The sequence below is a fragment of the Taurulus bubalis genome (assembly GCF_910589615.1).
Source record: "Taurulus bubalis genome assembly, chromosome: 19".
Lineage (NCBI taxonomy): Eukaryota > Metazoa > Chordata > Actinopteri > Perciformes > Cottidae > Taurulus > Taurulus bubalis.
In genome coordinates, this window is record NC_136607.1 from 7,108,520 (window position 1) to 7,252,698 (window position 144,179).

Genomic DNA, 144,179 nt, shown 5'->3' on the forward strand with positions numbered 1-144,179 from the left:
GATATGCTCACGATTTTGTAATTTTTCTTTTGGACACTTCAGTGCCCTGAGCAAACTCCATTACTAATGGGGTTGCTTCTCTGTGTCCTCAGTGTTGCGTGTGTGTGTTGAGTCAGTGAGCTATCAGCCCTCTGACTCTCTAATGGAGATGAATGCTGCCTCCTCCACCTCACAACACTGATTTAATCACACAAATAGGCAACCCAACTCACCTTGGTGTGTATGCACCGTGTGTATATAGTGTGTGTGTGTGTGTGTGTGTGTGTGTGTGTGTGTGTGTGTGTGTGTGTGTGTGTGTGTGTGTGTGTGTGTGTGTGTGTGTGTGTGTGTGTAATCCCCTGACATCGTTTAGGTCAGACCACATGGCACAGAGGGCACCAAAAGGCCTCCATATGCAAATTGCACCAAAGCGTGCGACACAGTGTATGTTATCATGCACGTTAGTGTGTGACAAAATGTCTCTGAATATTTCCATACTTATGAGGAGAGAGAGAGAGAGAGATCTGCGTTTTGAGGGCATCTTGCAGCTCCTCATATTTTTGGGTCTGACTGCAAGTTCACGGATGAGATTAGAATTATGACTAATTTGCCCGAGGTCAGGTTAAGCATAGGATATGAGTTTGTTAAGAAGGGAAGGATACTGCAGACTTAAGATTTGGGTTTTGAATGAAGATGTGGATGATTGGGGCTAAGATTACATTTCAGCCTGGAGTGCTGTGATGGAGCGCTACAGTTCAGGGAATGAATTCAGTCAAAGAAAGTCCCCAAAATTGTTTTGTTTGCGTGTGTCGATTATGTTCATTATAACTCAAAGTGCACAGCCTAATTGGCATTGCCATGGCAACCATTTAAAGTCCTCATCCATTGACATCACAACCCCATCCACGCTTCACAGGCTTCTCAGAGAAACATCTGCTCCCATTCAGTTCAAATTGTTCGCCTCGAGTGGTGACGTCTGATCATCTTCACCGCACACAGACCCAGAGTCAGTGAGGTTTAGATCTGCGACTGGAAAAAACTGAGCGGACGATCTTCAGGGAGCTTTTTAACTTGCTTTTTAACCCCTGTGACTTATTTGTGACGGTCACAGAAAGTACAAAACATCCAAATGAGGAGAGCCCGAAGCATCAGCATCCGTTTGTATCGTTGGCTCCGAATGTGCAGCATCTTCGTGTTGATGAGGATGAAAACTGGGCCACTCGGGTTTCGCCGAGCTTTACGCTCATTGTGCAGAAATTGTATAACCCCCGAGAATGAACGAGACTGGCCTCTCTGTTTCTGTTCAATGTGAATTATTTATTATTCCCCAAATCTCTAATTAAATGTGTGTAGTTTATGTGGCCTCAGCGCTACAAACTGGCATTCATGTGGCAAAATGTGCTTTTTTATTGTGTCAGTGTGAAGTCCTGCCACACTTTGAGTGTAATTAAAGAAGCTGTAAAGTAGACTGCAAGATTCTTCCGGATCAAATCCATCCCATAGTTTGGGATGTAGTTCAAGTGCAGCAAAGGGACTTTTTAAGTGTCATGCTTTATCGCGATTGGCCTCGATATAACTGTTTGAAAAGATATACTCTGATGCTGCTCTAACTTTTAGTGGGATTATCTTTGTGGCATTGTGTTGCAAGAGAAGAAGATGACTTCTACACGTCAACACTCTGGAGGGCTTCAATCTTGTGGGATTTCTCTGGGGAAATCCCCCTCGGCTTGAAATGGATAGAACGAGATAGAGAACCGGAAAGGGTTTAGGGGGAGAAGCCGAGAAGTGGCGAGGCGTCGAACGAGCCGGAGAAATGGAAAGACGCTGTTTCTACATCTCTCTTCATCCGTCAGAGGCAACAACGACCGCGAGGACTTCTCCACCGGCTGTGTTTGTGATCAAAATGGATAGATGCAGAATGAAGCAGGACAGAAAAACCACCACAGAATGGGTGTGATGATTTATGGCTGATGCAGATGAAAAGCTGCTGCTCCCTCCACAAGCTTTGGGCTTTTGTCTTGCCTCACTAATCCTCCCTGCACCCCCTTCGCTCCCTTCCTTTAAGCCCACGTCCTCCCGGCACGCCCCCAGCCCGTTTCCCCCTCATCCCTCTCACTCTCCTCACATCTTTATCCCGTTTCTGCCCTTCGGTCCCCTTTAACCGCCTCCCGTCTGATTTCTCGCCACTCATTTGAACATCTCCTTCTCCCCTATCGCCCCCTCTCGCACATCAATCCTGCCCTCTGCACCCTTTCGCTTCCCGGCCGCGACCCACCCCCTCCTCTCCCTGTGATCCTGTTAAAGCCTCGTGTCAGCATTAGTGTCGGTTCACACAGCGGCATGCCACATATTAAGCCAGACGGCAGTTGAGCGAGTCTGGGAGTTGGAGGCAGAAGGAGTCGAGGTCAGCGCCAGCATCTGTCTTGCAAGGCCAAAGGAGACGAGGTGGTCGGCGCGAGGAAATGGAATAGGGCCTCTTTTTATACAAGCAGATGGGGTTTTCAATATAAATTGGAAGGAATATTCTGCTGTCCGTAGGTCTATAGGAACATTTAAAGTAAGGGTGTTTTTACTTTATGACTTGCCCTGCAGTTGGAGCAGTTCAACCTTTGGAAATATACTATATTCACTTTCCTGCTGGGAGTTATATTATAAGAGGACTACACAGGACTAAATAAAATACAACATGTTAATCAACCTTTACCCCCCTCCCTATTTTTTCACCGGTTATGCTAAGCTAACAACCCCAAGCTTCACGATGACCAGACAAATACGAGTCATATCAATTTTCGCGTCTAACCCATGGCAATATTGAGCAAACAAAGTGTTTGCTCTATTTCCCAAAAAACATGGAATTGTTCCTCTAACTGGAACACAGAGGCCTAACCAAACCCCGCCACCCTGAATAGGATAATCGTCTCGGATAATAGAATTGCCAGAACATATTGTCAATCATACAGTGATGGATGAAGAAACTGTCCTCTTTTCCCTCTCTTCAGCCACCAATTCCTTCCATCTTTCCATCTCTTCCTACTTATTTCCTCCTCTACTTCTTACAGCCCCATCCTCTCCTCTTCAGTCCTCTCCTCCTCCCATCTTCTTGTTCTCATTCGTACTTGATCTTCCTCCAATCCTCTCTCGCCCCGCTCCTTTCGTTGACCTTGCATTTCATCACCACAATTTCTTTCTTTCTACATTTGTTCTTCTTCTGTATCCAGTCCAACCCTCTCTCCTCCTCCTGATATAATTGTATCTTTCCTTTCCCTCTCATCTCTCACCTTCCTGTGTATCCTCTCTCCTCTGCCTCTCTTGTACACTGACCAGTTCATCCTTTCAGACGTCCCTCTCATGCTCTATATCCTTCCCCTCTCCGTTGTCACCGTTTGTCCCTCCATTGAATGTGCTTTTCTCTTCAAGGAGCTCAGCACTCCCACCCTGGCATCAGTTTGTTGGTTGCTATGACAACCTCACGAGCCAAGTTATTTATAGCAGCGGACCAGCATGCCTTCCACACAATACAGCCTGCATGTGGACGTGTTTCTATTCATTTATTTTAACTCACTTTTATTTTTGTATACATTGGGCCTGCTGGTGAACTTTCCCTTCAGAGAAACACTTTGATTCAAATCTCAGCAGAGCAATATCCATAAAACTGCACACACAGGAATATTTGGGATTGCGTTTCCTTATCAAGTAAATACAACTTTCTTGTAGAAATATTGGTACATTCAGGAGGTATTTACCAACCATCAACAGCTAGCTTTTTGAGTGCTGCGCGCTCTACCTATCCGGCGATGCTCTATGTTCACCGTATGAACATATTCTGACCTGATCTTCATCATCACGGCAACAGAACGGCACAGTTTTAACTTTGTAATGTCATGAGATGCGTACGGAGCATTGTTCTTTCATTGTTTGCCAATCCATTTAGTTTGCAATGGGCACAAACTGACCATCTTGCTTGTGTACATGCATCACTGCCAACTTCCTGTCGGTCACATGTCTCTCCCTTCACCTGAAAGTCAACCTGATGACGCCGACGCAGACTGAGTGTGAATAACAGAAGATTGTGGGGAGGCTGGTAGTCGATAAAGAATCACAAACAGAGAGTTTGATAATTAAAATGAACTTGACACTCCCTCACAAAAGGATCTGAGGGGATGTATTCCTTGTCAAGAGAGATCGTGCGATACTCTAATCGCAGTTTCTGTCAATTTAATAACCATATTTTAATGAAATGAAGGGAGGCCACTATAAAATGAGACTCTGTTTCTTAAATGTGCATTACTTTTAGTAGTGTCAAGGAAAAAGGGAATATCTGGGTACCACTGGAAACCGTCAGTTTATAAAACCTCTCATTGTCTGGTCTGTAGGCTGTGTGTGTGTGTGTGTGTGTGTGTGTGTGTGTGTGTGTGTGTGTGTGTGTGTGTGTGTGTGTGTGTGTGTGTGTGTGTGTGTGTGTGTGTGTGTGTGTGTGTGTGTGTGACTGGCCGTTTGCAAGTCTCTCCAGCAACATTGATCACAGCCAAGGCTGCTGCTTCGTGGCCAGCCTGTTAGGTTGCCATGGAAACGAGCCCATCGCTTCGGAGCCGCCGAGAAACCAAACACCCTCCGATCAATAAGCTTCTTGAATAATGATGCCGTAGACACACAGACAGACAGACAGACACACACACACACACACACACACACACACACACACACACACACACACACACACACACACACACGTGCATGCAGCAGTCTCAGCGTGACTCCAGCTCCATCAATAAGTAGATTGTAGCACTTATTCAGATAGAGTACAGTGAGGAGGGAAAAGTGAAGAAGACTCTTTTGAAACCCACTGAGACACTTAACCGAGTGCCAGAGAGAGGAGTCACGGCAGTTGGCAAACTGCTGAAGAGGGAGATCTGGAGTGTGACTATCATTCCTCTCACAAATGTAGTGAAATGAGCTCTGAAATACAGAATACACACTGTGGACGTTAATTATGTAAAGATGGCTTCCTTCTGCTTGAACGGATCATGTGCCAACGGTATGAAAAGAGCACTTTCACTGGTTTTTGACTTTGACTGTTTTTTGGTGAACATTCTTAGGAAGTGTAGGACTTAAGGTTAGTGTTGATTTACGGGAGCTTCAAAGTGAAAGTGAAAACTAATTGTTACAACGTGGCATTCAGTGAAATTGCATTTGTTTAATTCCCTGGTGGTGTTTGATGGTTTGACCCCGTTGCCGTAGTGTTTTATACTGATACGAGTGTGGCAACCTCAAAAGCATTTTAAAGTGACATGTCCAATTAATCTGAAATTAATACATGTGTCGTTCAGAGTCAGCGTGCAGACATTTATATTTTATTTTTTTCCAATAGTCTTGAGTCTGTCTTTTTGCCCACCTGAACCAGTGCACATGAGGGGAAATGCTCTCCGCCTTGATGGCAAAAGGCATGACCCTTGTTAAGCCACGCCCCCTCTTCATCCCCTAGTAGCAGAGAGAGAGAGTGCACGCTTGTTTCGTTGAATATGATAGTCTGACTCATTGATCTTTCATCTGATTGAGGTTTGTACAAGTTATAAATATATAGCCCCATCCATGGCTCTGAAATATCAGCAGTCTAATAGTCCAGATGGATTTCTAGGTGCAAAAATACAATTTACAGATCACCTCCTGCTTATGTCCTCTGGATAGAGAGCTAGGTCCTCTCAACTCTAGATCAGCCTCATACATATTTCACTTCAGACTCGGGTATTACTGGATTCTGGATATATCTTTATGCATCAGCAGGCCGGTCATTAATAAAACACAATCTTGTTATGGTGTGCCCTTTACCAACATGCTTTATTGCCCTCTCTATTGTCAGAGTGGTGAAACCCTGCACAGCATTGTTCAGTCTGCGTGAAGCTTCTTTGGCAGATGGAGAGAATAGCATGGCATACAGATATGAGATGACAAGAGCACACTGTGTTGTAGTGAAAGCTGATATATGTGTGTGTGTGTGTGTGTGTGTGTGTGTGTGTGTGTGTGTGTGTGTGTGTGTGTGTGTGTGTTCCCAAGGGAAAAAGTGTGTATGGATCTATAACACAATCAATAGACTGCTACATCCACTGTTCAGTTTAATCTCATTTTGCATGATAGGAAAAGTAGATTTAAGGAAATACACAGATGTAAATGTAATGAGTGTAAACTCAGCTAATGTGTATTATGGTAGGATACAAGTTATCTTTATCAAATCAACAGCTTACCATCCCCATGTAACAATAGGAAGGAACAAGAAAGTTGTTTATGCTGTCTGTATGCTTCATATAGGATTATTCATAGTATTCAATATTTTACCACTGTTTGATATTTTAGAGGATTAATAAATACCCACATTTCAGTATGAGCTTTACTTCAATCATCTCTCTGAATGTGATATGCAGTTGACTAATTGCCAGAGAAGCCAGGAACAAGTTTCTGCAGAGTGCCATCAAAAATATTTGTAAATATAAACAACTTGTTTAATCTTTTTTTCCCCCACAGCGAACCCACGTCAGAACCGTGGGAACGGCAGCTTAACAACATGCCTCCTGATGAGAGGCCGAGACATTAATAGAATGACCGTGGCTTTCCTCACAAAATGGTTCATTACTGCTCCTTCTCTTGGAGCAACATTGTTTTTTTTAAATCAAGTAAAGAGAAGATGTCACATATATGTTCCAGTAAAAAAGCAGGATTGCTAGAGCAAACTTGTCAGTTTACGTCACCTAGACTGAATACTACTTTAGCAAATGTGCACCCACAGTACTTTGGATCAAGGCAGTATAATCCAGAGAAGAAAAACAAATATATATATGTATGTATGTATGTATGTATATATATATATATATATATATATATATATATATATATATATATATATATATATATATATATATATATATATATATATATATATATATATATATATATATATATAATTTAGTTAATTGCATAACACATATCAGGAGCTAAAATCCGGATTGAATAAATTCTTTAAACACGAGACAAAACAATGATCCAACCCAACGGAGCCATGAGGTCATCACAGGACCATCAGTGTGGGCCAAATAACATTCAGTCTCATGGAGTCGGGTCGGTTGTATCATTTTCAGCTGCTCGTTTATTGGTGTATCATGTCGCTGCCCGTCAGTGGTGGAAAGTAACTGAGTACATTTTCTCTGGTGCTTTACCTCAGTACAATGGACCCTTGTTCAGTCGAGCCCCTCTAACTCAGTCTGGCCGATCATAGAGGAGCATTGGCGAGCTTTTACCAAGGTCCCACAACCGCTCCATTGACTCTCATGCAATCATTTCAGATTTTCTTCATTTTCTGGCTGGTTTTGTGGATTTGGAGCGAGTTACAGGTTGTGTAATAGTGATACTTATTACCTGGAGAGGTTGGAAGAGAAGAGTCATTTCTAAAATATTAAGTTTCTAGGCAATAACCTGGTTTGTAGAATACATAAGCACATCACATCATCTTTGCTAAGCTAGCCACCAAAGGTTTACTGAATACAAATGCTGCTTTTGCTTTTTAATGATTGTAACAGATAACTAAGATCTGCCCTGCATCACAGGAACATTGTCTTCTGTCTTAATCCCTAGTTGATTGGGTTCACTTTTACACTGGGATCTCTAGGCTTTAGCGTCTGTCTTTTTCTTATTAACTTGTTTTCGCTGCTGAATCAGTTTGACATCTTGGATAAACCCTTCATACTCGTATATTAGACCCTGAGTGAAGATAAACAGGTCAAACATCTAAAAAAAAATCTATTTATACTAGTCTGATCTTTCACAGGTTTCAATTTCAGAATGGGTTCAAAATTCTACCTTATTAGAAGTCAATGCGTTGTCTTAACGTCATCCTTCTTCACAGTCACTTACACACAAACAAACCTCGGCACTGACTGATACATCCACGGCCTTCTGCTGTCAGCAACTACACCGATGCCCCGAGCCATTGGAGGTAAAATGCCTTGCTCAATACATTGGCAGTTATTTATAGTCCCTAACCCTTCAGTCCTGAGCCCCATTGTCTTCCTCGAGGCAACCACTGCCCCCGTTAAAATCCAGTGAAACATCTCAAATTGAATACCACATTTGTCCAACACATCTTCAGAGCACTCCAGCGCTATACTGTTAAATATAACTTGTGCTGATTTTTCGCATTTTTACTGTAACATCGTTTTTTTTTCTTCTGCTCAGTTTGATTAATGTGACTGAAGGCCACAGATGAGAAGCAAGGGGAGGAGTGGAAGAACTGGGCTGAAAAAGCAGAGGATTGGAAGAGGAGGGGGGCTGAGCGCAGAGTGTAATGTAGCGTGCTCCCAGAATCTAGATCACTGAACACACCAGTGTTCCTTCAGTCATTTCCTCGTAGCAGAGATGGCCGGTTTCACTTCAACGTGTCTGTCCCAGTTTCGGGCAGCAGTGCGTGCACGGTGCTAATGCTACGAGTAGCCGGGGTCACAGAGGTGGGGCTGCAGATTCAGACTTTGAGACATTATTTGTTATGCAATAAGGTAGAGTAACAACCTAATGGTGTACAAGGGGGAAGACGGAGATGGAGGGAAATGAGCCTTGGGAATACGCTTTAAATCCTTCAGTGAATCGTGGTTATTTCAATGCTTGATTTGGAACCTGAGCTTTTAATGTGACTATAGCATAATATATGTGTATTCTTTAAAATCCTTAAAGTCCCATTAATACATGAATACATTTGATATTAGCTTGTAAGTGTCAATATTATTTTTGTAGAAGAACTCTCCTCTTGTCTTTCTTGTTGACTTATTTCAATACAGGCTGATACTAATATTGGACCCATCAAGGCGATCAATGACTGCAATGAGAGGGTAAATAAAATGTGTGTTATTTTGGAGTTTGAGATGATTCAATTTAAAAATACTACAATATCAGTTTGAACAATAGGTCATTTAAATGAACCGTTAATGAATCGTTAGGCTATAATACATTCATAATTCTATTAGCCTATAATTCGGATTGCAGAGTCAAACAGGATAACGTCAACATAATTATGAGGCGTAACCTGAATTGGGTTGTCGAACTTAACATCGCGTCAAAGTAATGAAAGATGCTATTTGTTATTAAAAAACGTAGGCTTGGATTACAGCAGACTAATTGCACATGACTCCGACGACGTGTCTGGTCTACTCGTAAATTCTCTTTGTACCCAAGAGAAAATAAAAAATACAAGAAAGTTGGTGAGTGGGGCAATTTCTCCTAAATTACTCCTACAAACCATGAAGACGAGATCTGTTCGAACAAGTGGTTCTGCTTGAAGCCAACATCTAGTGGCTATTAGTGGAACTGCACTTTGAGGCTCTTCCACATGAGTTTATAACAATTAGCCTCCACCGCCATGCCGAGTTAGTTGGACATATATATTTAAATATCAAACCAATTATACACTCAGTCTGTAAAAATTGTATTAATATCAGATACAGTTTTTTGTGTGGCATGTCTCATTCATGCACTTCACTGTCATTATTTTGTTCGTAAATGCTTCATTTTAATTTAAGATTGGGAGTTCATGAGTAACCCGAGAGTTTCTTCTATTATTTTGCTTCATGGCATTTTACAAAATTGAATCTTTGGACTTGATGTGTCTCCTACATTGATGTGTCTCCTACATTAGGCTTCTGATAAATACATCTCATATTTGCCTAACATAAAAAATAAAATTTAAAAACTACTCCGGTGTGAATCATAAGAATCTCATGTAAACGTCAGCGACTACCTCAACACAAAGTGTTCCTGTCTGACTGACCGTGTGAAGCAGGATGAAGAAAAGCCGCCTCTCAGGGGGAAGTAAAGCAGTGTTCCTGTAGGACCTGGGGGTGTTTGGGGCAGGCTGGCTGGGAATATGCGGGGTCAGACAGCCGCCTTGCTTGTAACACAAGGTCCCACTCCCCACACAGAATTAAGTGCGCTCCGCTGGACCCGGGTACGCGTCTTGTCCCCGCCTCCTCCTCCGCCTCCTCCTCTTCCTCCTCCTCCTCAGCACAGCATCCACACGCTGCGTGATCCCAATCACAAACCGAGAGCGGCGGCTTCGCTGAGCCGATGGAGTAGTAGTACGAGTAGTAGTGGGAGTGCTCACGGGTTCCTTTCGCCTTCTTCTCCTCCTAGATTTTTTTTTTGTGTTGCTTTAATGGATTCGCCTTTTATCCGGAACACCGCTTCATCCCATCGCGGTAAGTGTGCAGATGCTGTGTTCAGAAACGAGAGGAAACGGGACTGTGCAGCTATTGTCTGATGCTGTGGCAAGTTCGGACCTCAATCAAGTCGCAACGCGGGGGTCTATTCACATACAAAAAAACGAGTGGCACGGCAATGCAAATGGTTTCGGTTTTCCGTGGCAAACGTGTGGATAACACAGTGTATAAATGACTGTAAAGGGTCGATATCGGCATTTCGACAGACACCTGTCTCCAGCAGCAACAGTGGCCGTCCTCCGGGGCTCATTTACGCCCCTACACATTCGCGTTTTGCCGATGCCTATGTGTGTGTGCGGTGCGCGTCCCTTTTTTATTATTATTTATAAGCAGTAAAACACACATTTGTGCAAATGTTTCGCCGCCGTTGCCGAGCAAACGTGTCTCCAGTACAGCAGGGAGAGAGAGAAAAAAATTCGGCCCATCTCCCACCAACCCACCCCCCCACCTCCCAGCATCACAGGGTGGCTGTTCCTCCCCGAGCGGCCCCCCAATAGACGTGCACGGCGCCGTTGATGCTTTTCAGATCACCGAGAGACTGGAATCCCATGCTTGTTAAGACGCCTTGTTGAGCGGTGTAGGGCAATTATTCAGTGCAGCGTGTGCCATCATCATCCTCCTCATCCTCCTCTCCTGATTGCTTCTCCCGATCATCATATTGAGAAAACGCCACTGTGCATGTGCAGACTTGGCCTTACAGCTTAGCTGAACAGAAGAGCCGGAACTCATCTTCAGTGAAGGAAATGCAAACACAGTGTGGATTAAAATCCTATTTGTGATGCAAAAGGAAGGGCTTCTTTTGTTATATGTGTGTCTGTTTTGGTCCAATATGTCCTCATCATGAAGCTGGACTCTGGACATGAGGATGAATGCATGATGGATGCATGTCACTGTGTGTATGAGGCTGTGAATGTGATCAAGTAATACCATTTAAACAACTTAGGGGTGAATAACAACACAATGAATCCAATCCTGCAGCCCAGTGACCACACTGGACCCTCTGCATATATAGCAGTAGTCAATGTTGCCCATCTTTATTGTCCAAACAAGTGCTGCTTTTTTCAAATCACTTGCTCTGATTATTGGATGGTTTCTCCCCCGTCTGCTTCCATGCTCAGTGGTGGAGATGTATTGCTAAACGCTTCCCGCCTGTCTGCGTGTTGCCATCTGTATCTCATCTGCCTCGTGTCCCCTGGCTGAGCACTGCAAGCAAAGATAGTATCACCCGCCCAGAGAGGCACATATTTACCAGCTATTTGTCCCTGTGAATTTGTGCATTTTTGCTGCGTGTGTTTGCATTCCACATGTGTGCTCGTCCCTGTAGTATACTGTCGCAGGCGACTGGTATTATTCAGCAGACAGATGGCGGGCGGCTGGGCATCAGGTGGGCCTTTTCCTTGGCTGTTAGCAGGGCCCGCCGAATGCAAGACAACTCTTGGCATGAACCCACCATGCATGCCGTTCTATATAGCGGCACAAGTGTGTGTGTGTGTGTGTGTGTGTGTGTGTGTGTGTGTGTGTGTGTGTGTGTGTGTGTTGAAGGTTGGAGTATGCAAATGCTTCTTGCAGACAAGGGAATGCACACAAGATGCATGTGTAATGCATGTCTCATTCCATATCGCTCATACAGAAGGTTTTGTTTGGCTGTAGGGCGTCTGATGTCTTTTTTGACTTTCCTTGAAAGGTTATGTCACTTTTGACCAATCAGGCGGCACAACAGGCTGAGGTCACAATGACAACGTCATGCCTGGCAATGCTATACTGTCGTGATGGTCGCTTCTGACATCATCAGCAGCATCAGGTACTCTGACGTTTCTCTCAACTGATCATGATTGTTGTCGTCCACATTATTACATTTTTTCATTATATTCATCAGTATTATTGTTGTGAGGATTACGTGCCAATTTTGACACGTGATTTGGATTTAGTTTTTGTCCGTTTTGACAAAACATTTGCCAGTTTTGGTGACATTTTAGTCCTTTCATGTAAGTAGTTTGATATTATTGTTAGTTTTAGTTTAACAATGATTAAATATGTTTTGTTTTTAAGTCGGTACACATTTCTGATTAGGAATTTTGGTTTATAACATTGGGTCTGCCACAGTTTTGTTATTTCGCCCATTTGTCATTACCTCTCCAGAGTTAGTTTGGATTTAACACTTCATTTTGGTCTGAAAAACACTCAAAGACATAGTTTTTTATTCTCAAAATTGACTCTTTGTGCGTTCTGTGTGACTCAGGCTCTGACACCTTTGGCCCAGCAAACCCATCTTTTAGAATAAAGCTGCAACGCATGCTCTTTCTATCATCAGAAGTTCACAAGTGAAGGGCGGTGAGACGGTTGCTCGCAACAGAGTAGAGCATCCTGGTGAGATTTGTCAAAATGTAATTCAGCTCTAGTGTATGATCACATCGGCGCATCACGAGCGGTGAATCAAAACATGCAAGTGAAATGCAACATGCCTCCTGAACAGCAGCGAGTGAGTGCTCCGGGAAACTGGATACGCATATCGCTCCTGGCTATTTACACTAAAATGCTTCAGTTATTTCTTGCTGCTTTTCAGAGCACACAAAGCTGCTACAGTGCTCTTAAGGCATGGCCTTAACAAAATCTTGACATGGGGTTGTTCTGAAATGTGTTACAAATTCCAATAATCACAGGGAGACACCGACCGACGCCATACGTATGTTGTTAAAACAGCAGAAGTGAAGCTGCAGGAAGCGCTGACCTCTGAACTCATGTCTGCTATCTAACTCCTCCTTCACTCCCACACTAGAGACTGGCTATTGATCACACGCACACACACATACACACATACACACATAAACCCTTTCCACGCTCTATTGATAGCAGGTATTTGATTACCACAAGATGTGGGGGCAGCGCTAATAGAGCAGTGGGTGTGTCCTGATTGGACAATATATCTGTCACCATGACGTCTCTGGGGAATGCTGAGCCCTAAGGTGAGATAAGGCCTGCCTCTGAAGACTGAGAGGCCCTCCTTTCATCTATAAGGAGGCTGATATATTCAGGCGATATATAGTGTCAGAGAGGAAGAAAACAGGCTGCACTAAGTTAATGCTTTTGCTTGATCTGCCAGAAGCCAAATACAAGCGCAACAACAGCTAATGTGGCTTAACATCTATATTTGAAGGGATGCTTGATTAATTTGAGGAAAGAGTGGTATGTTGTTGGCTTGAGTACACAAATGCAGTATTCGTGCCAGAATGCAGCGCATGCAGACTCGTGTACATAATTAGTTTGAATGGAAATGGGAGCTAATGGGGAAATACTTGAAATCACAGCCAAATGTCGCGCTAAGAGGCTTGGGTGTTTTTTCTGTGTTTTTTAAAAAAAAAATGTAATGGTAACGGGCCATATTAAGGAGGAATTTGAGTTTGATAATCCTCATATTTTTGGAGATAGTGAAAAGACATCAAGACATCACATTTAGAAAATGCAAACCACCTCAGTTTGGAAAAGAGGATCATTATTTGTTTAATTGTTCATCACTAGTTTCCAGAGTTTGTTTTTAATGAATATTTTACCTCGTTATCTCGCAGCAACTTGACTTCAATCAGGAGCGACTTGTTTAGAATTTAACAATGATTTATTACATATGCATAACATTTGAATAGTGCAAAGTCTTTGTCGATTGGACTCCATCCTGAAACAGGATAATCAAGGGGCAGTGACGCTGAGGTCAGATCAGGCAGAAACCCCCCCCGAGTCCAGACACTGGTGGTGGCGGTGAAGAAAGGGACTTGCTACAATCCCATGATGAATGAAGTGCGTGACTGATGCTGATTGGAGGCGACTGGGGTGGAGGAGGGTCGCAACTGGTTTGAGCTGAAATGACAACTAACAGCAGCAGAGAGGAGAACCTATTTCAAAGTCAGACACAGATGTGATTGGCTTAAGGAAACTGTGCAGAATCTGGTTGGTTAATTTAAAGTTAGACTGAGAGATTATGAATGAAAAGGAATGTAGAGAGCGTCTTCCTGACTGAACTTCCGCATCAGCTTCATTTAATGTATATGTTAATTTGTTATCGAACATCCAATCCTTTAGCTTTGCTGGACCCGCTGAGCTATTCTGGACACGTAGGCGGCGATCACACTGATAAGCATCAGAAGGAGTGAGAGTGAAGTAATGTGTTCTCTAGTGTTCTCAAATTAAGGATGTGAAGCACATTTAAGATGTGCCGCGATAGTATTCGGATAAGTTTTGCTTTCAAAGTCAATGGAAAGACGTTGTTTGAACTTTAGCAGAACATTTGCGCGAACCACGTGGCTTTATGAATCTATAAATGTGGAGACGTGAGAGGAAAGAGCAGCGACGCTCGAGGGGAATAACGGAGAGAACCTGCTGAATCCTGAGATCGGTCAAGTGTCTTTAAAGGTCAGGAAGTGAGTGTTCCTGTAGGAAAAGTACCAGGACAACAATGGTCAAATATAAGTACTTTGTTCAAAATCCTACTTATGTAAAATTAGCCTACATATTATTATTATTATGATTAATAATAATGCATATAATTTATATAGCGCTTTTCATAGTACTCAGACACTTTACAAATCATTTGTTAAATCATCCTAAAAGCAAAACAATAAAAACAAATATATAAAAACTAAAAACAATAATAACATAGAGAACACGATCACACATTAAAAGCAGTTCTGAAGAGGTGGGTTTTGATTTGTGATTTGAATATGGAAAGGTCAGTGCAGTATTATAAGCGTACTGTAGCCAAGTGGTTTTCAATCTAAGGGTCTGAACGTTCTGTAATCTTTTTTTTTTGTGTGTGAAAGTATAATGTGGAAACTGTCTCTTGGTGTCACTGTGAGGTAAAAAGGGACAACTTCACTGCTTTTTTTAAAGTACTCACTAGCAATACAGGTTTGGAGCCAGCAGTTTAATCTTTAGCAATGCATTGGGTCTGATAAGCTTATCTTACGTTTTAATGCAAAAAATCAAGTAAAGTACTTCTAGATTGTACTGAAGTACAGTACTTGAGTATTAATGACTCGAAAATCGTAGGTCTGACTATTTATTTTTTGGTACTGGTGAGTCAAACTTGTCGCAGCTGAACCGTAACTTTGCCTCAGTAAATAACAGCGAGTATGTGAGTAAATATCAGATTTAAAGAATTCGCTAAAAAGACTTTAAAGCATCTATTAGGTTTTACATGCCAACTTGCATTTCAGCCTGTACCAGAACAATATTGAGACTTGATTTGATTGAGGTGACAGCAGCATGATTTCACAGCTGTTAAGAGTCTCTGATCAGTGCAGACTGCCAGCATATAACCGGGCAGGGCCAAAAGCTAAAGGCATCACGGTTTGTGAAGTAGTCAGCGGTTGTTTGGTGGCGGACATATTTGCATAAGTATCCTTTCGATGGCTGTTTAAAAGCTGTTCTGGTAAAGCTCCTAAAAGTAGACTTTTGTTCCGTCAAGAGACATGGAGTCACAAGAAATTAAGAAAAAGGGAAAGAGCCTTCCCATTGATCTCTATAAACGTCACATAACAACTAAAGTACAAACACGGATGTGCTTGTGAATTAAATGATTGTAAGGATGATTTAAAAAGCACAAGCGTGATATTGTAAGAGTTTTGAGTAATCTCCTCGGGGAGAGGCTTCTTTATCTCCGGCTGGGTCAGGAGGACGGTGCGTTGGATTTTTGTCGTCTCATTTACCCACTTGTTAGCAACTGCCATTTTGAAGACACACACACGCTTCAAAGATCCCGAGTTGGATATTTACAGAAGTTATTTATATTGTAGACGAAAAGATTAAAATCTCTTAAACCCGTGTTAATTAAGGACAGACTTTCTTTCCAGCAGCGAACAAAAAAAATCTCATTTACAAAAAAAAACCCACTGACTTCAAGGTTCGGTGCAAAGAAATGCTCAGTCATTTCCAGGTTTTAGGAGACGTTCCTTCAGCAATCTATCAGGCTGAAAAATAGCGGAGCGTCCCGAGATCAAGAGCTCGTTTGATCTAAGTATAGACCGAAATCTAGAGACGTTACAAGGCAGCATGACACAACAAGTTGCACGGCATCACTCAACATTCAACACACTGAGTGAAGTCCCCCCCCCCCCCACACACACACACACGACAGAAGCCTTGGGGGGGATTTGTGAAATGCATTTTCCCAACGTAAGAATTTACATTCATACATATGCAAATGTGCCTGAAGCACTTGCAGTTGTTTCATGACATTTGTTGCGTTGCAAAGCAACAAATACCATTCTTGCGGCATTTAGTCACTGCTTTGACTCAACCAGAAAAGTTTATTTTTAAGTGTAAATACAGAGAATCACATCGAGAAGAAACACAATATTATAAAATTTAGTATATATATATATAGAAGGAAGCTCAAAATAAGAACAACAGCCTTGTAGTGTATATTAAATGGCAGAATATTCATACATGATAATGAAGTAGGTGTTAATACAATTAGACAGGTTTATTTTTGTACAGTTGAGAAAAGAGCAGACTGAGGTCTGACATTTAGGCCAAAATGATCAAGGATGTGACTATGAGCTAAATTGAGCTTCAGAGAAAATAATTTCCTCAATCTGGGAAAAGAAATGAGGGTGAAAGTCAAGCCAGCCGCTGAGGCAAACCCTTGATATGTGGGAATACAGAAATGTGTTTGAAGACTTTTGAGACTGCATCTGAAGAAAAACTAAACAAACGAGCTTAATATCTCCTCAGCTCGTCTCTGCTGCGTCTCCATGTTCGGCTTCTCTTTCTCACGTACTGTAAAGTCGGGGAAAGGATTTTTTCTTCTTCTTAGTTTTGGAAGTTTGGATTCTTTTCTCAAAAGGATGTTCCTGATCTTTTACTGTCAACTTCTTTCTGCGTCTGATCTCATCTTTCTTGTCTCCGTCATTCTTGTGTCCTGTATTTTGTTCCCAGACATTTTTCAGCCTTTCCAGTTCAGCTTTTTGTGAGAAGGACAAGAAAAAAAGTGATTTCCTTGGCAATTCCTCACAATCAAGTGATACTGTTCTTCATTGTGGTTCACGCTGTTTTTAATATTATTGTAAGAAACGGCAGCATAACATGTATTAAAGACACACAGCACATTTATACCGTGTATCTTAGAGAGCTTGGAAAATAGTATACCATTATATGTAGCATTGCACTTATGATTGACAGTTAAAAAAATTAAATCAATGCAGCAGATCCATAAATATTGTCTTTTCTATTGCAGACATTCTTCTTCCTTGTTTGAACCTGACGCCTACATCACCCACAATGCAAATTGGTCCCTAAAGAATCAGAGATTTGGGAGTGTTTTGCCAAGGAAAGATTTTAAAAACGGATGATATTTTCGGTTCTGTTGCTCCAATTTGGATTTTCTCTCCTTATCTTTCTCGCTACGAGGACTTTCTTCCTCCCTGGCTCCCCACACCCAAACACTGGCAATTAAATGCGTCTGTTAGAATGCGTGACCAATTCGGAGGCTTGAACCCGCGGCGTCTCCGTGGGGATGAATGAGTGCTTTGCTTCGGCGCCATCTGTGTGTTAACAAGATTTGATTGCTAATGCAAACAAAGTTGTTGAATATCTTCATAAACGTAAAAGCTCAGTATCACTCTGGTGTCAGTGAATTTATGTTCAAAATCATGTTTTCTGCATAATAATTTGTTATTGTTTTTCAAGTCTCGGGGCACTTTAGTCATGCATTTGAAAGTGGAATTGCAATGTAATTAGGGCTGCAACAACGAATCGATAAAATCTAAAAATCGATTATCAAAAGTGTTGGCAACGAATTTCATTATCGATTTGTTGTGTCGGGCGATTATTACGCCGGGCAATTAGTCGTGGAGAAAAAAAAAGAGCGCAGCAGAGCAACTGGCCGGCCAGCGTTTCTGAGATTGGAGTGAGACACGAGAAAAGCTGAGGTTGTGATCTTCTCAAAAATAGAAGATCTTTGACGAGTCGAGTCTTGGCCAATCAGCGGCTTCATTTCCCTCAAACTAGTTTTTAATGGAAGCTAGTCAGCTTGCTATCACGTTAGCTAACGTGTTTGGGTTGTGTATTGTCGTTAAAGTTCCGTTATGTTCCGTTACAGTTCAGTCTTGCTTGTAAAAAAACGTAACGTGATGAAACATGCCGTCACCCCCCGGTCTGGTTCAGTTCACGCTGTCACTCGTTAACGTTAAACCGGGACACCGGCGGATCTGGCTGCAGGTTTTTTTTTTTTTTTTACTCAAAGTAGAATGAAGCAAATCACGTAGTTGGGCTTAGCCAACAACGTGGTGTCGTGGTCATAAGAGACCCAGAATGAAAGAGTTTAAGGAAGAGGACGCTCTATATGGAGCAGTACACCTTCCCTCTGTCCCAGTATTTCATACATATTGATAAAGCAGGGTATGTAAATGCAGCCTCTGGAGGGATCAATTATAGTAACAATGGCTCACATTTGGCAGATGTAAAGCATACATGTATGTTTTTAGTGTTAGTCCATTTTATTGTTTTAATTAACAGCTCAGGGATGTTCAAGGAGCAACCTGTTTGTGCACTTTCTGAAGATATTTTGCACTGTCACTTCTGTTTTTGAATAAAGGGTTGGAAATGAACGCTTTTTGATAAAAGTTTTATCCGATTAATCGAAAAAATAATCAACCAATTAATCGATTATTAAAATAATCGTTAGTTGCAGCCCTAAATGTAATTGATTTGTATTTTTTTGTAAAGTATTTGACACAATTAGACGCTACTGTGTGAGCATCTTCAGTTTGATAATAAGAAACAGGATTGCTCTTTAGAATTCATACGTATGGGAACCCTAAATATAACTTATGCATAAACGGTATATGTGATACTTGAAGAGGAAGAGGAACTAGCAAACCGTTATTTGTAATTCCTCCTGAAAATGACAAGCAGCTGGTCCCAGAAGAGGGAGTTCATCTCCCCCAAATGAACCACCTTCTTAAACTAGATTTAAACCTCATTTTGTCTTTTGTATCCCTCCTCTGTTTGTCTTTCTCATGTCTTCCCTGACTCTTCCCATTCTTTCTGCTCTATCTGCTGTGAGTCACTGATGTTTAGCTCTAAGGGGAGATGGGAGAAGAAAGACGACCATGTTATTTTATGTTAACACACATTTCTATGTGCACGGTAGAGCGAGCTCATCACTGCCTGACAACGTTTGGAAATTCTTCAAGAAACTATAGCGCAAATGTACTGGATGTGCATTTCCACAAGTTGTCCTGCTTTGTCAACAGATGCTTTTTGAGAATACCCATTGATGTTGTTTTCCACGGAAAATAATGTCTTCCCCACTTTTGAGAAAGCCCTAAGGGAAGTATGAACACTGATGAGAGCAACAAAGATGCTCCATTGGCAGGATAGGCAGCTGTGGAACAGCTCTGTGTCCGTGAGAGACACAGCGCTGTTATGATTATCCTTGGTTATGATTTCAGGACTAAGTCTAAAAAGATGATTTATGGTCTTTGAGGGTTGTATAATACATGTGAAAAATAACGCTTCCCTAGGAGCATGTTCAACGGCCCCAGACTCTCGATAGTCAAAGTAAAAGGCATAACAGTGGAGGGTAGCTTTGGACACAGGCTGGCATGCTGAGTTGGCGTTCTTCCCAGCAAAACATGATCCTTGTTTTTCCATCCAAAAAAAATCTCCTAAATCTCAAAATAGCCTCAATTCAGGTGCTGTAATTATGGGGATAAGTAATCATGATAACCAGCAGCATAATACACTTTACAACGTAGAGCACACTGAAATGGCGTCCGCATTGGCTGCGGCTCATCTTTAAATGTCGACATTACAACTATCCTCATTATATTTTGAAACATGAACAATAGAACTTCAAATAAGAAGGCGTCCCATTTTTTTCTAGAAGATGCTATGCTCTACAATGTCCTGTATATTCTATATTTTTCTCTATTATGTTTTTGCTGGGCCAACATTTGTTCACTGCCTCTCTGGGGCCATAAAGTGTCTGTTTGTTCTTGTCTTTCCCATTACCTCAATGTCTTTGTTTTGTTTCTTTCATTTCTGTATGTATTGTATGATAGGACCTCCAAAAGAATACCCAATACCGAGATGGTTCATCTCAAGAGGTTTGTCCTACTTGTACACACAACCAAGAGACTAAAACCATAAAATATTCTATTTACATTGATTTCAAGTCAAAAATTAAAACAGCGACTCAATAAATGAAGAAGACAATTAACACAAAATATAATTCTCTCTGCACTAGTTTCCTCTCGTACAAAGCGTCTTCCAGCTTGGTCCAATATGTTGGATCGGGAAGTAGCAGCTTTAGAATTGTGGAACTTGCAAAGGTTTGATAGCTGATGCTCCTGCGTTGAAGTATAAAGGAGAGAAGGGCTCCACCACCAGCATTCTGCCAGTGATGACTGGAGGTAATATTTCCCCAGCTCTATCACCATCTCTGTCATCGTGACAGTTTAAGTCTCAGTCGGGCAGAACAACTCAGCTGAAGACCAGGAGATGGTCAATCAGATGATATTCGTGGGCTCAATATTTCACAGTCAGCTCCTGCCGCCTCTGAGAGGACGGCGTTCACGTCTAGACAAAGTCATCCCAGGCGGGCTGAGTGGAGAGGAGAGACTGATGAATCCTGACAAGGCCTGTGGGCTGCTCGTTTGATGAGCTCGCCTCTGGGAAGACGATCTGATCACCTTTCATCCGACTGTAATTAACCGGCTCTCGGAATTGGAAGAAAAATGCTCCTTGGCTGTGATCTGTAGTACATCTTTTGAAACTGCGATGTCTCGAGGCGGGAGACAAAGAGACATCTTGTTAAGGCTTTACAGTGACTTTAGGTCCAATTGTTCAGCGCTGTGACTCTGCAGAGCTGTGAGGCTGTGCTGGTTGTGTGAGAAATAAGTGAATGTAGTGTAAACTCTTTGACATTGAGTGTGGCCCCCTTACATTTTCTGATTTGAATCATCTGTCACAGAGCCCCGAGTCCAATCATCAAGCTCACAGTCCCACTGTCAAATTGCCAGTTGTTTTTTTGTGTCTCTTCCCTCTGTGGCGACAGAACAAGGAAAAAAAATAAAAGCTGAAACTGCAGTTTTTTTTTTTTAATTGGAGCACGTCTCAAAAGATTTAGAGTTTTTTTAGCATCAAAAAGACAATACTTGACAATCATTTAAGGCTCGTTAAAAAAAAAAGAACATCTTCTGCATTCATACATTGCTGTATGCCATTACACTATAATTGACTTAGTAGTGCATTCATATTACAATTAGTTTTTCGACATCAACCTGTAATTTGGTCTGTTCATGTAAACTACATTGTGTCCTTCTTGCTGGTCTGTTTTGAGTTCAATTTTATTACACCTGGAAATAAACCGACGGGGACTCGCAGAGTTTTGCCGGTCATCCTCTTCTCTGACGTCACCAAGGGCTCACAGTCGAAATGATTGATTGCGAGCGCTGTCAGACGAGACGTATGTCGATGGTTCACTTTTGAATAATAACGGACAAATAGATGGAGAAGAGGCATCCTGTGATATACGAGGGATATCTGTGTGGCTGCTTGTTTCACCGACTTTATAATAAAGAACTGACATCATAAAAAAGCAAGCAGAATCACATCACTCTTCCGTTTACCTCTGTAACACTTAGTTATTGATTGAGGGAACATCTATGTGTGTTTGTTGGGCTGTCTGAATGCCCAGTGGTTAAGATGCATCCTGTACACTATGATTGCAACATCCCCGGTTAGACTTCCCGCTTCTACTTCAACACGATCCTGCGGTAGCTCAGATTTGTCTTTTGCCCTCCCAAAGCTTTCAGATGAATAAACTGAACCCAATGGGCAAACGCAGCAGAGTTTGTTTGAAATTGACCAAATAGGTAATGTGGGGAAGTCATTAAACTGTTTCATAGCATTTTCCATAATACTGTTTATTAGTAGAATTGATTTATTCTTTTGAATATAGTTTATTTATAGATGGATTGTTGCTATTGTATAGTGAGGCTTGTGGTATGTTGTGCATCATAGGCTGTGCTCATTATTGGATCACATGCATCACATCATATAACATCCAGTGAGTTACAATCTTTTGCTCATTACCGCTGTTCAGGGAACAATGCTTATGGGAAAATAAAATCCTCAAACAAATCAAGTTTTCCACTAGAGATAAAAATCATAGTTGGCAACATGAACATGAACTTTTTCCATTTGACTGGTTTAATAAAAGCATGGTTCAGTGCAGCAAGCTGCAGAAATGCTGAATAATTTAACCCAACAGGGGTGGTAGTAGAGAAACTTTCATAAACCGCCACATATCTTGGAGGATCGGACAGTTTAACGGTGTAAATGTGATTACATTTAATTTTGGGGGCTTTTTTTAAACCGCATTACAAACATGACTACTCAATTTCCTCCCTGTAGTTGATGCCTCCCCAACTGACATCATCTGGAAAGTCACTGAGTCACTGGAGGCCGATTACACCGTTAATGTGCACTGAGACGGATCGCAAGGATGTCTAGCAGAAGAGTATTTCTTTTTTTTTATGGATTTACTGAAAGCAATTAAATCTACATGGCATGTAAGACTTCTAATGTGGGTGTTCGCGGTTTTAGTGAAGTGTGAGACCATCCATCAACTGGAAAAGCTCCGTTTGGCCTCACCTGGCAGCTATCCACCCGTTTTGAAGTGTCCTTGAACACAGTCAGCCTCTACCAGCTCTGCATCGGATACTGATTTGATATCTGCGCTAATCTTTTGCTGGTGAAATAGGATTAAGTGTTAAATCTGCAGCTTTTGTCACCTTAAGGCCAACACATGCCGGTTTTAAAAGTTTGAAGTACCAGGGGATGGACGTTGACGATTTGTGTTTCACATAAAGATACCAAACAGATTTTTTTTCCCCTAAAAGAGCTTAGAGGCCGAGGGTCGGATTGTTTCCATCTAATGTCGGGTTGATTAGACTAGATTGAGTGTTAAATGGAACGGGGCAGGCACTTAGGGACTGATTAGACCTTTCAGCATCACTGTCTGCCTGCGTCGAGTGACTCAGTGTGATTGAAGTGTTGGGTTTCAAATCAGGATGAGAGTTTCACTTGTGTTTCTCTTTGTCAGTTGAACATCTGATTGAACATACAGGAGGGGCAACACTGTTTCTTGGTTCACTAGACAGTCGTTTATGAAATATTTCTATATTTGTCGATGAACAGAAAGATACTCCCAGTGCAGCTGCAAAAGAGTTGGAGCAAATGGTTCAGTGTTTAAATGTCAGTATCAAACTTCAGGTGATGGAGTTAGTCCCTCTCGATCAAATAGCCACATCCTACAGAGTGAAAGTTAAAACAGACCAGAACACAATGCAGCCACAAGAAGCTTAGGAGCTTTTGTATTTTATTTATTAGCCTATTGCTTGTCCTTCATTCAGGGTTGACCTTAGGACCTTTGCTTATTTTGAGGAGTTAGAGGACAATATTGACCACTATCATATCTGTCCGTTGTGTATAAGGCTAAAGACAGGAGCTGGATAGTTTAGCTTAGCATAACGACTTGGAAAGGGATAAAGGCTACGTCAGTCATTTCAACTTAGAGGTTCTTTTATGGATTAAACAAAAGACATGCTACTTATCGACCTTTAAAGATGCAGGTAGGTGTATTTTGTTACCTTCAGACTGTCAGCCTAGCTGTTTTCTCCTGGCTCCAGTTGTGGCTCTAAGCTAAGCTAAGCTAACGCGCTGCTGGCTGTACCCTTATGATTAATGGACAGACACGAGAGCAATATCAATCTTTTTTTATTAACAGTGACTCTCGGCGAAAAAATTAATCAGCGTATTTCCCAAAACACAAACTATTGCTTTATCTCCAAGTGTTGACTGTTAGATAGAAATTTAAGTAGTAGTTGAGGAGCAGAAGTGTGTCACAATAATTGCAGCAACATTCTTAATTAGCAGTTACCATCAAGCAACAGACCACTTATACAATAGGCCTACATGTACAGGATTTCTAGCCAAAATACGATACATATATCCTATAATCAATACTATTTTTCAGAAAACAATGAATAAAAAAGTGCTGTTTCAGTATATACTTATGTATGACGCATATGAAAATGACTCACCTACATGATTTCCCATGTTTAGTATCGCCTTCAATCTCCGTGGGAGTCTGACTGCTGCTGTGATCCTTGCTCGTTTGATTCTTTAGGGATGGATTTCTGTTGAATTTATTGCTGCTTTGGTAACATTTTACTCCAAACTAAAACACATTTTTAGATTGTGTTTACTGTCCCCGTTTACATTTATTTGCAACACAGACTACCACAAATGTATATAACACTTTTATTTGATTCATATTTGTTTATATTTTATCCCTATAGATTAACTTTTCATCAGAGATTCTCATTTTATTTTTACTTTTGTTATCATATTATATTTCATGCACAATAATGAGCATTGTTGGAGGGAGCCTTTGTCATTGCCAACGACAGTTTCTCTGTAATTGTTGTGCATATATAAATAAAGAGCTTGAGACGTCTATTTATTGCCATGTATGAAATGCAACAAAGGCGAGGCAGTCTTGTCAACATTGGAGCAGAAATCTATTAAAATCCAACAGAACCTGGCTTAATAATGGTCTTTCTATGGTTTAAAATGAGAAGCCGGCATTCAGGTACAATTCATAATCTAGAACAAAATAATTAGATGAATAGATAAATAAATGTAAAATCTGAAATGCTCCACTGCTCCTTTTCTCTCCAACTTGGCTTCACAACAATCCTTCTCCCCACACTCTTTGCCTTTCATCAGTCAGGATTTCACAGTCGGAAGACAGAGAGGGAGCTCAAATCAGCCGCAACGTTTCTCTTTAATGGGGAATTAAGCATGATTCGAGCCCCACAACACATTTATAAACATTAAATACCTGCAGGGGTCATAGCTTTGTGGAAAGCAACAACATGCCAGTATCTGCTGTAGTAATTGTTGATTTATTATTTTCAAACAAACATTATTAAAACTCAGCTAATCTACACCCACTGACACTGCTTGCACTGTTGGTCCACAGCAATGATCTGAGTGCTCACTCCATTTCAGCCATTTCAGTCTACATCCAGAAAAGCAAATATATCACAGCAGTTTCCTTTAAAAAATAAAATAAAATTCTCCTCATCTTCTCTCATTATTTCTATTTGATTTCCACTCTCACTAACACACTTTCTATCTCTATGGGGAAATACCATGGTATTGTTTGTGACAATTAGAAGCTATAATGAAATGCAGTAAAACACAATGACAGGAGAACGGAAGCGGTGCTGGAGACGAGTTCTGTCGGTGTGGTTTCAGTCTCTGCTGCTTCTTTACAGCCAGAGAGAAGTTAGTTGTGTGTACATTTTAATAATGCAGTGACTAGTAATTGTGTTTTGTATAGGTCTAATCTGCACCAGGCAACTTGCCAGTCTTTGCCGTCAAGGTCTCTTTCCACCTGATCCCTACCCTTTGTCTCACAGGTGGTGAACCCTGGCTGCTCTTATAGGTGTATCCAGTCAAGTTAGGAGGTGGTGAGATTAGTCGTTTAATCAAAAACCCATTAAATTCATGAATCAAGTAAAAATACCAAACATTGTCTGGTTGTAGTTTATCGCATAAGATGATTTGCTGCAAACAAATCAAGCAATTTGAAAACATCACATTGGGCATTGGGAAATTGTTCTAAAAACAACATTTTTTAAATTAAATGATTGATAAAAACAAGTCACATTTTTGGACAAGTCTGACTGGAAAGAGACTCAAGGGTAGACCTAAGACACAACTCGGGGATTTAATCTCTTAACTGCTCTGGGAGGATCCACCCAGAAGGGATTTGCAAAGGAAAAAAGGTCATTTGAGCGGTTCTGTTTGTCCTTCTCTGCAACTGGGACCCAGGATCAGATCTGGATTGAAGGACTGTTTGCCAGGCCGGAGCTGCTTTCCTAAATCAGTCAATGATTTAACAAATTATTGAAACCTCACCTCGTCCATTGTTTCTCAGCCTTTATTAAGCGATACGGAGTGGACATTAGAAAGTAAAAACTATAATAAGTTCAAACAACTTAAAGGATAATAAAGAAACACTTTCAAGATGTAGGTGACCGGTCTATTGAGAGTGTCTCTCATCAATACTCCATTTCACATAACGTGGATCTAGTGTAATGCGGTAACGCTGCATTTCTCTCATTATCAGATAACGAGCGCTGACACTTGATGTTCCCTTCCTTTGCAGAGTGAGCCGCCGTGAATCCCGAGAGGAGAAGTCTCCCGACAGGAGACAAGATGGCGTCCAACAACACCCTGCGCAGCTACTCCATCATCCCATGTTTCATCTTTGTGGAGGTGAGAGGCTGTGTGTGAATTCCAATCCTGGTTTGTGGGGAAATGTACATGATGAGTTTGTGCATGTTTAGTGTGCGAGTGACAGTTTAACCATTAGCAAATGACCTCCTCGGGTAAATTATACACAGCCAACCAGAGCGTAAAGTGTTGGAATGAGAGAAAATCTGAGTGTGTGTGTGTGTGAGTGTGTGTAAGAACTGTTCTGCTCCTCCATATTTAATTACCATGTCAGCTGAAAGTCCTTAATCAGAGAGATGTCTCAGGACGCCTTCCATTACTCTCTCTTCTCGCTATTTTATACTCACACACGCGCTTCTCTGAGGAAATGTCCTGAATAATGGTCTCAGATGAGTTCACGCCTCCTCTTTTATCTCACACTGTCTTCCCGACTGACCTTTGTGTCACATTTTCTGACAGCCTCCCACCATAAGACTATTTCACACTCTAAATGAATATAATTGTCAGACTATGTCCTCCAAGATAAGTGAAATGTGACTGTATGTCCCCTTTGATTCATTATGTCCTTTCCACCTTGCTGCTTTTTGAGCAGCATTATGGGCCTCTGCCTATTTCTCGCCTCGGTGCTTCTTCTTTTCACATCTGAGAAATTATCTCAAGACACCCCCAGTTATTGATTAGTCAGATATCAATAATTTAGATGGAGCGGCTTTGTGTCGCCGAACAAGGAGAGATGGCAGAAATGTGCCGACACTTTTGAGATCATTTCCACACCAATTTCAGCTCGACAAGGTAACTTTGCACTCTGCGACACCTCACCGCGCCAGGAATAACAGACAGGTGAGCTGGGTAAAATCAGTTTTTTGACAGATTGCAAGTTTAGCAGCATGAGGGAATTGAGCTATTCTCAGAATGACTAAGGAGCACCTAACCCTCCTGTATGCACTCTGGTAATAGAAAAACCATGTTGCATGGTCTATTCATATTCGTGTTTGTCAGACTAAGAACAGATGCTATGAATGCTATATTAGAAATCCCACTTGTGTCAATTGAAATGTCACTTTTACTCCCACGCAGCCAGACTTTAAGTTGGAGCATGTGGGAAATTGCCCTGTACAGCATCTGTTAACACAAAAAAACACTGGATACAGACACATTTTCACCATCCTCCTGTTCTTTTATTTTTTTAAATGTTGACACACTATTCATCACCCAATGTTTCCTCTTATATCGTCCTGCTGTTTGACAGCCGTGTCATCATTGCACAGAAGTTTTCTCATGTACAGCTTTCAAGTGTCTTGGCTGGAGCTCAGCGTGAACATTGAAAGTCACGACTATGCAATTTGTTTAATTAGGGTGTGTAACTCGAGGGGGGTTAATGGGTAACTGATGATTATGTTGGTGACAGCATTCCCAGTTTAACAACTAGGTGGTAAAGTGTATATATTGTGGATGTTTATACAGTAGTCCTGGAAACGGCAGATCTCATTGGTGATGATACTTACAATTTGATGATGATGGCTTTTTGTTTTGGAAGAACAACTTGCTTTTTTGAGAAGTTTCGTTTTGTTTCAAATATACACAAGAGAGATTCTCCAGTTTCCTAACTATTCTTTTAATTTTGAATTTGCACATTGCATTCAATAACAGTGTAACATTAAGTCCGCCTGAGCTGACGAAATGCCCCCATTGATTATCAAGAAACATTCAGCTAATCACATTTTAATGATCAGGTTTTTTGTTTAAAAAAAAAATCTGTTTTGGAGACCAAAGCAACGTGTGCATCAAAGTTGGTCATTGCTGGTAGTCCGACCAGAATGAAGCCAATCAACACGCAGCTGTTATTGATGAATCTCCAACAGGGTTTGGCTGTGATGAGAAAATTAAAATCCCAGTAATGACTGTTATGTTACTAAATCACATCAGTGAGTAATCACTGCAGAAGATTGTTGACATTCATTCACAGTACCCATCTTTATTACATTATGAGTATACAGTTGTACCCATGTCTTTTTCACCCTGTATTTGTCATATTTATTTGAATCTGTTGAATGTCTCCTGTGTCTCCGTCATGACCACTCGACAGTCTGAAAAAATAGGCCGGATGATTTCATCAGCTTGGGCTTGGAGACGACCCATTTCTATTAGAAAGACATTCTCTATTAACATATGCTGCCGACTCCGAAAGATGCGGAAACAAAAAATGTATACAAGTTTGTCCCGAAGCTTGCCGCTGTATTTTTAACGCCTAAAACAAAGGGTGCTTCATTCAACTGTTTGCCAGGGAGGGGGCAATATAATGAAAGATGCATTGTGGGAAATGTAGGATCTCGCGTTTTGCTGGTATAACCAACACTTGAGATTAAACATCAGGATATCATGACCTCTACTGCTTCAGCTCTTTTTCAATCCATACCTTTATTGTAATGTAATACTGAATTGTAGTACAGCGTCAATCTGGTTGAAATAAAAATGTACAGTCTATCTGTAGGTCTGTAAAGCACATATGTTTATAGACACAATTATGATAGAAGTGTGTTCCACTATGCTTTACATCAGACCCAAATGGGAAGAATAACTACTTCAATTATTCATTTACATGATTTACAATCCCTGAAATGATCTCAATGATTAATTTGTACATCAATTGTGTGACATCACAGTAGGACGCCACTGAAGTTCATAAATCCTAGTAGAGCAATGTCTCTCAGCCCCGTGAGGTTCAACATAAAAATGACTTTACACAATGTTTTCTTTGCCCAATTTTTTGACTTTCGGAACGCAGCAACAGAGAAATAAATCTCGCTATCACAATCTCCCCAATTGCATGTGTGTCACCCCATGTGTGTTTCCACCATGTTGCAGCAGAGCATGGGCAGAGCTACACTGTGATAGCCCATTGAGGAGCGAGCTTTCTGTTAATTTTCACGACAAGCTCTCAAAAGGCGTCGTATCCACCTCCGTGTCTCACTCTGCCCTTGCCCGTTTTCTCTGTCTCTCCCTCTTTGATGTCTCTGTCACTTCCTCACAGCCTCATTTCTCGCTCGCCCCTCCTCTCTCCACTGAACCAGCTTCCTCCCTCGATCCCCCCATCTCTATTCCTTGTGGTGTCACAGGAGCTCTTCCCTCCCCTCACCTTCTTTATCCTCCTCTGTATCGCTCCATCTCGGTGCCCCTCACTCTCTCCCGTGCTCCTTTTGTTTCCTCCTTCCCTCTTTTTTATTTTGCCCTTTTTTCTCTTACTCACCCTGCCTTCTCACGAACAGAGCGAGGCAGAGGGACAGAGCCGTCACATGGCCGGGAACAAAGCTCCCTGATTGGAGCGTCTCCAGTGCCAGAGGCAGCGTGACAGGGAGGATGCTTATTCATGGTGATTTGTTTATCTAGTCGTGTATCGTGTTGCTTTTTGGTTACTTAACCTCAAGTTGATAATTCTGCCATTGCCGTTTGCCATGGCTGCGGACGATTGGATGAAAGGGAGTGAAAAGGAAAATAAGATGGGAGGACTGCGATGGAGTGCAACAGGGTCACAAGGGAGGAGAAGGAAAGAGGAGATGGGAAGGAAGAACACTGTATAATGTAGGGAAGGAAGCAAAAGGTTGTAAACTCTATGAGATATTAATTATAAGAAGAGCTGTGGAGGTGAGCCGTGAAGAATGAGGAAAGAACAGATATATCCTGTGCCTCCCCCTGGATGAGATTATGCAATACAGAGCCCCGGGCCGTTCATTCAGCTCACTATTCTCCACTTAGACGTCTCAGGTTTCGTGTACAAAACCTTACGGAGGGCCTTGTGAAATCTTTTCAAACCACCGCCCGCGCCAGGCTGCAAGGAAGTGAACTATTGTCTTGACTGTCATTTGTGAAAATTCCCACTGTCAATCAATGAGATGATTCCTTTCTTTTATCTTGCTCAATCTCATCTTCCAGTATGGTGTAATAATGTTCTGGGCTGTCATGATTTACACAAAAAAAGAAAGAAAAAAGAATGACTGCAGGGAGTGATGGTCTTTGATGTCGCTTCGTCTCTCTCTTGGCTGCACTGACGCAATATGATTTTTCACTTGGGGGATTCTAAAAAAGGGCTTTTATCTGGGGAATCGCGTGTTAAATTTAGTTTTGGAACAACACACAGTCTAAGTGAACCTGCTGGCTTTGATTAAGCTGGGGCAGGAAACATGCCTGCAATCTGCAATGCCTGCAATTGGAGATTGTAATTTAAAGGAGGCTGAGGAGAGGACAGGTAGATGTGCAGTGTTTGATTTTGTCTTTTGAAATGAGGGGGATTGTTAATCTGTGACCTGCACTCCTTAAAAAAAAACACCTGTATTGCTTTCATGTCTGGACCCATACCATATAATTTACATACACTTTAAAAGCACATGCGACTTGAATTATTCAGTCTCCGTTTCAGATATTTTTTCCCACTGCTCACATTAATACTATCCTACACTGTGGAGAAGTCAGGAGCAGAGTAGAGCTTCAATGGCAAACTGTCACACAAACAATGAAGATAGAAGGGAAAGTAGTGCAGGGTACAGAGGTACAGGTAAGGCCGAGGCAAAAAAGTCTATAACAGGTCACAGAAACGAGGCTTGAAGACATGTTTTAAGATCTTGACATGAGCACAAGGCAATCTTCTGTTTGCAGATGATCAGGGAGCAGTTCCTGAAAGACTCGCCCACACACAGCAAAACCTCTGGAGAGCACGAGTACCGTGCAGGTGACAATGTCCAACTGATGGGAATATGTTTGTGGCCTTCTGTCACATGGGGGGACAAAGAGGAACAGCTGTCTGCCTGGAAATGTAATTACTCACGTTAGAACGGCATAATTACTGTTACTTCTAATTTAACAAGCTGACTGAAAATGTGAAAAATCTAAATAATTTAAGGGTCATGTTGACTTAATCTTCAAATGTGCACTGCAGTTTTAATGAAATGTTTTATGGCTGCAAAAGCAGGCACAGGAGCCTTAGAAATCGGACCCTCAATAGACATACCCCTAATGGCACAAGAGGCTGTATTTAGCATATTGACAACGATCAAGAGATGAACGTATTTGTTACAGCTGGAATCTGTATTTAAAAGCTATTTATTACAGTTATTTTCTTTGAAAAAACTGTAAAAACACTATGGTAATATGTCTTGATTTAAGGCCCATAATTGCATTTACTAGCTGGCTATTCATAATGATGTCCTAGCTTTTTTAATACATTAGATAAAACACAAAACTGAAACGAGTAGCAGTCTTCTGTGTCACTTCAAGACAAGGCTGACAACAGAATCCGGACAAGCAAGACTAAGATGCCCATTTCTGTCAGTCAGTCTTTTTCTCCCAGTGTACTAACGCAACATGACAGTGAAATGAAAACCTAGGACTTGGTGGATTTATGTAACATTTTCCTGGTAGTTTTCAGGATCTGAGGAGGAGATGGGCTGTGGAACTGACAGTAAAAATATTTCAGATCGAAGGAGACGAAGAAGGGAAGACATTGGGAGGGCTGGAGAAAGAGAGGGATGGGCATTTAATAAAGAGTTATGAAGAAATTGGCTGTATATGAAGTCATTACTAACATAACAATGTAACAAAGTGGTTCTTAAGCTGCCTGAATAGTAAACGTACAGTAACTCAGTCGTATGATAAGAATATATAACCGACCAAGATAAAAAAGACTACGTTACTACTAAACACTGGCTATTGTTGTCAAAGGTAAACACTAAAACATAGTTTCACCGTACCACAAGTAGAGTAATGCTTGTTATTCATAACTATATAACCTAATATTAGGTAAGGCCAATATAAGCTTTTGGTCATACTGGACCGATTAATGCTGGTACCATCTAAAAACGTATGGAGTAACTTTCTTGTCTTCTTCTGAAACTACATTAATAGATTTCCAGGCCACTTTGCAGTGCAACAAGCTGAATTCACAAATAGACTTCAGACCACCTACAAAATTGATATGGATGCATCAACTTGGAGTAGAGTGTGTGTGCAAGTTGAAAATTCACTCCTTTTTGCTCTGTTTTGGTCTCCACCAACCCCTGATGGGAATATCTCGTGCTTTAGCCCCTACATGTTGCTACCTGCAGCTAGTTGCTGCCTTTGTCTGCCTGAATTTAGTGTTGGGTAGCGTACAGCGTGGGCTTATCAGAGCTTTATTTTTTGCGGCTAAAAACAAGTTTGCTGAGAGCAGAGAATGTGAACCACAACAGTAAAGTTGTGAGCAAAAAATTTGCTAAAAGATGTTATTCATTAAGCTCTATAGAGCTGAGAGGGAATGCAGCATTATGTGGTAATTATCTGTGGGTACCTCTAATATTATATTAGATATTTTATTAAATATTGATTAGAACAAATGTAAGGTTGAAAAAGTGTGCTATTTTACTGTGTTCGAGGCCTATAAGTAATTGATTCATGAATGGTGGACATTCTTGTCCGCTCCTCTCAAGTGATGCATAGTACTTACCCTGAGAAATGTAGCATGTCCCAACTCAACAGAGGTAGATGGCTGCACCACAGCGCGCTGCCAGAATCCTGTGTAAAAGAGGTGGATTGTGCCCTCCTAGGGAGCAGGATAATGGCACGCTGCAGTAACTTTGTAGAACCGTTTTACGGCAGCCAGTCTTGTCAGTCTGCCCTTCAAACCGCTAATGCAGCATGTCGCTGGCTGGGGATTGAATATAATGCAGCCACAAGTTGTGCTTCACAGAGAAAGGGAAGCTTGTCCAGGTGAACAACTCTCACATGAAAGGCGGCTCTTAAAGTCACAGAAATAGCGACCGGACTTCAGGGATGAGGACGTGTGATTATCCCGAAGCAGAAGTACACAAGTATTTGCATCAAAATATATTTAAAGTAGCAAAAGTATCACTATTGTTACAGCTAGTTAATGCAGGGGAAATGTAAACTACTTATACTGTTGATTATGTTGTATTAATAATCATGAACTGCAAAGTAGGTTGTCAGTGATGCTGTTTAAATACAATGTTTGTCTCCAAAATGTGGTAGAATAGAAGTATAAACTAGCACAAAATGGAAATACTCACCCTGACTCTGAACTGCTGCAAGATGCTCGACAGATGAGAGGAGAGGAGAGGAGCGTAAGATCAACTCAACAAGCAGAAATTGCTCATCTCTCATGGCCTGTTTTGGTAATTTGCCACAGCCCGATGACTCTCACGATGTCTAATAGCTCACTGCTTGTTTACGGCTTTCTATGATTTATAGCGAGGAGAAGTGGCAGGAGGTGGGGCGAGTGATGGAGGAAATATGAGTTTTATAGAGATCCTGAAGTGAGACTGTGATTGGGATGAATGTAGGAGGGAAGAAATGGTTCAAGGACATCTTGATCTTCTCAAGCAGCCCCATGCTTCCTACCAGCAACCTCACCAGGCTGCACTGCTGAACCCAGGCTGGTGAACGAGTGCAAATGTGGTTGTTGTTGTGTGTTGAGCTTGAGGCGAGCTTTGGTCTCAAATGCAATTGAGGTGAAGGTCAAAGTAAATATGTACTCTTAGTGTAGACCCCTCTTATTAATCTGTCCAAGCCCTTTTCAGGTATTTCCCTGTAAACCTGACATCCGTAGGTATGTTATCCCTCAAGGTATTACATGGCATTTCTGCAAGAGCAGGAATTAGCATATTTTCAGAGACCTGTGAATTATGTGTTAGCCGATTACCCTGCTGGAACGTGTTTGTGGAACAACATTAAATCATGAAATTATCCCTCTCTGGATGCTGTGTGCCGACAAGCTGCTTCAATGAAAATGTTGCACTGACATGCAATTTTTCAGAATTAAATCAGAAGATTACCAATCAAACAATTGCTGGCAAATGTTGTATTTATTTTCAGGAAACGTCCTCATTATGGAAATATCAAAAGTAAACTGGACAGTAAAGAATGTAGCAGGTAGAAGATAACTACCATTGAGGGCCAATGAAGAAAACTGTATTTCCTTCATAACATATAGTCTTGGATCTGTCATGGGATGAATAGATAAATTGTTAGATTTGGTGATCATAGACATATTAAAAAAATCAAGAATATCAAGAGTTCATATTCAAGAAAATCACAGTTTAGCTATGGGCTATACATATGTTAAAGCAACTATTTAGAAGCAGTAAGTAGCACACAATATATCTTAAGAAATAAAAAAAATGCATTTAATCCTGAAATGATTCAAAATGGTGGCTCAAAACACCTGCACAATGCTGGAGGATGTGAAGGAGTCAAATTACACATATTTTCAGCAAAACGAATCAACAACCAACATTTGTTAAATTAATTCCGTTTATGAATCTTATGGATTTTTACGAGTAACAAGGAAAAGGCGCACAGATGTAAAGCTAATAGTAGACCTATGGAAACCCTGCAATGAGCTGGGTTTATGTTCACGTCGGGTCACGTCATGGCATATCCCATCACAGCATATCCCTTCACGTCACATCACATCAGCATTGATCGATGCACTTTCATTACACCATGTCACAATTTACTCCACTGTTGGTCTAGGGGGGGCGCAGACATACTCACCGGCCACTTTATTAGGTACACCTTGCTTAATTATCCATAGCATACATTCAACAAGGTGTTGGCAACATTCCTCAGATGTTGGTCCATATTGACATGATAGCGTCACGCCGTTGCTGCAGATTTGTCGGCTGCACATCCATGAGTCAAATCTCCGGTTCCACCACATCCCAAAGGTGCTCTATCGGATTGAGATCTGGTGACTGGAGGCCATTGGAGTGCAGTGAACTCATTGTCATGTTCAAGAAACCAGTCCGAGATGATTTGATTATTGTGACATGGTGCATTTTCCTGCTGGAAGTAGCCATCAGAAGATGGGTACACTGCGGTCTTAAACGGATGGACATGGTCAGCGACAATACTCCGGTAGGCCGTGGCGTTTAAACCATGCTCAATTGGTACTAAGAGGCCCAAAGTGTGCCAAGAAAATATCTGCTACACCATTACATCACCATCCCCAGCCTGAACCGTTGATACAGGGCAGGATGGATCCATGCCTTCATGTTGTTATGCCAGATTCTGACCCTAAATCGAGACTCATCAGACCAGGCAACGGTTTGCCAATCTTCTATTGTCTAATTTTGGAGAGCCTGTGCGAATTGTATCCTCAGTTTCCTGTCCTTAGCTCCTTTTATCTTCTGCCAGAGAGCAATTTCACTAAGGGGCCATAACACGTTGGAGGTTTATGCTATCCTCCCACATCTTCCCCCAGTCTGACGGCCACCTTGACCGGAGTCACACGCTCCCTGGCAAGGACATGGTTTACATCAGAAGATAGTTATTCAGATACAATTAAGTCAAATAAAACAAGATTAAACAGCACATCAGCTGCATGTTCTTGAGATAATATTTCGTAATAAGATAAATTAAGTACAATTAAATAAATCAAAAATGCAAACAGTTTGAACCTTTTTTAAAAACCAATCCTCCCCCTATTGAGGCAGACTTAGCGATTGTTATATAAAACTGTAAATCATAGATTGTTTTATGAAAAAAAAAGTGAAATATATGGTTTGGTACATGAAAAAATTCAATTGTCACAGATGTGCGCGAATGCAATTTTTTGAGACCTTGTCTACATTTTCTTTGTACTTTAAACCCTCTCTACCTTTGTTCTGCTTCACTTTATCAAAGTCAACCTTTGCAGAGAGAATGTTAACATATTGTGCAATGAGTTGGGTTAGAGTTGGACCTTAGAGCTTCATCATTTCAAAGAAATAATCATCCTGAAAGTGATTTTTTTTTTTCTAGGCGGACCTGAAACCTTTTCATTTTTTTTTCTGTGTGTCATCTTCATTAACCAGTAACATATAGACTGTTATTTACACATCTGAACACAATCTACCTTTTTATTATAATACCCACATTTTTCAAATAGCCCTATAGTGGTTGCAGAGATACACCCTTTTTAGTTTGGGTATGCAATTTTCGGGGCCTAAAAATAGGTTGGTGTTCTATTGGTTAAAAGAGCGCTACCTGGGTGCTCCACCTGCCCACTTGTCCAGCACCCTGCTGCCACCCTGCTTGTTTCTGTCCTGTATGATGACCCGCAAGTTCATCACCCTCATCTGCTCGGGGCCAGTTGAGGTTAGCCGGGTGCATGTCAGAGGAACTTCAATGGGGCACGCTTTACAGCGAAAGGTGGAGGTCTCGGCTCTGAGAGGGGATCCTGCCGTCTGCAGTTTCTGCAGGATGATCTTGTTCTGATCATCAAGCAGCACAGAAGCCCAGGGTCGGGCTCCCGGCCCTGTAGATACCTGGCAAGGGGGAGAGGTTGGAGAGGAGTTAAAGAGAGAGCTAGAGGAGGAGGCTGGTGAGGAGCAGATATGAGCTAAAGGATGAGCCAGCAAAATAACCAGAGGAGGAGAGTGCTTGCTGACCGCTTTCGAGAAGAGAAATAACTCGAAGATGATGAGGAAGAGGAGAGGGTGGCAAAGAAGCTTGAGGAGTAGCTAGAGTGGAAATAAGAGAAGGAGCAAGAGGAAGAGCCTTATGGTGTGTCATGGGAAAACCTGTTGGCTGCGGCTGGTCCGCCTCTCAGTGTCAACCTTCAGTTCAAATGTGGTCCTCGCCAGTCTGAAGACAGAAACATAGGCAACCTGGAGACTTTTGCTGCATTTCAAATGAATAATATCAATACTTTTCAGGAATGACTTTCTGGAAGAAATAATAACATCCTTAAATATAAATGATGTCACCAAGGTCCAATAATACGCCGATAAAAGTCACCAATTAAACTACAATTGTATCTGCAGCAAATATTAAAATGTCAGTACAAGCAATTATTGTGGAAGGCACCATTTTAGCCTGCAGCGACAGCTCTTTATGGATATATGCAGCTTTTATGGACCACTTATAAGAATCTATATCAAACGTTTAAAAATAAATATCTCATTTGCATTAATACACCGTCTCAGTGAAAAACGCTCTCGCCAAATTCTGCTACTCCAACCACATCTGTCCTGAGAGAAATATCAGGTTACTTTGGGAAACTGGGTTTTACAGCAGCTTCTGCAACACTGAACGCTTCCTATTGTTTGCTGAGGTTTCTGGTGGGAGTTACAGTAACAAAGACCCGCCACAAGATGGTGCTGTTCGTCAGTTGGCTGCTGTCATCTTTGGGATCTACTCTCTCATATTCATTCGCATTTGGCGAAATGAACCAACCCACACAGAGGTTTTCTTCTTATTTTGTAACTGTTGTACGTGTTTGAACGGGTATTTTTGACATGTTTCTGATGAAGCCAAATTAAAAGCATACCCTGGGTTTGAACAAGGAAGTAAGATTGAAATGAGATTAATTTCTGAAAACAGTCCATGCTATACTCCTCCGCATACCCATCACTTTCCTCTCAAATCCCTCCGTTGATGTCAGTTAAAATGCTCAGCTCCAGCTTCTTTATTGCCTGTTTTGTTATTGTGTGCAAGGTCCTCTGTCGCTGCTTCATGTCAGTTCCTATTGTTATTCATTTGTTTTTATGTCCTTTTTTTAATTTTTTTAAATCAGGGCTCGGTAAAGAACTGCTCAATTAAATCCAAGTAAATCAATCATTAATCATTTATTAAGATGGAAATGCAGGAGGATTGTTTTTCTACATTTGAAACACTGAAAACGTCTTTTCATTTGAGTGGCTTCAGCTCCAGTGACGAGTGTAACCGTGATGTGCAAAGTATGATGGTTCCTCATGCAAGTTGTCGTTGACGTATGTGGACTGTGTAAAAATGCATCATACCTTACTAATAAGGGGAGCAGGCAAAAATACCATGAATTAGAGTGTTATTTAGAAAGTTGGCAGAAACCACACACAGACCCACACACCTGGACATCTCGCCATGGCCATCTGTTACAAGACCACATTTGCCAACAGTTCTCTGCACACAGTCGCTTTCTTGCCCCCACTGTCTGAACCCCGCTGGCCATATTGTCCAGTCTGGCTCACACAGCCTCCATATTTTACTGTGGGTACAATTAGTTCTGAATAACTGATTTGATTGGACAGGATCTGTTGTCGAGATTCAGTAAAAGCAGCTCGAGCTTGTTTGACTTTTATTGTCTGACTGAGGAGAGCAAATATGTACTCGTATTGTAGCGTAGGACAAGTACTTGAACTAGTAGTTCTTGACCTACTAATACTACTGCATAATAGGATGTATGTGGTCTTTGTTGCCCAGGATCACTTGTGTAGGATCACACTTTTTTTGTTCAAAAATGTCTCATTTAAAAAAAAAGAGGAGGCTTTCTTCCAACGCTAGATTTGATTTTCTTTATAAATTGGCACGGAAGTATGGCTTGTACAAGAGGGTGAGCTCTGCACATTTAGGCAAGACTGAAACAGGTAAAACAAAAAAAAGAAGTAGGGCCTGAGACTAGTATGGCAAAAATATCTCGACATTGAGATTAGGGAAGATGTATGGCGAGAAATAATATCAAATGTAGGGTGGCACCCTACATTTGATATTACAAGGGATGCAAGAAGCAAGTTTACTCACTACAAATTTGTACATATTATTGTACACCTCTGAAACTGTGGCTTAAAATGGGCTTAATGCAGGATAATAAATGCTTGAAATGTAACAACGAGATGGGCACTTTTCTACATGCTATGTGGGAATGCTCCAATGTGTTGCCTTTTTGGAAGGTAGTACTGAAAAACTTAGACGGGTGGCTCAAACGGCCTTTACCAGAATCCCCACATGTTTATTAGGGGACACATCGTTAGTGCCACCGCCTCACCAAAGCAGAGATTAGACTGTCATTAACACGTTTCATGGCTTATCCTGAGAAACTGGAAGAGCCCACATGCGCCCACGCTCACAGACTCAAACTCATGACAGAGACGGCTGCATTTGAAAATATGATTGCTACGGAAAAGAGCAGTGATTTTGATGGACAAATCTAATGGCTTTTAGAATAAATAGAGGACTGGTCAAGTACTCGTGGGCGGGATGTGTGTGTTCAGGAAAATGCAGGTATGAATACAGGGCTGTATATGCAAATTTACATGTAAAAGATAATTAAAGGGGTGATTGTATTTTAGTTTTTTGCTTTGTTTTTCTGTTGTTTTTTTGTACTTTATTATTTTCTGACAAACCTCATTTTTGTATTTATGTTTAATGTTAATATATCTACATTAATAAAAATGTAAATGATAAAAAAAAACTAGTAAATACTGATTTATTCCCTGATGAATGACAGAATATCAATAGTGGTTGCTCACATTTAGTGAGTGAAAGTACAGCTCACAGTGCACCCACAGATACAAATAGGTGAACATGTTATGGATTCACAGCTGGAAAAACCACACATCTGTTATGTTTCATTGAAATTGGATCTCAAAGCGCTATTCCTTTATGGGACCCTGAGCTTGTTTTATTTCTTTGTGAATCACTGGGAAACGGCAGACATCTTATACTATCTTGACTCACAGTGAGATAAGATCAACGAAATGTGTAGCTTTAGACCTCGACTCCAGATGCATGCAGTGTTTTAACAGTTGGCTGAAGATGATTCATAGTTAGAATGATCCCAGCAGCTTATGCAATCAAGTTATTGTTCTTGTGTTGTACAACAACGCAACCGACAATGTGTGTCGAAGCAACACTCATCCTTCAGCGGCAGCAGTGTGCCACCTAGTGTTGAGGAGAGGTATTACAGGTGGCTGGCTTTACCACGTTTTGAAAAGAATCAGGGACCATTCACACCACTATTATTATTATTATTATTATTATTGTCTATATGACATCTTAACAACTAAAAACACTTGGGCGATTACCTTCTTCTAGCAGAAAAATGAGACCGGATAGTCAGATATGATCACTTGTGATGTCTTATCTATTTGTCACGATCTAATACTTGATTCATATGAGATCAATAAAGCATCTTATTATTATTTTGTCTCACATTTTCCCTGTAATCATAGGGAGCCGAGTAGCTCTAATGTACCTTTTTAATGACTAATGTCGACATGTACTGGCAGTACCTTCCCTGGCGAAGATACTCTTCCCAGTTTGGGGATGTTGTGGGGCTTTGTGCTATTTAGCTTTAAAATATGGGCAAACACGTCATCACTCTCCTTTGATATAAAAACCAGAGCGCACATTGCCAGCAGGTTGGCGGCAGTATCCAAACATAATTGGCTGAATGACACAAATGCAGCTGATTTTTAAGAAACCACATTAATAGCCTAGCTGTGCAATGTCTTATATTTCATATTCCACTGTTGGTTCCTTGTCAGTGACTAAGGATATATATATATGTATATATATATATATATATATATATATATATATATATATATATATATATATATATATATATATATATATATATATATATGTATGTATGTATGTATGTATGTAACAAAAAATACATTGAATACAAAAAATATTGCCCGCAGCTGAATCTGGAAAGAGAGCGAAAAGAGGCCAGAGACAAAAGATGATGTTAGAGGGATAAAAGGATGAGGGGGTGAGGGAGGAGAGGAGGTGGTAAGTGGGGGGCTTGTACATGAGGAGTTAGCATGAGATAGAGAGAGCGAGAGAGAGAGAGGGAAATACATGTTTTTTTTAGAGGATTTATGCAGTTGTTTTGCATTAAAACCATGTTAGACACGTCACAGCTGAGAGTGAAGCGCTATTCAGGGATCAGCCCCAACACAACTCATTGAACCACTGGAAAGTGAATCAAGGAAGGGCAGTCTTCAGTGCGCTGGATATACAACTAACAAGTCCCCCTTACCCCCTTCTTGTTCTTCTTCTTCTCCTCCTCTTCTTCAACTTTCTCTACGCTCTCGCCCTCTCCCGCTCCGACATGTTTTTCTTCCAGCTCGTCATCATGTCCGGCACGGTGTTGTTGGCCTACTACATGGAGTGCACGGACCTGTTCAGCGTGCACGTGCAGGGCTTCTTCTGCAACGACGCCGAGCTGATGAAGCCGTACCCCGGCACAGAGGAGTCCGGCTTCATCCCGCCTCTCATCCTCTACTGCGTGGTGGCTGCTGCTCCCACCACGATAGTGAGTAAAAAAACCTTTTTTTTATCTGTATGTCGCCGCAGTCTTTAAAACCGGCAACCGCGTATAAACGTCTCTCTGAGCAGAGCAACCATTTGTTCACTGCTTACAGCTTTTCTCTTTTGAAACCTATTATTTCCCCTTTTTTTTCTCCTTTTTTTGTTTTAACCTTCAACAACCAAAAATATAACTACTCCTCCACAAAGTATGTTGCCAGACTTTAAATATATACTGCTAACCTACATGGTCTAATGACCTTCTGTTCGGACTGTTAGGGAGGGCAGTGTTGAATTAGATATTAAATAAGGAGGACATCTGTGCAGAATAGACATTCAGCAATGCATCTTATTTGAACCTGTGACAGTTTCTCTATATGGATGGAAGAACATGTCATAGCAACCTGTCTGACTGAAGACTGTTTTCAAATCTATTCATGGGTCATGAAGAGACATTCTGTGACAATTTCAGAGACTGAACTTTTAGCTCTCTGTTCCTCTGAACTGTATCTCTTAAACTTGTTACCTGCTTGTTCGGCTGAATGCACCGGTGAAGTGTACAAGTCCCCGGACTGTGATACGATTTCTTAAACAGTCTTTTCCATGGAGATTTCCAGTCTTCCGGGCCACAGGGTAGCTAAGGCGAGTGGATTTCATATTGTGTGAAGTTTCATCCATTCATTCACTTGTTCCTTCAGTTTTGCTGAATGAAAGGGGACACGTGTGCGCCGGGGAAACGTCTTCAACAGCAACAGGGAGAATGGTTGACTCAGTGCCTAATGCCTATACGTGTAATGAAACTCATGCCACTCTATCCTTTCACGGCGGTTGCTTAATAGAAACACTTTTACATTCCATGCACTTTATTTTAATTTTAAATTCTAGACTCAAGTGTAAATATTCATGCTCCCATTTATTGCACTGTGTTTATTGTTAAATGTTTTTTTTGTTTATTGTTAAATGTTCAATGTGATGCACCTCCCGCCAGGACAAATTCCTTGTATGTGAAAACATACATGGCACATAATTGGTTCTGATTGATTCTAAACACGTTTTGAGTATGTCAGGTTCTCTTCCGGAATGTCAGAGTTCCGTTCCGGAATTACCGTTTCCGGAATGTCCGGGTTCCGTTCCGGAATGTCAGGGTTCCATTCCAAAATGTCCGGGTTCCGTTCCAGAATGTCCGGGTCGTGTATTTATATTGGAAGAAGGGACAGACAATCCCCCCCTAACCAGACAGAGTGCATACTAGATTATGGTTGATTTCTCATGAACACTATTCTCCCACAATGCAATGCACAAAGAAAATGGAGGAACTGGGATAGTTCAAATAGGCCCAATCTCAATCTCCACCCTTACGGACTTTGAGGCGCGCTCCCGCAAAGTCTTTGAGGGTTTAGGGCTGTCCCACTTTCACATCGTTGAGTGCTTGAGGGCTCTCTGGCAGACATTTTGAGCCCTTTATGATCCCTTTCCTAAGGGAATTACCCACAGTTCATAGCAATGTGACGTTAAACACACAGTTCCCAATGGAAGCATGAAGACGGAAAAAAATTAAAAGGTAAACAAAGAGACATGTGGGCGTTCAGCCCGATAAAATACATTACAGATTAAAGATGGAACATAAAAACACATGAAATCAGACGAATGCAAGCAGAAAATATGATATATATATATATATATCTATCATATTTTTTTACATTCATCAAACATTTTGTTTTGACAAAACGAGTAAATAGATCATTTAAAATGACTTTTTATCTCGTGAGGCAGACATTCAAATCCGTGAATAAAAAGTATAAAATAAATACACAATTCTACACAATATGTGTTTATGTAGTCACGTGATATGTTGCAGCACAGTGCTGTCCCATTCATATACACACCAGTTCAAGCCCTCACAGCCTCTCACACTCCACTTAGCAGCTGACGTCAGGAAGTCCCTGAGGGTTCAGGGTTTGAGGGTGTAGGGTGGAGATTGAGATTGGGCCTGAGATTGTGGAAGGTGGTGCTGAAACAGCTCAAGAACAAAAAGTATATAAAGACACGTTGCTGCCGCTCTGTGAAATGTAACTGTCTATGGCCAAAGTTGCAGTTTCCCACTTTTAACATTTATTGTTAGTATAAAGAGTTGAGTGTTGGATAACAAAATAAAAAAAAATCATATTAACTGCTTAAACGGTATACGATGCCAATCGGTAAGTGGCATACACTGTACAGTGCTGCAGTATGGATTTTGGGGGTGCACTCAAGGTGTCGCTAAACACATCAAAGTAGCTTCTTCACAGCATGGCATGGCAGGAGACGCACAGGTGTAATTAATACCCTTAACGATGGCTCTGTCTTTTGAGCCCATCAGTCAGCGAGCATGAGTGCATCCCTCATTAGTGTTATTAATTACACCTGTGTGCCTGCAATGATGAATATCTTGTGTGAAAAGGGTCTGCTGGAAATATTGTTCCGATCACTGCATGTGCATTGCTGATTTTAAATGAGGAATAGCAACATGCGGCCACAAGGTGGCAGTTTAGCTCCACGCTTGTTGACTCCAACCCAGCACACCAGACCGCACCAGGCACCATATGTCTCTGGGCCCCTGGCGCCCTTCATTATTAAACCAGTGTCAACGATTTCATGAGCACCTCCTAACGACTGCTTGCATGTGTCTGCATGTTGGAATTCATTTTCTCTGGCCGTTTTCTCGAGAAAAAGACGAGTCAATCCCAGAACATAAAAGGAGCCGATGCTTTATGGTCAGACGCAGGCCCTCGGTATGTTTGAGGAAGGTGCAGTGTTAAAATGTTAAGTACAGATACAATGTGTTAAAGAATAATCGTCAGCTTTGGCCTTGACTTTAGTGCACAACAGGTGGAGGACAGGTGTCTATAAGAAAATACAATATTTTAAAGCTGTAAGTGTGCAGCAATTATATAATCATTTATAGTAATTTGCATTAACCTGGTCTAACTGTTGTTCACAGACCTTTAAAGTATATAGTTGCCAACTCTCTCTCTTACTATTTTCACTTCAAAGTCAAATTGTCTTTTGTGAACTGTGTGAGCCAACCATCCTATCCTTTTGTTTCGTTATTGTGCATGCTGTGTATTGTTATAATCCAGTAAATGTTAAATGCATTATTTAATCTCTTTTTTTGTCTATTAAGTGCACATGTTTGCAGCATTTGATGAATTCATTAATAGCACCTCCTGAGGATATGTGTTTTTATAGCCGACTCCTTCTTTACCCACTCCACCACTGGAGTATGCCTTAATGTCTTGATGTCGTTACAGAATGTGGTGTGTGAAACATGCCCGTCTTTCTCGAGCACTACACATCTAAAATTCAGTTTAGAACTGTAGAGTTCCGTGAAAGGGCTTTTAGCCGTGTACTGTATGTCTCCCCAGGTTCCTTTCCAAACAGACATCTTTCTTTTTTCTATTACGATTTCAAGAGGCACTCAATCTGGGATGTGACCGTAAAAGATGTCTGCTTCCTGGACACACGCCACCCATTTATTTGTAATGAGATATTACCGTTCTGCTGCCTCTTTGTGTCTCCTCTTTTCTGTGTTTATTATCTGGGACACTTTGTTCTTTGCTCTCAGGCTCTAAACATTGACTGTGGTTACTGCTATGTTAGTCTGAAGTGTAACCTGAATTACCATCACGTATATTACACAGGTAAAACACATCCTCCAGTTTGCATTCTCTTCTTGTAGCTAATTGTTGTGCAAATGCTTCAGCATCCGACAGTGTTTCACACCTGTAACACACACTCAGCGACCCAACCCACTCACACTTCTCCCTGTACTTCAATCCTCTTGCCCTTTTATCCTAACCTTAACCATCACAAGTAAATGCCTAACCCCAATACTTTAACCTATTTTAAAACCCCTCAAACAGGCCTTTGAAGAAGTGAGGACCGCCCACAATGTCCTCACTGTTACGGTCTACAACTCATTGGCCCTCGCAAAGATAGGTACAGGCACACAGACAGACAGACTCTGACTTACAATATAGAATAACATAAATTTGTTTAAAATCAAGAAAAGGGCAGTTTTGACGGACTCTTCTGCTACTTCAGAGAAAAAGAAAAGGCGAAAAAAAGAAAATATGATTACAGGCTGATATATATATATATATATATATATATATATATATATATATATATATATATATATATATATATATATATATATATATATGACAAACAACATCAGTGTACGAGTTGGTTCCCATTACTCTTTGTTTGTTATATATCATGTTGTCATGCTATTTCGGCTCTTACGGTTACGCAATATACTTTTTTGTGAGTATTTTTTTTGTGTTAAACTCATTAAAAACTAATACGATAAATCCTTTCTTCTTTTATCCTGCTTGTCCCTGGTCACACGCATCCCCTCCTCAGTGCTGTGTCAGCTGTTCAACTTTTGTTTTACAGTGCTGGTCATTTCTCACATTTCCATCTCTTTGCTCTTTCTCATTGGCCTATAGTTAATGACCTTATCTCTTTATCCATCTGCACGCTATCCCAAACTTTTTAATTGTGCCCTTTTGAGAGTGCAGTGTCAGGTGCTAAAGCTGTGTCACACACTGTATATCGCTCCGTTGTCACATGCGGCATAAACCAGCTGAGCAGCCAATCCGAATTAATGATGACAGGGATGTGAGCCAATTAGCAGGGAGGCAGTAATTTATACAGAACGTTCCACATGGCCGGACCAATGGGAGGCTGTAGAGGTTAGAGGGGTCGCCTTGATGCGTCGCGCTATAAACCTTCTCATCCATGGGCAGGCTTCATAAAACTTGATCCTTTGCCCTCAACTCAATGAAAGCATGCTGTTGTTGTCGCCTGCCAACTGTGGATCCAACAGAAACCAGTGGCTGACTAATGATAGGTACCGAGCGGTAACCACCATGAGGTTTCTCTAGTTATACTCTAAAGGCGTCCAGATATCAGAAGGACTGTGTTGAAGTTGAGGATGTGTAATGGCTAATTCCACTCCCTTTTATGTGTGTCTCGATGGAAATACTGAAAATAATCAGCACATTAAGAAGATGTTAAAGGAGCATTAATGGATTTTTTTTCCTCCACTTCAGGGAAGCATAACAAGCTGTAAACACAGCAGCTTTATATATTATCACCCTATAAAGTGAACGCGTTAATGTGAATGTGAGCAAACCAGTTGCCTATTTACACTTGAGACATGATGATGCAATATTAGCATTTATTCGGTGTCATGTTTCTGGCTTCCCAACGAGTGTCCAATATTCACTCTCATTGTAGCTCAGTTCTTTGGTCTCCAATGACTCCTGAGGGAAATATCTGGCTGTTTGGCTGCTAAATGTTCTACTATGATTTCCGACTAGCCGCTAACTTAGCCCATCAATAATTTGGTGGTGGGCTTGAAACGTACAGTGGACTTGTCAGCTGAAAGCAGCTTCCTGCTGCTGTAAACGACACTGGTGAGGGCGGTGAGAGTGAACCAAGCGGTTAAGTTGTTGCTGGAGGGAAGGGAGGCACAGGAGAACCGGTACTGCGCGGGAGAGACCCTGCCTCAGTAAAATAAGAGGTTTTCTAAAAGGGAATATGGTGCGCGGAAAACACTACTGCTTCTGTCCACAGGGGCCGCCAAACGCGATATTTGAAGTTTCTTTTTTTGACTGATTGTTTTGTTATTTTCGTTTTAGCCAGTTATTACATTTGTATTGTATTACATATTTCCAAATAAACTCAAATTTAAAGAACTAAGATTTTGTTTTGTTCCAATGTAAAGAGAGTATTACATAATTAACAGCTTACTGTAACAATTAAGGAAAGTTCTCTGCTGCTTTAGGCTACACGCTTGATTATCTAAAAAAAAAAGGATTGGCGATCAGTATGATTGAACATACCGGAGCATGAATGATTTATGGTTTTTCACAGGGGACAGGTGTCACATTTAATATGTCAGTGATTACAAATGTGAATAAGGTGAAACAAAAAATGTATTCCTCATTACTGTGGGCACTCACTGTAGTTTCACAGGTACTGAATTGTATGGACTTTCAAAGTTATTGCTGACCTGAGCTCCCATAAATCTGTAATACTCTTGGATGGCCTAGCAATAAATTAAGATAGCTGATGAACCAGATGTTGGTTAATTTCGTTTCATTTCAGAGAAATTACTACCGAGAATTGGATTTGTTTGAACCTTTCCATTTTCTGCTCAGACATCACACAGTTTCAGTTGAAGGCCAAGTTATTCCTCAGTTTTTTTTACATTGCCTTTGGAGATTAGTCACTTCAGTTCAGTTGTCATGGCATTTGTTTGAAAGAAAAGTGGGGGGTTGCATGAGTTGAAATGAGACGATCAATACTTCAAGGCAATTACTAGTTGCTTGAAAATGTTATCATTGAGTATCTTGGCAACACTTTTCAGCATTTAAAGGACCTGGATGGAAATGAATTGATTAAGATAAAGTCATTTTAAAAGTTTGCCTGTAACCTGGTACGTTTTAAATGTATCATAACATATATGTGTGTATGTCCATCCTTTGTGAAAGAAATGTCAAACTAAATGTTAGTGTTTATACATTATACATTAAACAAAAAAAAGTGCTTTAATGTAAGGAATATCTATGAGTTAAATGTGTTACCCTAACCACCTGGGGTGTCTCACTTTAAAACAACACAACAAGGTTTAGAGCCTGAAGTGAAATTAGGTTCTCCTTTGTTGGTTTCTGCAACAATGCATTTTGCCTTGTCACAACCAGTGCTCAGCCATAATGAAACCTCATGGTACTAGTTCTCTGCCCTGTACAGTCCCAGTCTGTTTGAAGATATAAAGGCATGTTTATTTGGCTATTTTGCCCACGAAGATATTTGATATGTGCAAGCTTTATGTCAATCATCATCTAATGGGAAAAAGTGTTTGAAAACTTTAATTCAGGATCCTTTGTGCTGACAAACCCAGACAGGACTGAAACCAGTGCAGAGCTTTAAATCATTCATACCCTTCTTCATGTGTCTGCTGTCAGTCCCTCTTTCTTCTTCTTTTTTTTGTTGAGTTTCCCGACATCACAAAATCAACTGCTCATGTTACTTGTAGACACAAAGAAAGAAATAGATTAGAGTTGCATTCACAAGAACATGTGGACGCACAAGGGACAGAGAAAAACACATGATTTTTTTTTTTGTACCTGTCCTGGGGCTCAAAACAAACTCTTTTATGAACACAGAGACCAAACCCAGATGCGTACACACATCTGGGTGTGTACACACTCCCGCTCATAAACACACACACTGGAGACAGCTGGCAATGAGTTTCATTGTGTGTGTCCGGCAGCAGTTTTTCCATTAGACCTGATGTAATGTTCACACTATAATGACCCTGAAGAAAGGCTGCATTAAGACACCGTATTTATGTACACAGGCTAGACGGGGGCAAAATGTCCCCCTACCCTATAATGGGATGCTTAACTCAATGTTTTCTTGTCTGTGTGTGTGCGTGTGTAGATTTTCATTGGAGAGGTGTCCATGTATGTGATGAAGTCGACGAGGGAAGCTCTCCTGGCCCAGGAGAAAACCATCGTGACGGGAGACTGTTGTTACCTCAACCCCCTCATCCGCCGCATTATCCGCTTCATCGGTAAGAACGTCTTTGTGCCAAATCGTCCAAACTGCTCTTCATGTGGATGGTACCAGGAAGTGACTGACAACTCAGAAACTCACTACATCACCATGTCCACCATGTCATACATGTCCCCTCACTGTTGTTTATTACAAAAACTATGTAAGTACAGTTCATAAGATCAACAGCTCAGTAAACCACACATCTGAACCATTAGACATGTTTCTGTGGCTTTCAGTGTTTCAGTAAGCTTTTAACCAGGAAGCTACATCCTGTATATCATGGCTAAGCTGACAGGTGAATGTACTATTCAGTCATCTGGGAGGGGAGCTCCAATACAAAAAGCAAAACATTTGACCCGTAAACCTGACGAGTCAGGGCTGAAGGATTTCGGTGTTTATAGGGGACATAAAAGGCTGAAGTAAGGTTCATACTTTTTGGTTTCTACTCGAACATGTTTACATGCTTTAATGTTAAAAAAATATATTTTTTTTCTCACTGTCTGTCTGAATATACCTGTATTCTCACCCTCTGTCTGAAACCCTCCATTTTAGCACCTGTCTCTGTAAGCCTCCCAACCAAAAAAAAGCCCAGTCTGCTCTGATTGGCTTAAGAGACAAACACAACATACTTTCGCAAAGGTAGTTCTCTCAAGCTGTGGTCAGCTAATGTTCTGTTGTGTCAAAGGCAGGTCAATGCACTGTTAAGGGTAAAATGAGAAAGTTTAGAAGATGAGGTTTAACGAGGTCGGCCAGAGTGAGGATGGCTGCAGCTTCCACCAACCAAACGTGTAGACAGGAGATTGTCTGCAATTACTTGATCGTTTGAAGAGCAGCAGATTGTGAAAGTACCACACACATGCCTGAAGCACATGCCAGCAGTGGAGCTAATATGATACATTTTCTGCTTTTGGGAGGCAGTGATGCTGGGAAGTGGGACCGTGGTGTAACCTTAAGGGATGATGCGTGTCAAGATGAAGCCGCGGGTGTGTGAGCCCTGAAGTGTATTCAGTAGGCAATAGTCTTGGCTTAAATGATCCAAGGGCTACAGTTAGCAACATATACTAGGCTTTAGGTCGGGTTGAGCAACAGTTACAAACACCTCAACCTTGTTCAAGTGTGAATTAAATTTCATGTTACATTATAGGAAACAAAAATAAATAAGCATGCACATGCATGTCAGGGAAAGTATATCGGGCTGTTCTGCATTCCTCTCGAGTTCACACTTTGATATCGATCCGTCCATCATGTGTAATCACTTATACCCATAGGAGCTGGCCCTAGTTGGTATTGAGCGTGAGGCGGGTTGCACCCTGAACAGGTCACCATGTTATCCCAAGGCTGACACATCCTTAATTAATATAACTTGTATGTCTTGGACTGTGGGAGGAGGTCAGGTCAACCTGGATGAAAAACCCACCCTGATCCTTATTTAGAACTGGCCATGTCATGTTATGCATCTGGTGTATTTGATTTAATCTTATTCTCAGGTAGGTAAACTTGCTGGTCGTGGATTTTCAATTCTATAGCAGCTAACTGGCCAAACTGAACGAAATTCAGTCATTTGAAAATAGCCAATTTGGATTCCAGCTGTAATGCGTTTACTGCAGTTTCTCTCAAACTACATCAGGCACTGAAACAAAATCTTTAATTTAAACGTGTTGGATTGCTGAACAAAAATCCCCACACTGCCCCACACTGCTGTGTCACTCCTCTAAAAGACACCCCGACTACAACCTTTGAATTTAACTTTTCACAGCCACTTTTCCACAAAGCTTTGAGTAGCGCTGGGCCAAACTGACAGGCTCTTTTCTATCCGTTCCAGTAAATGAGGTCATCAGCTGGACTTAAGTGGCGTAATCAGAACTACATTGTTCATTCTTTAAATAATATCCCTTCAGTTTATAAAAAAAACTCATCAGAGATTCAGTCGCGTTCATTCGCGTGATTTATATTTCCGTCTGCTCCCAAGCAATCTCTCAAATTTGTAGGATCACTGGGGCCGTTAGAGTCCCGCTCTCCTGCTCCCTCCCATCTCCTCTGCTCTCACCCTAATTCCCCTTCTCTATTTCCCTCAATGATGCCCTTCACACAATCGTGTCCCTGTACCCCTCACTGGCAACCGAACCCTACCACTCCCCCCACCCCCGCAGCTCAGCCCCCCCGGATGAGAATACAAAGCAGAGTAATTTCATGGCTAAGCAGGCCAGATAATAAGCAGTCATATTTCACAGCAAAAGGAATGCAGACGCAGACATTGGTCAGGGTTGGTGGGCTGAAAGTGTCAGTGCAATCATTCATAATAGATGCTTTTGTTCTGTTTGTATTTTGGTTCCCTGCCTGTTGTCCACTCTTCATTCCTTCTGTATTAACTTTATTAGATTCCGGCATTTTTCAGGCATTAATATAAACATTTAGATATTCTGGAGTTTAGCGCTGCCTCATGACAGTTGGGGTTTACAGTTGGTTTGTGTGCTGGGCGCCAGATGTTCACATGTCAATTTAACTTTGGATACAAGGTAACTGCACCATGATTTAAGGGATAATCCGTGTGATGCGTTTAAAGCTTTGTGTGTATGTGCCATGAAGTCTAACCGTGTGTCTGTGTGCCCCAGGTGTGTTTGCGTTCGGTCTGTTTGCCACAGACATCTTCGTCAACGCGGGCCAGGTGGTGACTGGAGGCCTCTCGCCCTACTTCCTGTCCGTCTGCAAGCCCAACTACACCGGCACCGAGTGCCGCTTTAACCACCAGTTCATCGTCAACGGCAACCTCTGCACCGGGAACCCCGTTGTCGTGGAGAACGCTCGCCGGTCGTTCCCATCCAAGGAAGCGTCTCTGAGCGTGTACTCTGCTGTTTACCTGACGGTGAGAGGAATGCACTTACTGAGCACTATGATGAACGTTATTGTGGGCTCATTTTGTACTGTATGTCATTGGCATAAGCAGATGTTTGTGTCAGTTTAACTGTTGAATTAAGAGCTGCTGAATTAAAAGATACAACTTTAATGATGCAGTTTGTCGTCCAAATTGTGTTTGAGTTGTTGCAAATATAAGTGGAAAATAAATCAAATCAAATTAAGGCTATAATGGTTTATACTGTATAGTAACTGTATTCTGGGATATACACACATATGTCAGTCTTCTTCTGATTATTTCAATCAGTCCTACATTATTAGAAAATAATGTTTGTTTTTAATTCTCAACCAAATTTTCATATTTTCTTCACCAAACAGGAGCTCAAAATCATTGTTTCAAGTGTACCTGAGGCTAGAGTTACTCTTTTGGGATTGAATGCAATTATGTTACACACTTATATCCAAGCAATCAGAGATGAGTCGATCATTTTAGTTGATTTAAGTTATACACTTGATTTGTATTTAAAAAGGATTTGAATAAGAGGCACTAATTGATGTAATAAGGTGCTAGCACATCCGTCTTTGATGGAGGAATTGGCAAGGAAGGACTTAATATAAGTGTGTCATATGTTTCATATAATCGTAGGGTGGGTTCAGGCTTTTTTAGAAAATTGGCTGGAGGAACACACGAAGAATGGCTTTTTTAAGGGCTTTTTTTAAGGGCTATTTGAAGAGCGGCACTTTGATATGAGAGTGACGGAGAGGCTCAGCTGCTGCAAAGTGAACGAGAGAGAGAAGAGGTGCAGATTTGATTAGCCGGAACAAGAGGAATACAAGGACAGGTTATTGATGAAAAGAGGATTTGATACGCACAGCTCTGAGCACTGTCTGGCGTGGGAGGAGGTAAAGGTTCAAGGAGTGAGAACATATGTAGGAAGACAGTGTGTTTTTAAATGCTGACAGCCTCCTCACAGCTTTCACTCACAGTTAGAGGTTCCTATATTAGGTTAATCTTGTAATCTTTTATTCTCTGTGAAAAAAACTTTGTTTTGGAGAGGTATTTCACTCGTATGATGTAAGTTTTTGACATCTTTCTTTAACAGCATTGGAGGCTTTGTGCTCTCACAAAATTGCAGAATATTTGATTCCTTTTCTGTGGGAACACCTCCGGTTGCTCTTCGTGAGATTGCCTCTGTTCTTGTTGACCTGAAAGAGAGAGAAAGACAGTAAAGAAAATATCATATTTCTGTGTTCCCACAGTCCATGGTCTGATTTATTCTGCCTTCTGTCCTCCTGTCCAGATGTACATCACCAGCACCATCAAGACCAAGTCCAGCCGCCTGGCCAAGCCCGTGCTCTGTCTGGGCACGCTCTGCTCGGCCTTCCTCACCGGCCTCAACCGAGTCTCAGAGTACCGGAACCACTGTTCGGACGTAGTGGCCGGATTTATACTGGGATCGGCCATTGCTCTGTTTCTGGTGAGGACGATGGAAGAGTGACGGAGAGGGAAGATGATTCTACCGAGGTGGATTCTTGTCGTGACTTATTTTCAAATGTTCAGTTTCATCTTGGAACTGACCCAAACCAGTAATTACATTATTATTCTGTCTGCACTCTTTCCCGAAGCCTGTACCATGGTTTTGGTGCCAATTTTATATTACGTTCTATGCAAATGTATGTCTAAAAATTATTTTTCAATTCATTAATATTGATGTGCAGTGGCATTTAAGGGTTTGTAAAGGCAACACAGTATGTAAAAGTTATCTGTGTGCCAATGCAGCCATGTGCTAAACACTAATTTGGTAAAGGAGCTTAAAAGGGCAGTTTGTGAAGAGGTGATCGAGGAAGAGGATGAAGCATGGTTTATACTGAGCTTGAAGGAGGTTCAGACACAGGTGAGTTGGAGAGAGAAAAGAGGAAGGGTGAACTGGTTGATTGGGGGAAAGAGGAGAAAGGAGAGTAAATACTGCATTTCAACTGAGATATATCGCTTTGGCTTTTGAAGGAGCCCAGTGAGGAAGGTTAGTGGAAATCACAAGGACCAAAAGTGAGAAAAAGGTCGAGGTAAGCAGTAGTTTGATATAGTGGGTGTGCTTAATTCAGAGGTGATGGAGGGAACCTCAACCTGAGTGGCCCTGTCCTGCTCTCCTTAATATTAAATCAAGTTGTCAAACAACCTGGCTTCCTCGGAACAGTAGAATCACTTTGTCAGCATCCGATTTTATGCAAATGTTTAAATGCAGGGTTGAGGTTACAGTTTTTTGGATTGAAGTGGAAAGTCCATGAAGGTGAAAGGAAAGAGAAGGAAAACCTCCACAAAAAAGGTGAATTTAAAAGTGTCCAGGGCTTCACTATATGTGAACTGCCTCACAGAGACTATTGATTTGGTGATGCGATTGGAAGAGAAAGTAAAGAGATCCCCAATATTAGTGAACATGAATTACACGGTAGTTCTGTTAACTATTGTGAAGACATTTCTCTCAAAACTACTAAATGTCAGCCTCATGGTGACGCCACAAAACAAAACAGGGGCTCATTGTGTGAGAACCATGAACGTCTTTACAACATTTTACAACAAGGCTTTGATTTTTCAACGTGGACCAATATGGTGAGGTGAGCGACTGGGAGGCAGACGTTGTCATTCTTAGAGCAACGGCTAACATTTTATATTCTGAGAGAGTATACAGCACATCATTGTTTTGCTTCGTGACATTAAATATGAATGTATGCATTGTGTTGCACCTAGATGCTCGACAATGATGTACAAAAAGATATGGAAAAACCTTCCTCGACACCTCTGTAAGTTAATAACTTATATATAACTTACTGCATGCCTGGCATTATTGTTATATGTTATGGATGTTCTTAACACAGATGTTAAGAACATATGAATGCAGATGCAGAGATAATATTTTAAGGGTATGAAAAGGTTAGTGATATGAGCAGACGGGCACGTACAGCTGACAATGACACGTGAGGAGTTCACTGCCCAAATAAGACAGTAAACAGACAGCAGTGAGCTTTAGGATGGCAACAGAATGGCGAGGAGGCGTTCAAATACTGTGGGGTTTTCCAAGGATGAGCATTTGTGAGACGGATTAGGGCCACCGGCGATGTTCAGATGATGGAAGATTTTAGCCTGAATAGATGGTTTCACAATCATACCTTGCTCTCTTAGTTTGTCCTTGGACCATGAGGAGGATGAGACACAGCAACCCACTCTTTAATAAAAGGATATTAGCTTTCAGTGAGTGATCTATAAAAATCGAGTCCGCGGTCTCCAGGGAGAGACTGACACAAGCAATCATCCCCTCAGCAGTTTTGAACCTGCTCATTTCCAGCTTATCAGCAAACCGAGGACGGCACCCTCTCCCCTACACATCGACCTAATGGTCCTGATGAAGATTATCAAGTTCTTGTCATCTGAAAACTGAGGCGATATGATGGACTGCTATCTTGAGGAAAATGAATTGCTACAAGGAGAATAGAAAGCAGGTATAGCTCAAACCCCTCTGCTATCAGTGCTGACAGCGAGGAGATCTGAATGGACTCATCAAACAGCTGCCTTTTGGTGTGGCAAGAGATTTGCCAGCAGATTGAGGGATCAGCGTTAAGCACTTGGTCGTTGAGCTCCAGGAGGATGCTGGAGACCGAGGTGTCCACTTGATCCAAGAGAAAGCAGAGGCACATGCTGACTGCCTGCCAGCTCTGATGGAGCAGTGTTTGGCCTGTCTTAGCATGGCCAACGAGAAAATGGAAAGAAAAGCAGTCTTCACCGGTCTACTCGGATGCGCTCTAGTTGAGAGAAAACAAGATGGACACCATACTGAATTGTATTTCAAACAAGCAGGAAGTCGCTTAAGATCAGTCATGTGAAAACAACAGGAAATAAGTGTCAGTGTAGAGTTGAGCACAAAGGGGTGTACTTTTAACTTGCCCATGATTTAACCTAATTAAACTTAGATTCACTGTGACATACATGTTTTGTGAAGTATTCATGCGATTTTTATGAAACGGTCGCCCCTTAGATTCTCGCCCAGCAGCTGTGATTCATTTGCTTAGTTTAGGAGCACTAGAGAAAGCATTGTCCATGAACTGCCACAGACATGGGAGCCTTGAGCGTCTTCCAGCAGTGAATCGCCCGGCTTCATTTTCTCCTTTGCCACTGCCTGAGGGCACGGAGGGCCGGGGGCGGACTCCCCCTCGGGCGACCTTCTTTGATTAACCAGTCCATAGAGGAGTAGAGACATATAGCAACCTTGGTGGTTTTTATACTGTTAAAAGATTCTGGCAACCCTCCCCCTAAAAAAAACAAAGTCGTCAGTTCATGCCACAGAGATGAACACACCCAGAGCATCTCCTTTGACTGCATTACATGATGGTTACATTTTGGAGGCTCATACAATGTTTGATTGCGCTGTTACACCCATATAAACTTTATATTACAGCGATAACTGTTCCGAAGCAAAAAGCCCCAAAAAAAGGTCACATCTCTCTAAAAAACTCATGGGTGCTGTTAATTCCTTTTTAACTAGGACCTAAAATCGCAGTGGCACTGGGGTTGGCAGACGGTCTTATATAATTTGCATTAGGTGACGTTCTTTGTCAACAAGGGTGTGACTCTCATGCTGCATTGAGAGTTACCAGTGTTGCAGATACCAGTGTTGCGGATGTTAAATAGCACTTTGTCTGATGATAGGAAGTTATAATTTGTCTTTAGGGACCAGACTAGAGACTGGGAATATGCTTGGACAGCCTGCAGTGCAGTGCGACTGTTCACATTATTTGGTGCAAGAAGTCTGCATCCCGGCCTGCGCTTTAGCCCCGCTAGCGGCATGGCTCTAGGGATTCAACGTCGGTCAGTCGGTCAGTCGGTCCACCACATTCATATGGACTAAAATATGTCAGCAACTATTTGATGGATTGGCAAGTATTTATGTATAGACATTCATGCTTCCCAGGCGATCCCCTGACTTTTCCTCCGGCGCCACCAGCAAATTGACTTTTGTGGGTTTGAGTGTCAACAACTGTTGGATGTATTTGGTACACACTTTCATTTCCCCTCAGGCTGAATTGTGATCAGTTTGGTGGGCTTTTAACTTCTCTTTTTTTTGCCCAGGTCTTTGATTGATGACTAAATGCCTGCAAGACAAATTACATTCCATCAACCTTTAGCTGCATTGCTTTTTAGCAAATATATATACAATATAGCTTATATAGCTAGAGTAGCGTTGGCATTGTTGGCATGTCAACATTGTCATTTATTTAGCTCAAGACACTGCTGTGTCAAAGTACCTTCTCACAGAGCTGCTACCATGGCAGAGTACTCTTAGTCTTGTTGTATAACATCCCAATGATTTGTCAAATAAATATGTATTCGGACAGTTTTCGGGGATTAAGGGCAGAGGGAAAAATATTTGTCTAAATTTAAATGAAAACGATGTCATGGATTAATTAAACTTTATCTCAAATAGCCCAGCCTGGTTTAGTAAAAAGTCATAATACCAGACACGTCGTCAGAATGTCATAGCAGGAGCTAACTTTCCCGTTCCCCTGACTTTTCATTTCCACATCAGCCTGTGTCATTATTAACCTGCCTTGCCGTTAATCTTTCACTGTCCTCATACCTTACAGGGTATATGTGTTGTGAACAACTTCAAAGGCGTCCACAGTGCAGCAGCTAAACAGAAACCTGAAGACTACCGTGGTCTGCCTCTGATGACTTTCCCCCGTGTAGAGAGCCCTCTGGAGACCCTCAGCGCACAGGTACCTGAAAACACTTAACCTGGATTCCCAAAAACGTAATCTCTATGGTGCACATTATGCTTCCCAATTAATTGGCAGAGCTCCCTCAAGACTTTGAGCTTACAGCAACCTCCCCTTCAGAATTTGGCTTACTGCAAGTTTTTGTAATGTCAGTCACATATTTGGTTGACCATGTGTTCTTTCTTTCTTTCTTTCTTTCTTTCTTTCTTTCTTTCTTTCTTTCTTCTTTCTTTCCACACAAAGCAATGACACATGTTCAGAAGAACACACAGGCATGACGTTTTGCACTACACCCCTGTCCTCCTTCCCAAACGCACACAACCTCACACAGAGCACTCCTGATGCTGTTTGACAGTTATTTCTTCTACTTCTTCATTTCCACGCCTTTTCCCTCTCCTGCTCCTACTTTCTTTTCTGATCTCTGTCGATCCTTCTACCTCCTGTCTCCATCCTCCCCTCCTCCCACCACGTCCATTTTCAGAACCACTCGGCATCGATGACGGAGGTCACATGACTAAGGGGGCAGCACCGGGTCACGTTTGCGTCTCCACAGCACTTCCAGACACAATGACGAGGACGCATGCCACGTGGCTCTGAATGCTTAACAAAAAACATTGCTGATATATCTGTTTAATTCACCTGAGGGACAAAATACACTATGTTTCTAACGGTTCTCATCTAGTTGGGCTATGCTCAATTCAACCTGCCAAGGCACATCTATTGCATTGGTGACAAGAACAAAAAAATCACAAGGCAAATTAAGCACAGATTGTTTTTCCAGATATTTGGAACCATTTGAAACATGGGACATTATTTTCCCTTCATGGTGAGCTGTTTGTAGTTAGAGGACGGTGTTTTGTACATTTTGTATGAGCGAGTGCTGTAGCCTATCCTGATGGTGTTAAACCTGCGCACTTCCTGTCAGCTGACTCACCCTGTTTTACATCACATCCTGTCAGGTGACTTGCCTTGTCGATCACCACATCTATTCCCCTCAGTCTGAAAAATGTGCTATGGAAAAAATCTCGATGTTGTCGTTCTGTGATGTTTGTCATTTGTACAGGAAAAAAAGACAGAATCCTTCTTTTTATTATCTCTCTCTGTACATTAACTGACCGTGTCAGGTCATATTTTGTAAAGATTTTTGTCAATCTGTATGACTATTACGATCCATTTGGACCTGTTGCCTGCTGTGTAAACCTGGATATGTTTTGGTATCAGTTTAGGTGTTTTGGGGAATGAACCCTCTCCCCTATGGAGGAAACGACAAGGAAGAGTCAGTGACATCCTCCGAGTCAGAAAATGGGGTTTGGCCCTTGTAGTGCCATGCTATGAGCCACAATGAATATTAAATATGTTTGAATTCACACTATGAGAGTGTTTCACCCCAATTTCCTGATTCACTGTGATGTCAACAGGAAGTGTTTTTACAGAGAGGTCCAGTGGGGCTAGTCTGAAGATTTCACTGTACAATTATATTTAACCTGAAATCGCAGTAGAAGACGTCCTCATAAAGTACATGGAAAAAAAAGACTGAAATGCTCTTTGGAGTGACTGAGTGACTTACTGAAGGCCTGGCTAGCCTTTTTATTGGAAACCAGAATGACTCCTGCTTCACTTTTCCTCCTTGAGGCACCTCCCGCCCCCCTCCCCCCGACCCACCAGTGGATTGTGATGCAATGTTGTGACTCCATTTCCCATTGGAAGATACGCCTAGCATGAAGAGAGAGGTCAAGATGTTTTATAGATATTCATGATTTCAATTATACTCATTATCATTGTGATTATAAACGTTTTTTTACTTTAAGAACAAAAAAAGTGTTTCATTTGAAATGCTACATATATATTTTTTCTTCGTTTGACCACAAATTAAATAGTCAGTAGCAACAATGTGTTCTCTTGTCTTTTTCATTGTATGTCAGAGTATTGAAATTAACGTGGTGTCTTTTTCTTGTCATAAACAAATCATTGCCTAAATTCCATTTTCCAAAGTTACATACAACACTATTGAGGCAGCGAGTAGGACTCCATCAGTCTTACTGGAATAAGTGGAAAACATGTCTGCCCTTGTATTTGTTTGAATATTTAGACATTTGTTTTCCATACTTCCATTTGGCCTACACATCTAACCTAAAGCATGACTCATTTACAGCCTAAAGCTATGGCCACATTAACATAATTTACAAGCACTGTGTATCGGTGTTTCTGTTTTCTGAATGGCATATTCTCAGGGTGTGTGACCCTACCTCTATATATCTGAAGGGTACATGTAGAGTGTGCTGTGGGCAGTACAAAGTGGAGAGGTGGACGCTTCCCCGGAGGCTCAGTTCAGGAGGAGAAAACATTCATACTTGAAATGCTCTTCAGGTATGTAATCAAGCATGTGATGAGTTTATAAAAATGGAGACTTTCTGGTAGGACTAGAACACCTTCAGGGTTCTTCATGAACAAAACAAACAGCTGACATTTATTTTGTGAACTAGTGTGTGTGATTTCAAAGGCAACGCTTGATGCCTCGTAGTATTGCCTCTGAGGACAATTATGGGAATAAGTTTCAGAAAAACCTATGTAAAGACAGGCCCCCCAAAAGTCAATCCATGTTTCTCTTCACACTACACCACACACCTGTCCAAAATCCCACATGCTATTCAGACAAGTATTGGAGTGAGCTTATATATGCTAAAACCAGGATCTGATTTAGGTTTTCTGTTGATTCATCCTGTTACGACTGCAGCGACGGCAGTGATGTTTATGTCACCGCTAAGCGAGGCGTACGCACACAAAGGGAGCTGACGGCTCAGCCAGTGCACTTGCTCTTTTGCTCTGTCAGGTATTCATTTCAGCTGTGACAGCCTGCGCTTACCCTGCAGACACACTGGCTAAATAGATAGCAGCTGTGTGTGTGTGTGTGTGTGTGTGTGTGTGTGTGTGTGTTGGTATATGTGTGTGTGTGGCAGTATTTGACCATGCTGTGTGTTTTTAAAATGTCATCCTTGGCTATTCTGAGTATGCCTTCTTGCCTAAATTGCTGTCCCCTAGCAATATGTGTGAAGAATAGTGCAACGACCAAATAACGTTACAAGGCGGGAAGCAAAAGGTTGGTTATGTGATTACAGCTGCAGGGTGTTTTTTAAACCATAATAGAAACAATTTAGATGGGAGGAAATGAGCATCTGGAGGTGAATCTCAATGGCTAACTTGGTAACCCACACACACACACACACACATATATATATATATATATATATATATATATATATATATATATATATATATATATATATATTCCAGCAAAATACATCCTCACTGAACAGCTGGATTGGTTTGCCGTGGATGTCAGCCATTGTTCTGTCCAGTATTTACTTACTATGTGAAAGCACAACCCTAAAGTCCTTGAATAAAATGGGAAAATGGACCATTGAAACAGTTTCTAGGTTATGGAGGCTTATTTACTCACATGTAAATATGCATAATGCCAAAAGACCTTTTTATCGTACATTCTACTTTCTAATATGTATTGGACATTTTATAATGATGTATAAGGTAGTTTGACAAAAAAAGTTTCAATCAAATGAAGTACAAAGAGGAGAGGTACGTTTTTAATAACAGAACACATCCAAACGCAAACAGAAGTCAGTTGTGACTGATCATCATTATCAATTTAAAATGTCAGAGTTTGATAAGTGGTCTATGTTCATGTTTACATTTAGTATTCAACCATGGCCTTGTACGAATAATTGCATGGTAGTTCTGTGTTTGTTGTGTCCAGAGATTGCAAGAAGAGCGGTATGATCCAAAGAGGCTGTGTAAAAAGGTCCCTGACTGAAAAGGCTGAAGACTCTTGGATTTATTACCATTTTATGTTTTCCTGCGAATCTAATATGAAGATGAAAAAAACACTCGGACCACAAGTCAAACTACGACAAGTTAACCGATGACTCGTAGGTGCAGCTTTCTTTAAGGAAATAGAAATGCATCGGTGAAGTGCAGGGCAACATTATACAGTGATCCCTAAAATAAGATCTTGTCGTATGATCCACCACAAGATGCCAACCAGATTTCTTGTAGAATATAGAGGTGTTTTGCTGAAGCTTTATATCTTTTTTTGTCTGTTCTTTACGCTTAACGGTGCCACCAACCCTTTAAAAAGACGCACAAGAAAACCATGACCTAAGCCACATCAAATGCATCGTCAATGGCTAGAAACCTTCGGCCATCCAGGGTAAAATCAACCAATCATAAGCAGGTGTATTTCTTTTCTTTCCCCTCAAAGATACAAGGTTTCAGCACAAGGCCTTAACGACTGAACTTAAAGATTTAAGGATGGGTTCAACTTCAGGTCATTTACACTCCCAACGAGTCTCAACATACGACTCGGGTGAATTCGCTCACTAAGCTTAAGTACCAGTCTTCATATCTATGCTCAAGCTTTTCATCATGGCAAGCACATCTGTACCATTGAGGAGACGAGGCACCGAGGGAAAGGGAAGAGAGGGACAAGAGGAAGGGGAGGAGGAATGGACATTAATGTAAAAAAAAATGAAGGGATAAGTGAGGTGAAGAAAATGGGGGAAGGGAGGTTAGGAAGAGGAAGGTTTGCACACCGCCTCAGTAACAGAAACAAACGAGTGAGAACAGATTTGGTTCAGGGTCCCTGTTTCACCTCTGTCCGATACCTCTCGCCGAAAGGGAATCTCATATTCCCAGAAGTCAGGAAATGTTCTACTGGAGTTATAGAGCAGGATCGGTTCCCTGGAGAACGTTTCAGTCCAACGTTCAACTCCTGAGCCTAAGAGAAGGATTCAACACTCAAAAAACTTTGAAGATTCCAGCTCCAAAACTCATTCTTTTCCTTCACCGAGACAGGAGCTTGTGGAAACAAGTCCCACGTCTAACCAGAACAACTTCAGAACTCCGGGAGTGTGTTTGTGTGTTGGTTAGTCTGCTGGTGGGGCTGGGTATACGGAACAAACTGGTTAGACTGGTGCGTACTGGGCTGACTGGATGCAGTCTGGTTTGCTTGCTGGTTTTCTGATTGGAACTGTTCTAGCTCTCGCTTCCTCCTCATAGCTGTCTGCAACTGCTGCTTGATTACGAGGATTTGACCTTCCAGTTCTGACAGCTCCTGCACCAGTGGGCCGCCCACCCCCAAGCGTGTCAGGCCCTGCCCGGAGCACCCCTGCCCTGGGCCCAGGACTGGGCCCAACCCCCGCCCTAACAGGTCAGTGCGACCATTAGAGTTGGTCACTATGGGCGGGTGTTTCTCCATTAGGGGAAGAGAGTGGGGATGAGGCAAGGAAGATGGGGATGGTGGTGAAGAAAGCTCCTGGCAGGACGGGCGCTCCAGGTCATTCTGCATCTCTTGTGGAAGGACCCTGCGCCTGTTGCAGTGAGAGGACACTGCAGGATTCCAACATGCTGACTGGTTGTTTCCCTCATTGCACCTGGAGATAAGACAGATACATAGAGACATATCAGGTTGTTTACGGAAGAATGCCAATGTGGGAGATGGTGTATCATCTGATCCATATTTCCAGGCTGAATCCTATGTGGCTCAGGTTGTGTCGCTCTCCCCAAGACACGCGGATGATGCTGACACTTAATTGCGGCTGCACGTACAGTATAATTATATGCATGTTGTATGACACTTTGCAATATAGGAAGAACCATATCTTGATCAAGAATATAAAGATATAATATGAAGACTGATTTCCCAAAACTGCTGTATGGAAAATTTCCAGACATTATTGTGTAAGAGGCTCACGTCAAGATTCTGAGAGGCTACACCTCTGCCAAGAGCACAGTACAAGTGGTCTCCGAAAATGTCCCATTATGGTAAGAGGTAAAACATTGAATGCATTTTGACTATGCCTTACACGTTATGCCTCTGGATTTTTTTATAGGACTGTGAATAATTTGTATTAAATGCTTTAAAAACAGGAGATCTTTGAAATTTCCATTTGAGAACATATCTTGCAGGCTTATCAAATACTTAACAGAATATTTAACCGTTCAACCTTTTTAAAATTATAATATATTTGTTGTTCCAAAATTTGGAATAATTTTCCCAGGAATTTTAAAAGGCATTAAGGATGACCATGCATATTTTATATGAATTTACAGCTACCAGTAATCTCAAATCCTCCTCGGCATTGAGGAGTGGCATGTTTGGGCCATGGTGGTTTGCTCGGTATCCGATGTTGACGTCTATCTTCTTTACAGAATATTTAGTTGTACACCCCTTCGTGTTTCGGAGGCCTGCGCCACCCTGTCTCTTGTGGGTATAAACAAGGTTTTACTCTTATTTAATCAGAATCCAAGTAATTTCTGGTTAACATAATCTGAATAGGTTTGATGATGAATGTCATCTATCTGCCTTGTTTATATTTGTATTGCTTTTATTGTTTCTGATTTTAACATGGAAAGTGCCTTTGAGTACCCTTTCAAGTGCCATACAAATACAATGTATTATTATTAATATTATTAAAATTCTCCACTTCCATATGATTGGTGATTTTGTATTGCTACAGTCCACTCCTCGTGTATTAATCAGTGGATTGACCCCAACAATCCACTAACGCGTTCTCACAGCCTCTTCCATATCGCCTCTTCCATACAGCGTCTTCAATAAAGCCTCTTCCATACAGCGTCTTCAATAAAGCCTCTTCCATACAGCGTCTTCAATAAAGCCTCTTCCATACAGCGTCTTCAATAAAGCCTCTTCCATACAGCGTCTTCAATAAAGCCTCTTCCATACAGCGTCTTCAATAAAGGCTCTTCCATACAGCCTCTTCCATACAGCATCTTCCATACAGCGTCTTCAATAAAGCCTCTTCCATACAGCGTCTTCAATAAAGCCTCTTCCATACAGCGTCTTCAATAAAGCCTCTTCCATACAGCATCTTCAATACGGCCTCTTCCATACAGCGTCTTCAATAAAGCCTCTTCCATACAGCGTCTTCAATAAAGGCTCTTCCATACAGCATCTTCAATACGGCCTCTTCCATACAGCGTCTTCAATAAAGCCTCTTCCATACAGCGTCTTCAATAAAGCCTCTTCCATACAGCGTCTTCAATAAAGGCTCTTCCATACAGCGTCTTCAATAAAGCCTCTTCCATACAGCCTCTTCCATACAGCATCTTCCATACAGCGTCTTCAATAAAGCCTCTTCCATACAGCCTCTTCCATACAGCGTCTTCAATACGGCATCTTCCATACAGCATCTTTAATAAAGCCTCTTCCATACAGCATCTTTAATAAAGCCTCTTCCATACAGCGTCTTCAATAAAGCCTCTTCCATACAGCGTCTTCAATAAAGCCTCTTCCATACAGCGTCTTCCATACAGCCTCTTCAATAAAGCCTCTTCCATACAGCTTCTTCCATACAGCCTCTTCAATAAAGCCTCTTCCATACAATATCTTCAATGAAGCCTCTTCCATACAGCATCTTCCATACAGCATCTTCAATAAAGCCTCTTCCATACAGCGTCTTCCATACAGCGTCTTCAATAAAGCCTCTTCCATACAGCCTCTTCAATAAAGCCTCTTCCATACAGCATCTTCAATAAAGCCTCTTCCATACAGCATCTTCCATACAGCATCTTCAATAAAGCCTCTTCCATACAGCATCTTTAATAAAGCCTCTTCCATACAGCATCTTCAATAAAGCCTCTTCCATACAGCATCTTCCATACAGCATCTTCAATAAAGCCTCTTCCATACAGCATCTTTAATAAAGCCTCTTCCATACAGCATCTTCCATAAAGCCTCTTCCATAAAGCCTCTTCCATACAGCATCTTTAATAAAGCCTCTTCCATACAGCATCTTCCATACAGCATCTTTAATAAAACCTCTTCCATACAGCATCTTCCGTACAGCCTCTACAATAAAGCCTCTTCCATACAGCCTCTACAATAAAGCCTCTTCCATACAGCCTGGAGGTGCACCTCTTCTTTTAGCTAACGAGCACCAGCAGCAGCACCATGACTTGGAGGCGTGAGGCGTCAGTTTGATGCAACATCAATTGTGTCATGTTGCATCGTGGCTTAAACACATGTCACAAATGACACATCCTTTCAAGAAAACTTCAAAATGAAGAGAGAAAATTTGATCTCAAAGCTATTTCATTGAGGCTTTAAAGTTCCACAAGCTTATAAAAACAGCCAGCCATGGTTGTCCTTGGTTACATATCAATTCCTTTGATTGCACTGGCCGTGAAAAACACCTGCAACATCAAGTCGGGACTTGACAGGAAGAAGGCAGAAAGAAAGTGGTATCTGCACTACGTAATTGGATACTACACAAGGCTGGAGTCGTGTTGAGAGAAAATACCAGTTTGTGTCCTTGCTTTTATGCTTCAACACCAAATTAAAATGTTTTGCTGGAGGCATACCTAGTTTCTGTCCAGATTATTTAAAATATGTAGTTATTATGGAAATATGTAGCTTTTGGTTTGCACATAATCCTCTTTACAGGATTTATTTTTTAATAAAATAATGTTTTGGTAAGTCAGTGGTGAGTTAATTGCTACCCAAGTGGTCATAAGTCACATCGTGACCACTTATTCAAACAAATTAAACAGGGACATTTTAAAGCATTATAACAGAATATTATAATAATACCACTGGCAAAGTAGCAATTGTAGCAGTATTCATATGGTATATTTATGGCAATAGCAATGACATTTTTTATGAAGATAAACTGTAAGCATAATTTAATCCCCTAAGATCACTCTTTGCTTTTGATCACTGAACATGAGAACACAAGTCAATAAATGTAAAAAGACCAATTAAGTGTCATTTTTGCTCTGCTCCCTGTCAAAAATAAACTTTTCACACATTTTGCACCACAGAAGTAACCATATTTTAATTTGAGTAGCAGAGAAGTAAGATTCACTTCATATGAATTAAAGCCTAACTAAAGAACTCTCTGAATCAAAGGTGTTTTCATAGGTAATAAAAAAAGTGACAAGTAGAATCTAATGAGATACTCCTGACTTCTAAAGAGACCTTAAGCTAAAGGATGAAAATGTAAGAATATAAAAAGGAACCTGAGCTCAAAGTGGTGTGTGCACCTTTTGACAACAAGATGTGCTTGCATCATGGCTGCAATAGGAGAGAGAATATTTAGCAATGTGGTTAACATTGTCTTCATATAATCACAGCCGTCTGATGACCTCACACATGGTTATGCTTCTTTAATACATCTTAGATTTTTTTCATATTCTTTTTGCTTTGCGTTCAGTGTTTTTCTTGTATTCCTGTTTGATTTATTCTATTTGGAAGCACTTTGTGGCTACTCTGAAAAGTGAAACGCAAATAAAGAGGATTCTTATTATTACTAGAACCTCTAGTCATAACTAAAAAGCCCTGTTCCTGATTGTTTATCTTCCATCCAGCCTTTTATTTGATTTACTGAACATGTCGACGTCCATGTGACACTACTATGTGGGAGAGGCGCTCTTTCAACTTCCACATCATATGAATGATACCATGAGACTGAGCTCACATCGTTTCACCAGAAAATACTTAAACATCAGAATTTAATAAAATTAAAAAAAGGATTTGCCTGGTAGAGATTCCAACAAGAAATAATGATCTCAAGGTCCGACAGGGAACTGTGCACAGTGCTGGCGTAGTGTGTTTAACACCGTGACATCAGAGGCCGTCTCCATTTCTAACTCGACAGCAAATAGAGCTCTTTGTTTCACATTGTGTGTGCACGATGAAGCCAAGGCGCCTGAACACACAACTGAAAGTCAGACAATTGTTCTTCATCATTCACAGAGAGGCCATTTAGTTTTCACAACTGCTGTGTGCTGAGCTACTCCTGCTCAGGCCAGACCCCTCCTCCTCCACACTAGTTCTCAGATTCCTCCAAATAATAAATAATCTGGTCGCTCCTACTCATTAAAATGTGTCCAGTATTTCATTTACATTTTCATCCAAGTTGATTTTCTCCTTGAGCCGTGCTTTTACACATGTCCTTGCAACCTACTGTAGCCCCAGAGTTGTTAGACACACATACAGAATCTAGATACTTTTACTGATACTACTTCTCCCGTCAACCAGTGCAGCAGCTTCTGAAGGAGGACAGCTTGTGTGTTTTCCTGCAGCAGTTCTTTACGCTGTGGAATTAGAATGGAATATTTCACCACTGATCAGTATTTCCCAGAACATCTGTCAGTGCAGATATCTGTCAGCTGGTAGCACAGCGACTAAGGACGAGCAGGACACAGGTGCAGCAGAAAGACATGCGCCCTGCTGAATGTCCTTGAACAAAATATTGAATTCCCCACCAGCAGGTCAGTACAGCTCCCTCACCCGTGTGGAGGGTGAAGACGTGATCGCTGAATTAAGTCTTCTTGCGGGAGACGGGTAGTTCTTAAATGTTGTGATTGCAATTCTTTCAAAATGGGGGTGATTGGTGTGCGATACTAAGCATTACACAGCAGGACTGACACGAGGTCGCCCTATCCCTGCCCAATTAATTCGGCACTGCAGAGTTGCTCTGGTGGCACGGAAATGTGGACTCTTGAGAGAAATTGTAAGTGCCCTCAGAAGTGAGAAATCACAAGCACAATACAAACCGTTTCCACATCAACACAGACATGGCTTTGAATATGTTAGCTTACGAAAACACCAACATAAAAACAAAAGTATTTGAAAATGGACCTAAGGCCATCAGCTAAATTGCTTTAAAATTGAATGCCAGCAATGCTAACAGAAATATTAAGTTGACAAGTGTAAACAGTGGGAGCAATGATCCCATATTTCAATCAAAGACAATATAGCAGCTGATATGTAACTGAACTTAGAAGTGAGAAATTATCTTGTTTTAGTGTCAGTTAAAGGTCTTTTCTATAGCGCTTCAAAACCTTAACACCGGGTTTGATACATCATCACAAGATCTTAATTGGACATCGGAGAGTGTTTTGTGGTATTAGACACACCACTCCTCATCCTCTCAGACACTTCTCTGATGCCTTTGGGCTTTTCCACATCCTTATTAGCGCAGGTAGGAAATTAATTACGTTATGGTTCCATCCTAAGTAGTCGTTTTAAGCCAATGTAATCGCCCATATGCTCCTTATGGTCCCACAATGCCTCCTTCTTATTATGCCGATGAAACAGGTGCATATGCAGCACGTTTATTTTCATGTGACTGACCCCCAGCTGCAGCCATTTACGGCACATCATCTCATACACTTGAATTGGAAGATCCTCCGTATGGTGCTTGCAAAAGAGACATTTATGACACACCATGTTTCTGCACAACGCTGACAAAATGACGGTAATAACTTCTGACTTTTAGACAGGGTGCAGGCACGATGCAGAATAACTTGATGGAATGAGAATGATTATGCAGCAGGTAATCTATCCTCATTACCACAGGCATCCCTCACATGGCCTTGGCTCCATAATTATTATGTGTATTTAATCCCCACTTGGAGTGCTCCACCTGAGAGTGCCCTCTGCGTGTGCTGCTAAGTGGGGATAGGTGTGAAATAGAGTACAGCAGAATCAGACAGAGAAAGAGGAAATGGAAGCCTTTTGCTCAGCAAAAGCTTGAGGGCTGTGTTTTTTATCTCCCGACAGAGGCATTGCAAAGAGTTATTCATTTCAAAATGTATTTGCCTTAAGTAAGCTCTCAAGTGACATGGCAATGTGACCAAATGTGAACAAAAAGAGACTACACTTTGACACACGCACTGTAGTGGTGTCAGAATGGCTGTCCAGATTAGTCAAATAAACCCAAATCGCAATAGTGCAACATTTGAAAAGACGTTTAAACTGACCAAAAAGAAGCTTTCATGATTTACTAAAGCTCCCTCTCTCACCCACGCCAAACAATACTCTGTGATGTCAGCGTGAGCTTATTTCCTCAATTTCACTTTCTGATAATTAGCTTCCAACAGACTGACAATTCATATAGTTTCTGATTAATTATGCGCCCCTTAACTGCCACTTGGATGTTAATTGATGTCATTTAATCTCAGCATCATTATTTAGCCAATGTGCTGTTGAAGTTTGGAAAATTGGCTTTGTGTTTAAAAGGGTTGCAACATATATATCATATATGTCATATATTCTAGTGATACCCCTGAATCCAGCATGGCATCTTTCTTAAATCTGCGTGATTTTCTTTGTTTGTGTGCAGTCTGTAATGTAGTCATGTTATGCAAATCGGGGAAAATACATTGCAGTTTGTACATGTTGTATAGTATGCAGTGATTTGATACCACTCTATAAGGAGTCAAAGTACACACAACACATTTTATTCGAGTATAAAAAAAATGGAAACACTGGGAATTCTAAAAAGATAAATACTCAAGAAAACAGTTTTTATGTTTGGTGGAGGTGAACAAGTGGTTTAACGGCACCTGTCTGCAGAACAGGCCCGGTTCTAGACTGCTTTGAATGGGGGCCCAGCCCCATCACTGGTCTCGTAGCTCTAAAACAGCAGCGCCAATCACAGTTACAGGGCATGGCCCGCCCCTTACCCATGCCTTTATTTTACGTCTCAAACATGCACGAAATTCAACTTCTGCATTCAACCCATCATACGCATTAGGAGCAGCGGTCCTCTGTCAAGGATACAAGCGAACAGAAGGCGCAGAGGATAAAACCTCGTGATTGAAGGATGACCCACCAACTGTCAGTGGCGAGCCGGTTCCTGATGTGTCCTTGCATCCTCAGTCAAAACTAAATGTACTAAATGGGTCATAAATAATCACAACACAGCTGGGTTCAGTTCATATTCAGTTCAATCCCCTCAAAAAAAACATCTTATTATATTTTCAATATATCTCAGCGATGGATTCATTCAATTGAACTGAAATTGTATTAAGCCCAGCCTTCAATGATGGGGACATTACCTCTTCTCTGGCTTGGTAACAGTCTGCAGTTTGTCATCAATGAAGACTGAGTTGAGGGCCCGGTGTAATCTCTGGAAAACAAGCAACACATTAACTGTCACATGCATCAGTTACTGCGATTTTTCTGTTGTATATTGTCCTACATAGATGCTTTGTGTGTTTTGTATATGTGTGTCCGTGAGAAAAAAGGAGAGATAAGTAATAAGAAAATATATCACCTTGAAATAGATATGAACATTTTTACATTCTGTAACGGCTACTTTCCCTCGCTCACTTAAATAATGAGAATAATTCTTCTTCCAGTGATTGTAATATGGTTCCTTTCCGGCTCATGACGTATTGCACATGTGTGTATTTGTGTGCGAGTTCAGTACCTGACTTGTGTGCAGCCAGTATCTGAAGCGTGGCTCCTTGACCCTCGGGATCACCAGCTTGTACACAATGTGTTCCAGTAATGTGGTCAGTAGGGATAAGGCCACACCCACACAGAGCATCACAAACAGGCCGGAGAAATGCTTTATGCCCATCTGCAGCGTCTGGAGAGACAAAGGGGATAGTGAGCGAGAGAGGTGGGAAGTGGAGGGGTGGAAAGAAGGTAGAAGGAGACGCGGATAAAAAGAGATCAGGGATGTAAAGATGGTGCTTCTGATGGAGTAGTGGTTGTCTGAAAAATTCTCTCTGGGAAGTACAATGACACGAAGCCCTTTGGGTTGTGTCTTTAGTGGCAAAGTAGCCAAATAACAACACAACTTAAAAAGGTACAAGATACAGGATTGGGAGCAACTAACGGTGCGAACAGCGCTAACAGTGCAAACAACGGTGCTAACAGTGTTTACACCAGGGCCTGACGGAGGATGGGCGCTATGTTTCTGTAATCAGCATTAATCCATTATGAGCGCAGTGCAGAGCGGTGACCCTCACATGCACGAACGTGCACCAAAAGCCCAAACCTGGCAACCATGCCAACAAAGAAAGGAGAAGCTCGGAATACAAGAAGGAACGTGACTTCATTCTTTGATCAGGGAGACATTGCTTCACCGTTTACATAGCAAATGGTTGTTTGCTGCTGAACTTATGCTTTGGATAGCAAATTAAATTTTAAACATGTATAGAGTGTTTCAGACATAATTAATGTGTTTTTGGAACATTAAATAATGTAAACATGTTCTAGTAACTAAAATAGAAATATGAGCTAGAAAGTTAGAAAACACATGTCCCCTTTAAACATTGAATTATTGATCAAACCCTTTATCTTGAAATTCCTGTGTATGTGTCTTATGCAAGCCATTTCATACAAATGCAAGACATATCGTACAAAACAGTCGGGAATTCATCATGATAATGACGTTGACTTGTAATGGCTATTAAGTGAACATATTTGTATGTTGCCATTTGCCAGCTACCACCCTTTTACCTGTTTTCTGTTTGTATTGTTTACAAGTGAATTGAGAAAATTGGGAACATTTTGAAAATTGCTAAAACTGCGCACATGTAAGCATCGTTTCCTCAAACAAGCAGATGTTGCATTCAGGAGCGGTCGTGCCACTAGCTTTTGGTTTGTGTTTGCAAAATTGTTTCCCCGGCTAACACTTTAATGATAGCATTGGTGTAATTCATTTATTTTTTGCCATTATTTCACATCAAATGTGTGAACCTGTTTATGCATTCACCACAGTCAGAAGTCTCCTATACTGTCTCTATTACAGCAGGTTTGGCCGACCTCCCAGGAGCTATTGGCTACCATTCTTTAAAAAATTCCATTAAAAACAGCTCGCATAGACAAAACGCTGCACTGCCAGATGTATTGCATCATGAATTATTTTTCCCATAACTTGACTTTAAAACACTGCAACGTCTCAACCCAAAAATGCGAGGGGAGAATATTGCTCCGGTTTGCTTTCAACTCGGTTTTTAATCCTATCCGAAGTAAACAACACCATGAGGTAGTGGGGGAAGTGATAACTGAACAAGCAACAGCATTACAAAGTCACTAAAGTGACAATTGCAATGCCTGCATACAATACTAAATCCAGCTTTGCCTTTTAAAGAAAAATGGAAATTTGGATTAAGATATAACCTCCGCTTAGTTACCTGTGCTGGAAAAATATAGCAGTAGATTCATTTTAAATCATTGTTAGATGTCCTGATTTTCCTAAGATCCTGCTCCTGAGAAAACCCCTCACATCGTCTTACGGGGATATCAAACGTTTCCCCCTCACATCTTAATTGGCACTCATTCTATTCTGAATGCGTCACCATAGAGAAGCCTCTTAGAAATGTATCTTGGGCCTGCAAGTGTGGCATCTCCTATTGGGATATCACACTTTTCTTAATTAAGCGCGTGTTGCAGTTCCGGCAGAAGTACGTTCTCTGAATCTTTTTTACTGCTGAGTATGGCGCAGCTTGTGATACAGCAGCGGCTGCAATGATTGCATTATAAAGTCACGCTGGTTAAAAAAAAAAAAAGTATGCGTAAAAGTATGATGGATTAAATTCGTCATTGCAATATTGTGACTTGGCGAGCTGGCTGTATTGTCAATTGGGAGCGGGAGCCGATGATTCTGAGGAAGTCAGGCGGTGCAGACAGTAGTCGGTGTCACATTAGACTGCTGGAGAAGACATTTCCAACTTAGGAAAAAAAAGAGAATAGAGCGGTATTATCCTTTAACAGCAAGACAAGCTCACCGAGGATACAGGAGATTAATCTAATCTAATACTTAGCTCCAGTGTGTGAAAAGCAGTGCAAGGTATTGTTCATCAACCCGCTCCAACACTCACAGTTATTGGCTTCCATCAGCACATTTAAGCCCCTTCTCCCAAGTTTTGGCAACACACACACTCCCCGTCTCTTTTCGCCGCATGCAACCATATGGAACAATGATTTTTCACAGTGATCTTATAATTCCCAACTCCACTTAGAAATTGCACGAGTTAGTTGCATTAATTTGCTGCAAAATAAATCGATGAATAACTTCAATAAAACACATAACGCTCACAATTTTTCTCCCTTTGATCACAATTTATTTCCGGGTGATGTTAAGTTTGGCCGTCTTAATGTCAGGTAATTGAATAATATGCCATTTATTGGTATTGATTTTATTACTTCAAATGGGATCAACTTCTTCGGGGTGACAGGCAGCTGGACGGGTGCCAGAGAGTTTGGCTGCCCTTCGCTGAAGCCAATCCATCACATTTTTCATCTCTTCAGAATCCCATGCTTGCTGTTTGCGGTGTAGTAGCCATTCATCGGAATAATAGATTGCAAAAAAAAGAAAAGAATTGCTGAGCAGGTCTAAACTGAGCCAGCCTTGTCAGTAATTCATATTGCTTATTTCACAGGAATATCCCTCTAGATGTTGTCCAGTGTTCTTTTTGACAGCACATTGTAACTTTGCCAACGCATGCTACACAATTCCGGTTGAATTAATTGAATTATACATATTCTAAGTCACTTATTTGATGCCAGAAATACTGGTCAAGCAGCTCTCTCTGCTGTCGGCGCAGGCAGGTGGAGGCATGATGCTGCAAAATGAAATGTACCCGGAGCAATTTAAATGTCTGCAGCCGAAGATAGCATCTGTTACTCGTCTAGCGGTTACGCAGTGGGAAACGGTTCACCTCAGAGACACTGAATCTGTTGCACTGCAGTGTGCTGCTTCTGCTAAGAGACTCAGAAGACGGGAATTTACAGTGATGTTTTAGGTGTTTGGGTAATGCTGTCGTTCAACAGCACAAGTGCTGCTTTATCAGACTTCATAACGTGCAACCTGCAAGAGTGTTGTATGCCTTTGCATGCAAGATAAATACATAATTTTAAAAAGTACAAACACAAGAGGAAGATGGGGCAAATTAGTTTTTAATTCATGATCGATAATAGTGAGTGTGCAGTCAGCACCGAGCGAGGAGCCTCTTTTGGGGATTCCAAAGTCACAGCTGGGTGGAGAGACGGACGGGCTGCTAACAGAGCTAAGTGCTCCGTAATAGCAGAACAGAATGGGCCGAGGGGCCTGGGCAGTTTGGGACTGAAGTTATGGCGACACGGCTCGGTTAGCAGATGGAGGGTCAGGGGCCGGGCTCTGAATTAGTGAGGAGCCATTACTGTCCGTGGAGGCGGTGCAGGCTATTCTGACAGCCGGGAACATTAGGATATAAATAAATAAAAGGTCTGGGTAAGGACAGGAAAAAAGTGACAAGAAGGCTACTTCTATACAAATAAATTGTGGACATAAACTGTGATCAATTCCAGAGAGTTAAACAGAGTTTTTATTTTATTTCAAGTTTTATGATAAGGGAATAGGTTCCTTTTCTACAGGGTGTAATTTGTTACATAATGTATTTTACTCTTGGGGCAGCAGTACAAGCTGTAAACACAACACTGACGTGTTATCTCCTTATAAAGTTGTTGTGGCAAAGCGCAAACAGTTTCCTAAGAACAAAATATGTTTCCCCTGAAACATAATTTACAATGCAGTTTTTTTGTATGGGACCATATTTATTTTAGGAAACAGGGCTGGCTGAGAAGAGGAAATCAAACAAAAAGGTTGTGGACTGGAAAACCCAAACTATAAGCTGAAAGACGACCAAAACGGTAAAACTCTGTGGAGCTGAGGGAGACTGCAGAGTTTCCTAATTTTCAGTGACCCTTTTCACATTATGAATAGTCATCTGATACAATGTTCATAGAATAATATTGATTAGGGATTTAGGGTTGTTCTTGTCTTTGGAATGCTTAGCAGGAAGTTAAAGCTATGATACCAACTGAAACACCCTTTAGTTTTTTTAGCAATATCCATGTGTGGAGATAGAAAGACACAATACAGCAACATTCAACATGTACTTAAATGTCACCTTACCAAACAATACATTTGCTGTTGTTGAATAGGAAAGGCGGTTCGGTTCCTACCTCCGTCACGGCAAAGCTGCGCTTCCCGCAGGGCACGACCTTGTACCATTTGTCATGCAGCATGTCCATGAAGCCATCCGACTTGTACTGACTAACAAGCTCTGAGATGTTGGAGGTGAGTGGAGAGTTCTGAGGGAGGCCGATGCCATAGCCTGTCAATGGACACACACACACACACAGCAATTTATTCTCCTGTCGCAGCAGTAACATTATTTTAACTTCACCTCCATGCGTTGCCATTATATTCTTTCACAGAGTAAGGGGAATAACAACTGATCAGACAGGAGGGAGTCTTGTATCTTTTTTTTTACCAGGGCTTATCAGAAATCACCATCATCACTCTAAAACAGACCAGGTACTTAACGTTGTGAGTAAATCTCTGAATTTCTTTGCATGCCAGCGAAGTGGGACGAATTCAGTAACGGCCAATTACAGAAGTACCTCGCCTTGGTAGGAAGTACACCGATTGATTTGTATTGTATCCTCGAAGCTTAAGGGTGCATTAAGTAATTAACAACAACACTGGAATCTGGGACTGTGGTGGCCTGTAATGGAAGCGAGCACCATGGGAACATCTTCACAGTGGGAGGAAGGAGCTTGCTAAGTGGACCAGAGATTAACCGTAGACAGTAGACCTAAGCTGTTGAAAGCAAGATGATTAACTGCTGTGCAAAGGTTGAGTCATTGATATTGTTGTATTCTAGGCCGTCCTAAAATGCTCATGGTCAGTTTGTCTGCAGTCATTCAGGACGATACTGATGCTTTAATCGGGGTTACTGATTACTGTAACTGTTTTCCAGTGCTGACAAATGACTCATTTAATCTGAAAATGTTCCTTATCAATCTAAGCCATAATCAAAAAGACGGGAAAGCCCCATATATTTATAAAGTACTATTTTGTGTAATAGAGGCTTGTGGACCACACTACACAATTAGGATACGAGAAGAAAAGACGGTTTTCTATTCCCGTTACAAGAAAAAAGACATAATTCGATGACCGATACATTAGTATGGGAAGTTTACAGTTTACAATTTAAATATACACTTCCAAATGAAGAAAGATAGACCTAACCGACCATGCATATCTGCACACGTGGGCAAACGTTATGACACAATAGCCTCTAAAGTTAGTGAAAACAAATGCTTACACTGGTTGAACATTTTGCCATAATTTGGGATGTAAAGCAGAAAAAAAACATTACAGTAGAATGAAAGTTATCGCAAAGCAAAACGGTTTGCACCCTTTCCAGTTCATCAAGGCAGAACTTGCAATGTATTGTGACGTTGTTCCCCTTTTCTGCGTTAGAAATAAACAAAGAGCAACATATCAGCATTATTTTTGTATTTATTGGGAGTAACGTAGGCAGTCAAGTTACTTTACTTTAATATTGTGATCCTTGGCTTAGGCTAAGGACTACATGTTTATCAGGTAATTAGAAAGTGTATTGGAACACAAAAATATAGTAAAAATAAACTTCCTTTAACCCTGAATAAGGAAGTTATTTGTCTTGTAATAAGCAGCCATGTGTTACCTTCTATAGCGAAGGGTTTCCCCACTGTTAGTGTTTTACAGTCTGCATCTATGGAGACCTCGTAGTCCAGCAGAGCTTTGTCCATGATGAATGCATCCAGTCTCTGAGGGTCAGCCCTGTGAACACACAGCAAGGAGCTACATTGGAAGGGCAAACCAAGAGCAGATGTTGCAACAATATCTCATGCTTTTTGTGTATTTTGTGCCATGACGGGTTCCTGACTGAGATAGAGAAGGCTCAGCTTTAATACTGAAGGTGAGACACTACAGTTAAAAAAACATTGTTTTTCATGCATTGGTCCATTTTGAGATTTTAGGCAGTTTTCACCCACAAATGCTGTCAACAAAACACAATGTCTTCATTCAGATTAGTGGAAAGAAAACATCCAAAGCAAACATGTACGTGTTTATTTCACTATTCTGTCCATTTGCGTCTGTACATTTGACCTACATTCACCAAAAGTTAGCATTCATGCCTCATCTGCATATTTAAGTATTGAATTTCAGAAAACTTGCAACACAAAAAAAGTAATTGCTTTAATGTGAGCAATAAACTGGGGAACTTTCATGGGTCTATCTATTAGTTCAAATTGTTACCCTATTCAACTATTCGGCGTACATGCTGTACCAATTAAACATTTCGTTGCACACTAGCAAGCACTCATTCATTCAACAAAAGATAAGAGTGTTGACCTGAATTTTGCCCTTCAGCTTTTTGACAATCTGATCAGTGGCATTTGAAATGTTTTTGACGGATCGCTGGACCGACAACCAGATAGATGGACCTGGACTCATCCGTAGTCAGTCAAAAATTCATTGTGGTGACAGATGTAACCGTAGCGCAAAAACAAATCTCACATCTTCTGAGACTTTCTGGGATTGACATTTTAAAACAACCCTCTGGAAAATTAACCTTTAAAAAAAAAAAACTCCTGAGACGCCAACTTAAAAGAACCTTACTTTGTCATCTTACTCCGGCACTGATACTCTGAGGCTCATTTTCTCTCTCTTTTTGTCCTCATGTCACACCTGTGACTTCACAGCACGAGTGTAAAGAATGAGAAAAGTTTATTTTTTGTCTGTTTTGATAGGTATTGGATGTAAGCTTTATATATGCTTTCACTTCTTTTAATAGTGTTAAGTTGAATAAATAGATTTTTTTTTGTGTGCAATAAATCATTGCTTGAAGCACAAAAAAAGCTTGTGCGTATGATTTCTTTTCTTTATAGAACTTTTCAGAGGCCAGTGTACCACAATCGCTGAACATGGGATGTCAGTGAGTCAACAAATCCTCTAAACCTTTTGCCAGTGGTCTTTCCAACACTTTTACTGGCCGCATTCCAGGAAAATAACTGTCTGTCTGCCAATTTACTCAGATCCCTCGCTCCAAGTCTGTTATACACAGTTGAGATATTAATTTGCAACAGCAAGGCTTTTACGAATCAATTCTTTACTGACAGGTACAGCCTGGGATCGAAATGCTGCAAAGCCTTTTTTTTCTATATATTCTTTTTGTTTTATGCTTGTTATCGGGGACAGCGTTTGCAATCCTCAACTATCTTCCACCCACAAGCTGGCTGTTCATTATTACAGGTTGAATGAGGTTGCAGCTTATGTCCTTGGTATTACAACCATAGGACTGCATAGTAATGCATGGTATGTATTTTTTGATCAGAGCACTAGACATCCAGCAATTACCTAGCCAGTGCAATTAAAAAGATGATGGCTCCCTGGATCATCTTCCTGCAGTAACGCTTAAAGAAATTACGCATTTGCATCTGGATGATAGAAACCTGCACGAGTGACAGGGCACATTTCTGCGGTGTGGCTTTACTTAACACAAAATGATGTGACACAGCACTTCCATTCATTTGGGATCTCTGAGGTAGATCAGGCAACAGCTTTCACATCACAACGTAGCACATGCAAAATAACATTCTAATGTGTTTCTCCGGTGTGAGCTTGTGTTGTGCGACTGTGTCACGGTATATAAAAGCAGCATGTCCAATATCTCTGCCACTTTAATAAGCGAGCCAAAATAGCAGAAGGCAGTATTCTGGTGTCTGATAATGCTCCAGTCAGTGCGCTTTCCCAGAACACTAATTGTGTAGCAGTTGTTGCGTGTTTCAATTCCAGTTGACAGACATGCTCATCAAGCTGAAAGACCGTGTGAGGGGAGGAGAACCAGGAGATAACTCAGAATAGACCTGCACAGTTCAGTACATTTACACAAGCAATGTGCTTTTCGTCATCAGGGTTGTATCTACTTGTCACAGTGGTGAGGGCACTGATGAGGGCAAGTGGAAACAGGTGTGAAGGCAGGATGGGAAGCTAACTGCAGGGCTGATAAGGACAAGTGGGAACAGGTGTGTAGATGGGCGGGACAGGCAGGTGACGAGGAAAGTCCACGGGTATCTGGTGGATGGATGGGAAATGGCAATGAAACGGCAGAGAGAAAGACTGAGACTCTACTATAATAATGTGCAAAATATATACCATGATAAAGAAAATATGGTCACAATTTAAGGTAAAAACCAAAATGAAATTTAAAAACTCTTCTTGTAAATCAATAAAGTGTCTTTATTCCAAAAATTAACGATGGGTTAATCCCTAGAACAGCTTTGCAGCTTTTGTTTTCTTGATCTGTGCAACAACTTCAACCTGATCAGCATCTTCTACACTTGTTCTGCGTATACAGGTCAGCACAGCAAACCCCAAAATCAGTTTTGTTTGCACCAATTCATGGATGTTGAGTTTAATCTCCACATGGGGCTTAGTCTGTCAATGCAGTACACGGAAGATGAGTTGCACTACAACGTGATATGGCATACTATATGATTATGCAAATGATAAGTAATGCCCGGTCAATTCGAGAGTGAACCCCATGCTCAGGGTGTTCAAACTTGCACTGCGGCACACTCGTCTGCTGTCATGTTCCCCAGTTGTAATGTTCTAAAGATGACATTTCCCCTTGAACCCGCTAATCAGTATTTTACAAGCTCAGTAAGAAGAACAAAAAAAAAATCTTGTTTCATCCATTCAAATTGTGTTCTGCACAGCCTGGGCCTTGTATTCAGCTGCCTCCTCTCACTATATTCTGCGTTGGCTCCTCGGGGATGCCAGTTGAATGTCGAAGCAGCTTATGATGACAGCGATGGCAGGGGAAGGAGGAGGGTGGGATCTGAATGCAAACAGGCGGGTTTGTTTTGGAGAGAATTTTGACTTTCCTTGGACACGTTGATTTCCAGGGGATGATGACAGCGAGATATGCCTGGTTCCATAGTTACTAGATATCAGACGACAGCAAGACGACTAGTTGTCTTACTTGAGATGACGTATGCCATCTGGGGTCGCCGGGACGTTGTATCTTCTCATGTACTCGTGCATCTCAGGGAAACTCTTCTTGAGGTAGTCCTCCGCGCTGCTTTCTTTCACCGTGGCGAATCGGAATCCCTGAGAGGGATGGTGTAACTGCAAGAAAGAATAAATGAAACCAGATGTTAGCCGTAAAAAGAAAAAAAGCATAAATTATGAATAATATTGATGTTTTTCACAGTAGTCTGCTGCTTCTCTCTTTTTCAGTTGAATTCTTTTTTTTTCAAATATCAGATGCAGGAGAGCTTGCGAAACTTTTGAAATGCTGATTGTTTCTTTTCTTCTCTTTTATGAATCTCAATGTCCCTGCACTCTTTGTGATTCATAGATCTGGTGCGTTGACCAAAAACCTGAATTAGCATATGATGATTGCTCAAACAAAGGTGGTTTAATTAAATAATCTATTTGCTGACTTCAGAAAAAGCTACCCAATGCAGTCTGCCTTTTTATCAAATGTACATCAGGGACATTTCAAACGAGAAGGTCCACAACAGCCTGAACTTGAACAAACACATGAAAGTTATTTGCAGCGCTGCACATTCCTGACCTTTGGGTCATGTATCCCCGACAGTTGTTCGTAGGTCTTCTCCCCGACCATGACGGCAGCTAGATTAGCGGTGTAGGTGGACAGGCAGAACAGACAGAAGATTGCCCAGAGGTTCATCAGCAGGCGGCCCGTCCAGCACTTTGGCGGCTTGATGGCCACCGTTCTCCCGAAGAGAATGGCGTAGCACACGTTGAGCGCCGAGGAGAAGGAGAACACCCGGTCGCGGTTGCGTCCACGAGGCGTCATACCAAACGGGCTGTGCCACTCGTACAGGGTGAGGAAGACAGCGGTGACGTGGAGGGAGACAAAGATGCCGAGCCACATGGACCAGTGGAGCGGCCACATGAAGGCACCGATGGGTGCAGCTGTGTCGCGAGTACGAACCTGGGCGGAGGGGACAGGATTAGAAAAGCCCTCGCACAGTAAATGATATAAGAAAAGTAAAACACTCTTTACGTAAACTTGCATAGTGTCGCTTTTTTGTGATATAACATGACAAACCGGTCTCACTCCCAACTCGTGTCCACAGCGCCTGATACCGACACAGATGCTCAGAGCAACTGACCCAGTATGAAGCGTGAGGTAGGCTGGGTGGGAAGGTGGATCGGTCAAACAAAAAAGGACTTTCGTCAGCTGTGTCCTGTGCACAACTAAAAGTAAACTTCAGTAGTTAATCATGAGTCACTAGTCATGTGTCATGTGACTCGCATGACTGGTTTGTCACCAGTCATGCGAGTTGTTCAGTCACATGAACGCTTTTCCTAAACCTAAGTAAGTGGTTTTGTTGCTTAAACCGAACCTTCTATCCTACACTATTTTGAAAAGACACTATGCATGTAGTGAGTGGAAACTGATACGCCGTCTGTGGTGTAACTCTAGGGACAAAGCTGATGCTGGAGGGGGACCAAGAGCATCATAGTTTGAAGCTTAGGGCCACGGACCAAGCGTGAGTATTTGGACAAATTAGGAGTAAAAACGCATTGGTCATGAGGATTAAGTCGGGGTAAGACTGGAAACGGAATATCTATGTTGGGTTAACATTAGACATCAGACATTAAATGGTTAAACATAACCTTGTCTCACCAATTTGAGCTAGGAACTGAAACATTAACTGGAAATCTATTGGTAAAGGTGTTGTCTGAGACACTGCTGTTCAGGAGAATAAAATGGATAGTAGAGAAGACATTTGCTATATATATATATATATATATATATAAAAAAAGAACATCTTTCATTGTAGTGGCATCTTTCTGTCAGCATCTGAAACTAGCTATAGTAATTGTAGTAATAGGGTCACCACAAAAAGCTGCACCCTCTGCAGCCCAAGCCCATACGGGGAAGTGCATTAGAATCCAATAACCTGCGGCTGGAAGTAATAAAACTCTGCTATATTGATACTGACCACCAGCATACCAAGCGGAGAGGGTTGAGGTAAGGTCATTGACAGAGAGCGGAGAAGCATGGGCCAAAGAGTAACAGAAGTGAGATAAATAAAAAAAGTGCAAAGGAAAAAGAGAACATTCTGTCTGAAAAAAAGAGGGAGCAGTACTCACCAGAATTCCCAAGCTGGTGGAGAAGAAGGGCGAGGTGAAGTCAATGACTTGGCTTCTGGCCGAATTAATGCTAAAAGATGTCACTGCCAGGTGGGCAGCGCCAGTGAGCAGATCCCCCACCAATCCTGTCCAGCGACCATTCTTGAACCCCCCGTACTTCCCGTCGCCTACGATGTAGAGGTCGAAAGTGAAGCCCATGTCCTCTGCCAGCTTCTCCAGCAGGTCTACGCAGTAACCATAACAGCACTTCTTTAGGTCCGTGGGAACAGAACTGTTACGTCCTGAGAGGTTCTTAAAAAATCCTTTCAAAACCGAAGATTCATTGGTGAGCGGGTCGAGGCACAGCTGGCCTGCGGGACACAACCCGTCCCCGTCCACTTCTCGGGTAAATACAAACGGGTGCTCCACCAGCGTCACCACCCGCATGTGCAGCCGTGTAGATCGGCGCCAGTCTCCTCCGGCCCCAGTTCCCGGATGGCTTGGCCAAGCCCGCCGGTCCATCAGAACTTTCCCTTTGCGCCAGCGCCCCAGGCGGGTCCAGGTTGGCTGGCCTAAAGGGTCCAGCTGGAGGGACCAGATGTAGTGATGGGCCTCTGAGATGACATTCTGGCTGTGAGCGTCTTTGGATATTAAACCGGTCTGGCCCTCAAAAGATGTGTTGGATAGAAATCTGACGGGAATGAGGGGAGAAAGAAGAAAATACATGACACGGAAAAAGAGGGAGATAGGGGGAGGAGAGTGATGGAAGGAGGTTGAGCAGGAAAGATGATAGAAGAGGAGTTAGAGGAAAGATCATTTTTAGTCTTTTGAAAGTTTAAATTGGCCTATGGATACAAACAGTATAACAGTGTAGTGTTTCCTTCCTTGTTTGGTGAGACTGCGTTTAACGGTTTCAGTACCATGGACAGTGCACAGGGAAGCCAGTTTATTGTTTATTGTATTATTATTAAATGAGTTAAATGCTATAACTTTCAATGGATTATTGTAGAGAACATTTCTAGGGGCATCACACTGAAGCAGGTTTGGCCATCTTTCCAGCCCTTTGGTCAAAGGCATTTTTATGCACTATAATTGCATATAGTGATGCTAAAAAAAGAACACATTTTGCTTTAATTACACATGTATAATTAGTATGATGGTTGAAACCACTACTGAAATTGTGGTTCACATTAGGCTTTGTTGATGCTATCAAAACACCACATATCTTGCTTTAGGAACTAGATGTTCACATTTCCCATAATGAGTAAGTCAACATATATACGTATATATATATATATATATATATATATATATATATATATATATATATATATATATATATATATATATATATACGTATATATGTTGACTTAGCTCGAAAGTAAATGTTCAACCTTGGAAACCTCTTCCAGTTCCTTGATAATGTACCAATGAGGACTGTGTGATATTGTTAAAAGTGATCCTACTCAATACTCGGCTTGGTAAAAATAAGAGAACAACGTTAGTCATGGTTTAAAATGTTGAAAGGTCGGGGCATGAGTTAAAAAACCACAGCAGTCTCCCTCGTCAAAGCCAGATGCTTTGTTGCCTCAATCCACCGCAGCCTGCTCCCTGAGAGGCTTTGCTGTGACAACATCACGCTGCACTACGTTCCACTTTTGTGCACATAGAAATATGTCATTGCAGGCATTTAAACAAATGAGCAAGGCAGCACTTTTTCTGCAAGAGAGTTTCATTGAAGAGGAAAAAAAATCTACCCAGCAAGGATACAATGGTTGACAAAATCTGAAACTTATTGACCCTCATTGTACTCAAGTCGTAGACCTTTTTGATTAAAACAATTTGGTCTTGTATCAATGTTATCTTCTTCACGCTCGCAAGTCAAGTTAACTGGAAGATGCACAGTTGCTAAATACGTTTTCTGCTGGCTTGCTGTTTTAGTACAATTGCCAGTAAGAAAAACACCTTTTTCCAGGATTTCTCTAGCTCCAGGATTTACAGGCTTAAATGTGCAATTACATTTTACCCGTGGTTAGTTTATACAAAAATCCCAATTTAATAGTGTAACCCCAGCACCGGAGAGGTGTATCATTTAGGTGGCCTCAGTGGCGGTCTAAAGTGTGTTTGTGTGTGCGCGCGTGTGTGTGTGTGTATGTGTGTGACAGGATAAGGCAGACCACGGTCCAGTGATCACACCATCTCTCTCACTGAGCCATGCTACTGGCTGTCTGAGAGCGTCAGATATCGGTGCAGACGGACACACTCGCACTCACATAGAGAAAAACACACTCACTCACTCACTCGTCCACTGGAATGGATATGTTTGGATGTAGGGAAGAATGTGGGCACCGTTCTGTGTAAGGCGATGCACACCGCTTTGATATGCCTTCAGGTGGTAATGGTGTGAAAGACGTGACCTTTACCGGAATTTCTCGTTCGTGTCACCTTGCTCGTTGTAAAACAAGAAAAGAAATCCCCTTTCCGCCACCTTGTCTACTTTCCTACATCTTTAACTGCCGTTAAGTCGACCTGACAGCTCAACTAGTCCGTCTGAAGGTCAGCGTCTTCACTGCAGCTTGTAGCTGTTAAACTACCTGGCGACTGTGTCTTTTTCCTCGTTGTATTTAATGAAAGTGACACGCTCTTGCACATTCCTGGCATTGCAGAGGGTGTCGCGTGTTAAAAGGGCACATAATACGGCCGTTAGTATTTCGTGTTTAATCAAGACATCAATACGATTTTAATGCGTTTCACTTTTGGAAGGTGACGTTCCAGACAGTTTCAGACTAATACTAGCAGGTATGTCAGCAGAGTGGAGTCGTATGAAGGGAGCCGAGTTTCACAGTTCTACTGCAGCAGAAAGCTGCTTCTTGGAAAGTCAAAGATGCTTTCTCTCACTCATAAATCGTGCCAACATGTATGAATGTCAAGTGCTTTTTCCACCCGAGTATTTCTCTTTTATGAGATTTGATGGACCATTTTCCTCCCTGCATGAATAGAAATCATTTCGCTCCAGGGTGCTCATTACAACCGGGCTTCACTCAAATTGGCTCCACACAAAGAACTATTACTTTTACTGATATATTATCGCAATTCATACTTATGTACTTATACAAGACTAATACAAATACAGACCGCGAAACATTAAGTAAACATAGACATTTTGTCACGTCAGTCAGTCAAGTAAACGTCAATCACAAAAATGATTTTGTTCCCTATATACCTAACTTATTGTGAATACAGAAATGTATTTAAACCAAAAACCTGTGCATGAAACGTTGTCCCTGACACGTCCAAGACTCAGGCTAGAGGGTTACTTAGAGATTCAGTGTGAAACTTAGGAGCACCGATGCATTTGGGTGAAAATACGTGATATAAAAACAATATCACACAATTTTCATGTATGCAAAAGGGACACTGAAATCATGAATGGAAAATTTAAAAATTCTTTCAGGTTTGGAACCTATAGCACAAAGCTCATGTTGTCCGAGCAGACTTAGGCTATATTCAGACAACTCAGATCTGCACAAATCCCATCTGAACTCACCTGAATCTTAAATAACTAAATCCTCAATCAGACACTGATCAGATGTTTTGCAATGCGACCTCAGTCGGAACAGTCATAACAGAGTTTGTGCAACTTCTTCTGTCACTCTTTGATGTTGTGGGGACGCACTGACATCTGTTTAACATAGATAAAGTTAAAAGTATCCCTCGACTTTCAGAAATTTTGGATGGAATCTGTTTCAGTAAATACATTCACATCACGATCCAACCACAACTGGCTCTGACTGTGCATCATCTCCATCCAAAAATAGCAGCCATTGCTCCACAAAAAGGCAAACATGAAACCAGACAAATAAAACAACCAAGATCCGAGCAATAAATCAGAATTCCCCACATGTCAAAAAGATTTAGTCCAGCGGGCAGATGATTCATGCAAGGACAGGTGCATGTTGGATACATTTGCAGGGGTCTCTTTTCAGATTCGATGACCGTTATACGAGACACTGACTCCCTCCTCCAGAACTGCTACGGCGCCTCCTCCGCTCCAATACAAAACTTTTTATACAATGAGACATGATTCATTTCCACTCCATGAACGCACAAATGGTGGCATTTGAAGCAGAGGAGACGACGAGTGACGTCTAGGTGAATCACATCTATAACCCAGCGACACTAACTTAATGTCATGCCCACCTCCTCTTCTTTCCTCATGAATCACCTAAAAACATTATTCTGAGCATGAGGCAGGGTACAACCACGGAGTAGTGCTCCTGTTCACATCAGAGGCCATGAAGGAGAGTGAGCAACAGCAAAATAAGAAGCTGGATTAAAAAGGATGAAGATTTCCTCACATTTCCATATCACAAAATATCAATCAACAACATTAAACATGTTTTCCAAGTTAGTGTCAAAACATCTTGTTCTTAACACCATAAGGATGTATGTTCATGCCGCAGAACGTTCTGAAGCATACAAGGAGCATCCCTCCTTGTTACAGCAATCCTTCCCTGAAGCAAATAGAACGTGATTTACTTACATTGGTTCAGGGAATGCAAACCTCAAAGCGGACATTCTTTATATATCATATTTCTATCTTTACAGCTCAGCTGGTGAGCAGATCAGGATACTCTGCTTGGCTTTGGTGGGCACGCATTACTTTAAATGTGTTTTATCATGAAGGACTGTCTCTGGTGGGGGAAAAATGAATAAGATAAGCTGCTGTTATTTATCCAGGCAATATCTTATCTGTTATAATACAGAGCTTTTGGCGCTGTAGTTTATCTGTATCGGCATCTCCAGGGGTTATTTATGTCCGTCTCTTTCTTTTTCTGCACACTACTTTTTCCTCCCCTGTTTTCTTATCACATATGTTGCCACCTACCCAGTAACTCTCCTCCCTCAGCTTCTCAGTCTAGTGGACCAACCTTATCGGTGCCTCTCATAGGCTGCTACACAGTTGTTCTCTTCACTTTTAATATAAATATCATAATTATACCATAAAAAACACCTGCACAGCGATCTTCATCTGGTAGAAATGTTGAAACACAACAACAATGTGATAATCTTGATATTTTTTTTTATCTTTTGATGCTCAATCAAATTATTTTGCATAATCTGTCGCCATCGGGACAAGACTTTGGTCGCAGAAGCGTTCTCGTTTCCGTTTGTAGTCGAGTAGAGTAGTGTTTACGCTCAAACTGCGGTTGAATGCAGGTTAGCAGCCCAGGTGGAGAGCAAAAGAGGTGGAACACAAAGGTGGAAATGCAATCTCTGACGGTTATTTCAATCTTTTTTGTTGGTTTCGAGTTTGTTTGGAAACTAGCTGTTCCAATCCAGTTGTAATCATGGTCTCACTACTTCAACTCCAGTCTCGCATCTCAAGTTGCGAAGCAGACTATTCACAATGAGCAGCGACTGGAAAAGGAATTGTTGGCCTTGGCTGTCTTGTGGGTAACATCAGAATCCCCGGAAATATAACCCTTTGCCCAGAGGCTCATCCGTCATCAAACCTACAGACAATGGGTTCCCAGATTGCATGCAATATTATGTGTGCAAATTGAAATGTTGGTGGAACAAAAGTAAATGATTAGGCTACAGATTGTATTCATCATCTTGAGAGCATAACAATCTATATTTAATCTCTCTCTTTTATTTTCTTTGCATAAAACTGTCTAGATTCCTTTTAAAAAGTAGGACTTTTTTCCTGGTTGGTATAGTTGTAGCATTTAATTTCTCAGGGACATGGTTGAGAAGAACAAGTCTTAAATACAATGGGGTACATAAATACAATGGTATAAGTGACCATTATTTTTTTACCATAGGACCAACTGAATTAATGACCAAAAAGTGTAGCTTTTAGATTTTTAGCAAATGGAAACAAGCAATGGTTGCTATTATCATTATTATTATTATTATTATTATTATTATTATTATTATTAACAATACTACTACCACTAATAATACATATCTAAGGGTGTGACCATCAGAGTTTATCTATCGTACATCTTGACGGAAGCCTGAGAAAGCAGATGGAGAGAGAAATGGGATTGCAAATAATAATTCATTAATAAATTAGCCAAGCAGGAATGCCAGTGATAACTGATTAACCCCATTTTAAATACAGAATAATCAAACACCTGATTTATCAAAATGGAATGGTAATCTTTCCTACATTATCAGATTAGTTTAGTTTCATTATTTCTTCATACCATAAATTATTCATGTCAGTATTTTTAGTCTCTAAATATTCAAATTGTGTAGAATAAGATTTATTGTTGACATGTTTCCATTTCTCAATTGAAATAATTGCCAGGATTACTTTAAAACCATTTTCCGTTGGGAACTATAATAATCCAATTTCCGTACACGCATACAACATTACATTAGATAACATGATAGCACAGCGGTCTGATGAACTCTCCTTTCCCTGAAGCAATATTAGCTCATGTACATACATATCCATACACACATATATACTTACACACATATACTAACATACATAACACAAACATCTTCATGTTATTTAAGCTACAACCAATATATTTTCATACTGGCGAGGTTTGTAATCCTGTTGTTCCGGACACAGTTTTACTCCTAAATTAAGATCTTGATTAATGAGGATAGTCACACCTTATCTGACCTGATATTACTCTCCGCTTGTATTTGAAATCCCCAAGTGACCCCCTCATCCATTACATATCCACGTCACCTGCTCGCCTGGAGGAAAACATCTGGCTAAGTATCTGAACAAAATATATTGTGTTTATGCTTTTGCTCTTCAGTTTGTCATCCATCTTTGTGCTGTTGTGATGTCAGCATTGCACAAATTAATTAGGGCTTGTTCAGCGTGCAAAAATAGCCGGTGGCAAAAGGGTTCCCCGTACCGAGTGCTGCAGCGTTGTGCTGAAGTCATACACAGACATCAATACGCAATATACACGATTTCATGGATGCAAGCCAAGGCAATTACGTAGGATATAGACTACAAGCGTTGCACACACATCACCAAGGCCTATATCGTTAACAATAAGGCCTCTCACACTCATGCACACACTCAAACCCAAAACAGGCGTCTTCTCATTGCCATCCAGGTGATTCATTTACAAAGAAAAAGAGAGCCAATGTCCTGCTTTAGCACTGGATCAAATTTGTCCAAAGGGGGTCCGTTTGGGTCTTTACACAACCTGTTGTGGCTCCAGCTGGCTGTCAATTACGGCAGAAAATCGTTTCACGCATTCGCTTATAATATGTGTGAGTACATTTGTTCAAATTGAACAATGATTAATGCTGGACATGGTAGCTTAAGTTTTTTTAATACTTTTTTTGTGACAATTGCTGGAGACGTAAGCCCCAATGCTTGATGAAAGGAAACAAACTGAAAAGAAGTTTAAATGTTTAACATGACTAACCAATTACATTTTTCTCCAATGTGATGTCAGGACCCTTTTTAAAGTGACCTATTTCACTTCTAATGGTGTTTATCTTTTTTCAGTCTTTTCATCTTTTCCTTTCCTTTTACATCTAACAATAATGTCACTGATTTAATTTACTTCATGCACAATATAATAGGTTTTCTATTATATTTTCTACTATTGGGCGGTAGTATAGATTTAAGATAAGTGGTTTTCATCAGTGTTTGAGAAACATCCATTCTCTGTGACAAGATGTTATTGTCTTAAATGTAACTTAATCTTGATCAGACTGACACATAACCACTAATCTCGGGGTTTCTACATGGAATAGGCATTCGTTGAGGAGGCCAATGGTCCCTTCCCTACTTCCTACCCCCTTACTTATGACGTCCTTCAAACGTGGCCTTCATTTTGATGTATTGTAGATGATTGTCTTGCAATGTATTGAGTATCGCAGAATCGCTGTATTATTGGATTATACCATCCTTATTGTGATACCATTGTTATCATGGGCAATATATCATCATATGAGTTGTTCTTTGATTTCCACCTTTAGTGACGCTAGCATTGACAAATATGTCCACAGACCGATAAATATATATTTTTTTAAACAACTGAAACAGGGTCATTGACACCACTAATACATTCAGTATGCAATTGCATCGTGTTTAAGAAAATCAATGTTTTAAGCTTTAATATCTTATACATACAAAATAGGGGCTTGAGGATTTTTGTGACCTTTCAAAAATCTCATAAAATGCATAATATCTGATGTCCAGACTTCATAAAGATAGCATTATTCTAAAATGATATCAAACTTTAATGCATCAGAGCACCCTCTGTCTAGTGTCAGCCCTCAAGCAAAAATAAGTCAAAATTGCTTTCAAAATATATAACAACTTTCATGTGCAAATATCAGGCTCTCCCTCTGCAGAACTTGAGGACAGTCAACTCCAACCTCTCCACACACACTCAAATGGTTTGTATATTTTCTCCCTCGGGCAGTCCACAGCTCTTTTGCCCTCAGTCATTGTGTGCATACCATGATGTAATGAAACATTCATGGCACGTGCCTAGTAGAAAACAGTAGACATCGATGAAATAGTAATATATATATATATATATATATATATATATATATATATATATATATATATTGCAGACAACACATACATTGGTTTCAACCTTCTAGCTCCTTGGTGAGTACAATAAACCCTTTAGGCTGAATCAGACTGATACATGTGTAGAACGCAACTTCTGTTCATCCCGTTAGTTGTGAATTACTTCAAGACATGTTTAGGTTTAGGCAATACAACCACCTAGTTTTAACCATCATGGTTGGGTTTAAGGTAAGTAGGAAACCCTTACCCTTAGTAAAACAAAATAATGTAAGTAAGTGGTAAAGGGTGCCTTGTGTGTCAATATCAGGCGCTGAGGGGAATGAGATCAAGCTGTATACAAATACAGGTGACGGATCATTATATCTGACAACTAAACCACACTGCCTCCACAGTCAGATTAAAGTTCATAAAAAAAAGGAAATCTATGCAATTGTTAGACTGTGCAACAGAAGTAAATGGTAATAGATGATGATCACAACACTGATCCAATTCTTCTGGAGAGACATACGGAAATTGGAAAAATAACAAAAAGTCAACATATATAAAACCCTGCAGCGTGAATGTGATGGGGCAGTCCGAACAATCCCATGGCTCTACAAAAACTGAATTACAAAAAAAGTAAGGAATACCATTTCTGAGTACAAAACAGCCTTTTTTAATCTTTGCAGGTAACCTGCATCCTTTCCTTTCCTCCAGCATCTCCAGCTGGTTACAGTATAGTATGTATGACTATCTAATTCATACAGCTTTCCCTGAACCAATCAGGATGACTTTTCCAAATCTCAGGTGTGTACAACAGCTTAGATTATCCGACATTTGAGAAACAGAACCTCTTCGGGTAAATCCTTTGCCTTCACAGGGTCAGCAACACGGCTCTAATAAACCTGGTAAAAGGTTCTGGAACGTGTCTTCTTTGTTCTGTGATATGTAAAACACTGGCAGGCTAATTAACACTGTACAAAAAGAACCAAAGAAATGGAAAAACACAATCAGAAATCTCCTCCGGCTTCTACAGGCGTTCAAACACTTCTCATCCTAGCGAGATCATTCTGCTGATTCGGCTGTTTTGAGGAGAATCTCAGTAGAAAAGGTCAGACTATCATGGTAATGCACTCGTGTGTGATCACACACTCACCACCGCACATATCTTACTGTAGCACTATGAAGTAGAGTGGCCCAGCTGCAGATTACGACGCTGCTACTAAATGCAAATCATCACACTTTATCATTTCGCCACGCTGCTGCAGTTATTGAGTGCATATAGTGTGCGTTAGAATGTGCCGCACGATTGTGCAGGCATGCACCTTTGCAAATGAGCATGAATATGTGTTTCTGTTTGCGAATTCCAGACCAACGTAGCAGCTGAAGTATGATTAAACGTCTGCACAATGTGTGATAAGTAAAGTCTTCCTCAATGCACCGTGAGGGCTGTGGGGTGGAGATGACCCAGGTTTTTGTATGTGGCCAGCTGCTGATTTCAGCGAAAAGGCTCCGAAAAAAAAACACTGTGTGCTCCCCTAGCCAATCCACACAGCAGACAGACAAAGTCCTCCTCTGATGGGAATGAGACACGTGGGTTCATGTTGTATCAGAGAAGATACGGTACCTTTGTAAAAAAGGAAAAGTTATCATGGTCCGTCTCCCCAGTTGAATGGCTGACAATTGACCTGGATGTGACCTACTTGCAAGTCTAGATTGGGTTGCTCAGTTTGGCAGACGAGTTTCAAAAGGGGAAACGCCAGCGAGCATTTGGAACGATGACACTGGAGGGGAAAGATTTACTGTCAAACATTTACCTATTCTCTACAATATGGGCCCTCACATGACTGTGGATGAATGTCTGCTTGCATTTAAAATATATACCAAACACACCGGACACATTTGGTATCAAAAGAAAGACGGCATGTGATACACAGTCCAGCTGCTACATGCAATTCCTCGCACCTTACCATTTTACCACACTACTGCAATTATTGAATGATATGGAGCCCGTTGCATGCATCCACCTTCGTAGACGTGTGCATCAATGTGTGTTTCTGTGGCGAATTCCAGATAGACGTTGCTGGACTGTGACCAAAACATATGCATGATGTGAGAGAAGTACTTTATACCACAACGAAGACAAAGTAGAAACAAAAAAAAGCTGAATCACATCCGTGAACAGCACCGTGGAGACAAAGGGCCCGAGGGGTGGGAAGTAGAATGAGGGCCGTTGGGTGGAGACGACCCAGGTTTTCGAATGCGGCCGGGAGCTGTTTCCAGCACAATTGCTCTAAAAACTCACTGTGTGTTTCCTTGCCAACTCCTCAAAGCAGATAAAACAGGTTAGCAAGTAGCTCGCAATGCCTGATCCTTGTATTGCTCTATTTGCCTGGATCATTAAGGCGTACACTGGGAAGCCCCCTGGGTAAGCAATCTGGGCGTCAGTGTTGCACTAGACGTGGTAGTTTGCCACTTTGGGGACAATAAAAAAAGAAAGTGCATTTGATTTTATGTGAATGTGTAGGTGCAATTGTGACTTAAGTATCCACTTGATTCCCTACCTTGACAAGTACTCCCCTGAGCTGCCGTTGTTCTTTTGTATATCCATACAGTTAGTAGTCCCAGGTATGAGTGCCAGAGCAGGATTCTCTTGCGCTGCACTACCAACCGCCCGCGCAACCAGCTCCAATGAGTCGTGGACGAAGTGATCCAGAGAAGGAGACTCCATGACCCCGTGTGCCAGTAGCCCCAGTGGCAGCCCTTCTGTTCTCAGCTCGGCCACATTTTGGCTGTCCCCCAAAACCCAGTGAAACTCCGGGAGCGTCATCCGACTGGCCAGCGTCCACAGACGCCGCACTTCGCGGATCTCGCACCCAAATGTCACCACTATCCTTGTGGACGAAGGTTCTCTCAGGGCCTCCAGTTGCTGCATGAGAGCTTGCTGCTGGTCTAATTTGGAGGAGGAGGAGGTGGACGGAGAAGCCGTGGATGAGGCAGAGGGGGAGAAGTAAGGCAAAGACGACGAAGACGAAGACGAAGACGCCTCCGCACCTGTTGCCACACCCGGCGCCACTCCTGAGTGTAAAGATGGAGATGAGGACGATGACAAAGTTGAGGCGCTGGTTGTCAGATTAACAAGAGTGCCCACGTGGAAGCGGGTGTTGTTGTTGATGATGAGGAGGAACTCGCTAATGTCCCATTCCTGACAGAGCAGAATACTGATGTCCCACCAGCCGTTCATCATCAGCAGCGTAGAGAGGAGGCGGGATGGCGGTACCTCCACGGTCCGCATCGCCAGTTGGAAATGGAGGGGATTCTGTGGGGAGATTGTAAAAGGGTAACGGGTGAATGGACAAGCGGTTTGGGAAAGGGAAAAGAAGGAATGTACAAGGCAAACGATTTAAGAGATTAAAAAAAAGAATTGAAGAGACATGAGGCATATGGGATTGGAGAGAAGGGATAGAGATAAGGGGTCGTTAAGGAAATAAACAGAAGGACATGAAGGGGATGGAAATGTGAGGGTGATGGGAGTGATTAACAAGTAGTGATGGGGAGGACAAAGGGTTGATGAGGGTCAGTTGGATTTCATAGAGAGCAGAGAGATAAGAGAAAGACATTTGAGGATGTGTTTTGGAATGAAGGGTAGATTGCGAGAAAGTAGAAAGGCAGAAAGGAAATGGAGAAAAGATATATCAAGAACAATGGAAGTATGGTGTAAGAGGAGGTTAGGTGAGTGGTGGGGATATTATGGGGCACCAGGAAGTTGAAACAGATGTAGTAGAGCGGAGAATAGAAGAAAAAAAGGAAAGAAAAAAAAAAAGACAGAAAGGTTAAAAATCCAACAGCAGAGTTTCTTTCTGCCTAAGAATTCAATTTGTTCCTCGAGAACAAATACATTCAGCGGGATATAATAGATTTCAGCCTCCACTTACCTGCTCACATGAATATCATTATTCACATCATAAGAAATACACAACATCTATTTCAGTATTCTATCTGTATTTTAAGCAACACCTAAAACCTGAAGAAACTCAGCTGGGCCTTCCACATACTGGGCTTGGTCAATTCCATGAGATTTAATTCCCACCTCTGCTTTGTAATTCATGGGATTCGTCAGTTTATTGATGATGTCTGGACAGATCAATGGGGAGACCACAGCAATGGTGTGTGATTTCCACCTGGACCAGTTATGAAAAAAGTGTGGTCTCCTCGTGGTAAGGAAAACCATCCTGGTTAAATGCTGAAGAAATATACACAAATCAGAAGCTTGATTATGTTTCTTTTCTAAATACATTTCACAAAAAAATCAAAGAATCCAAAAATTGGGTTTCTAAAATAACAATGGATGCAAACTATAGTTTGTATTATGTAAAAGGCTGAGTTATTGCTTTGCATTGTAATTTGAGAAATGGGCTTTTTGTCCGTATTGATTTAAATTGGCCTGTACAAGCTTTAGAAAAGAACACAAATATATTCTGTTTAAACCATAGAGGCAGAATAAAAATAAGATCAAGTTATTTTTTCCACTACATTGCATATGAACATTTTCCACACTATATATAAGCGATATAGATTTCCCACCTCCCGGGCTCAGTTGGTTTTACTTCATTTCAGTATGTTAAATCACCATTGAGAACTTCTGAATTATACATTTTTTGAGCATCCTCTTAGGAAAGTCCGGCAACGTGAGCGATCAGTGCACCTGCACACCTGCTTTGCAGGACCTGTTAAACTACTACTGCAAACTACTGTAATGAACTGCTGTCAATTTACTAGGGATTTACAACCGTATCTTACTCATAATAACTGCAACACACCGATACATTTTCATCCTCTGCCTGTAAGTTAACAGGTAATGCGTTCGGTTATCCGTAGCGGCAGATGACTGTAATTTATCAGCATAATACAATATATTATTATTATTATTATATAAGTGGTGGAAATACACTTCTCTAAGTTCAGTAAGTCACTATCCATCAACATCGTACTGTTGATTGTAAGCGAATGATTCTGCTATGATGATAGCACATTTGTATTAATCAAACTGCTCATAGGACATTTTTGAGTGGCAAGACCTGATCAGCTGTTACTGAACGTGACAGCACATCATCCTTCTAAACCCAGACATGAGGGAATTTTGGAGATTAATCAGGTGGCCAGAAACACACCAAAGTGGCCCAAAAAATAGTTAAATAAAGCTGACTAAACAAAGTCAAGCACTCATTTTCATACCTCACTTTAATAAACAAAAAATGATCTTTGAAAGGTTGGACATTTTATAAAAAATAAATATTGTATGCTATATAGAACATTGTTGACGGTAATACATTAGGATGAACATGTATGCTTTGCTGGTAATTGGCTGCAGGTGAAACCACCGAATGAGTCCGCCGGCTCCCTCAGCGCCATTACGATCAGACCAGTGCAAACACACTGCACTCTACACATGCACCGCTTTGCACTTCCAGGATTACAGTGAGCCAGAAGATCAGAGCGGATACATTTCAGAGTTGACACAGTCCCCTCCTGTGATAGGCTGCCAGATCTGCTTCAGTGTACCTTGGCATATAGTGTACCCAACATACACACAGTCAATGTGTCTTGCACTCACACACGCATACCTACACACACTTAAAATGCCCTCAGCTTCTCGTTTAATTTACATTACAACTTTTCCACAAGCCTTGCACTAAAAGTCCATTAGATTCATCTATTGGTTAATTTCCTTAATTTCATTAATCACATTACCCAATGGGCATGCAAATAAGTTAATCATCATTCATCTTTTTTTTGCATACATGGAAGTGTAATTCTGCAATAAAAGTACCAATAGAAGCAATACTATATGTTTTATTTCAGTTTTAGAAGTCCTGTTTCAGGGAAAGAAATGGTAATGCAGTCCACAGGGCATCAGACTCTCACCTCCTCTCATCCCCTGGGAGGATTGGAGGATTTATTCTCAGCTGCAGCACTTCTGCCCTGTGATCACCATAAATCTGTAACCCCCTCTTTGTTCCTCATGTAAATAAACAGAAATTTGCCCAGAAGAGCGGCTGCCTGCTCTATTACATAAATACAAAAATCTGCTGCATTCGACGAACTGGGAAATCCCAGCTTTGTTGTCACTCTGCTCTCTTTCATCACTCTTCTCTCTTTAGAAATCATCCTTTTTTCCCCGGTGATATCACATCATAGTCCAAAATACAGTTTTTGTTTTTTATTTGAAATAAAACTTGCTTGCCTTGCTTTGTGGTAAAACTGCAGGGACTGGCAGAATCATGCGCCAGTGGACAAATCAAATAAACTAGTAATGGCTTGGTATTGATCTTTCCTTGATTGGATGATTCATTGTGGACAAAGTGTGAAAACGGATTAAAATGTGTTTCTGGTACTCTTGTTTTTTTTTTTTAAACAAGATCGCAGAAGTTAGCAGACAAGATTTTCCCATTTTGCAATAATTACAACACAATGTTAATAACAAAATTTATATTGCAGCTGCACAATTTGTTTGTTTGTCTTCACTATTTCACAGCAAATCCTCCCTACGGCCCCAACACCCAACCCTAAACATATCCATAGCTCTTAGCCTTTCATCCTACTGGCCTCCTCTTGTCACTGCCAGTGTTATTTATGAAGGCACAATGAAAACCTCCACTAACTCTCATAGTCAGCAAAGCCCTGTCATTCATCTCCCTGGATAGATTATGAGGGTATAATTATTCCAATAACCCAATTAGCATTATCTACAAATTAATTTACCTGCTTATGATTGAGAAGACAATCTCAGACTCACTATGTCTACCTGTGTGATTTTGACTATATTCTTTCAGTGAAAGTATGCATTCCAAAAGCCATCTTACTTAATTACTATCACCATTACGTAATTACTATCACCAGTCCATCACCACTGACTATTAGCCTAATGCTGTGTTCACACCAAAAGAGTTGCGAAATATTTGTGAGAGTAAATTACATGTTAAATCAGACGAGCAAATGAGGCGAAGAAGCATTGCGAATATTCGCTTTTCTGAAAAATTCGCCCGACACTGAATTGCGAAAGCCAATCAGAGTTGAGAAGCTCCGCCGCCATCACCACCGTCCTGCCTTTGCTGAATCAAACTGCTGGTCCGCTGAAGGAGCGCTGGAAGCGGCTTCATTCAGACACTCGTCCTGAAGGAGTCGGCACTGTGTGCGACTACGGATGATATTATGAACCCAGACACGGGGGCGTTTGATGTTCCAACGTTCGTGGGACTTCCACAACAAGAATAAAGCAGAACTAGAGGTTATTTCAATGGTGAATGGCGGAAATAGTAAAGCCACGGAGATACTAATAGAAATGGTTGTTATTCCTTCCATGGTGGATAGCGGAAATGAAAACTGTTTTACAGAGAAAGCCGCGCCCCCTTTCCGCCGCGAATGGTTGCGAAAAAGCGAAAAGGCGAATTAACCATATACAATCGAGCGACTAAAGTCGGGCGAAAAACCGTTGTGAAAATTCACAACTCTTTTGGTGTGAACACGGCGTAAGATCACTCTTGGGTAATTGAATCTCCTGGAAACGAACACACAACTCGGACAGAGGTTAGACACAATGACCATGAACAAGCACTACTTCACTTATTTTTAAAAACAATAAAGAAGTCAAACACCAGCGCTGGGGAAGGCCCTCGGTGTCTTAATACTGATGCAGTCATGCAGTGGGACAAAACACACAGCTGCCATTTACATGATGGGTATCAAAACTAAGTACTTCATTCAGTATTGCCAGATCATGTCCAGCCCAATCACAATTAAATAGACACTAGTCCAAATCATACACTTGCTAGAAACCTGTGTAAAATGATAAAACCATCTCATGCAAAAACATATCATAAGCGAAATATCTGCATCAAAGAACCAAAGACAAGATGAGTAGCCACTTTCAACCGACAAAGAGAGAAGTACTACAACAAAATACACACTTTCCCATGTCAATGTTGATGATGATGAAGTCACGGTAAGAAGTTCCTCCGTGATCGCAAGCGAGGAATGAATACAACTCATATCAAACCAAATTTCAACCCTATTTTTTTCCAGCCTAACTTAATAAAAAGGAGCCCATTCTGATAACTGACTGGCATAGTACTGGCATTGGGATTTTTTTAAACAATATCCAGCCCTAGTGGGATGGATCAAACTATACTATATAGCCTTCATGTCCTGTATGGAACCAAATGATTGAGTGATTGCTGCGTTTAAAGTGTACATTAAGTTTTTTTTTAACCCTCACCACGTACATTTGTGACCTAAAATTAACAGCACCACTAAATACAACCCTAATAATTGCCACAACTGTCTAATGCTGTCTGCAAAAGTTGAGCAATTTTGTGAATCAGATTGTACAGATAGTTGAACCGACAACATGGCGTATACCTCATAAACATCTCTACGTTGCACTCATTCCACATGTGTCATAATCTGCCAGGCTTCTTGGTTATTTTTTCCTCCGTCTTCATGTTTCGTAAATGTGTTCCCTTTTTAGTTTAATAGTCACCTCTTTCCTTGCAGACTATTTTAATCCATGTCTGTGTGTTCTGTCCCACCTGTGTGGTTGTCTGCCACGCCCAGATTGTTTTTCACCTCATCCCACGTTATTGTTCTTCCTCCAGTGTGTATTTAATCTCCTTGTCTCTTGCCAGTTTGTCTTTGTACTTCCTTGTCAAGCTTTCCAGCCGTCTCTCCTTGTGTAAGATGTAATTACACCTTGCTTTATGTTTTTAGTCTGCCTTAGCATTGGGGATGTTTGGATACCTGCTTTATTCTGGACCATTGCTTCTCAAAGTATTTTTTTTTTACCAACGTCAAAACATTCTCAACATATGACCTTTGACAGAATGGATATTTCTCAATGCTAAGAGCATACGTTTGTACATAATTAGATTAAGCAGCAACCAGCATTTGCATGCTTTGGGTAGTCTTGTGAAGATGCCTTATCTTAACTTCACACAAGCTCGAGGGTTGTCTCATGGGATAGATTTCTACTTGAAAATGAGGTCCTGCTATCAGAGGCAACTGGTCTTTCCCAGGGAGTTTCTCAGTCCCTGCTCTCTTTTTATATGCTAAACTCTCAACCCTTTGCTGCTTCCAAAGCCTCTCACCATCAACTCCCAACCCACCTAGTCCCTTTGCCCTGAGCTGCACTTCATATTTTGGTCCATAAGCTCCATATTCTCATGTGGCCTCATCATTTCAACACTTACGCAACATAATGTGTCCAGCATACTGTGTCAAGGGTTGCTCACAGGTTCAATATATGAGAAACTTTTTGACTGTGTGAACTTTGTTTAACCTAAAGCTTTAAGAGCAGAACATGAGGCAAAGGCCAGACAATGTCCCCAAACAAACACTAATGAGGTCCTCTCAAGACATTCAAAGAGTTTTCATGATTTGAAAACTCAGTTTCGGTAATATTGCTGTCAGCCTTCAACTGGGATTTAATAGCAAAACGAGATTGAGTCAGAAGGGAGTTAAGCCGTCTCTCCAAAAGTCACACACGAGTTCTGGAGTTCAATCTCCGTTTGCTTGTTGATTACCAAGTTCATTTGTATCCAACCACACATCTATTCATCCATCACATAATCAATCTGTATCTGTTGGTTCTACTGCTATATCTATACCTGCTTCTAAGAGCCAGTTTGGACTTTGAACACCTGCTTACTGTTCCAGCGTAATGCTTCCTTGTGCACAGAGCAGGAAATGAGATAATACCCTGGAAACACACACACACACACACACACACACACACACACACACACACACACACACACTCACTAACCATTAGTTAGACTGAAGGGTTCTGGGACACTTGCCACCTACTGAGCTAAAGTAATGTGTGTGTGTGTGTTGGAGAAATAAAAAACAATGAGGCTCTTTTCCCCTCCCAGGAAGGTTGCGCGTGGACAGTTAAAAAAAAAAAAAAAACACACACACACACGTACTGCTACTACGCTCATTGATATGCAATAAACGCCCTGTTGGTGCCACCTAATTAAATTAAATTAAAGGTTTACAGTGTATAGTTACATTAAATCATGTTGTGTTTGTGACTGTCTGTTGTACTTGTGAGAGAGATTTCTACCTGCACGTGCACACACACACACACACACACACACACACACACACACACACACACACACACACACACACACACACACACACAGCAGGTGTCTATTCCAGAGAATGCTCATTGATCAACCATCCCAGTGATTAATTTAGAGTGTTTAAACTTTAAGCTAATTTTCTCACTCTCATTCCAGCTGCGAACTCTACAGATAATCATCAATTAAAGTGTTTGGCACAATAGTTTCACGAACCGCCATGGTTGATTTTCATCAAACATGAAGGCGATCCTTTACCGAACCGAAACCAAAGTAGTTGTAGTCACTTAACCTTAACCCTAGATGCATAAAGGGGAACATAGCTAAACATGTTATGTCATTTTGGAACAGTTATACAGGGCTATTGTTGTCAGTGCCTTCCAAAAGTACCACATGTTTGTGAATATTGCTGCACCCAAACTCCACATAGCTCAAGAATGTCACAGCTTGTGTAAACACCCAAACTATTCTAAGACAAAAGCTATTTTAACGAGGAAGGATCTCAATCAAGTACTTAATTACTGTTCAGTTTAAGTTGATGATTTTGGATGGATGCGAGTTTTAAACAAGCAACAAGCACTGCACATTGTGCAATAACTCCATTTTCTATGCGTAAGATTTTAATGTACAAGGTTCAATGAGGTTTTCCTGCCAAGTGGGTATTGTTTTGTAAAAATAACTTGCATATATATATATATATATATATATATATATATATATATATATATATATATATATATATATATAGTCAAGGCAAGACAACAGGTAAAGAAGCGTAATGTTGAATTTATTTTTAAAAAACAGTGAAATGTCTATGTCATGTCATGTCTGGTGCATGCTGGGAGTGAGCGTGTGTGAGTGAGTCAATGAGTGACCGGTTCTTTTGATTTATTTATTTTTCCTCTTAGATATACATATTCATTTAATGTGGTTTATTGGGTGGTTTTCACCTTAGTTTCGTTGTGTTTTTGGGTAGTTTGGGTTTTTCTTTAGGTGTTTCTGTTCTCCTGCCGACGTCTCGCCGGTCGGCGTCTCCAGACGCCATGGTGAATGGAGACACTTTGTCCCACCTCACGAGGAAGCACGACATTAAGATCGCCATGGACCACTCGTGCAGCGTGGAGGACATCGGGCTGGCGGTGGGGGAGAAGGTCGGACACGGCAGCATTAAGTCGGCCGCGCGCATGAACGGTGCCGTGGTCATCTTTCTGGACCAGGTGGAGAAGGTGAACAGTGTCGTGGAGGCAGGCCTCACGGTGAACGATTTGTTTGTACAGGTGTTGCCGTTAACACAACCGGCAACTAAGATCGTACTGTCCAATGTCCCTCCGTTCATCACCGAGCAGCACGGGGGAGGCTTTGGTTGAAGTGGGAAATGGTGGGGATGGAGGGGAAGGGAAGGGAACGGGTGTAAGCGGAGCTAGTGAGAAGCCCGTGGAGGATGCAGAGCAGGTTTATGGAGTGGTGGAGTAAGGAGAGGAAAGGGTAAGCGGGTTGTGGTAGGCTGAGCAGGTGGAAGAATAAGAGATGGAGGAGGAGGAAGCAAGGGAGCTAAAAGCTGCCCACAAGAAGAAGAAGAATGACCAAAGCGTAGGCAGCGAGGCTAAGGCCAGCAAGGTTGGGGAGGACGAGCAGACGGGTCGGGAGCAGAGGCCGTCTGAGCACAGTGGCAGCGATGCAGAGGTGTCGGACTGCAGTGAAGCTCCGGCTGTCAGTTTAAGCAGCAGCCAGCAGCAACGAATGTACACTGCTGAAAGGATACAAAAGTTCCGACAAAGAACGAAAGGCAAAAAGAGAGTGAAGGTTGCAGATGCTTTTCCTAATTTAGGTTTATTCTACGCCTCAGCCAAACACCACATGAGCCGGAGGTAGGAGTCCGGCCTCACTGACCAGGAGGGGTTCAGATTAAAGAAACGTGTTCCTAAAGTTAAGAGAGCAATGAGCAAAGAGAATGGCGAAAGCTCCAATGTGTGTTTTAATTAATTTATTGTTTTTTATTTTTGTTTTAAATCTCTTACTCGCAATGAATACTTTTAGAGTGGGGAGTTTGAATGTAAATGGAGCCAGAGATGTAAAGAAGAGAACATCTATCTATGAATTTATCAGGATGAAACGTATAGATGTTCTCTTCTGGAAACGCACAGCGACAGCACCAACGAGGCCAACTGGGGGAGAGAGTGGGAAGGGGAAGTCCTCCTGAGTCACAACACAAACCTCAGTGCAGGAGTGGGCTTCCTCTTCTCTAGGTCTTTTACCCCGGTTTCACTGGAGGTCAAACACATCATCGGTTTAACCTTTTTACGGCGGTTTTTATCAATGTGTATGCTCCGGCAACCGGTGCAGAGAGGAAGCTGTTTTTACAAAAGATTAATGATGTTTTAAATGGCTGTGCCTCGGAGGATTTTTTATTCTTGGGTGGGGATTTTAACTGTATGGAAAATGATTTAAAAGACCGTAACCACACAGAGCCACATCCAGCTTCCCAGCAGGTTCTGAGGCAGCTAGTCCATTCTCATGGCCTGGTGGATGTGTGGAGAAGGATGCACGCTGACTGCCGACAGCACACATGGTCCCACTTTAGGGAGGGTAGGATTGCCTCAGCCAGGTTAGACCGGATTTATGTTTTTAAGCACCATTTTAGTATTTTTAAAACATGCAGTATTGTCCCTGTAGGTTTTACTGATCATTCTTTGCTTTTTTGTAATGTTTTTATTGGAAATATTGTACCTAGAAGTGCATATTGGCATTTTAACTCAGTTTTCACCTTTGACAAGAATTTTAGAGAGGTCCTTATTTATTTCTGGGATGTTTTTAGGCTGAGGAAGAGTGATTTTAGTAGTCTTAGGCAGTGGTGGGACCATGGTAAGATTGAAATTAGGCTCCTTTGCCAACAGCACACTTTCAACGTCACCCGAGACATCACCAGGTCTATGAAGGACCTGGAGACTGATATAGTGGATCTAGAGAGCTTAAGCGAGTCCACAGGAGATCGAGGACATATTGAAGTCCTCAAGGGAAAAAGAATGGCTCTGGCCAACCTGTTAGATGTAAAAGTCCAGGGTGCACTGGTCAGGTCCCGATTCCACACCATCGCGGAGATGGACACTCCTTCTAGCTTCTTTTTCGGCCTGGAAAAGACGAGTGGGCAGGGGCGGGTGATCCACTCACTGTTGGCAGACGCAGGGCAGCCAGTTGTGGAACCAAGCCAGATCAGAAAGCGAGCTGTGGGCTTTTACTCCTCCCTGTATACGAGTGAGTACAGGGAGGAGGAAGCGTTGATGGAGGAGTTTTGTGGGGAGCTACCTCAGGTCTCTGAGGGGACCAACAAGGAGCTTGATGAGCCCATAAGCCTGCAGGAGCTGAAGGCCGCCTTGCAGGGGATGCAGGGACGGCGTGCTCCTGGCATTGATGGCCTCTCTGCCGAATTCTACAAGGCTTTCTGGGACATTTTCTCAAGTGACATACTTGATGCTTTTAATGAGAGTCTGGCCTCTGGTTCCATGCTGATGTCCTGCTGGAGAGCTGTGTTACACTGCTGCCAAAAAGGGGAACCTGCAGGACATCGGAAACTGGCGCCCTGTGTCTCTACTGTGTGTGGATTACAAGCTTCTGTCCAAAGTCTGTGCCTCCAGGCTGAGGGGAGCTATGGAGCAGGTCCTCCATCGGGACCAGACCTACTGTGTGCCCGGCAGGTCCATGGTAGACAATGTCTACCTCATTCGGGACGTTTTGGAGGTCTCCAGCTCTTTGGGTATTGACAGTGGTCTGATTTCTCTAGATCAGGAAAAGGCTTTTGACCGCGTTGAACACAGCTTCCTCTGGAAAGTTATGGGGAAGTTTGGGTTCAGCGCTGGTTTCATAGCTAAGATCAAAGTGTTGTACAGTGAGGTTGAGAGTGTGCTGAAAATAAACGGCAGTCTGTGTGCTCCTTTTTGAGTGTATAGAGGGGTCCGGCAGGGTTGTGCTCTGTCCGGGATGCTCTATGCGCTCTCCCTGGAGCCCCTCCTCATCAAGATACGCTCTAGGCTACAAGGGCTGTTTTTACCTGGTTTTAGTAGGAACATGATTTTATTGGCCTATGCCGACAATATTGTTGTTTTTATTAAGGACCAGAGGGATGCAGACCTTTTAATTAACATTGTGGCGAGTTTTAGCAGGACATCGGCAGCGAGGGTGAACTGGAAGAAAAGTGAAGCCCTCGCTGTCGGTGAATGGCGTGACGGCCTCCCAGTTCTTCCCCAGAACCTAGTGTGGCGAAAAGATGGGTTCAAGTACCTTGGGATACATCTCGGACAGGAGAGCATAGTCCAGAAGAACTGGGATGGCGTCACAGAGAAGATTGAGGGAAAGCTTTCCAAGTGGAAGTGGCTGCTCCCTAAGATGTCTTTTAAAGGTAGAGTACTGGTTTTAAACAATCTTATAGCATCCCAGCTGTGGCACCGCTTAACCTGCCTAGACCCTCCCTCAGGCTTTCTAGCCCACATACAAAGGAGGATGGTGGATTTCTTTTGGGAGGGTCTACACTGGGTGCCACAAGTGGTGCTGTTTTTAGCCAGAGAGGAGGGGGGACAGGGCCTTGTCCACCTGGCCAGCCGGACGGCCACTTTTAGACTCCAGTTTATACAGAAGTACCTCACAAGTCCGGAAGGTTTAGTGTGGAGAGATGTGGCTAGCTGCATTCTCAGATGTACAAATAGCCTGGGGCTGGATACTGCTCTGTTTTTAATCAATTCTAGTGTTTTAAAGTTAAGTGGGCTGCCTCCGTTTTATAAGGGTGTTTTTAAGTGTTGGGCCCTTTTTACTCATAAAAGGTGCCCACAGTCAAACTCTCTGTACTGGTTGCTGAGAGAGCCATTGATCTACAGAGCCAAACTGGACATTAGTAGCAGTACCACCCCTGGCCTGACGGGAGCGCTGCTGAAGTCACGAGCCTTGTGCCTGCAGCAGCTGGTGGATGCAGTAGGGCCGACGCTGAGCGATGCCCCGGCCCTGGGCTCTCTACTGGGTCTGCACTATGTCCGGGTGGCGAGGAGGCTCCTGGAGCTGTGGAGACAGAGGCTGACCTGGAAGGAGAGGAGCCTCCTCAGAAACTACAGCCAAAGAGAAGTTGAGCCGGACCCTGCAGACCCTTTCCCTGAGATCTCCCTGAGCCCAGGGCTAGGGGAGCTCACCGGCCCCCTGCTTGCTACGACACGCCCAGAAGATTTGACTCTGCACAGAGCAGACACGAATACTCTGTATTTTAACTGTGTGAAAGGATTAAACAGGTCTGGGCTGTGCAACCGATGCCACACTGTGTGGTCAGACAGACTGAGACAAAATGGACCTGGCCCACAGTGGAAGATTTTATACAAACCTCCCCTGAAGAAATGGACTGCCGACCTCCAGTGGAGGATTTTACACGGTGCTGTCGCTTCAAATGCTTTTATCTCTGTTATTAACCCTTCTGTTTTGAGCCAGTGCCCCTTCTGCAACCTCCGGGAGACTATTTACCATGTTTTTACTAAGTGTGACTTGCTACTTGTTACTAAGAGACTTGCGAGTTTCTTCACTCTTTTAACATTGGTTTTTCATCTTTTTAATGTGGTTTTTACTGAAAGGGTTTTTATCATGGGAGCTGCCTACAAGAAGATAGAAAAAGAAAAGTGGCAGCTCCTGAATTATCTTTCAGGAGAAGCAAAAATGTCTATTTATTTAAGCAGAAAAGCCAGAGTGGAAAGCAGAGAGGGACAGGAGGCCAGGGCAATCTGGCTGTATAACATCAGGGCCAGACTCGGGCTAGAGTTCCATTTTTATAGACACATTGGAGATTTGGACGCTTTTAAACAACGTTGGTGTTTTAATAGTATAGTTTGCTCTGTTGTTGACAAGGAATTGGTTTTTACCGGGTAAATTATGTGTGTGGGTTTTAAAAAAACAACCTGTGACTTTAAAACATTAGCACTTTGTTTGTAAAAGTTGAAAAAAGGATTAATATGTAAATAAAGTGTTTTTGAAAAATGAACCTCTGCTGAATACCAGCACAGTGTGTGTGTGTGTGTGTGTGTGTGTGTGTGTGTGTGTGTGTGTGTGTGTGTGTGTGTGTGTGCACATTCATACCACAGGGCATGTGCTGCTGGGTGCACGCAGCCTTCAATCATTTAATTTGTATTTTTTTTGACAGGAAACCTATTTCATAAAAGAAGAGAGAATTCACTTTTCTTTTACTTTTCTGATAAGAGACACCCTGCGCTCTTCCGTTTATTGTTGTTGTTGTTGTTGTATATTTCAGCACCATGGACAGCGCATGCTGTGCTACCTGCAAGCTCGTTAATGTCTCAGTTTGAAGCAACTGCAGCTTTTCAGAGTCCCTAATTTGATGCTTTATGTGGAGATCAAGAACGTTGGTTTAGATCACACATTGGGCCCAAAAGTGTACATAATGTGGGCCATTTTACCAAGAGAGGTGAAATCAACACTGAACAAGAAAGGAGAAGTAAATGAAACGTGATGTCAGTCTTCTGAAACAACACCTAATACATAGGAGGAGAGAAGAGGGAACAGACCAGCGCCAGGAGGATGAAGTGGTTCTCCCTTCAGCCTCTGTGTATATGTGGGCCACATAAACTAATTGTACACACATTTTCAAATCTGAGATAATTCTTCATGAGTAAACTGCTTTGTGCTCAATACTGTTGCTTGTTGCGCGTCACTGGCTTTCCGGCAATGCGTTATCATACATAACATCTGCAGCAGCCACCGCAGCTGTATGCCGAAGTGCAGGAATCAACAGTTAACAGCACTTTAGATCAAATGTATGAATAACTTTTTTTTTTACCTCACTGTGGCGCGTAAACTCCCGCTGCACAACGCTGACTATGGGCACCCGAAGCGCCAGCGAGACGAACTCCAACTTGACGAACTCGTCCCGGTTCCGTGGAAAGGAGATCATGGCGGAAACCCCCTGCACGACCACGGTGTGACACACGCTCTCCAAGAAGGACAGCGGGTCTTCGCTCTCGGGGCTGCCCGCAGAGGAGCTGGAGAACGCGGGCAGCTCGCCGAGTCCGGACCCCACAGCCATGACGAGCTCCAAGGATAAATTGTATGGCAGCAACCCGGCCCGGTTGACAGCCTCGGCCGCGAGCAGGATCGAGTCCCGGGGTGCGAACACGCGGTTCTCCCTCGAGGTGTTCTCCTCCCGCTGCCGTGCCTGGCTCCTACTCCTGCTGCCCCCCCGCTGGTTATTCACGGAGCCTCTAGCCCTGATGCTCCCGTATCCAGGCGCACCGGCACTTGTTTTCACCTGCTTTTCCAACTCCATCCGCGGCTCCCCGTTCCCAAAAAAACCTCGATCGGTGTCCCAGTCCTCAGAACCGCTGCCGGCGGTGGTGGAGAGCAAGCGAGGCTGAACCTGTAGAGCCCCGACCCGAACAGTGTGGCCGATCCGCTTCAGCACCTGGCACGGCTGCGGGTGAGAGTGAGCGCACGGCGGGAGAAAGACTAGCGCGCACAGCAGTACACATGAGACCCCGGTGCCTGCTCGAGCTGCCGGGCCATTCATCCTCATCCTCATCACCACCGTCTTCATCATCCGCGCTCCACAGCTGCACCGGATTCCCCGTCCAACCACAGAATGGCGGAACACCGGGGCCGCTCAGTTGGTCCCCCTCCTGGCCCCCTGCGTGTGGCCCTCGTGCGGCGCTCAGACCCGCCGCTGCAGTCCCAACTCCGGCTCCAGCTTGCGGCAAAGTTGTGCGTTCCTCCACGGAGGACACGGACAACAGGCTGCTGAGGCGCGAGATCAGGCACGAGCCGCGCTCAAGCGAGAAATGATCCCCAAAAGTGCTTTTTTTCATCTCAAAAGATTTCCATCATTCAAGCTTTTTGATTACTGAACAGGTCGCGGAATCAAACGGAAACATTTCCACATATTCCAGTGGCAGAGGAAACGTGACGCCAAGCCCAGAAGGAAGAGATGTCGGAAAAACACGGTTAATGCGCATCAAACACATTCCAAAACAGTGGGATCCATCAGATGGCTTGACGTCTTCGAAGGAAAATGATCCCATTATCATCCAGAGCGCAGGAGGGACATTCACTTCGTCCTGGTACTCGAGATGAAAAAAAAAGAGAAAAAAAAGAAGATTTTTTTTCTTTTTTTTCTGCCCTTGTTTCAGTAAACACCCTAAAAGCTTTCCAGAGCGCGCGCGCGCGCTGCTTGGCTCGAGTCAACCTCTGTACCAACACTTGTACCGGCGAGACCTACGGCACGAGACCGCGGACTTAACTGCGCACGTTCCAATGAGGTTTAACCCCCTGCTCACTTTACCCACCCCATCCCCTCCAACAGTATCCGGGGGTTATGAATGAATTAATGGGTGGAGGAATATAGACTTCTGTTTCAGTCTCAACATATGCATGCTTCCTAATCTAAAAGGTTGCACATAAGGTTGTGCAATACTCTTATGTCATCAGAAGCTTTATTGCTTCTGTTGCACTATGGAAAACATGTCTGCAACCCAACCCAGTGCCAATCTCACATAAAACTGTTTTAAACACATGCGCCCAGTTTTTTGTCGCAGCATATTATTCTGCAAATGCCAAAATGTCTACACACTGTTGCTGTTTTCAAGCTCACCACATGTCACAGTTTGGTTTCAAACGAGTCCTCAGTGAGCAGGAAGGAAACCGTTTGATTTAGCTCCATAAATAGTGTGCAAGTGTAGTTAATCTTCTAAGGATCCAAACATGTCGAGACAATACATTGCGCAACACGTTAATTAGCTGTTATAGGAGCAATTGTGATATTTTATTGGAGTCTGTGCGCACGCGTGTTTAGTCAGTTAAACAAAACCAGACAGCCACCTGCTCTTAATGAGCTTGTTTAATTTAATCATATCTAAGGACACCAACTTAGATCATTACCAGCTGCTGAGGGATCGGATGTTTAACTGATGTTTAACTGTCTCTTGTTGCTACACACAGGTCAGTGGTCACCATTGACCCAATCAGCAGCCCCCGTTTAAATAGGACCCAGATTAATGATTGAATAATGGTATGATCTAGATTAATGATTGGCTAATGGTCTGTCTTGAAATGATAGGCACGCCTATCGGATATTGGAAGACCAATGACCGGGATCGATCTGATACTGCATGACCTCAAAGGACGGGACTGAAAGGAAAATGGGAGAGATGTCGAGGGGAGATTTTGACAGGGGAGGAAGAAAGGGAAGAGGAGGAGGGGGAGGTGGTGACCAGAGGGGACCTGTGGGAGATAGAGAGGAAGCTTTGGAGGAGAAGGGAAGAGCTGTAAAGAAAGGACAACAAGAAGTGAAGAAGTGATACCAGAGGCAGCTTGGGCTGCAACTTCTTCAAAAAATCAAGTGTATTATAAAGGGTGGACAAAAAAGGAGAACATTGCATTGAGCAAAGGATTCAAGGTGATATTTAGGAGTAGATCTTTGAAAGGAGCATCATAGTTGTTGTTGAACCAAAAAAGCAATTATGTTATTTATATATATATTATTTTTGCCATTACATTTTGCACTGCGCGGAGCAACAGGATATCAGGCAAGCCGCCGCAAAAAAGGCTTCAGAGTCAGACTGCTAATTCTTATTGTAGCTCTTTATGTAAAGACAGTTTAATCATCCAAATGTTGAAGATTTATTCTGCCATTTGAATTGAGGTAGAGGAAGTTTGCACCTTTTAAAATGTATTTTCACTATCCCATCCCAGCTCTCTCCCCACTGGCCACTGGACATTTAAGGGACTGTATGAACATTTATAGGGTTGATGGTGTATGCAGGGAATAGTAATTATTTAAGGAAGGTTTGCCAGAATTTTTTGGAAGAGTGGTTTTATTTCAGCCTTCCCTTCTGTGACTTACAATACTGAAAAGCGATGAAACAATTACATCAGAAAGATGGCTTTGGATGCACTTGGCCAAATAAACATCCCGACAGGTATGTTCCAGAGTGTTATTTTCCTCCTCACAATCTACTAGAAGATCCAATACATGTTTTAATTACAATACATGATGATCTTCTTAGTTAAGTGATTGAGAGTTATAACAGCACTACACCAACCTCCGGCCTGCATCTTCACTATGTTCTTCACTGTAACTTTATAGTTTGTTCTGCCACAGTAACACAGACATGTAGCGCACATATGACTTTGTGTCAAACCAAAGCAGCTTGGTGTTAAACATACACTGCAACAAATTTCCCCGTTAAATTACAGTAAACCACTGGCAGCTACAGGTGCCTGTATTCAACTGTAATTCTACAGCATACCTACTGTAATGTACAACAACTGCTTAATACTGTAAAAAATATTACAGTACAGTGCTGTATAGGAAAGGCATTATACTGTTATTTTAGTATTCCTATAAACAGTGAATTACCTTACAATTTATTACAGTATTATAATATATATTTACAGTATGACACTGCTAGCTAATGATTAAAAAATGTTATGTTTCAAAATAAAACCCCTGAAAATTGCTAACATAGAAACGACTCAGACAAGAGATGACCTTACAATAATACGCTTTTATTAAAAGCCAAAGCAGTGTCAAACACATTCAATAACTGCCAATTTTACAGTGATCACATTTTTGCTAAATAAAAAATAATAAATGCACCATACAAAATTGCATTCATTAAAGCAAATCCATCAAACAGCAAAGACATTTTCAGTAATTACATTCTTGTACAATACAATCAGACCAGAACTCTGAATCCTGTTATGTCACTTTTTATGAGTTATGGTCATTAGTGCAATAGAAAGAATGTAAAAGAACAAGTATTGAACTGCATGTTTGACACAACTTGATGAACTGAAATGAACAACATTTTTAAACGTGTTACCTTGAAAGGAAAACAGACCACCAGGTTGCATTACTCTCTCCTTCATCCTCTATGGAGATGTGCTGTGGGCTTCATGAAGCCACACTCAAAGTCCAGGAGGTTTGTTGTAAGGGAGTCATCATGGAGGTTCACAGCTGCTGCCTTCTTCTGGACACCAGCTTCCCTTGAGACCAATGAAGCACCTAAAAATGTAATAACAGAGAAAGCATATATTAGGTGTGGTATGACAAGTGTATTTGCACTCAATACTAAACCCCATTAGAATAAACAAATACAAATTCTAAGTTAGATTTTACAACATCAATTAGGGATCCTATTTTTTTATATATATATATATATATATATATATATATATATATATATATATATATATATATATATATATATATATATATTGTCTATATTATATACTGTAGTATACTGCAATATGTGACAGTAGCGCACTGTTATTTTTTTCTTCTTCTATGGTGTCAATTTTTGCTGTATTTAACTGTATTCAACTGTATTTACGAAGAACAGTACATTACTGTTGAGACATTCTTGTATTTTTACAGCGATTTGTTACAGTGTGTATATTGCTGGTGGCTTGCAGAAAGCTTCTTCCCTTTCTCCATCAGAATTAGTAAGCAGCGGAGATTTTCCAACCGTAATTATCTTGCGATTAGATATTTGCGGTGTGATCTTTAGCCCGTCTGTGTGGACGAAATAACAAATTTCCGTAAAGTCCCTTGGGGAAAATACATGTCGTTGTCTTTGACCCGAGGAAGATTTGTGGCCGCTTATGGTGTCAGCTAATGGGGATCCAGTTAATAAACTAATAAACTAATGGAGAAACATTGGCTCTGTCACTTAAGAGGTGACCCTTTTTGTACATAAAAGTCAATCAAAGCATGATCAAAACGTAACCTAAAAACATTCATTAAATTGTTTTCCCTGCACTGCGTTTAACTATTTTTTTTTAACTTTCTTGATTTCCTTCTTGGCTGCCGGTCTGTCTGTCCGCCCACTTGCAATATCTTTATCTAACTTTGGCCGTCTTCGTTGCTACCCGCCAGCTGTGTCCTCGTCTTCCTGCTTGCAGCCTCATCTGTTTTCACATGCTCGCCCAGCCGCCTGGTTGGAACACCTATAATACTGCACTCTCCTTTGTCCCTGTCTGAAAATCAGTTTGACCTCTTGTCAAATTGCATATTCATCCAGGTCCCCGTGTGTCTGCTTTGGTTGTCTTATTTGCTGACTATTTCCTTCACCTGTCTCTTCTTGCTCCGTCAGCATCATTGCGTAATCACTCTGTCTCCTTTCCTGTCCGCCTGCCCGTCTCTCAGCTGGTCTGCCTGCTCCATAGCGCTGCTGCAGACTTCTCTGACCCTTACACCTGACAAATAAATTCCTCCACGGTTCAATTCCCTTTCCAGCAGTAGGGCGTATGAACAGATGGAACCTGAAGGTTCACACACCAAAAAAAGAAGAAAAATCAAGGTTAGACCACGGCTGCTATTAGACACACACCTGATGACAGGTTTGAATGCACCAACGCAGACACAAAGCCTTCCCTGCATACAGGTACATATGTATTGATTTACATAAAAAAAATACAAGCCACATGTTGTATTAATTCTAAAACGGGCATCGAACGAGCGAAAAAGCTTGCAACAAAGTGTTCATGTATACATAACAATATCAGAATAATTTCTCTTTATTTACATGCTTCATTAATTAAGTGACGTGATATTATTACAAAACTGTCTTCATAGAGTTTTTGAGAAAGCTGTATGATTAGGACAGAGGTCAGTATTTGTTTTATTTAAGTTTGCGTCACCATCTCAAGCTGTTGCAATAACGTATAAAGTGACTTTTTGCTTTATGTTTTTTTCCCCCCTCATCAAATATCAGTATCGACAGGTCTTATTGTCTTTTACAAGGATCTTGTCACACATGTCTTGTTATGCATGATACCCACACACTTTTCTTCTTTGCAGTTTCCATCCCTTGTGAGTCTCAAATGAAGGGACTTAGTCAAGCGAAGCAGTCGCTGTTAGAAAGCCGAGTAAGGATTTCTGTTGTTGGGTGAAAACAAAATCAATATTTAGGCATGCGTTCATAAGTAATGAAGTATGTTCTGTAGAAATCACACTTTTGCAGTGCATTCAAGTAAACAATTTCAAGATTGTGATTCACACTCCTTCACTCACAACTGATCTCAGAGAAGAAAGAAGAAAACAGAACTAAGTAAAATAGATGCGAGACTGATACACTTGCAATCAATCAGTCCAACACGGTAAGACTGAACATTTTACAGCAATGCTCCGTCAAAGTTAAGCGTTCCAGCCAAAAAAGACTTGCTTTTTATACTTAACTTTTTCCACATATCTTCACAATGCATTTGAATGAAACAGTCATTAAACAATGTCTTTTTTCTTCTTCTCTCATTCATCATTAAGAACTCAAACTGTTACAGAATGCTACTTTTACTGATGAAGGGACCATACATATATTGTTTAATGAGTTCATTCAACATGTGAGAATGTACAGAGTGTAGTACATCACAAATGAAAACCTTGGTATAAACTATTCTCTCAGGGTATAATTGAGATTATAATGTTTGCCACTAATAGCTTTTTATACATGATATTGCTCTTGATAATAGTATAGGAAAAAATGAGAAAAAACACAAAAGAATATTTGCATCCAAACCAAAATGATGTTGTGCTTCTGTACAAACTCAGCACTATAAGCGACCTTGGTACATTCTTTAAAAACGGCACGAATACTAAAAGGTATGGAACTATAACGGTCTAAATGTGGAAGCTTGAACACGCATGCAGTATAATACAGCAGTGAATGTAGTGCTCTGCAGTGAGGGGTGGTTTTAGTTGAATCCAAAAACTGTCAGGGACAAGCCTGTCATATAAAATGACATGTTGGGATGATTGGGATCCAGTTTTCTTAAATAACCTTGAGAGTTTCGAGTGAGTCATTTGTTGGGTCCTGTGCTCCTATTGTGTTAAGAAGAGTATGACAAGATGGGCAGAGAGTGCATTTGAGAAATAAGAGTTGGGGACAGCAGCAGTAGAGAGAGAGAAAACACACATGAGGCATGCACAGATCCCAGAAAAAGAGCAGGAGAGTGAAAGGAGCAAAGTCTGTTTTTTATTGAGTATTTCTTCTGTTTTCTTCACTAATCAGCATTGAACTGGAGTCCTTCACTCCAAAGCCCCGTTTTATCTCACAGACAGACAGACAGTCTCTGTCAGTCCCCCTTTGGACCGTTGCCCCAGATTACAAACCTCAAAAGAATCGGCGGAGGAGAACAATACCCTTGTTTTCAGCCTCCCACCCAAAGGACAGCGCGGTGCCACACAGGAGTCGGAGAGAGCCGAGTCCTGCTGTGCCGTCTCCTCTGCCATGGTCTTATTTACATTTCCTGTTGCATCGACCATCACCCTCTTCCTCGTTTTTCTTTCAATTATCATCAGTGTATTTCAGAACCTGTCATTAAGTAGGATGAGGAGAAAAAAAACTAAAAACAACACAATGCTGTTTGAACACAATCCCTAAAAATAAGGGGCCACAGATCTTCGAAGGTATGATGAGAAGTTTCAAAGAAAATATATACTCAGGCAACAGTAATGCATTGGGACGTTTTCACCATCATTTTAAAGACATCGCATTCAGCAGGAACGCGTTTGAGGGAACTTAAACCTTATAAACCCCAGGTGCCCCCAACAATGGGGTCAGAATTCTTCATCAGGAGCTCTTCCTCACTCTCCAAGTCCTCGTACGCCCATGAATCGATACCAAAGGTACTGATGTAACATAACAAAAAAAACCTGCAAAGCCTGGCCTTTCAAGAGCATACAAGTCCATTTTACATGTTAACACAATTCTACCATACATATTAACATAAACCATAAATATGACTCGAAGGACTCGAACGTGAATTGAGAGAGCTCCCCAAGTTATGAATATATACATTGTTATATCCCTAGCTTGATGCCACACATGATTGGCACACCTTTCTGGAAAGCTTACGACCTACGGAATCTGCCAATTGCGCCTAAACCACTGTCGGACAAAGCCTCAGCAAAATATCAACCACATTCCAGCCAAAAAACTGAAATATGACTTAATAATGGATAAAACTATATTCCACACGGCCTTGCTTGGTATGTATTGGTGCATCTGCTTGAGCAGAGCCTCTCTGTTGGGAAACCAGAGGTGTCCAAGTTCCAGGAAGAAAGTTAAGGCATTTTTGCTTTCAGCTGACCTAAACCTACGGTTCACGAAATCTGCACTAAATTAATTACTAAAAATATTGAACTATATTATTGTAGGGAAAAAAAGCAATGATATGCATCATTTCTTTTGGGAAGTTTCTTTTTTCCTTTTTCTTTCCTGTGTTCTATCATCAACCAATAAACCAGTAACACATATACCGCTATATGAACCTCTTAACTGGTCTCACAAGTGTTTTCTGTATATTATGCCTTTTGAAATTATTCAAATAGCCCTTGTGGTTGAGGAGATATTCTGTATTTAGTATGGGTATGCAAACCATTCTGAATTTTTGAGAAAAAATAGCTGGGGCTTTACTGGGGTTAAAGAAGTAAAAGCCTGCAGGAAGTGGTTCTAAAACTCTTTGATTTGATGACGATAAAGGGCACTTCATATATATATCCAACTGTTGCCAGAGAGAAATGAGCCCACTTATTCATTTCCTCTCATCCATTTACACTGCAAGGAATTTAGAGTGCCCGAGTGGAGTTGAATCGTCTGTGAAAGAATGAAGTCCAGGCAGGGTTTTTCTGCCGTGGCCCATTTCTTGCCCTATCCCACATGTCGGCCCGTTCTGATTCTGCTGGGACTTGGATACAAACCATGGCTTCCCAAAAGGTGCTGCCCAATGCACTTCGCACTCAACGCGGAATTACGCTTCTCTGGAAGAACGTTCGAGGGCGTTGCATAGACATGGTTTATTGGCGTGTTTAATACAAGACTTTAATAAGTTGAAACCTCCCTTAATGCATTTTAACGAATGAAAGTTAAGCTCGCCACATTCAGGATGGTGTGTTGCTATGCAGTTTCAGTTCAGTTACTCTGCTTGTGCAAATGTGACCGGGAAATAGTTATATTCTACCTCTGTGCGTTCGTGTTTATGTTAAACTATAAATAAAAAAAAAGTTCCCGTTTCGACATTTTCATGGCATCAGCATCAACACTTCCAAACGAGGGGATGAGATCATTTTCTTTGCAGCGGCAGGTGACCGGTCCCTATTTAGAGCCTGTGTTTGTGTTCTTCAGGTGATGCAATGGTTAACCTGCCGTGTTGTTAAACAACTAGAAAATCATTTTCATTGGATTCACGCAAAGCGTTGAAAATCTGCAGTCTCGCCAGAAATGCCACTTCATGATCCACACTGTGTTCGGTAATTGCTTCTGCAAACATCAGCAACACGTAATCAATACCACTCGCTCATCTCAGTGAGATGCTTATTACACTCGGCTCATGTGCATTTTCATTTATCCGGCAGATGACACCGGCAAAGACAAGAGAATGTTAATATTGACACAGACCAAGAAGCCATCATCCCTTTTTGAGGCTAATCTCATGCTGACGTTTGCTCCTCGCCGATCAGTTGCATGCCACTACCTATCAGAAAAAGGGAAAAGTTTCTCGTATGAGCAGAATGCTAAAGTTGGCACCAGAACCCACATCATAATATGATGACCACCATTGTAATGCACCGTAACGCCACAGTATACGAGAACATGTGAGCCATGCCTGTCTGACATATTTTCTAACTTCATCTCACTTTTGCACATTGTGTGACTGTGATATAATGTATTGTTACGAAGGCTGCACTCATACAATGAAAACTTTGAAACGAAATGTTCTTGTGCGCCGCAAATACTTTCTATAGTGAGGGCTTCATAACACGTGTCTTGGATTGCAATGAATCACACACACACACACACACACACACACACACACACACACACAATTCAAGAATGATGTATCGGTAGACCTTCATCTGGTAGAGAACTTTAAAGGCTATGCATGTGTTGCTCAACTGAAGAAAGACGTAAAGAAAAGTAATCAAGAAAGTGCTCAACATTCCCTCACTCTGTTTCACGTTGGCCCTCAAGAATGTGAAGAGTTTCTGCACTTGAATTTGTATACCTTTTATTAATATGAAATAAGATGCAGAACTGCTAATCATGTGCATGGCATTTTGGAAGGAGATAAACAGCGTGTGTATTTTGCAAAGTGGGTGCATGGGAGAGGACATTGAGGACGGGGCCCATCGGAGCCGTGGTGAAGCCCAGAGGTGATGTTGCCTGGAAAAGATGATGGATCGCATGTCATGACAGACGGTCGTACTGGAGAGATGGTAAGCGAGCCGGCACAGCGCTCCGCTTGAAATGCCCAAAAATACTGTATGCGCTATAGATGGGGGTAATTGAAAATATAATAAATGAATACAGTGTTTCAATGTTTCTTTGATATTGTTGAATGGATGTTGTCATGGCTCCTTTAATTCTATATTTATCATATAAACACTTGATGAAAAATAAAGCATAAAGCCACCCAGAAAAAATATATATATATAAACAGAATTAAAGTAATTGCAAAGATAAGCAGTAAGAGTTTAGCAGTTGTTTTAAGGTGAATGTGAAAGTTAAGAGTTGCTATTGGAGAGGACATACTAACCTTACTCCTGAAAAGAGATTTTTTTTTTGCGGGGGGGCCGAAAAAAACATGCTTAAGAGTCAGAATACCGCTGACAAAAGTGGGAAGGTCAGTACATCAATGGCAGGCGCAGAAGGCTTGAGCCCGTCTGAAAAAGGGTGTCAGAATACAGAGCACAAGCTGATGGATTTGGGCACATTATGGCCGGCAGGTATACGGGCATAGGGCCGGATCACGGCCTGGAGATATGCAGGTGTCAATCCCTTCGCAGCGCTGCCAAAAGGAGGGGATCTACACAGCGGATGACACGGGAGATTTTAAAAAGGTTGAAGCCGACAGCTTTCTGTGTTCCAGGAGGAGTACAGAAGGCAAATAATTATTGCTCAAACATGGAGCTGTGCAAGGAAACCGGTACAGCTCCTTCATATTTGATGAAGATTACAGACTCCTGTAGTTTTATAATGAAGTTCTCACATATTTAAAGTAGCTGAAAATGTGTATTTTCTCCTACCTAAAGTGAAAAGTTAGCTTAATCGAAGCACTCAATGTGTACAAAAATGACTTTGAACTAAAGACCTGTTTAACTGTTACATGTATTTGCCTGGTGTCTTTACACATCTTAATAATCTATACACAGCGACCAGTTGAAGGATGCATTGTTGTTAATCAAACAAGTATTTTTAATATATTCATTGTCAATACAGTTAGCATTTCCTGGTGGTAACTTTTTACTATCTGATTTGACAGATGTTATACCTTAACAGGAAATCAATCAACACCATAAAAAAAAGAAAATCAATGATCAATGCAAACTAGACAATACAATTATGAAAAATTTAAACCTATAAAAGCAGTCTGATATCAAAACTAGATTACAAATAGAAAAACAAAGTAGTATCACATTATACAACTCAAATACAATGAAATAGGTGATTGATACAATAACTGAATCAAATGTGTCAAAATTAAATAATTAAAATAATTGAAATGTTTATAAATCACTCATAATAATAATAATAGTAATAATAATAATAATAATAATAATAATAATACTAATACGTCTAGCTGAATAGGTAGGATTTACATTTAAATATAAAAATGTCACCACTTCTAGCAGCTTACTTGTATGCATAAGCGGATGAGCTATTGACACTTCCATATGTTCTACCAGCGTGTATCTGTGTCTATGTGCAAGAGAGCGGTTGCACGTGACCAGCACACACTTCCTTATTGTTTTCTGTTGATAATGAAAGAATGTTTATCCAGACAGGCTGTCCTTGACAATAAGCACTGTCCCATCAGCTAAAACCAACACAGCTGTCTGAGTGTGTGGACCCATACCCAGAAATATTTAATTGGTGGGTAAACTCTGAGACACCACTAGTGTTTGAGATGTTTACTCACCCATACATCTAAACTGCAATGTTAATTATGTTTCTAGGGAAAGTATTCCTCCTATTATGTTTGCAGTTTAGAACAGTTTGATGTTTTTAATATACATTGAAACAGAACCAAACAAATCATCTTTAGGAGATGGGTGTCAAACTTTGTTGTAGAATGTGCATTATATGTAAAACCAAACCACACCAAAGACTAGAACAGAGCACCAAAGATAAGCATAGTTTGGGAGCTGTGTAGCCCTCGTGGCCCCCAACCTGATTATCTGTGTATTAATCAACCCCCAAACTTCACCAGATATCTGTCACATGCTTTTTCCCCCCACCAGACCAACACTGTGCATTACTAAAAACTACTCTGCACACTATGTGTTGGAGAGCAAGACATCTGCCCTTGAATCAAGGGAAGCAAAGTCAATTTGTTTTACCCCAAGTTCTCATTACTGAGTCATTTTCACCACACACACACACACACACACACACACACACACACACACACACACACACACACACACACACACACACACACACACACACACACACACACACACACGTTAGAGCATTACATCACCTCATCCCCACTGTGTTATTGTGTTTCCGCCGCCATCCAAGGCACCTGTACGAATGACTCTGAGCTCAAAATCCAGTCGCTCAGGCACATGGTTAACAGAAAATAAATAGATTTTTTTTTTGCTCCTAGAATCCAAATGATGAAGCAAACAACAGGATGGAGCTTTTGGGTGATAAGCTGCATGTAAGCTGCGAAAGCTGCTAAATTACTTCATTCTAATGAAGCAAATGTGGGCAAAGCATGCCACATGAACATGATGTAAGACAAACCTGGCACCAAACACAGAAAAACTGTCATTTAGAGTCAGATCCATCATGGAGGTGTGTTTGCAGGCATTTCAAAATTAATCTAAAATACTGTTAATATGCAAAGAAAAACATTTTAGCAATTACCTATTTCAGGTTAGGGTCAAAGTAACCGATATAATATCATGATAACTAATAATTATGGGCAAACTTATTTGCATAATATTTTGGATGACTTTACATACCAACATTCTATACATACCATACATGTATGTTGAGATAAGTTGTTTTTTTTGTATTCCAGTGTTGGAAGTTTTGCTCTAAAACCTTTTGGTTGAAAGCATAATAAAAGACACAGAGGTCACCCCACTGCACAGTTACTGATGCTTTGACCTCTAGAAGTCTGAGTGGAAAACTAAAATCATTAATTGAGCTTTTTAACAGTCAACACTCCGTTCAACGCGAGAGGAACGACGGGATGAGGTAGACCGAGCTCGAGTGTCAGTCAGCTGGTTGAGCTGCTAAACCCCTTATTATGCTGAATTATGCACTGAAGTAAATTTAGTTTTACAAATAACATACAGATGGTAGCAATCTGGTAGGCGGTGAACACACAGTCAGATGAATGATGCCTTCCTGTGTTCCCAGCTCATTTAAAGAGTCCACTAGAAAAACAGGTCACAGTGTGTCTTTACAATAGTGCTTAAATACACAGACGTCCAGCTGTAAACGGGTTGCTTCAACAACAAAATATTGTTGAAGCAACCTGCCGTCAACAACATTGTCAGGGGAGTGTCAGATAGCATCCATGTAACAACCAATTTCACTTTTCCTTTGTATGTGCACCGATTGCTACTGTTTGTCCTCCCGGTTTCATTTTCCGATCACGTAGCTCTTGAACAATCATTTTGGTCACGTGACTCAAATCGGAGCGTCCTTGAATTCACCAAAAATATTTCAAGCAGATCTCTGACCTTTCTGGAGTCAATACCTTCATTTTGTTATACTGTACTGGAACACAAGATTTGTACTTTACCACTGTATAGTCCTTCAACCGCAATAAGAAATAGCCGGCAGCAACCCAAACTTCTCTATGCATAAAGTATGAAGTACACATCACAATCTCTCTTATTATCAGAGTGCACTTTCCGGCAGAGTTTATTCCAACTGAAACCCTTGGGGGCGCGGTAAATGTTAAATACAAAATAATAATAATCAACATTTATTCTACAGTGTGGCAAAATAATTCTATTGTGATTGGGAAAGCATTGCTCATTAATATTTGCATGAGGGGTCATTTCATGGTCAGAGGAGTATGAACAATATGTGAAACTCATCAGTAGATTTAAGCTAAAGGTCGAACTCTCAGTGAGTTCACCAAGTGACTGAGATGTGAATATTAATACCTTTCAATAAATAGATCCTGTAGAATCATGTGTCTGTGTGACCTAATCGTCTATGAAGACAAATCCTGAATTTCCTTTTTTCTTTTAGCATTTCATAATCAGAAACTGACAATAGTATGAAACTGTCAAGAGGAAATAATAGAAAATATCATGATGCAAAGCAATTCTGCTCTCAAAGTCAGAGAGCAATTATCACTCCGACACTCCAAGCAGCAGTTTCCCTTAAGCCAACAAATTATTGAATAAAAGATTGAATACAGGAAGACAAAAAAAACAGTTTTCTTGCTTCTCTGAAAGCTTTCTGGTTCAGCTGCAGCGACACGTTGATTACATCTTGGCATGTGACACCTGTCTTTCTCTTCAGCCTGAGGCCAGCGAAAAGCCTCGACACATCTTTGAGGCCATTGTGAAATCTCAAAGAATTCAAATAAACAATACGATATTTATCTTCCATGACGTGGATGAAGAAACCACCGATCTTAAAACGTCCCCTTGAGCCAGTGCACCCAAACCACACATTCAGCCATGACCTCACCTCCACCTTACTGTAACCCTGTGTGATGATAAGCAGACGCTTTACAAATGGAATTTAATGTCCACAACACGCTTTAAAAAAAGCAGACAAGAGGCACTTGAGCTACCTAATGTCACACCATAATGATGATGTACTGCACTGAATGCAACCAGTTATGCAAATTGGGAATTCATAAATGAGAATGTCAAGTTGTCGTCTCACAGTCTGTATCCTAAAACAATTAGAAGTTACAGTGGTACCAACAAATTAGTTTTTCCCTCTAATTAATAATTAAAATTATGTAAAAAGCTGCTCCAGAATCTAATCAGGTCACCACCTCTATTAGGGGAGCCCGTTGTGCCAGAATGTGTTTAACATTGTTCTTCAGGTATTGCCTTGCATATTAATTTCCTTTATGAATGCAACAGACATTCTATACTTTAGATTAGGTCACAGAACATGCTTAACTATTGCTTAACTAACGAGTAGTAACTACCTGAATTCACCATGAATTGCAGGATTGTTTTTATCATTTACTAACACTTAACAAATGTTGTTATTAATCATCTATAAGTCCTGAATACTTCATTTACAAATGGGGAATCCATCATTTATAAAGTATGAAACCCAAGTTTATTAATCAGGAATGAAATATTTATATCTGTTTATGAATGAGTTATTTAGAGTATTCAAGTTGGAATAATGCTTTATAAATAATGAATTCAGTGTTTATTCATGCATTACTAATGCTAAATCGTGTTTACTTATTATAAAGTGCTACCCAGACGTGTGATTTGATCGAGCGGTTGGTGGAATTACAAAGTGTGTGCAGTAAATGTGTCCACACTGCCGAGTATTTTTATTTTTTTGCATGCAGCTTCCCAACAGCACTGACGGGCACAGTTTTTGGCTGGAAAAAGTCAAACACAATGCCGGTAAGCAGGTCAGACTGTGCAATGTTCACTGAACAAAACCTCAGTATCGGCCCCGTCTCTCTGTGAAATCAGATAAATAATCCAATAATTTTTTAGGACCCTCTTATTTTCCAAGAGGCACTGGAGTCAGCATTTAGTTCATTCTTCAAACTTTCCTCTATTTTCTGTTTTGTAGAGACAGGGGATTACTGGCTCGGCAGGGGGCCTCCCTTGCCGAGGTATTATGGGACGAGCTGGCCTGAAATGATCTGCTACTCTCTTACTGCTGCTTTCTTTTTGAATCCCTGTTCCCTATTTCTGTCCGTCACTTCGGCTGTCTGTCTCGGCCCATCTTCGGAATTTATGCTGGCATTTCTCTTTTACTGTCCATTACCATCTTCTACTGTATACCCTCCCCTCGTCATAAATCTGCCCTCACTTCATCCTCGCACCATTTGCACCTCCCTCTTTCGCTCAGCTTCTGTCCCCTATGTGAGTGTACTTATGCCATTTGTCATCCATTCACTCATCCAGCCGTCCACAGTGAAGAACAGTTCATCGCAGAGGAGGAGGAGACGGAAGAAGGGTTCATTTTCTGTCTCCACTCTGTCACTCTTTGATTGCCCTGCTGTGTCTATTTCAGTAATAGAGTCATCACAAACTTACAGGGACTTAATGAGGCAGCAATTAACCACCAGCCTGAGTTGTGTGTGTGCCGGGGTAAACTGATTTGAATTGTGTTTATGTAAATTGTCTATATCAGGGTCCTGATTCTCTGTAGAGCTTCTTGTGAGTTGTGACAATATAGTTGCATGCAGGAATGTGTGTGTGTGTGTGTCTGTGTGTTTGGTTTAAATTCCCATTGATGGTCCTCATCCATCACTTCAACAGTTTAAATTGCAAGCACTCGTTGGCAGCGTAATCCATTGCAGATTTCACATCTTGTTAGTTCTGTTAAATTATGTGCTAATTTCAAAGAACAGTCAAGAACATTACACATTCATTCGGTCACTTATTCCCATGTATGCTGTGAAATACTAGTTTTATTGAATACATAACAATATAGAGTAATCTCCATGAGTGTCAGTAGCGCAAGAGAGGTTTTTCCATGCCTATATTGTTATTCCTATATTCAAATTCCCCAATATAAACACCAACATGTGCAGGATGTCCACCATAACCAACCCTTACAGATGTTCATCAGGTAATGAGCAACGGTCTCATTGTTCGGAAATAATGTGAGAGTAGTTTTGTGAACACTGGAGGCTGATACATTAATATTTAAAAAGGGAGAAAAGCTATGAAAACATTGTGAGATGTTTAAAATGTAGCAACACATCAGTCCTGTAAGGATTAACATGGGTGAGTCTGTCGGTCTTTAACAGACCTGCCGATGACTTTCATTTGACATTGCTCCCCTTCCTGCCTCTCAATATGATAAAATGATAAACGCAGTATACACAGTTTAACTTCAGAATACATTAACATGTATATTGATTATTTCTTCCTCTACTACGTATTTCTCTCTGCCACACTCCCTCTCCTTTTCATTTGCTTTGGACGCCTGTTGATTCATAACATAAAAGACAACCCTCAGAGAGCTCAGGCAGAAATGAAAATATTTTGATAAGCTCCCAGTTTTTTTTCACTCGGGGAAACTGTATTCTGCTCTCAGTTCTGAACTAAATGAACCTTGCTGGGTCCTTGATGCGACATCACATTTTTTTTGTTTAGCTTTCTTAATGCAAAGGCATTGGAACCATCAGCCCTTCACCCTTTTCTGATTTGCAGTCAGGCGTCCCTTCTTGCTCTGTATAAATCTGTCTCCACTTTTTAGAAAACTGTTTTGGATTATTACCACTATGGTTACTCATATTCAAATGCATGTTTTTGACACTGGTCTTTCAGTGCATTCTCACTCACAATTTATCACACACCAACGTTTAGTTTTTGTCAGTTTCCACTCTTTAGATGAATAGTGTCTTTTCAAAATAAACTTCTGTCTTCACAGGAAGTTATGGTTTAGGCAGTAAAACCACTTAGTTATGTTTAAGATGTAGCGTGAATAGTGATATATAAAGTAGTCACGTGACTAGTAATTTACAAGTTACTAAGTGGTTAACAACACTAACGACTTAGGTGACTAAGACTAAGTCTTCCTTGCATTGCTCCTTATACTACTACTAATATTAATTAGAGGTCTCACATTCAAACTGGCTGAATGCTAAATATTTTGTAAAAGTCTCTCTCTCTCTCTCTCTCTCTCTCTCTCTCTCTCTCTCTTCAAACTGCATTGCAGCAGTCATTGGGAGAGGGTGACTTAATATAATTTGGCTTCCAAGTTTTAGGGGGGGAGAAACAGATACAAATCAAGCTTTTCTAAATCAAAATATTAAATCAGACTCCCAAAAAATTACCCAGGCAACAGCCCCTCCAGCCCCCACTCTTCTGCAGTCTATGCTCCGCTTTATTTTTATTGAGATATTGGCTCCTGGGATTGCATTTGTGTCTGGAGTTCAGAGCTTTTTTTTTTATGCTAGCATTTCTCCCTTCATTAGGTTGTAGGGTTTCCGTCTCATTCTCCCTCTCCGACTTCCCTTCATCTCTTCCTGCATGAATAAAAGTCTAATTTTGGCGCTGTTGCATCGGCAGCTACTTCATGCAAGACTTTAATACACAGACAATTAAAGACACCACTTTGTGAGAGTGCCATTAGATCTCCGTCAACCAGTGAGACAAAAAGGAGGAAATAGAGAATAGATAATGACACAGAAACAATAAAGTCTAAGACCAAAAAGAATAAAGAAGGAAAAGTGAATTATGTCATTGTCTGTTTTCTGCTTCCCATCATCTGGATCTGTGTTCAGCCAGCAGGGTTTGGCTGAGGCCTCTCATTCAATGCAAATGAGGTTTCCACCACACCGCCTGTTACTGTACTGCTACATGATATCTGGTGAGGCTGGAGCTCCGTGATAACGCCACACTTCTCTGCTCACTTGCCTTTTTAATTTTAATTTCATGATGCACATGCTGCTGCTCTGTCTGTTCTTTTAGCTTTTCATCCTCTGTCTGGCATCTATTTGTGTCAAACTCCTCTTTTCCCACCTGCTCACCCCAATTCTCTCCATTATCCAGCTGCCATCATGGAAATGGATGGAACCACTCTGCTTTTCAAAGAGCATTTTATGAAGTTTCTGAAAGTATAAATCAGAATGTCAAATGCATTGTTGCTAAAGCCTTTTGCCAAAGCACCTTTGAGTACCTTTTAGCATTGATTGTCCCAGGAGAAGTTAAACCCTTAACTTTGAAAAATGTAATGTTCTGATCATTTGAGTACCGCTACTCAATGCAAAGTAGTCAATGTTGATTCAATTTGAGTTTTTGCAGATAAAAATCAATCTTAGATTTAAACCAAACTTTATTAAAATGACCGTTTTTTAAAATGCTTACAAGAATGGATTAAATATGTGATTTAGTACGTGTGAAATGCATTTATACATTTAATGTGTAATACATGTGTGAAAGGGGAATATTTAAGGGCAGAAGTGAGAGGAAAAAAAAAACCTACAAACACAACATGGTGATCATTTGTGTTTGTAACTTAATTTTAAAATGTTCTTACCTAATAAGGAAGTCTACCCATTGTGCCTTCTAAGGACACGCACACGCACATGTTAAAGGGTAACGTTGGTATTTTTCAACCTGGACCGTATGTTCATGTTTTGTGTCTAACAAATGGGGACAACACATTATAAAATTGGTCCAGTACAGTTGCAATGCAATCCCATCGTGGCAAGCTGGCATAATCATCTATGGCCACTAAAAGTGCTTGTTTTTTTGCCAGACTGGCAGTATTGTTATTATAAGTGACTGACAACATTATGGAAAGAGTTTCAATTACCCTCCCAAATGTTTTGTGGCAGCTGGTTACAGAGTTTTCCCTCAATACTGGACCAACTAAAAACAAATGTTATCCCCATTACTCTCTTAGACACATTAACATTGGGTAACAAAAATCAATATTGAGCAACACTGTATGTTTTAACCTTCTGTCCTCCTGACATAATTTACTGATAATGTGTCATTGGGAGACAGGTCTATGCTGATAAAAAGAGTCAGACACACAGGGTCTAGACATCCCCATCCTGCCTTGTAGGGTTCAAAAGTGCACCAAAACATTGTGAAATATAACATCTTAATGAAGATGGCTGCAGGGGAAAGGATGATATTTATAAGAAGAGTAAAGTCAATATATACACAGCTTAATAAGTAGCACTACATTAAAAAGATTCAAATGTATGCATTTGTGTATCTGTATCTGCGGGTATCTGTATCCGAACAGCTTTACCCTTCACGCACTGCTTAAGCAGACCTGATGACGCACACCTGTATCCACTGTCTCTTAACGAGCAGACGATCCACACCTGCGTCACAGAGCGAGGTGACCATAGGCCTCGTTTCACAGCACGCATGTTCAACTCGTCATTGTAGGACAAGCACAGGTGTTACGAACAAATAACACTAACGATGCTCAAGTGTCCCGGGGAGAGGGACAGTGAGCCAGCGTGCACAATACCAGGATCCTGCATATCAAAGCGGCTGGAAGTCGGCCATCACTGATGCAATTATTCACACCTGTGCTATTCCTACTGTGACGAGTTAAAATGTCATCCATTCAAAAATAAATATTGAAATCAGCTGCTTGTTTAAGCGTACAAAGAAATGTGGCACACACACAAACATGGGTACAACATAGAAGGATACAATAACACAATTGAAGATTCTTGCCCAATATTGTTTGCAGATAATATGGCCTATAGAAGGCCAATGTGCAATTCAATCCTCATATCAATTTTCAGTGTCTGTCTTCCAAATGAGTGTTAGAGAATAATGGAGCCACATTGGATTTTAAATATAGCGTAATGCTCCCATTAGGCCAATTGTTAAGGTATGTGCAGAAAAATGTTCCAACCAATGGATCAATTTAAACAATGAAAGTAAACTAAACTGCCTCAAACAAAGCACAGGAGACGTGTTGTGTTTCCGATAGTAATGTTTAATACATTTTTATATTGTACAAAATTACACTTTCACAGTTAACTGCATCCTATTCAACACTGTCTGTCACCTTGGGTTATGTGACCAGAATGAGACAACATTGATTTTGTGCCAAAATAAAGTGCACTAAAGTATGGCGACTACGTATTTTTTCTTCTTCTTAAAGTTCCAGATTAATTAGTTTGTTGTTGGTATGTGAAATAGAGAACAGATCCATTCATGCAAGGTGTGCTGTGCATGGCAGCCCAACAAAAAGAAGAAAAGAAAAAATCTTTAAAAATGTGCCTAATTACAAATATAATAAACATCCTCCATGCAGTCAATACTTCATACTGTACTGTTGATGCAACCATCTGGGTAGCAGTCGTGGGTTTTTCCATGTCTACGTGGTCAGAAATATGTTATCAGATCTAGCAATGCATTCCATCAACTATGAATTCATATGGGTCCCTGAACATTCAAACTTTATATTTATTGAAGACTCTATCGTCTACAATTTTTAATGACAACCGCAAACTCTGCGACACTTACTTCATCTCGTCACCATTCACTACTTTGGAGTTTGAAGGTCTGTCTACTTCTTTGACTTAATAGCAAAAATATACTTTGCTGTAAAATGTTGCTTGAAGATGAGTGATACGTCCCTCGAGTGGGTCGAATTTCAATCTCGACCTTTCTCACGTGTTCAGAAAGGCTCAGACCTCCAGAAAATGTACAAGGTAATCAGTTCTGCGTTGGTTAAAAGGTTTAGGTTTGGCACAAACACACACACACACATACACACACCTGCCTGCAACTGTGACTAGGTAACTTTCAAAAGACATTGTATGCCTGTATTGAGTAGAAAATAATGTGCTGTCCCTGACAAGTCGAAAACTGGTGCCCTATTGGTACCTAAAGCTTCATAATTTGAAGCGTATAAGGCCACTGATTAAGCGACGCCATTTGAGGAGTTGGGAGTGAGAATATGTTGCTGAAGGAACTCAAACAATGAAAGCAACATTTGAGACTGGATGCTTGACAGCTTGCTGGCAGACCAGAGCATCACACACACAGAAGTTGCAGTCACTGCCACTCACAGTGTCCGGGAGTCTTCATGCCATACATAAGCAGCACCAGCACAAAACATATCAGCGGGGCTGAAACCAGCCACTCTCCAAAAAGGATCCACTCAGACGCCGAAGGTTCTACTGGAGCACTCGACATATTCACTACATCTATTACTGCATGTCAGAGAGAAAGGACCAACCATGTTAGAGGAACAGGTTCTTCAATTAGCTTTATTTACTAATTGCTGGAACTGGATTTTCCTGTGATGCTGTAGTTCAAATACCACCTCTAATTCACCAAGGACATATTTGGAAAAGAGTTGGGTTTCCCACTGTTGATAGGAATCCTCTGGAACGTTTGAGCAATGGAGCTGGTTCAGGACTTGGCCTGAAGCATATTTTAAAGCTGGCAAGTGTAGCTCGGAGGTCTCTCTCTGTGATACTGACAATAATTGATATTCAGCCTGCGCCTGTCTACAGTATAAGCCAGGACAGCATGTAGTCAGAATGACCTTTTACAAAAGTGCTTTTCATCTATAATGAAGGTATACTTTCATCACAATTATTAAATCATTTCTTTAACATGTTTAAAAGAATAATGTTGCGATAATTCCAAACTCTAATGTCATCAGCTCTTAGTTGCCACACTCCTACATATTTTGTTGTTGTTGAGAGGGCTAATACATTTGAGCTCATTGATGCCAAAGGGGAGTTTCTTTTCCACCGAGAAATACACTTGGACCCAATCTCAGGCAAAATAGTGACTTCATACCTAGCGAGGGATACCCTGCCATATAAATCCAGACAATAAAGTCAAGGACAAAGTCAAACAAACACACTCACTGCCCTTAGTTCCTGTTCCCAGTATGGTACCGTTTATTTATTTGACTTGCATTACAATACCCAGCTGAATGCACATAAAGTACAAGAAAATCATCTCTTTTATAATGCTCGCGGACAGTTTATCTGTCTCAGATATGACTTGATTTGCCACGGCCTTTGGGAATGACTTTGGATATATTTATGGCGGTCGTAACGTGGTTTCTATCAAGTGAGGTGCTTTTGCTGGGGAGTGTCGGGTAGTTTACTGTAGCTCTTCAAGTTGATGGTGCGTTTTATTCGAACATCCAAAAACTGCAGTAAAACTCGCTATGAAAAGAGGCCAGAAAAAAGAAAAGTTACAGCAGAGCAATAAAAAGATGAGAGAAGAGGTGGAGAGAAGTGAGAGAACAGAGGGAGATTGGATATGGGGAGTGGCTCTTAAGATAGATACTCTCTGATTCTTCAGCTGATGAAAAGGAGGGTCAGGTGGAGTGATAGAACAGGACAGAGGAGGAATAGAGGAATGAAAATAAGATAAGCAGATAATGGAAGGATCAAAGAAGGGTTGAAAATAAAAAGATGGGGAGGAGCGACTTGAAGTCTGGAGAAAATCATCAACTTGAATGTTATCAGTTTAACAAAAATCTGCGTGATTCTTCTCAAACTCAATAACATGTGATACACATAGACCATTCTGGGGTCATATGATTTTAAATCATTTTTTTAGTTCAGAATTGCTGGAAAAAGTCTCACAAAACTTAATTTCAATGATTCTTGCAGGTTTTTGTCCATTTATTTCTAAGATTTCCATACATTATAACCGTTCCAAAATATTTAAAAATGTTGGAAATGAAATAATTCTGACCTTGTTTTACAGGTTGTCTCTCTTCGGATAGCGGACCTAAATCTCATTCCTCGTGTCAATGTAATTCAATGAAATGTTAAATTAACTTTTAAATGTGTTTTATTCATCAGAGATAAATGTAGATGTGTTGTATTAATGGAGCACAAAATGTATTTTGACTAAATCACTTATCTGTACAGCAGGAGTGGTTAGTAGTTCATCCATCCAGAGGGTTTTTATATGATTCATAGTCAGCAATAGGTTCCATATTTAAAAGTACATTGGCTCATTTGTTTCCATGTCCCTTGCAAAGCCAATTTACCAAAGCTGATCCTTGTATTGCATTGTATTCAAATGGATAACTTATACATTAATCAACCCATCTGTGGAACGTAACATTTTGTTTTGAAAAATAATCTTGTTTTGCCTCATCACATGTATAGTCACACTAGCAGTATGCTAACACCAGCGCTGTAATAGAATATTCTCTCTGTTGCAACCGAGGAAGCTTAACATCTCACAAACACTCGTGCCCCATTTTTTTTTTTAAGGGTCAGAGATTAAACGTTTATTCGCTTTCTCCATTTCACTGAGGTAAAGTTCCACCTAGTTGGAACTTCTGCTCCACGGGTTACTCCCTCACTGCCGAGTGGGTGAATGAGTGTCAGTTGTGTAAATGAAATGCATTGCATCAGGCTGGAGAAAGGAAGTGGAAGAATTGCCACCATCCCCGTTCACCCTGGCAGCCATCTGTTCCAATTGCTTTCTTTTGGCATAGTGTGCCAGCGTATTAAGTTTGAGGCAACTTTCTTTCCTTTCAAGAGATGTTAACCCATTTAATAAACCCACTAGCTCCTGTACAACCTTACCATGCCCTACTGGGAACTGTTGTCCTGCCAAAAGAGCCTCCAGCCTCCCTGCTGTTTGTGTGCAATATACCATTTCTTTGTCCGATTTTGGACACAGCATTTGATTAAAACAAATCTCATTGAGTCCAGACTATGTAGTCCATGATGATGTATGACCAACATCTAACAGACTGTTAGAGTTGCACATGACAGCCCATGTCTTGTCACATGCAATATAATGCACTTAGGAGATGAAAGTTTGTGTGTCCGTGCGTGTGAACACCTCAGTGCAGTGATAACCTTGCATATTCACAACCCAGACAGATCTTAATCCTTCGAGACGCGCCGCTCCTCATGTCCTTCCTCAGTCGTAGCGCTGCTACATTCCTTCTCCCTTCACCTGCCATCATTGTCCCACCCTGGACTGTCCACCATGAGATGATAATTACAACTGCGTTGACACGTTGACTCCACAGGGGCCTCCGTCGGCTTTTTCTGTCCTGCAGCATCTGTCTCCCTGTGTCCCTCGTCTCCCTGTGTCTGCAGGTTTCTGTCTGGTTGTGTTTCGGTCAACACCTCTGTCTCCTCACTCAGCATTTCCGCACTCATGGGTGTCTCTCTCTCTTTTTCTGTGCCCCAACCAACTGTCCTGTATCTTTTTGAACTTCTACTTTTTAAACTCTTCTTTTCCCTTTTAACTTGTTTTATTTAGTTGTTTTCCGGTCCACACATCACGGCCACAGCTTGAGAACACAAACACTGTGCTAAGTGAATCTCTGTTGTTGATTAATTGTCTCATTTCATCATTAGGTTTACCCTTTCTTACAAATTCTGTCAGGAGCACTGATGGCTTTTCATTAAGTCACTGAGATAAATGACATCGGCCACAGAAGCACAGCTGGCTTTATGATGTGAAAATTGCTTTATTTTGTCTCTTTAGCGCTATGGGAGGTTAGGAAGGGACAGCCCATATATCTAAGAATGTGTCAGCTCTACCAGAATGTGTGTGCTGTGGAAAAGGGCCAAGATAGTTGGCAAGCCTGTGTTCAGTGTCAGCTTTTATTGGAAATCACACAGTGTGGAGAAAGCACTGCTTTTAGTAGCTCTTATTAATTGTGGATATAAAACACGACCACTTGAGAGGCTGATGTTCTTGGTGTATGGCCATGTTATCTGGCTGTAGAAAATGCAGCTGTAGCAAATAGTGGCCTTTTAAAAATCATGTCAATGGCTTTTTCAATGAAATGCAAGAACCAAAAGGAGTGGATCCCCATGTTCAAGCTTTGTCAAGAATAAAAGGATAGAGTCTGCCGTCTTGGTTTAGACTATGGAGTCTCAGAGTTGTTACTTTTAAAATGATCATACATTTCGGCAAAACTTGATTGGTTGATTACTTTATTTGCAGAGTTAAAGCTCAGACAATTCTCGCTCCAACTGAAGAAGAACATGTCTCTTTCCCTAACTTAACCAACCATATTTCATGTGCCATAACCATGATCTTTCCTTTACCTTAAACTATTGTTGCCAATTGCAGATATAATATGATGCATGGATTTTAGAAATGTTGGCATTGGACGTTAAAAGGAAAGAAAGGGGGAAAATAAAGTGACTCAGACCATTCTTGGGCTTTGCAGAATCGTCCAATGTCAATATTAATCTCCGGCGAAACGGTTGGTTCACATCCGGTTTATTGCACAATCCAGTTTTGTGCACATGCAATTCTCTACCGGAGTATAAACTGCTTTGAAGAGGAGGTGTGGTAGGAGTCAATGCAAACTATATGTCTCTGAAATTGTGTTCATTTATTGAGTTGGGTGGGTAAAACTGCTGTAACACCTGAGATGTGCTGAGAATAGAACCTTTAAAAAAACCATCATGGCCACATTTCAAATGAATGCCTCATTGCAGCATCACATGGGTCAGTAGACATGCATCATTTAGGACACACAGAAGTGTGTGTTTTCTAAAGCAAGGGCTGAAGTAATACAATTAAGATTACCAATGGAAAGATATTCAGCATGAAAAGTAGAAACAACTAAACACACACTCTAGTTTTAGACACAGTTCCACATGCTGTCACCTTGTTTCTTGTGTTTTTCTTTTCCATGCTGCCATTTTATATGTTGACATTTAACAAGAGATTCAGATCTCCCCTTGAGCCATAAGAGCCATTATAACTGTTTACTGCTTCCACTTTAGAAAACTGTCTCTCCACTGCTGCTTCCGACACTCGTCTCCACTGCCTTTTTTACCACCCCCAGCGCAGAGGTGCCATCGGGATATATATATATATATATATATATATATATATATATATATATATATATATCATAAAGCTGCATATTTCACAATGGCATCTCATTACCAGATTCCCCACTCTTCTGTAAATTCAGTAATGGAATAAAACCTCTTTTTCATCAATGGAACCAATACAAGATCTAATCTTGGACTGAATGTTTCCCTTCCCTCTCACTTATAATTCAACTACGCTAAACTCAACTTTGCGGCTCACAAAAATGTCAAGGAGGTATCGCTCTGTTGCAATAGGGCCACTGGTGTATCTTTTGCCCGGTGTGAACCAATCTTAAATAAATAGTTTTGGGAGTGCATTGGTTATCCTATTATTAGCTTGCATATTCATCTAAAGGCTCAGGGATCAAATGTTACATTAGATTACATCAGAAACTGTCAGCTTGAGTGTAGATGAAAGTGATAGACCGGCAGAGAAAGTTGGATGGAGAAACGGTCAAGATGTAGAACACACGTTTAGAACCACGTACAGTGTGTGGTGTACGGTCTGTAACTGGGGAGTTTACACTATGTAGTAGTAAAGGCTACTTCCTGCATGGGTCTGTGCATTTTCCAGCGTGTGTGTGTGTGTGTTCGTTCAAGGGTGGCAGTCGATTGGAGACAGGGAGCCAGAGGGACCTGAGGAAGCCGTTTGATGTCATCACCATGTGTCCTTTCTAGTTACCCTTGGCTCTAATCTATGGTGAGACGCCGTCTAAGTCCTTCATTAGTTACTGGTAGCTCTCTTTAGTGTAATGTCAACTTCTGCAGGCAAGTTGACTCGTGGACGGAATATCAATGTGAACGGACATGTGGTGAAGGTAGATTGTCATGAATATTAACGTTTACATGAATAAGAACATGATGATGATGATGATGATGATGATGATGATTTCCTCGTCTGTGTGGGGTCCAGCAGTACATCAAAGTCCACTAAAATATCTGCGGTTAATGTAAATGTTTCTATGTGAAACCGTTCTCTTTTTTTTCTGATGTTTGTTTTTAAAAAAAGTGATGCATTCTAATTGAATGGCTAAGGCCCAACAAACTGAGATTAGTGACCTTACATCTTATGAGGTCATAAGCCACCCCCGGTAACCGGTTTGTTTTTTGTACCAGAAGGCGGTGTAATCAAGCTCAATTCCGGTGGGATGTGACCCCCCTTCAACCCTGCCGAGTGTGAGCTCTTCTATCAGCAGAATAGAGGTGCACCCCAAGTTCACCTATGCCCAATGTAAACACACACATACACTGTTGTATGCAGGCAAACACACAGGCATGCACAGGAAGTTGCAGATACAAATCAAGAGGCTTGCGTTTTGTGTAGTACGTTCAATTACTTGCATGTTTATTGGATAAATCATTTTGACTTCTTTTTGATTCTCTCTTATGATAAAACAGTGATTTGAAAGCATGCCTGGCTTTTCCCAATTTTTTGATATGCAATAAGTACACAGTCAGAATATAGGGTAGTGGAGATCAAGAGCAATGATTTGTGCTGCAAAGCGGTAATTCCACTGCAAGCACTTTTTTCTTTTTCGGCATTTTCTTGGCATAACGTAACAACATATGAGGAGTATTCATAAAAAAAGACCATTTTCAAAATAAAATTTCACTTTGATGCATCTTGTGCAATTATTCTTACATAACCACCCCCTTTGCACATGCAGATGCTGTGATGTGGTCTATGGGTTTGTTTGCTCACCGGTTAAGCATAATGATGCTTTTAACCCCAACCAAATGGGTTTAGTGACGTGCACACTTAATAAAAAGTCAAAAAGTCTTTTATTTTACTGTTAGGTTTTTCAATGCTCGAGGGGTTGAATCCTCAGTTATAATCTCGGGAAGCCCTTTTCCAACTCCTTGCTGTAATTTGACTATTAACAACAAAATACCGTCTTCCAAACAAGATTCACCGAAAACAAGGAAGCAAAGCATCAGAGGAGGAATTTGCAATTGGATTCAAAGGTAACCATTCAGAGCTCCTCTCCCATCTGTTGTACACGGAAGAGCTGAATGTGATACAATTGCTGCCATTTCAACAATTATGTGACGGTAATACTTTGCTAGTTTAAACAATATAATGCTTGTTTTAGGCCACATGAGTACTTGTTTTTTACATCAGTATTTCAGAATATTATACTAATTTTGTCTTGTGTGTTTGGTAACATGTGTTAACAGGACAACAGCAGGCTGCAACATCAACTACCCTGCGTACCAAACTCATCCTACGAATGCTGCAAAAAAATGTCACGGTAGATAGTATCCATCCCCTTCATTCCAATTGCAGTAGCAGCAACCCTTGAAAAAGAGACCACTACAAGATAAAATCAAACACGTAGAGCCAAGAACTTTCATTCCTAAAGCCATCAGCCAGTATTGCATAAATGCAGCATACTCAACAGGTCTCTTAGCTAGTCACTTGAACTTTTACACTTTCATCTCTTCTGATTTTAAAGTGGATTTCACAGGGTTTCAGTTTATTCTCTCAGTTTAGTTATGAGTATGTTGCCGTCTTACTAAAGGTAATTAGTGTTCATATTTAAACCTCAGCACACAATGAAGCAATGTATTAAAGAGGTGCTCCCTGTTTTGCCAGTTAACGTGAAAAAAAAACTAACAAAATAAGCAAAAACAAAAGGCTTGACTGCTCGAAAGCAAAAAGTGGACAAACACTTAAGTTTGCCCTGCAAATGTGAGGAAGGCCAACAAAAGATCAACTAGGCCTCAAGGATATATTCAATATATGTTGATTGTGGATGTAAACATAATTTGGTTTCCAAAAGCAAAACAAAACCTCCACAGGGTACCTTTAATTTACTGTATGCAGCTGGTTCCCTCATAAGGGAATCTGGGCTGGACTCGCCTCTACATTACAAAGCTGTCGGTCCACAACAGCAAATGGTGTGCGCCGCAGTTAAAAGGCTTGAGAGCAGTTGATCTGATTGGCCTTGATTGATGCCAGCTGCTATCACACCCACAGATAATTTAATCCTCCTAATCCAACCACTTTTACAACAGTGCTGCAGGTGCTCTGGTCATGGAAATCTGTTGGTCACACACAAGAGAGCCCGTGCCACCTCCTGCACTTTGAGTGATAAACACAGTCCGTGCAGAGAATATAGGTACGGTTTTACAACAAATACATAGAGGGCAACAGAGCCACGCGATGGCATTTAGAGATAAACTGCCATCAAAAGAAAAGCAATATTTTCCAGACATGAAAATGAAGAACGGTTGCAATAACGTAGAGGCAAATGAATGACTGTGCCGTGACTAAAGTCATCATCATCAAGCAGGCTTACAGTATCTCCTTACAAATATACTGTACACTGAAGGGCAGAGTCACAAGTCTGGCCACTGATAGCAGTATGAATGCACATCGATTACAACCGCTATCTGCCTCGTCTTAAGGTCCAATTCGCTAAATATATTCTACCCCTGATGTTACACCACAAACACGGTCATGAAGGTTTGCAACTTTTTGTACAATGTTGCCTTTGTGCCCAGAACAGAGTAGAGGAGAGAAACAAGTGAACTACTACTACAACTACACTACAGTTTACAGGAACTGACTGTTGAGGCGCAAAGGCATTCCTCATTTGATCTAAATGTGACAGAGAGAAACCTTATTTCCAATTTAATATGACTAAATTAAAAGATGAATTGAAGTAGACGACAAATGAAAAAGATCTTCCATTCAATCATAATGCTGCCGTGATGACATGGCAGTCTGAGCATGACACACCATATAAATGGGCTTCAGTTACCTCCAACTGTCTGAACACCCTAATAACTGTAGCTACATTTGGCGTGTTGCTCTGATCTTTGCACTGAGGCTCTTTTGCATAGAAAGGACACATTGATGCATATTACAGAATCAAAATGTGCACATTCCACAGGAGCACCACACTATTGGCTTGGCTGCACAGTTAGCGGGTCATTTCACCCTTAGTGAGTGCTTAGAGAATTACACACTTCTATTATCTTTATTTATCTTATTTCTACAGGTTTAGCGGTCGCAAAAGCTGCAATTGTGAATTCGCCTCAGAGTCTTAATTAAAGTATTAACAAACAAGGTGATGTGGAGGGGAGCTGCCCTGTGGTGATGCAGCAGAGGATGAAAGTGCACTAGCCAGGGTCCCGTTGTTAAAAAATCCCCCAGCCAACAGCCAATATTTGAGTCCATGTCAAAGTTGGATAAGAGCTTCTGAGAACATGGGGCAATATACAATTACAAGCTGTGGAAAAGTCAATAAAAAACAATATTGCACGGTCAGTACTCCTATCCCCCATTCCCTCTCCGCACCAAGCTTTGGGAGAGTGTCTTTGCCGTCATCCAGTCAAACCCTGCAGATCATTTTTTATGTGACTTACTGTGATGAGTTTAACCATCAGAGCCCCAATAAATCCCTTTATTGGTGTAAACAGGCTATTTTCAACACCACAAAACTCATCTCACTCGTCTCATTTACCAACAAAGGCCATGCCCCAGTTAGCAAATGTTTATTCATTAATAGAGCCTTTTTAAAAAGGGCTGTTTGGCAGTTATGGTATGGGACAGAGCAGGCAACCCAGAAAGCTGATAAAGGGGTTCAGCGCATCATCCTAATTTTGGAAATGTCACAATGCTCTTGAACGAGGAGAATGGCAGAGAAAAGAGGGGATGAAAAAAGAGAAGAAATTGATTGGTGAGATAATTGGATCGCAAGTGCATGAGAAGCCATATGGACATTTCATATGTTAAATGTTTTATGCATTTGACATTCATGGACATATTTAGTATGGATTGAATAACTCCATACATGAGGCTGAACTACTGTACAATGTCATGGATGTTTTAAACGTTTTTTTTCTTTATTATTTTTGCTGCAACACACTAATTCACTGATAAACAAGCTGTTGACTTTGATGAAACAGATGTCCCTTGTCTCTGATCGTGTTATCAAGCATTAACATTAACAATACACTGGCTGCAGACATTACTAAGCATTATCCATTTTGACAGGCAGCTACATCAGGTGTCCACATGTGCTTGGAACATTCTGTTCTCACACTCGACCCTTGTTCCCTGTTCCAGATATTACTGCAATACGGCAATTTGTCTCCCATCTGATAGAGTAGAAGGCATGTCTAAAAAGAGAGGTGTATCGCAGGTAGATAAAACAAATGTGTGGTTAAAGGGTGACGCGGCACTTGTTAAGCGCTACACGAAAGACGATTTAAAGTTATTAGGAATAACTATTAATTTAACATGTAAACAGGAAGGAAACTAAAGCGCTTGGGCTTCAAAGTGCACAAGCGGAGAGCCAACGTGTAACGTATCACTTTCTCACAAATATACATTGCAAATATACATGCATACATACATGTCGCACTTCGCTACAGAAAGGTCCATAGGCACATTTCCACATTTATAACAATTAATTAAGCATGAAATGATAAAACAACATAATTTGTAAAACATGTAGCATGCCTGCAGAGATGCACGCTGATCTCAGCACTGCAGTCTTTCAGCTAAAGCTAACAGATGAAGTTTTAAATATGCAACAAACCACTGGAGACTAGTTCTATCAATTATATATCATCTTTTTTCGAGGAGGGTTGCATTCATTGTTACATCTCATTAACACAAATGAGCATTGTCCCTGTGCTTAATGCTACTGTTACAGTAGGATTATTAGTTATGTGACATTGATTGAAGTTGAAAATCAATATTATGTGATTTTTCTTACAATAATAAACAGCTTGAGGTCAATTCATTTTTTTACTTCTAAAAATATGTGATGGAGGGGAAAAAAAACATACAGTTGTTGACATTCTCAGTGTTGAGGCAGAAGTTGTAAATGTTTACAATTACATTTTGAGTGAGCGGACAAGATGATAACTCAGCAGGTTGGTGACTATGATTTCAAGTTAGTGAAACATCATGGTTTGGGATGAATGGCAATACAATCACTGATAAACTCAATGTTTAAATGCAATTTCTCTGAGACAACGTTGACACATGCACTGCTTTTCCCCAACTGCAATGTTTTTAAATAAATTAGTTCAATCAGGAGAGACTAGTTACGGAGAAACATAATTTATTACAAAATCTAATACAATTGGCTACAACTGAATTGTGCAAAGTCTTTGGCGATTGGACTCCAACCTGAATCAGGATAAGCAATGGGGTAGTGATGCTGACATCTGCGCCCGCAGAATCCCCCAAAGAAAAATGATTTATTCTTAGAGTGATCAAATAAATCAATACTTTACCTCCAGCCGCAGCGGTTACCTAAGCCACACAGCAACCCCTCGTCCCATCATTCGGGCATAGCCAAGGTTAGGGTGAGCAACCCATGTACACATACCCGAGTGAAGAGGGTCTAGTTAAACAAAGTAAAAGACAGGAAAAGGATCTCAAGGGACCGCAGAACAGGATACGGGGGTCCCCAATGACCGCAGCAGCTAATAGTGCCGATCTAGATATCCTGCACTACTCAACGCAGGATCCGAACAGATCCCGAAGAGTGACAGCGGGGTCCGGACAGACCGCAGGCAGCTAGACTTGGGGTCAAGACGGACCGCAGACAAGGATAGATTAGGGTCCCGTGTAGACCGCAGCACAGGACAGGGTGGATCAGAACTACCACAGTAAAGTGGGAGATATTAAGATCCGGAATTGATAGCGGGGGGTTTCGTCGCACCCAAGGAAGGATAGGTTGAGTCAAGGGAGACCGTAGACAAGTATAGGTAGGGTCCGGTGTAGACCGCAGAATAGACTAACGGAGGGTCTCTGCTGCAACGTTGAGCAGCGATATACTTACCGAATTATAAGAACCATATTGACTATCATCACAACTGACTACCATTAAGAGACCGCAGGACAGAGGGGGGGGGGGGGGGGGGCAAGCTTAGACCGCAGGACAGCTGAGCTGGGGCACACCGCCACACATGACACTCCAAGCCGGGGAAGTCCGTCCGGGAAACGAGGTGTCATTTACAGTATGACCGGTCACAGACGCAAAACCAGAAATGCCGGGAAAGAGAAGGTGACCTACGAAGACGGGACACGATAAGGGGGGCAAGGGTCACACTATGGCGGGTCATGCTAGACCGGCGAGTGTCAAACTTTAGCGGGTCAACCAGACCGGCCCTACCGTACTTGAAGGATCACAACCAGAACCCAAGCCTGTCATTCTCTGACGCCTGTCTTTGACGTGTCACGTCCCGGATCCGCTTGTCGTTCTGACGGGGCACGACCAGGACCAGCGCCTGTCCCTCTGACAGGTCACGACCAGGTCCAGTGCCTGTCAACTGACAAGTATTCGTAGAACCTCGGTGCTCATGGCAGAGGAGAAATACAGGAAAATCAAAGAGTTATAATTAACTGTTTAATTAAAGTGCAAATGGTGATACAGTGTACATATACTCAGCTGAGGGTCTCAGAGCCCAGTACAGAGTCCATGTGACCCTCAGCAAACTAGTGACTCTGTGACCTGATAAACAATAATTCATCTAAGCATTGCAATGTACCGATGGACATCATTACACAGTAATAAAAATGACCTTAATATGCCTACAATCACAATCCTTCATAATAATATCTCTTTAATTATCATAGTACAGGCATTGTAATTACACATAAACGACTCATTTTACCTAGACGTGCCAGTCCAAATGTGACAAACCAAGCTCAACAACATTACACCCTATGACGGGTCAGGACTAGGACCGTCCTCCTCTGCCGGGTCACCACAACACCTGGTGAACATGCCAGACCTGACGAGTGTCATTCTTTGACGGGTCCCGTTAAAGACCAGTGAAACGAGAGTGGGTAGTTTTCCTACCTCCCCGGTATGGATAGGAAATTGGAAGATCCCATTAAGCCAGGCAACGGCGACCTAGGAAACTGAGAAATCAACGTTAAGCCAGGCAACGTTTAACCCAGGAAACTAAGAACAGATTCATTATGCCTGCAATGACCAGAAACTATTACGTTAAAACAGGCAACGTCAACCAGAGAAGTAAAAACTTTACGTTAAGCTGGGCAACGTAAACCAGAGAAGGCAGAGAGAACCGTTTAAGCCAGGCAACGGAGAAGCAGGAAAAGAGAAAGCTTACCTTAAATGCGGACACTGTGGACTCACAAACTCAACGAGACAGGTTAACGAGCCTCAGGTCCCTTAGCCGGACGAGATACGCCCGTACACCAATTAACAACAATGCATTGATCACGACAGTCACAAAGTGCAACGCACACCACCACCACCAGTTATATGTACAACTACCACATACAGTAAAAATAAAAGGACCTATGATTCACCAATATACTGTTGAGGTCAGGGTAAAGGTACCGTCCCATTACCGCAGCCTTATAGCTGCGATGCCCTGATTGTAGCCCAAGTAGCAGCCCCTATGCTACCCCGTACCCGGAAATAATGCCCAGTTGATCGTAGATCCGAGGCCCCCAAATACCACCTAGGTACGGGGAATATTTTACCAGCGGACAGGCCACATTGGAAACTGGGCCTGAGGACTACAGCAGAGACGCGTCCTCAGTTGAGGGCGCTTAGTACTCGCCACTGATGGAATCCCCCTGTGCACCAGAGGGAGGCCAATAACCCCCCAACCCCATGGATGACCATCATCCGTGTAGACCTTTAGTGAACCCCAGAAAACTTCAAAGAGTCTAGACGAAAACGTTACGGTACTCGTATAGACCTGACTGGCCAATCATCCCGGCTCTGCCAGCAAGATAGCCCACACCTGGCATATTTGGACCAGGGAGACACTGTCCCAAGAGCAGGCGACAAAAGAGCATCCCTCAGGTATGACGCAACTGCCCATTTAGTCACGTTACTAAGTACTTGCGCCATAGCAGAAGCCTCCTCAAATGCGCCCACTACCGGGCCTAAATGCAGCCATTCCTACTTATGCCCAGGTCATACCAGGCAGGCCACCTCTTCTGCCCTGAATAATTCCCCGTTGCGATGCCGACGGGACTCGTGCGCAACACAGGAAACGGCGAGGACTTAACCGGTCCGACGACATACTTCTTGCTAACTCCCTTCTCCAGCAGCTGCCTCACCGTTTCCGCCTCATTCACTGCCGACAGGAGGTTTTCAGACACAAATGTCTCGGTCGGCAACGTGAGGACTCCTACCCGGAACCCCTGTGACAACCCTGTCTGTAGATAATCTACGAAAACTGAGTCTGGATGAGAGCGCAGTTCACTAGCAAGTGATTGCAGGTTTATTGGAGTAGAAGGATGCACTTTCAAAATCTGTTTGAATCACGATGTGTACCCCCCCTTCAGGCAACTGCTGGGCGCGCGGCGGGGGCAGACTGACCTGGGATGTGCATCCCTGCAGAAACTACAGACATGGAGAAAACCCCCGACCTCCCCGCAGGACCCACACGCCAGCATTTGTGAGCCGCCAGCAACCATCAG

The 144,179-nt window shown here is 41.4% G+C and overlaps 2 protein-coding genes across 2 annotated transcripts; one reads left to right on the forward strand and one right to left on the reverse strand.

The window, feature by feature from the left end:
- Nucleotides 1–26,519: 26,519 nt before the first annotated feature.
- On the forward strand, nt 26,520–58,326 carry plppr1 (phospholipid phosphatase related 1; the record flags this gene model as incomplete). Its single annotated transcript, XM_079234834.1, has 7 exons — nt 26,520–26,579; nt 41,398–41,586; nt 49,077–49,209; nt 51,806–52,056; nt 53,348–53,524; nt 57,681–57,812; nt 58,294–58,326. The coding sequence occupies 7 exons, from the start codon at nt 26,520–26,522 to the stop codon at nt 58,324–58,326; spliced, it is 975 nt and encodes a 324-aa protein (XP_079090960.1).
- A 4,392-nt stretch (nt 58,327–62,718) lies between these two features.
- grin3a (glutamate receptor, ionotropic, N-methyl-D-aspartate 3A) lies at nt 62,719–108,812 on the reverse strand (the record flags this gene model as incomplete). The annotated part of the gene is made up of 10 exons (XM_079234818.1): nt 62,719–63,256; nt 70,692–70,762; nt 71,066–71,227; nt 75,595–75,746; nt 77,127–77,242; nt 80,451–80,596; nt 81,048–81,431; nt 82,601–83,270; nt 93,662–94,416; nt 108,057–108,812. The coding sequence occupies 10 exons, from the start codon at nt 108,810–108,812 to the stop codon at nt 62,719–62,721; spliced, it is 3,750 nt and encodes a 1,249-aa protein (XP_079090944.1).
- Between the last annotated feature and the right edge of the window lie 35,367 nt (nt 108,813–144,179).